This window comes from Schistocerca gregaria, chromosome 5 (genome assembly GCF_023897955.1).
Source record: "Schistocerca gregaria isolate iqSchGreg1 chromosome 5, iqSchGreg1.2, whole genome shotgun sequence".
NCBI classification, from domain to species: Eukaryota; Metazoa; Arthropoda; class Insecta; order Orthoptera; family Acrididae; genus Schistocerca; species Schistocerca gregaria.
In genome coordinates, this window is record NC_064924.1 from 65,585,481 (window position 1) to 65,703,395 (window position 117,915).

General features: G+C 39.0%; 1 protein-coding gene and 1 long non-coding RNA gene across 2 annotated transcripts; one reads left to right on the top strand and one right to left on the bottom strand.

The window, feature by feature from the left end:
* Positions 1-20,479: 20,479 nt before the first annotated feature.
* Positions 20,480-83,901, top strand: LOC126271882 (polynucleotide 5'-hydroxyl-kinase NOL9). The gene is made up of 8 exons (XM_049974235.1): positions 20,480-20,962; positions 21,044-22,692; positions 45,245-45,461; positions 45,585-45,727; positions 54,370-54,604; positions 67,631-67,732; positions 81,757-81,944; positions 83,350-83,901. The coding sequence occupies exons 1-8, from the start codon at positions 20,886-20,888 to the stop codon at positions 83,601-83,603; spliced, it is 2,865 nt and encodes a 954-aa protein (XP_049830192.1). The 5' UTR covers positions 20,480-20,885; the 3' UTR covers positions 83,604-83,901.
* On the bottom strand, positions 68,748-85,183 carry LOC126271883 (uncharacterized). Its single transcript, XR_007549154.1, has 3 exons — positions 85,058-85,183; positions 72,489-72,628; positions 68,748-69,189 (listed from the first exon to the last, which is right to left on the bottom strand). It is a non-coding gene; the product is annotated as an uncharacterized LOC126271883 (long non-coding RNA).
* Positions 85,184-117,915: the final 32,732 nt, after the last annotated feature.

Below are 117,915 nucleotides of genomic sequence, written 5' to 3' on the forward strand. Positions count from 1 at the left end.
AATCACCTCGAAGGGAACGATCTATTGATACGTAATCAGCATGGTTTCAGAAAACATTGTTCTTGTGCAACACAGCTAGCTCTTTATTCACACGAAGTAATGGCTGCTATCGACAGGGGATCTCAAGTTGATTCCGCATTTGTAGATTTCCGGAAAGCTTTTGACACTGTTCCTCACAAGCGACTTCTAATCAAGCTGCGGACCTATGGGGGTATCATCTCAGTTGTGCGACTGGATTGGTGATTTCCTGTCAGGAAGGTCGCAGTTCGTCGTAATAGACAGCAAATCATCGAGTAAAACTGAAGTGATATCAGGTGTTCCCCAGGGAAGCGTCCTGGGACCTCTGCTGTTCCTGATCTATATAAATGACCTGGGTGACAATCTGAGCAGTTCTCTTAGGTTGTTTGCAGATGATACTGTAATTTACCGTCTAGTAATGTCATCCAAACACCAGTATCAGTTGCAAAGCGATTTAGAAAAGACTGCTGTATGGTGTGGCAAGTGGCAGTTGACGCTAAATAACGAAAAGTGTGAGATGATCCACATGAGTTCCAAAAGAAATCCGTTGGAATTCGATTACTCGATAAATAGTACAATTCTCAAGGTTGTCAATTCAGCTAAGTACTTGGGTGTTAAAATTATGAACAACTTCAGTTGGAAAAACCACAAAGATAATATTGTGGGGAAGGCGAGCCAAAGGTTGCGTTTCATTGGCAGGACACTTAGAAGATGCAACAAATCCACTAAAGAGACAGCTTACACACCCGTTCGTCCTCTGTTAGAATATTGCTGCGCGGTGTAGGATCCTTACCAGGTGGGATTGACGGAGGACATCGAAAGGGTGCAAAAAAGGGCAGCTCGTTTTGTATTATCACGTAATAGGGGAGAGAGTGTGGCAGATATGATACACGAGTTGGGATGGAAGTCATTACAGCATAGACGTTTTTCGTCGCGGCGAGACCTTTTTATGAAATTTCAGTCACCAACTTTCTCTTCCGAATGCGAAAATATTTTGTTGAGCCAACCTACATAGGTAGGAATGATCATCAAAATAAAATAAGAGAAATCAGAGCTCGAACAGAAAGGTTTAGGTGTTCGTTTTTCCCGCTCGCTGTTCGGGAGTGGAATAGTAGAGAGATAGTATGATTGTGGTTCGACGAACCCTCTGCCAAGCACTTAAATGTGAATTGCAGAGTAGTCTTGTAGATGTAGATGTAGAAATGTTCAATGCCTCTGGCTTATACTGGAAATAGGGGACGAAAATAAAATACGATAAGTTTCATCTCAGTGTTATTAGAGAAAGTCTTGCAACTTCTTACGCCGATCTCAAGAACGCAGGTGACGCTAAACGTCAAGGGTACCCTACAACACTAAATGTGTCGACACATTTAGCAGATCAGTGGGAAAAGTACAAGACTCGCATAGTCTGTGAACGAAATGGTGTTAGGAAACAAACTAAGTTGTGCTGTAAGGAATCCAATGTAACTTTTCCATGCTTCAAAACTTACCACACACAATTTCAGCAATAAAAAACTGTTAAACCTCGTTTCGAGGGAATGTAGAAGCATATCACTATTGTAAACGTCTTCATTTGTATACAAATTATAATAAAAACGCACCTCACACGAAAATGAAGTGTAAATAAATATCCCCAAATCTTCCAAAACCAGTCCAAAGACAAAAACAAAATAGAAAGCCGAAAAACAGTGAGTGTGTTGTAAGCACAGCACATGGCAAGCACGCCAGAAGCATTCGGCACCCAGCGCACAGCGAGCGGTATGACAGTGCAGCACACGAAGTGCAACTGCCAGTGTTGCGCATAGCAGTCAAGTGTTAATAGGTACTCGAGTTCATAGAGATTCACTCCAGTCAGTAAAGGTATCCTGTGGGTGTCGCTTCACGGTCACCAACCCCGTATGCTGGTTTAGCAGCTCAGGCTAACACGTGACCAGTCGCCTCACAGTGATCCCAGTCTGGCATTGCCGTCTGGTTTCGCAGGTTTGGCTGGCAGTGGTCGTCTGTCACTGCCGAGGCCACTGCTCCTGCGACATTTGCAGTTCTGGTTTGTTATTATACACTACTAGCAGCTCCATCCACTCCTGACCAGCTGCACATCAGAGGGTTCAATGCCCCCACCGCTGCCTCCACCACCTGCATCAGCCTCCGTGGCATGGTCCACACCCCCTCCAGCTCCTGCACATCTTTGCTCGGGTTCTGCTGCCACTGGGTGGAGTAGTCAGCACTGGGCTGCCTCATCTCATCAGTTGCTGTCACAGCCACCAACATCTTCTCTGGTGCCTCAGTCGCCGAGTGCATGTCTAGATGTGGACAGGGGCACTGTCATTGCGAGTGCTCCCTTACGGTCTCTCATGGGGGAATAGGTGCTGCATCAGTCCAGATTGGTTCGGACCATGTTCTCCTGTGCCAGCAAGACACCTGCCCCAGTAGTCATCACCTACTGATGTAGACATGGATGTCTACAAAGTGAACACTTTTTCCCAAGGGAGAAGGAGTCTTGTAACACTATGGTGTGAGTGTGCCTCAACAGCTGGTATTTCATTTCCACGATTTGTTTAATTGGCATTTCATTTTTGCAGCGTTTTCATTGAATTCTCTTATTGTAATGTTTTCACTGGCCTTTAAATAAAATATAGTTCTCTTGCAATATTATCTCTCTACTCAAAATATTTATATTTAAAAAATGATTTATTCCACAAATAAAATTATGCTTGTGGCGTAGATTTATGACACAGTGCCATTCTCCTTCAAATTCATTTGCTGAAAAAATAATAAACTTCTCGGTAACTGCAATGAAGTGTTCTTACATGAGATAATTTCACAAACTTTTGTAAGTCGGTATTATGCCTTAGCAGAATAAAAATTTAGGGTCAGAACCAATTACCTTATTTTCTTAGAATGTTGTGGTACTTTAGCACTAGCTTAAAGTTCGAAACACTCCAACATATCCATTATGTTTTCACTACTTAAGATATCTGAAACTGAATTACGTAGTCTTTTTTACTTTTTTAAAAATCACCAAATCAAGTTTCCAACTGCACAACTGTTTTCGGTTTTTTTCTTTCTTTTCTTTTCTTTTCTTTTTTTTTTAAAATCATGCTGTAAGTTGCTTCATACACTTTCTCATTAGCACATGCTCTGCTTGCACTATGGCATATTATGCTCTTTCTGGACTTGGATGATCGTAGGTGTGATCATCATAAACAGGTGCACTTGGCACAAAAATAATGAAATTCCACCATAAGTCTATAATAATAGTTTCAATGCATAAAAATAGACATACAGCATTAATCAAAACTAGAAACTAACGAGCCTGATTTTAATTCACTAGCTATTCTTAAATGTCCTGACCACCGTGGAAATCGCAGCCTGTTACATGCACTAAAGCACTAGTTCTGGTCTAACGTCACCTGATGGCAAAAGCTGCAAGTTCAGATGCTTTGCGATGTCCCGAATAGACAGGCCATGGCAGTGCAGGTCTCAAGAGTGCTAGCAGCAGCAGGGAGCGAGTAACTATTTCAGACTAGTTTAACAATTCTTGACTGCGCGTTTTAAATGGATACAAGTTCCCAACAGCACACAACATTTCCCATGGGCCCTGCATAGAGGTTAGTTTTCAAAAATTTTGGTAGACAAGCCTATATTTATCGTGAGCTCCGGATGCCATTCTTATAATGTCATGAATGTTAGCCAATCAGCATCAGATATTGATGCGCTGCCTCGCAGCAGAGAGTCGCAGCTGGAACAAAACAGTCTTCCCGTCATGACGCAACCGTCATTGTTGGACTACACTAGCGTCGAATCGACGGCAAGTTTCCAAAGAAGACATCCTGATGTGACTCGCCCAACTCTTCACTAAATGAAGATAAATGGAATTTGTAACTTTGAATTGTAATAGATTAATATATGTATTCAGTTCTTGTTCAGATTTGGCCACCAGCAGTTGTCATCTGTTAATATATGTCGTTAATGTTTCAGATGCGGCACTATTATCAGTATGTGTAAACTTCAGTAATAAAGTTTGAAAAAGTACCTAAAACATTTGAAGATTTTGGAATTCTACCAGGAGAATAATTTTTATGAGTTATTGACCCTGAAAGAATTAACTTTTAGAAGAAGAGAAATTAATTTTGGATCTGAAGTCTCATTTACAGTGTATTGCCGGAATTTCTACAATATTGTTGAGATTATGCTGTTGAGATCGAGTTTACTTTATTTCATGATAGCCGAGTGAAATTTTAAAATGTAAACTTTTCACGGCCGGAATTGTCACAGTTAATAAAATATTCCAGTCTGTTATGCCATGGTGGAGGGAATTTCACTTTAAAACCTAAAGTTTAATCCCCACCTGCAGAGAGCATTTTCAAGGGGGATCGTAGCTTTGTTGAATCTCCAATTTGCATCCTGGCTCGCTGCTGACTAACCAGGGTGTGAGTCGGACGTTCAACAAAGCTACGATCCCCCTTGAAAATGTCTTCCACAGGCAGGGACATAATGCCGGCTTTTAAAGTGACATCCCGTTCACGGCATAATAGCTCGCAAAATTTTATTAAGTGTAAGCTGAGTGAAAGTGATGTTCAAGAGGTTGTTCCAAAGCTTAACGATGTATACATTTAACGGTGAAATAAACATTCAAGTCACAGTTAGTAACTAACTACTTGCGTATAGGGACAGCAAATCTGGGTTCCCATCGGTTGCGCTCAGCGATCTTTGGACTGCAGTTTAAAGTGCTTCCTGTTGGTGGACAATGAAAGCTTACAATCGTCTTTAGGAAAAGGAGCTTTTGATTCATTCCGCGCGAAATTTAAAATTGCATGTTAATTACCGGAGGTTAATCTCATGTACGTCGTCACAGTCTTCACACCACAATGTGTCAATGTGCCTAGGCTTCTTATGCAGTTTTTAGTACCTACAGGTGGCGGTAATGAAGGACTTAACAGCAAAAGATTCTCGAGAATATACTGCACAACTAAAAACACTGGAAAGTTCTCTCCAAACTAAGAGCAGTTCTTCAAGAGAAAAGTGGGTCAGTTCTAATTACTTAAGTGACTAACAATGTTAAGTTTGAAACTACAGAGGACTACATGGACAGATCGTCTGAATCCTGTGTTTATCTCTGATGGCTGCACAGACGTCAATGGACACATTTTTCCTTCATTAACGTGGAGCCGAATTTCAACCTTTAAGCAACTTCTCTCGAGAAATTCGCATCCAACTACAGCAGTTTACGAGTGGCATTGTATATTCATGTAACATTTCTTCAGTGCATTGAATCCGACAGTAACACAGAGACGTGTAATTATATTTTACAAACCCGGAGGTGAGAATCAGACACAGCTGACAGGCTTTGTGACGTAAGTTAGTAGAGTCTATTACTAGAAGCCGATCTACGCAATACCAGCGTTTTATGCAGTTTTTGTGAGAGTATGAAACATTTTGAAAATGGGCGCGCTCTCTACATAGTGCCCTCAGTAGAAATGACATAGGAAATTTCCTTGCTTAAAATGTTTCAGATGAATAAACTGCAACTAAGGTGCAAATTGTGCTGCAGGAATTCATGGTTGATTATGAAGACTACTTTAGCGCTGTCAAAGGTGCGAGTTTCGAATAAAAACTTCCTGTGGCGTCTGATTGTGATTATTGTTTTCCCGATAAATAAAACGTGAAGAACAATGTCACTGCTAATGACAATGAGTTGAAAAAGCAAAGTAAACTGTCAAAGCACAGTTTTTTAATGGTGAGGACATGAGGAAATATGTGATACTAAGTATCTTTGCTACCACCTTTAAACTTATAAATGTCTCAGAAATGAGATTTTAAACGAAACATACAGCAAATGGGACCTTCTATGTCAGATTGTTCCAAGTAATATATTCTTATTTCATCATTTACGATTTTGATGAAATTTGGTATAAATTACACATATGAGAAGCCTAATATTTGGTGTGAGAGTAAAAGAATTTCAAGGAAACGTCGTTCTTTCCGTAATGACTGGGTCAGCAAGACGAAACTAAATTACGAAAATTTTGATCATCATCCCTGTCTCTTGGACAGTGCGTCGACATATGCTTATATGAACACCATATATTGTAGTGGACAAACTGTACATATATTTTTCGATGTTTCAAATCAGAGCTCTCTTAACAAACATAACATAACCAAAACAAGCCAGCAATAGAGCGCACTAATGTCTAAAGGAGAGTCTGGACAGTGGACTGTAAACCTTCCCTGTCTGTCACCACTCACCAGAAAGTGCTACGAGCTGGAGACCGGACGTCAGCCGAGCGCAACCGATCGGCACCAAGATTCGCTGTCCCTAGACACAAGTGAAATAATCAGACGAAGATAATCTTTGCAACTGAAATGACACTAAAGGCCATGGAGGTAAGAATATTCTTACCTCCATGCTTAAGGCGAATTAACTCTTGACGGAACGACACCGTTATGTCAAAAGATTCTCCTCAGTAGTTCAAACGGTGGCATTCACACATGCCGTCAACGGAACGTCATCAACACGTCACGTCAGTCTTACGTCAGGGTTTCTCGGGAAGAATGTTTCGAGGGGTCTTACTATAAACCTACTTCGTGAGCAAGTACATAGTGTAAATTAATACGAAAGTATTCCCCACTGGCTGCTATTACGAAAAGTTCTTAATGTGTACTGGAAGACAATACTAATTTACAATATTTTTCTTTATGCACTGAACGAATAAATTGCAAAATAAATGATACATATCTTGTTCAAGATGTTTTACTCACGATTTTTCCAGTGGAATAACGAAAAGAAAAATCAGGGATAAAGATGATGTGGCATGCAGAAGTTTAAAATAAGATTCGCAATAAATTAACAACAAACACCAACTCAAAAAATATGTGTGAACATAGTTTAAGTACACTAAAACAGCCTATCTAGACATCTCATAGGCATACCATCAGCTTCTGTCAGGATGAATTTGGGAGCCTAAATCTTGAAATTCTCTTCGTAATTTTTATTTGCATCTCACTTAACAGGTTAAAAAACTGTGCTTTAGACATTCTGAAAAGTTTATAGAACATTGTCTTCTCTTCTTCTAGCTCAGTTTAAAGAGTGTGGAAGTCTCCTTCACAGTCTCGACTTTTTAGCATTTTTCAAATCTAGAGACTTTTTGCTCTCTATTCCTCATTATCAAGTGCAACAGCGATCATTGCAGACTGCTTTAAACTAAATTTCAGCATTTTATAACTGCTTACCATGAACTACGAAATAGTGCATCCGGTAAGTATTTTATGAACCAGCTGTAACGTCAGGACGTTATTTCAACGTTGACATGCCGTGTAGTGTATATGCCACTGTCTAGCATAACAGTCGCGACACATCGCCTCGATTTTGTTGCCTTCTACGCAAGCAGCGCCCCAAGCAGCCAGTAAGTAAATCTGTTGGTTCGGCGCGATCGTGAAAGCGAAAGCGAATAGAAGTTGTTTATTTTGCTTTTTACAACGGTGTTTTACAAACAGGAGCGTCTGTAGGGCAATAAATTGCCGCAACAGTAACAAGAAGGTACCACATCTGCCTTTTTTTTTTAGGTTTCCTAAGGACCGTGAGAGGTATGTATCGTCAGGATTCACTTGCAAATCTACATGTGTATTAATGATTAATGTTTCGTTTCAGGAACAGAAAATGGCTAGTGAATAGCAGACGAGAAGATCTTATGAAAAAAGACCTTGTTTATCTTCATAATAAGGTTAAGATTTGTTTGTTACACTTCGAACAAAACCAGTTCATGAACGCAGACAGTAATAAACTCGTGTGGAATGCAGTACCCACACTGCTTGAAATCCCTAATAAGCCACCTCAACTGACGATGAAGAGGAAACTGCCACAAAGGTTCGACAATCCATCTAAAGCTGTAAAACACTCCTGTGACATAGAAGCAGCCAGTTCAACTCTCCAGGTTTATCTGAATCGTCAACAGAGACCTGCTTTGACGATGAAGTGATTAGATTAAGTGCAATTATTGGTGTATTGCAAAAGCGTTTGAAATGTCAGAACTTGTAGATCGCCAGACTTCATGCAAAACTATTATGGGACAAGGAAAGTGCCTATCATTTTAAGTACAAACAGCAATGGAAGCTGTTTCAGAAGGATCAAGTGGAAAATGGCAAACAAATTTTGAAGACTATAGAATCCCGATATATATTTTTTTTTTTTAACGATGCCCTTGCCATGTTGTAAGCCAGATTAGCATGCCATTGAAGGAGAAACGTGTTGCAAGATGGAAAGACGAAAATAAGCTGTTTACTCCGAATTTATTATATTACAGCAATTAGACATACAGGTTTTGTCAAAATGTTTTACGTTTCCATTAGCACATACACTACAGCTTCCCGCTTCCCACGCCCGGTTTCCCGGGTTCGATTCCTGGCGGGGTCAGGGATTTTCTCTGCCTCGTGATGACTGGGTGTTGTGTGATGTCCTTAGGTTAGTTAGGTTTAAGTAGTTCTAAGTTCTAGGCGACTGGTGACCATAGATGTTAAGTCCCATAGTGCTCAGAGCCAAGTGACAACATATTTCGCCTTCTAAAGCAAAAGGTACAGCATTTCTCCAATACTGATAAACTAGAAAATATGACATTAGGTAAAAAAGTCTCTTATGGCACATTTAACATATGACAGCAATTTTGGCATTGTTATTGGATTTCAGGATTTGAGCTTTACACATACAGCATATTTCTCCCACTACTCATTAAAAAAATGTTTTTATTAATAAAAAACGGTGTTGTACTCTGACATTACTCAATTCATTCTGTTTCCTTTCTTGTTACTGACTTGCCAATTTCTGCTGATTCACCTTAAGGATGTCTAATTGGTACAATACCACTAGTTGCTGTACCTCAGAATACGACAAATTCATTGTCTCATCCGTTTCTGTTCAAAGTCTACGTCGTTTTGACGGTCTCTCATGCCGCAAAACTGTTCGTGGTTCGAAGAATGTACAATCAGTATTAGTTATCTCTGAACTACTCTCTGGAAAAGAGATGATAAAGGTGGAACCACATACTGTACAAGCTCCTTTTTTTTAAAAAAAAAAAAAGTATGAGTGTCACGGCTCAGTTTCTAGTTAGTATATATAGCAAGCAGGTTTATGCAGAATATGGGAGGAATTTCCCAGTTTCATGTATAGTACAATTCGATACATTTACAGTGAAGTGTTCCAATATCAGACGAATTTTACAAAACATTGTTTCATTTTCACACGTTAAAAAGAAATATATTACTGATTCTCAGTTTCACAACATTAAGCACGTAATAAAAAAAAAACCGGAAAGAATGGGACTTACTACGAATTCTGTGGATAGTTGGATTGACATCATCTCCATCTACAAACTTCAAAAACATTTGTTCCCAATTTTTTTGTGAGATCTTACTGTTGCCCATTGTATTTGTATCAGTCTGAGCCTTGATGCGTGACTTTATATCATGCAGTTTTTTCCAAAACTAGCTCTGTAACGACGTTGTATTCCTTTTATACTATCTGCCTTCTCCCTTCTTGCGGCCAGAGTTTGTGATTTTCTGGTAGTAGCAGGATAATTCTTTATAATATTCATGAAGGGTAATTTGGAATCATCCATTCCGGCACAAAAATAAAGAAAGAAAAACTTTCGGTAACACCAGCACATGAAAGTAAAACAAATTGAGAACCAAAGATGTTAGATTTCAATTTCTTTACTGAGAACTTACTCACTAAGGTGGGGATGTTACAGTCTAACTTAGAAATCGCGACATTTCGCCAACAGCGTGCCAAGCGGCCAATAAGTGAAACTGTTGAGTTCGCCGCGATTGTGATAGCGAAAGCGAGTAGCAGTTCTTTATTTTGGTTTGTTCAATGGATTTTACAAACGGGAGCGTCTGTAGGGGAATAAATTGCAGCAACAAGAAGAAGATGATACCACATGTATCTTTTTTCTAGGTTTCCTAAGGACCCTGAGATGTATATACCGTCATGTTCTTGAACTGTATCGTCAGGATTCGCTTACCAACTGCATGTGTATGAATGATTAATGTTTCCTTTTAGGAGCAGAAAATGGATAGTGAATAGCAGACAAGAAGGTCTTTTGAAAAAGAAGTGGAACAATTAAGTGACTATCATTTAAAATGCAGAAAGCAAGAGAAACCATATCAAGAAGGATCAAGTGAAGAAGTACAAACAAGTTTTGAAGATGTAGGATCCTGACACTTAAAAAAAAGATGCTCTTGACTTGTTGTTAAGCCAGATTAGTGTGCCATTGAAGGAAAAACGTGCTGCAAGATGGAAAGACGAAAATAAGGTGTTTGATTTAAATGTATTGTATTAAGCACTCAGGCATAGCGGTTTTGTCAGAATGTTCTATATTTCCATCAGTATGTACGTTGCAGAGGTACATCGAAGGCATAAAAATAAAATATGGGTTAAGTGACAAAATATTCCACCTTTTAATGCAGAAAGTGCATAATTTGGCTCTGAGCACTATGGGACTTAACTTCTGAGGTCATCAGTCCCCTAGAACTTAGAACTAGATAAACCTGACTAACCTAAGAACATCACACACATCCATACCCGAGGCAGGATTAGAACCTGCGACTGCAGCGGTCGCGCGGGACCAGACTGTAGCGCCTAGAACCGCTCAGTGCATTATTTCTCCTAGTACTGATAAACTAGTGGATATGTTACTGGATGAAAGGTCACTAATGGAAAATTTAACATATGACAGCACATCTTATAGGCACATTTTATAGGCATGAGTGTCGCGACTGTTATGTTAGACTGTGGGAAGATAGTGAGAAAGTACATCACTGGAAAGTACTCCCAGGTTAGAGATTATGCTTTGTAGTTTTTTTTCATACAAAACTGAGAACTTTCGTTGCGAATGTGCTTTTGCGCTCAGTATCTACTCTCTAGAATGTTCTCGTTTTTATTAATCCAACCCATTAGTGCAGCATCAACTCCTAATTGACAGGTGGCACTTCCCATTGTAGCATATGTAGTATGTTGATGAACTTACATAAAGGGCAATAGTAATTGCGTGTTTCATATCACATCACAAAAATTACCCAACCTCATGTAATGTTTAACATTTCGAGTTTACATTCTATTGATACATGTAAGAACCATTCCCATGTCAACAATGGTAGCATATGATTGCAGTTGCTAACGAGACGTCATAAACGTCCAGAGACAGATTACATCCCAATCAGTCATTTTCACTTGCATGGAAGGAGACTATGACTTTTGACATCGTTTACAGATTTCAGAACTACAATTGGTTCTTCAGTTTACATGTTTAACTGAAGCGGAGGGTAGGATTTTTGCAAAATTCGTTGGTTTAGACATAAAAATCATTGATTTTGGTATAATGTTAATGAAAAATTCAATGATTTATTGTATGTCTGTACTAATCTATGTATGTCGCATTATGCTAGCAAACAGTAATATCGCTTCCATCCTACTGGTTATGAGCATGAAAGCCCTTCGCATATAAGTAGCACTGGACTGCTGCCATGTGGCGCTGACAAAGGGAGTGTGATACTATGATTGGGTGGCTAGTCTGACTGCTGACTGGAGCGCATGACACGTACCTCAGGATTGTGCTTGCAAATGGACAGCATGTCTTTATGTACTACTGGGCCACTGTGTACAGTATGCCTGTTGTTGGTGATAGCAGAGTTTTTGTCCTGAAGATATCTTATACAGCTATTTCTCTGAGTTCCACTCCTGTGAATGCGGTTTTTTAGTTAACTGCCTTTGTACCCTTTCTATAACTGTGATTCGATTGTTAAATAAGCAAAAAAAAAGAATTAATTCTTAAATGCAGATGATACTTGGCTATGAACAAGGCAGTTTACTGCTTGTTTCACTATCTGCCACCCAAATTTCACATTAATTTTATAACACAGAATCAGACCCTTACCCACCCCTTTCATTTGAGGCGTTGTACGTGTTTTCCAAAAGGGGAAGTAAGTTGGATTTTATAATTTCTTGTAAATGTGGTACCAAAATTAGAGTCCACTAACTCTTCATTTGTTCAGTAACCTAAAATAAGGGTATCAAAGCAAAAACCAAAATGCTGAACTCCCTTTAACAACTCTCCCTGTTCAGGACAAAATCCAGGGATATTGCACAAATTCAGTTCTCACAGTACTGCAAAGATAAGTAACAGAGATATTAGTGTAAGTGGTGTTGTTAAACAGGTGAGGTCCCTAAAATTGAACAAATATCTGCAGCCCTATCAGGTTCTGTATCGAACTTGTGGCTGAATTAGATCCTCTTTTAATCATAATCTTCTGTCGATTCATCGGACACTATTTGTAGCAGAATTTAAGAATAAACTATGAGCTCCAATGTAATGAAGTGTTTTGAACAGAATGACCTCTTCCACGCCACACAGCATTGATTTCATAAAACAGATCATGTGGAAATCCATATCGCACTTTTCTCATATGACACCCTGAAAGTCATGTATCACGACTGTTAAGTAGATGCAGAGTTTCTTGATTGCGAAAACGTTTGTCTCAGTTCCACATGTACACTTATGAGCCTAAATATGATCATACAAGGTATCAAATGAAATTTGTGACCAGATTATGGATTTCTTGGTAAAAGGATACAGCATATTATACTGGATGGAGAGTAATAGGGAAGTGTAGAAGTGACTCTAAGGAAATGCGCAGGGATCTTTGCTGTGTATTTTTGATTTTAGAAAATGTTATTGATAACTTCAGATTTTTTGGAGATTGTGCATTGATCTACCATGAATTACTGTCTGAAAAAATCTGCACAAATATTCAGTCGAATCTTGGTAAGATTTAAAAGTTGTGTAAAAATTGGTAACTTGCAGTAAATGCTCAGAAATATAAAATTGTACACTTCACAAAATAAAATGACATAGTAAGCAATGACTGTAGTATTAATAGGTACCCATTGTAATAGGTCGACACACAAATTCGCTATTTTAAAAATTTCTAAGTGCATGAAATGGAATGATTGCAAGGATCAGTTGTAGGTACAGCAGCAGGTAGACTTCAGTTCATCGGTAGAATACTAGAGAAATGCAGTCTACAAAGGAGTTTGCTTACAAAGTATTTGTGCAATTCAGTCCTACAATAGTGGTCAAATGTCTGGGTCTCATACCAAGTAGGACAAACAAGGGGATATTGAACGTAAACAGAGAAAGCAACATGAATGGTTACAGGTTTGTTTGACCTGTGAGAGACTGTCACAAGAAACAGAGAAGAAACTTAACTGGCAGACACTTTAAGAGTGACATAATATATCCCTACATTCTATATTCGAATCGAATATAGATATTAAAATTGTACAGTCCAGGTTAGTTTTGAATGCACGACCCTCCATGCAACAGTTTAGCATCATAACCACTACACCACGGTGCTACTCAGCTTCTTCTGTGACAATATGAAACTATAGCAAAATTGTACAAGAAAAAAGTAAAGCATGATCTCCATTTTTTGTTATTGTTAATGGACTGGTAAATCTAATAAAACATGTACCAGACTTGTATCTGCAGTAGTTTTCCAGAACATCCAGAGAAGCAAGTCCACTAATGTTTCGAGCATTTTTTTAATCATCCAAGTTGGATAATGTATGCGATATTCGTTAACTGCAGGCATAGTGTTACCATCACATTTGCTGTAAATAAGCATCATATGGGCGTATTCCTCTATCTTAAATTTAAAAGGTATCATTATTTCATAAATATTCTACAAACTACAGCAGTTACTATGTTGTTTCACTTAAATACAGTGTTGTTATTATGTTCTTTCACTGAACAAACAGAAAATTATTGTGTTTCAAGCTTAGGAAACGACTGAAACAACTCACTAAAGGTTGCCAACAATGATATGAACGTTTCTACATTCTTAATGGAAAGTAAATAAATTTACTTGTATGATAATCTTTGCTTCTCTTAATGTTCTGGAAAACTATTGCAAATACACATCTGGGACATGTTTTATTAAATTCACCAGACCAATAACAAAAATAACTGGAAATTGTACTTTAACTCCATACAATTTTAAAATGTCTTCATTTTAGCGAAGTTGCTAAATTTCAAGCAAAATATTTTAGTAGCAGTAACTCTGTAACTAAACATTTGCAGACCTATGTCTATATGAAGTTTTTTCTTTTGTTTTATTTGTAGAATAACATATTAAAATATTTGCACATCTTTGTGCATCACATTGTATATTTTAACAAAATAATAACAAAACAATTTTCAGCAAATAACAAACAATAAACAACTGATATATACCAACGAAATGTGGAGAGCTGTGCACGGCCGTTTATTAGGAGGAAATGACCTTGGGGATCAAGTGATCAGCTGTGGTTGGATGACATCAGCTGTCAAAACTTTCTTCATGAGCAACTTTGTGATGCAGTCATGTGATGTGATGGGACTGATGGCCAATGCGGATACCGCTGTTTGAAATCCAATGCAGAACGTTTTTATGGGATGGAACATGATATGATGTGATGGCCAATGTTGGCCTTATTATGTCACTTGTGCAGGATCCATCACAGTGACCAATTGGCTGTTAACATGTCTTGATTATCACTCGTCCTACCGTAACTATATAGGAAATGTGGTCAACTATTATTTAGTTTGTGTATATATGTTGATGATAACAATGAAAAAGCATATCACAAATATTCCTCTCCACTTTTTCAATTGTGAAAATATCTCAGGAATCGACAAAATTTTGAGACAAACTGCATCAGTACACTTTTCAAATTGGAGAAAGAAACGCACTTGTATATAGTTGGTTTCATGCTCATAACTGCTTTGATTAACATATATTTACAATACAAAAGTGAGTGTCAGGTCTTGATTCCCAGTTGTCTCTCCACCAGTTGATAGCCCTTTTTTTCGTCACTTAGAAATCTAATAAAGCTGAGCGACTACTTCAATACATTTAATTAGAGATCTCCACTCGCATTGTGACTCATATGTAAACAAGTATGAATATCCAATTCTTTGGGGGAAAATGAGGTGAACATTCAGCTCAGGTTATAGACCAATTCACACCGCCCATCACGTTATGTCTTGTCCCATCCCGTCCAAACATTCTGCAATGCGTTTAAGTGGTGGCATCCACACTGACCATCCCATCACATCACATCATGCCATCGTCAAAGTTTCTCATGGAGAAAGGTTTCATGGCTGATGTGACCCACAACATCATTTCCTCCCGTCACATTGAAATGTGCACTGGTGAAGATCTGCATAGTTTATTTCGTCATAGTTTTTGTGGTTGAGATCGATTGTTTGTTGTTCAATATTTATTATAAATTGTTTCATTTCGTTATTTGTTTTGTTAAACTACATAATAAATAATTAAAGATTAATTGAAGCAATGAGGCAGCAGTCTTATTGTATGACATGAGTGTACTAAATTACTTGCGCTCTACTACATTTATAATGTGGATTTTTACATACCGGTGCTGTATTTCATACTTCACAATGAGATGAATCACAGCATGGCTGCAACTCGAAGTGAAAACAGAACAATGGTTAGAATCTGATTGACTAGTAGATGTAATTTATTTGTATGTTCGCAGACATTTGTAGTGTCTCATAAAGAAATGGACTGAAACCTGCAGGCACTGAAAACTGTCTGTTTAAATATGTGTTTGTGTCTGGCTCATTTATTATTAAGTAGCTCTCTGAATTGTGTGTGCAACAGTTTTCAAGCATCGGTGGTCAATATTTATGTGGTTTCAATAACTAACCGACACTTGAACTGTTACTGCCCAAATACAAGATGTAAAGGAAACTTATAAATATTGAAGAAAATGGTTTTGAGGGCCATGATTGTTGCACAAACATTAGCACTGGATTAGTAACTAAACTTAACCCTGAACAATCGAATTTTTCGTGGGATGTGATGGCAGCTCAAAACACTGTATTTCTTTTAGTATTTCTGGCTGCAATTTCACTTAACAAATGAAAAAACTTACGCATCAACTTTCTAAAATATAAGATATATGCTCCTCATGCTGGAGCTCCTTGTATAATGCATAGAACTCCCCATCTGTATCACTTAATATTTTGCAGTCCCACATTCTTTCTTGTATAGTTTTGCATTCTGTACTGCTTCTCTAATATTCAAGCTATCCTTACAAGTTGCAAACGATTTGAGTCCATAAATGTCATTTTCGCACAAGTGAGCACTCCAGCATCCATGTATGTAAGCTACTGCATTGTGTATGTGCACCTCACGTGTAAAACAATTGAAATTCGCCTTGTAAAGATCATAATTCCTATTTAAAAAATGTGAGCACAACCATGTGAGTTGATCATCACAATGTCAATGTCACTGTTAAAACTCTTTCCGAGAAATCATGAGTTTGGGCCATTCCATCCTGTCCTGTGTTAGTGAAACTATTTAAATACATTCTGTAATATTTTGCCATTCCGACACATCCTATTTAGTTCCTTCAAATGTGAATCGATTTTAACAGAAATGTTGTTGAAAGAGGACTAAACGTCATTCGAAAAGTAAAGAAATGAGTATAGCTACTACAATTTCCTTTCAAGCAATGTTTCTTGCTCTTTACCGATGTATATACAGATGTAAGAGAGATGAAACCTTGCAAGTGGAATCTTATTTATTATCCATATGCTTACTTCATTTCCAAAAGCATTTTTTCTAAATTTTATCTGAAATTCTGACTGCTATTTTCAACACCCTGAAGGCAGTCTTTCATCTTGGCAGTTCTGTTTTTATCATTATTATTATTTTTAGTGTTGGTAAAACTTGTTGTAAATACAACATTTCCTTTACTTAATTTTGTAATGAATTTTCGTACTGCTGTGCAGAAAAGTCCGCCTGCTTAATTTTTTTGGTAACGAGCACGCCTCCCATGCAAGTGGGCCCGGGTTCGATTCCTGGCTGGGTTGGAGATTTTTCTCCATTTCGGGACAGGGTGTTGTGTTGTCCTCATCATCATGACATTCTTATCACTGCCGAACAAGTCGCCCAATGTAGTGTCGACGGAAATAAGGCTTGCACTTGTCGGCTGAAATTTCACGGAACAGGCCTCCCAGCCAATGATGCCATATGCTCATTTCCATTTTTTTGTGCAGAAAAGTCGTTATACAGTGATTTCGATAGTGAGAACATGATACTATTTAAATTGGATATAATTATGCCAAAAGTAGCTTTTAATCTTTGTCGGCACTAACAAAGTTCCCATCACAGGCTGCCATAGAGACTTGAGACCCAATGTCAGTTTTGTAACCCACAACAACAACAGCACACAGAAAGCAACACTTCTGAACACAATATCAGATGAGTGCGAATACTAACGTTCATACTGATCTGTAACGTAGTTTTTACAATAGAGAGTATACATAGGGCCACAAAAATCGCCAATAACCATAAAATGACACCACATTTCACATTATTTCGTTTCTTAAGGACCCTGGGAAGTATGAAACGATACAGAGCAGTAAAGTTTATTTACGATTCACTTCTAACATACGGATATTTACCAAGTAATGCCGTTTTCCTTTAAAAACAAAAGATTGCTTGTAAACCCCAGAAGACCTGACCTTTTGAGGAAAGACATACTATGTCTATCCAACAAAGCAGAGTTAAGTTCCCTATGCTTTCACCAAATCAATGAATGTGGAACATGTTATATTCTATAATTATAGAATATAATACCAACATTGTTAAATCTGGCAAATAATCCACCATACCTATAGCTCAAAGAATAACCACACAGACATGATAATAAATCGTGAAAAGCAATTGAACTGGTTCCCAGCACAGAAGAAATCAGATCCACAATTCTAACTAAATCTGAGCCACAAACATCAAGAATCTTCAAAACATTCGCTTTTGAAGCAAAGGTTATTAGGTCTACAAAAATATTCGTATATTAGATAGTGGAGTGTAAGAATGGGCGAATCATTAGACTCCATACAATTTTTAAGTGACAAGGAAAGTGCCTATGACAATAACAACGGAAAACAATAAAATTATGTGCTCCTCAGACACAAAATAACTGTTGCTTTCAGCGGAGTATGCTGCAAATATACACATACTCGAAAGTATTTCTTAACGAATAAGTTGTACCTTTTTCTCATTGAATCAGTATGATTCAGATGATTTTACAAGAGTCTCAGGATAATTCATGTCTCCTACTAACGGATGGGAATGCAGAAATATAAGAACTGTTTCATTAATAAAGCAGAAAATAACTAAAAACGAACATTACCCTTATGACGCATGTCGCTGCCTGCTTTGTCACAACTTGGAGCGCTAGTGTCGCTCCAATGTCAAATGGTAACAATTTTCGCACCGGGGAGTGTTGTGACTCTGTGCATTAGACTGTCGTTTCTATTTTCAATTTATCGTAATATTTACTCTCCATGTACAAACCAAGAAACTGTTATCACTATAGTGAGATTATAACACCTTTACAACACCGACTGTTCTGCAGTAACACATTACATTACAATATATTTATCGTTTTCCATTGATCCCTTGGAGAGGAGTCTCTGGGATGTGGAAAGAGTCAAACGTTTTTTTTACCTCAGATACATGGATACTGTACACTTCTAATGCAGACAGAGTTATGAGCTATAATCCTTGCGAAGATATTCATCGATGGAGTAGAAGGAGTTGGCCAACAGGAAGTTCTTTCCCTCACTCTGAAACCGATATTTATCACTTACACGACCTTTGATATGCTATGGTAAGTTTTTGATTATATGAGTACCTACCTGTTTGACTTTTTTTTGTACTAATGTCCTATTATAGTCCTTATACAGATTGTTTTTGGTTCTGGTATTATAATCATGGTTCCTCTGAAAGGGCACGGCCGACTTCCTTCCCTAATCTGATGAGACCGATGACCATGCTGTCTGGTCTCCTTCCCCAAACAACTAAACCAACCAAACCTAAATGATGTTCAGAAATACAAATAATATCAACAGGATTTGTAGATTGTAGCTCATCTAAACAGATCTGAAATTAATTAATTTTGTTTTTAAACATTTGATATTTTGATGTAATAAATTTACTGTTATTTTTTTGTCTTCACAAGTATTATGCTTAACATTTTCAGATACATCTTGTTTCAATATTCAGTGTTTAGATAATGAGCTTAAATTAAAAAAAGAACTACTTCGATTGCTTGCAGTGTCCCCCCTTAAAGAATTTGCTATCAACCTAGCCAGTATATCTTTCCCTATTCTATCGAGATGCAGACTATGAGAAGTAAAGTCCCACCTACCAATAGTGTCAACAGGAAACAAACCAGTCCCTGACCCAGCACCAGCCCGAAGCAGTCCATCCAACTCCATATTGACCCTACTCACAGAGCTTTCAACTGGGGTAGATCGTACCGCTTGAAAACAGGCACAAACTCAACATTAGTATGGTTCGTTGCTGATGCTATTTGTACCAGGTCACTCTCAATACTGTAGCCCTGGTTTCTTTCGATACTGTACCCTGCTCCGCCCACTATTACAACATGATCCTCCTTGGTGAAACCTGTACACAAAGATGCTATGCCCTCTATCACTTAGCTGAGAGATGCACTTTTCTTTAAAACGTTTGTGACCTGGTAGCTGGCACCTAATTTTCCTTGCAGAAGTTGGCCCACACCTCTTCCATGACTGATACCTAACAGCAGAATTTTCTTCCTACTTTTTCTGAAGCAACAGGCTTCTTAACTGAATTCTGCTGTGCATCAGCTACATCTACATGAGGCTGTTCATTACTTAACTGTGGTAGCAGGGCAAATATATTTTTGTGCCAACAACGAAACTGTCAGATACTGTCCTCTCTCTGTGGCCCCTGTTCCCTGCTACTGCTTCCCACTTCTCTTCACCCTTCTCCCCCCTTAACCTTATTAGTTCCTCCCTAGCTTTATCTAATTCAGCCTGAAAGGCTCTAATCTTCCCATCCTGTTCTGCTATTTTCATATATACACTCTACAGTCCCTAGGAAGAGTGTCATTTTGTTCCCCAACTTCCATGCCATCAAATTCCCTCCAGTGAAACGATCTGTCAGTAGAGCTATTTAGCATCCCGGAACTAACTTAGCTGCTCCATACTCTAAGTGAAAATACCTCTGGAATACATTGCGCCACATAAAATGATGCTGTGTTATTATTTTGTAATAAGGAATGGCTGAAGGCTGTAATAAGAATCTTATCATAGTGTTTTAAATCTTTTACCTTTTGTAAATATTTCTTTACTTAGTTAAAGACAACGCCCATTCTTTTGCCACAGTGCTAACTACTGAGGCGCGCAAACAAACTATTCAACATCTGCGTTGTTGAGTTGAACGAAACAGAATGAGGGAAGATACACGTAACGGCAATTGCTAATGCTCTTGGACCTTGGTGATTGGAAGTACATGTAAGTGGTAAGCAAAGAGACAGGGACCAGATGACACGAAAAGGAGCCAGTAGGATGCTTCCACAGATCAGTTGACTGGTTGTGCACCGGTGCAAGTTTTCACCATGGAGGTAGAATGACCTCCATGGTTTTCACTGCGTCATGGAATGATAGCTTTCCCTTTGACTTCTCAGCTCAAAGATATTATCGGCAAGACGAAAAACTATTTGTTTACGTTGTACCAGCGGAACACGTGTAGGTTTGTGTACAAACGTAAAAAACATGTTCGATTATGTGTAATACTATAGTGACAGTTTTAGGAGAAGGGGAAAAGGAGAAGTATGATCTTAAATATTCTTTATTTTGTACCCTCGACACGTAACTGCACTGTATCTTCGCGAGAAACTACTATTTACTGATTTATGTATTATTTGCCCTGTGCGCTAAGATTTGTGTTAAGTAATTTAGCAACCTATAAACATGGAAAGATTCAGAGCTGCGCATGTTACAGCGTCGAAGGAGCTAAAGAAACGAAAAGGATTTAAAAATAAAGTAAAGTAAGTATACGTTAGTTTACAGTATTGTCCTTACAGCACCCGTCAAATGAATATGTCGCTAATTTATCTTTTTTTCGACAGAAACTTGCTGTCAGCAAGGGCAGGTAATAATGAATTAACGACACGGGGTAAACTCGAGGCTTCAGGAATGGGCGTGGAACCAGTGGATTTAAGTTCCTGGAGATTGGACCCCAAGAGAATGAAGAAGAACAAGAGTGTGGAGGTTCAGTTTATAACGGATGTCACGTCAAAAATTTTGGAGGCAGCCGATACAGTAACACCACAAAAAGGCATGTCTCCTAGGGATGATACCATTACTTCAGGAAATGAAAGTGAACCAGAAATTGTCACAGAGATAAATACTGACTTATTGAACAACAGTTGTGATCCTTTGCGAAAGAGTGTAAGTGAGAGGAGAGACGTTGAAATACAAGCTACTGCTGCTACTTTATTACTACCGGTCAGTGACATGACTGGGACCATTCAGGATGAAAGTGAAAAACAAGGAGCAGACAGTGCTTCAAAAACATCCGGGAAAAAATTGAGAAACAGGAAAGAGAAGAAAAGAAAGTCGAAAATTACCGAATTTAGTGCCAGTGGACATACAGGCCTAGCCCCTGTCATCTCATCCCAACTGGAGAAAAGTAATGAGAATGACAATTACCCCACTGTTTTTGCTGCAAGTGACAATGCTTTTGTGTCTGATTCAGCAGAGCTTGTCAGTCTACAAGTGCGTAATGTGGATACCAACGAGTGTGTGCCATCATGTGGTACAGGTGTGTGTGATGTTGCACCGTTAATAGTGAAAAGTGAAGGTCAGAATTCAATGGAAGACATTATAGCAGCAAGGCTAGAAAGTGTTTGTAGAACTGGAAAAGGGGGCAGAGATGATGTTGCCAAAATGACACAAAATATGAAGAAAATTCTTTGTTCCCATGAAGAAGTATGTAATGACTCACGTGTTTACACATGTGCTGAAGGCGGTGGTGTGGCTAGTACTCCAGATGACACAAATTGTAGTTTAAGTGTGCCACAAACATTTGTAAGGGAAAAATTTCAATCTTTATCCATTGAAGATACCAATGATTGTGATGTTTCTGTTTTAAGGGATATCTTTCATACGCGCAGCAACACACAATCTATGGTATCTACAGCCAGTGATGTTGACACCTGTGGCACACTAATTGATATTCGTTTTGTGGAAAATGATAGGTTCCTATTGGTAATGAAAAGTGGGGCTTCAGTTTATGTCAGAGGAAAGCTTACAGTTTCTGTAATTGTTGGCTGTGCAGAAATTTTGGGATATAAACTGAAGCCAGGTAATGAACATGAGAAATATACAATCTTTTCACCTCGTGGTGTAAGTCTTTTGTGCATGACCTCATGTGCGTCAAGTAATACATTTGCCAGTGATGACAACCTTTTGACAGTTTGTGCACATAATCAGTTACCTGATAACCTCATTGACTCATTGGAAGAGTCGGACAGTGTGCTTTTATTAGAAAAGGCAGAGAGCAGTGTTGTTGATTATCTGAGTTTGCATCTGCCAAATAAATTATTTCCTAATATTTTATCAGTTGCAAAAACAAAGAAGAAGTATTCATTTGCAGAGAAAAAATTGGACTGTGAGTTATTGCTTGAAAACTCTGAAGAAAATGTGAAACTGTTTTGCAAAAGAGATGACTGGGACAGTTTATCAGATGTGATATTATCCCAAAATTCCTCAAAAGGTATGTACATACATGATTAAATACTTGTTATGCCACATTGTGTAGAAAAAGCTGCAGATGTTGGTTTGAACTGGAATTAACTGATACTGTATGTTTTTGCCAGTTTTCTGGTGAAATCATAAGAAAAGTATTACTGTAATTGAAGTTAAAATCATGTCCTCATACAAGGTTGTAAGAATGCAGTGAAAGAGCAGCAAACAGTTTTTGTAGGAATGAGCTGATGTAATTGTGTCAAATCCTGATGTGACTATAGCCACAGAATGTCCAATGTATTTGCAAAATCTGTGGTCATAACCTCAAAAGTTCATGAGATATTCATCATAACATTAAAAAATAATTTTTGGGTCATCGTGGATAACCCTTTTCGCAGTACAGCATGTTTTTGGGCTTCAGAAACTCAACATCACACTATTAACTTTCTGTCTATCCTAGACTCTCAGCTACACTAATGATCAGTCAGCCAACAAAATATTTACTAAAGAAGAAGAAGAAAAAATGCTAGTTCAGTGTTTAAGGAGTTGGGCATTCTGACTACTGTTTCAGAGTATGTGTATTCCCTCACACTGTTTGTTGTAAATAATATACTGCAGTTCAGAAAGAACAATGATTGTACTTAATTACAGTGCCACAGTACTCAGTGCAAAGGTTATCTGTAGCACAAAAAGAAGTATACCATGCAGCAACTAAAAAGTTTCTCCATGACAACTCCTATTCTGTAGAAGTATTTCTATTATTGTAATATGTAAAAGGTGGTGGGTGGGAATTACTAACCCACATCTGTATATTTAATAATAATAAACAAAACAAAAGCACTAATGGAGGCTCAGCATGTACCCATATTTACAGCCGGCTGGGGTAGCTGTGCGGTTCTAGGCACTACAGTCTGGAACCGAGCGACCGCTACGGTCGGAGGTTCAAATCCTGCCTTGGGCATGGATGTGTGTGATGTCCTTAGGTTGGTTAGGTTTAATTAGTTCTAAGTTCTAGGGGGCAGATGACCTCAGAAGTTAAGTCGCATAGTGCTCAAAGCCATTTGAATCACATTTACGAACTAACCTATGATATGAATGTAAAATGATTCATTCCACACCATTACGATTTATTCGTGCAAAAGATCTATGGAACATACAGCCAACTAAGTAACTAACTGGTTTTACTAACTCACTACCAAGCTATTACGTTGCAACCTGACTACAGTATTGGGATGCCCTAGTAAGAAGATAAAAAATGAGAGGAGTGAGGGTAACCTGTCACCTTACAGGCACTGAATCACCAATAAGTGCATAAGCCAGATTAAAACAGTCCAACAATATCTTCTTTGGAGCTAACAGAATAATTAAACACATGTGTACATACTGTTGGAAGGCTACATTGTCCTGCTACTGCACGTCAGCTGAGGGGGGAAATTGTGTTGGGTGGATTGGGTGAGCGGAAGAAGAGAGGAATGGACGGAAGGGAGGATGGCAGCTGAGAGGAACAGGCAGCAAGGGATCGTAACACTGTTGAATCTGTCCTTGTGCAGGCAAGGTAGTTGCATCTCACATACAGTAAAGTGGTTGTGGAGGAGTGGTAAACAGGAAGAGCGAAAGCAGAAAGAGCATATAGTGGGTGTAGATTGATTGAATGAAGAGCAAGCCACAAGGAAATGGAGGAAGTAATTAACAGAGTTTTAGTTATTATGAATTTTTGGTCTAAGGATGTGTTGGAAGGTTACTTCTCAGCTATGCAGCTCGCAAAAGCTGGTATTGGGGCCCAGACTATAGCTAAGAGTGAAACTGATGTCTCAGTGATGAAGTAGGTCAGTGAGCTCAGTGTACTTAATCTCGGTGACTGCTTTGCAACTCATACTACTTAACACCCTTTACTAGCTAATGAGAATTATTCGTACAACACATCCTTTGATTCTACAGTCCTCCTGCTTCAGTCTCTACTAGTCACAATCCTGCCTACAGTTTTGATGAGGGCCACTGCCAGTTACAGCAGTGTTTCTCTACTGCCCAAATGTTAGCAATGTGACAATTTCATGTACCAGTGAAATGATACTTTAATGTAACCAGTGAGAGGTGAAAAAAGAGGCAGCGCAAGTCTGCCACTGAAATTGATAGTGTTCTCTTCTTTGCTATTGTCCCAATTCCCCCCCCCCCCCCCCCCCCCCCCCAAATATGTCATGAATCACGAGGTTGTGATTAGGTTGGGACTTAATAGCACATCCCAAATAGCTGTGAGTGAAATTACCACCAGTTAAATTTCCAATCTGGATTGTCACATATATTTGAATGTTTGTTCCAAATGTTGGTTGGCTGATTTCTGGGAGGGGACCAAACAGCGAGGTAATCGGTCGCATCGGATTAGGGAAGTACGTTGGCTGTGCCCTTTCAAAGGAACTATCTCGTCATTTGTCTGAAATGATTTAGGGAAATCATGGAAAACCTGAATCAGGATGGCCAGACATGGGTTTCAACTGTTGCCCTACTGAATGCGAGTCCAGTGCGCTAACCATTGTGCCACCTTGATTGGTGTTCTGAATGTTTTACAAGGTTGTGGTATAGAGGCATAGAAGAATGTGACAATATTCCTTAGTATCTTGCTTCGAAACATTTTGTCATTTACTCTCTCGTTGGCTGCATACCATCAGCAGCTGTCACACCCCCTTTCAATTCCTATCATACCTCAAGGTCAGTACTGACAGCATTGCTGCAAGGAACATGAAGTCTGCTACTGGCCCTGATATTGACCTTTACCCCACAACCAAATTCACCTGTGTCCCCATACTCCCGCTAAACTTTGTTAATATATGTTTTTATATTTTGTTAATCCATGTTTTTATATTTATTTATTTGCTCCGTAGACAAAATTCATTGTATGTATCAGGTACTGTACTGTTAATTCCACAGTTTCTGCCACACCACCCCCCCTCCCACTACCCTCGCTCCCCAATTGAATCCTTCACTTCATAGCATGTCACATAAAACTTCCCATGCCTGTGCCAAGGTGAGCTCACTGGTACCACATTTCTGTTCTATTCCTTTGACGTCTTTCAAACTCAGAGGTCATTCTCTCTTCCCTCCACCCTTGTCTCCTTCCTTGTGCCTCTCCACATACATACTGCTTCTTTTTAATGTGCATTTGTTCCGTGTTGGCTCAGGGTAGGCATGATTAGTTTAATGGGCTTGCTGGATGCAGGGACGGAGTGTGTGTATTCCAGATGTCTGCGTGTAATGTTACTCATGTGAAAGAGAGTGGAAGTTTTCTAATTCTTTGCAAATCCTGTCACTGAGGCAGGACTTGGATGCTAGCCTGGTATTCACATAGTGGGATATGAGAAGCTACCTAAAAATCACATTCAGGCTGATAGGCACACTGATCTTCATCGTTAATGCGCTGGCCGGATTTTATCCAGGGCCAACACACCTCCCCGTCCTAGAAGCAGCAGTTTAACATGCACTGCTATCTGTGTAAGTGCCTCTTCATCTACACACGTTCTCTGCAAACCACTGTGTAGTGCATGGCAGAGGTTTTCTTCTCATTCCGACCCAATATGGACTGCGTGAAAAATGACCACGTGATTGCATCTCTGTGTACAAAGGTAGTCCAATTTTGTCTTAGCGGTCCCCACGAGAGTGTTACATAGAAATATTTAGTGTATTCCTAGTTTCTTCATTTACTGTTGGTTCTTGAAGCTTTTGTAATATGGCTTTCACAGGCTAGGTGGTGTCTATCTTGAAGTGTTTACAAGTTCAGGATTTTGAGCATTTCAGGGACACTTTCCTATGGGCCAGTCATTGACATTCATGACACCTTGTTTGTAATGTTCAATATCCTCTGTTAGTCCTATTTGGTACAGGTGTCACAAACATAAGCAATATTTTAGCACAAGCAATCTCAATTATACGCTGACTGCATTTCCCCATTATCCTGCCAATGAACTGAAGTCTACCACTTGCTTTGCCTAAGATTGAGCCTATATTATTTCATATCCCCCCACAGATTTTTGCACCCAGCAATTTTATGAGTTGACATTCCAATTGTGGCTAATTGATAATATAGTCCTAGATATTTGTTTTGTGAATTGCCAATCTTAAACCACTTTGAAATCTTATCTATATATAACTGGATATTTGTACAGTTTTTTCCAGATACTGTCTGCCAGATGTTAATATACAAGGGTCTCTACACACTTCATTAGGGCATGCCCCAAGTGCATTAACAGTGACTCTATATCCAAGATAACATGCTGATCCTCCATACCAAGAAACCCTTCGTCCAGTTTTGTTTGATATTCCACTTGACTGTAGATCTGTTTGTATAGGGAAACACTCAGCATGTTGGCTTGCAAGATGGGGCGATCAGGCAGCTGCATATCAGATCTGTGTGGCACATTAATGACCGTGACTGGTGCACCAGACACCCAGAGAGTGGCTTTCAGGCAGTTCCCCATGCTTTCTTTTAAGCCAAATGATGGGCTTGTTCCCAATTCCCTTCTGAGAAAGTATGATACATAAATAGTTAAAAAATGATCACACACAGAACAGTGTTTACACAGTTCACAGACAGGTGGCGCACAAGTCTTCCCTCCCATGACTGTGATTCTGGGAAGCATGCCTGGCCACAAAATAATATAAAATAATGTTGCCAAATTTTGAATGCAGCAGACCCCGTTCTACACGAGATTAATGCTAACTGGAAGAGCCTGTGTGAGTGTACCTTTGTTGATAAGTGTATTTGTGGCACTGAATCAAATGCTTTTCAGAAATAAAGAAAAAGTATTACATTTTCCTAATTGTCTTTAACTGTTGCTTTCAGAATATCACGTGAGAGAACTGCAAGTTAGGTTTTGCATGATTTTTTTTTTAATCTTTCTTGTTGGTCTGGAGGAAGCACTTCTTTTAAGATATTCTGTTATTTTCGAGCTCGGAATGTGTTCTAGGATTCTGCAACAGAGGGATGTCAGTGAAACTGGACAGTAGGTTTGTGGATCACGTCTGCTACTCATCTTGTAGATGGGCATGACTTATGCTTTCTTCCAATAACAGGAAACAAATTTTTGTTTGATGAATACAGTATATTATGACTAAAAGATGGGTGAACTTAGTTGCAGTTTCGGCATTGAATTTGACCTTTCTTTGTGTTAGTGATTTCATCTGTTTCTCGGTATTACCAACACTGATATCTATGACACGATTTTGCAGTGGTGTAAGTATTAAGCTGGGACAGTAGCCATGTATCTTCCTTTGCAAAAATATACACACACAATCAGAATTTCTGAGAATTTGATGAGAGGTCTTTCTATAAGATTCTGATATAATAGTTGTTGAAGGCTTCAGAAATTGCCCTTTTCTCAGCAGAATATGTTTAATTCTGTGTCTGTCTAGAGCCTAATACTTTTGCTTTACAGTCATTCAGTTGTTACTGTTTCTTTAAAGGTTCCTTTACTGTGATCATGTACCATGGAGGATCCCACCTGCCATGAACTGTTGCACGTTGTCTATGCTGTATGTGTGAGCTGTTCTTCAAAACTTGTGCCACAGTTCCTTTATGTGCTCCTGCCCACAGATAAATGTTTTGAATTCCTCTATAAGATGACATGACTGGATCTTTATCCAGCTTACTGAACATGTAAATCATCCCTCTAGTTTTAGCTGGTCTTTAGAGTTTGACAATCATTGTTGCCTCACTTGCTTCATGATCACTGACAACAGATGCAGTGTGGATGTCCTCAAAGAACTCAGGTCTGTTTGTTGACATTAGATGTAATATATTTCTATCATGAGCGCTCTTCCAAGTTATTGGATGTAAGTAGTTTTCCAAGAAGCATTGGGTAGTGTTTTGCAGGGTGTCTTGTCAAAACCATAACTTACAAACTTGTAATTATTCCAGTCAGGTGTCAGATGATTAATCTCCTCCAGCGAATGCAGTATGTTGGGTAATATACGTACTCACAACCTGGGGTTTTCTTGTACTGGTGCGACAAATTGATCTGTGACATTGTGTGAGACGTGTGTTAGGTTGGAAGGTTAGTCTGGTGGTCGATAGAAGGAACCATTTATAAGTCTATGCCCACTCTTGTTACCAAGTCTTGCTCCAACAATCTTACATGCAGGTTCAATTTCTTGTTTGCTAAATTTGAGTTTCATGTCTGTTGTAAAAACTGCACTACCTTGATTGCCAACTAGCCTATTATTCACACTTTAATTTGCTCACAAAAAGTTTGCTGCTGTCAATTAAGCCAGATTTCTATACCTAGCATTATATGAGTTCTACTGCTTTCAGGAGCACTTAACAATCCGAAATTTGTTGCAAATGCTTCAGAAATTGCTCACTAAGATTAATAGTCCCATCTGTGACATACTTCTTTTTGTCTCACACTGATACTTCAGAGTTTAGTGCTGCTATCATTATCTGTACTGGGCTATCTCTCTAATCTTAAAAAAGAAACAAAATAAATCTTCTGTGCATCCTGCACACAGTTAGCTTCTAGTTAGCAGTCACTAACATACTGCATATTCTGGTGTATTTAAGAGGGACGTACAGTTCTCAGATCTGTGACCTGTGACAGAAATCAAGAAAGTCACAGCCACATCTTATCACAGAAGTCTCTGGTTCAAGCATTCCACATGTTTCGGTGTCAGTCCACCACCCAACCTCTCATTATTTGTGTACCTTTCAACGTAATGTGTTCATTGGTCAATACTACAGATCACTCTTGTCACCACAGCCTTCATTCCAAAAACAAAGAAAACTTTACTGGTAAGGGCACAGTTTGAGGCAACCTTTCATGGCTCAACATAACTACAAATAACCTGTGAAGAATATCAAATGGTTTTAATTTTGGGGTTAAAAATGCATTGCCTATTTTCTCATCTAGCTCTGGCAGCATAAAACTACCCTTCTATTGACTGTGCAGAACAGACACTTTGCTAACCTACAGGCAATACAGGATATGTGTCTTGGGTGGCACTGCTTCTGTTCTAGGCCTTATCCCCGCTTTAAGAGTGCACTATTCCATACTGAATTCATTTGATTTTTGAACTTGCTACTATTTATGACAAATAAATAAAGAAATCTCTGCATGTAATATCGAATATTCATTAGAAATTGCAATAAATAAATAAATATGTGGTTGGGTTGACCATAACATTCATCATGCTTAGATAGCTTGCCCCAGGTTTCATTTAATGTTTTTGTGCTTATTTCCAGTGAAAAGCTTAAGACTCAGAATCATTGTTAGAATTCCACTGCAGTTACTCACCAGAAAATATTCATACAACTTGCATCATGTTTTTTGGTGAAAATTAATCTTCCACATTTGGTCTGATTTATTTGTAGTTCTTTCAGTTTTTATTAAAGAATGCTAATTGTGATTATGCCTGCATATACACCTGCATCTACATAGATACTTCACAAACCACAGTACGGTGTATGGCGAATGGTACCCTGTACCACTACTAGTTATTTCCTTTCCTGTTCCACTCACAAATAGAGTGAGCAAAAAATGACTGCCTATATGCCTCCGTATGAGCCCTAATTTCTCGAATCTTATCTTTGTGGTCCTGACATGCAGGGTAAGTTGGTAGCAGCAGAATCTTTTCGGCACCCAGCTTCAAATGTTGGTTCTCTAAATTTTCTTGAAAGAATGTCGCCTTCCTTCCAGGGATTCCCATTTGAGTTCCTGAAGCATCTCTGTAACACTTGTGTGTTGTTCAAGCCCACTGGTAACAAATCTGGCAGCCCACCTCTGAAAAACTTCAACGTCCTTCACCAATCTGACCAGGTACAGATCCCAAGCACTCAAGCAGTATTCAAGAATAGCTGACACCTGTGTCCTGCATATGGTCTCCTTTATAGATGAACCACACATTCCTAAAATTCACCCAATAAACTAAAGTTGACCATTGGTCTTCCCTACCACAGTCCTCACATGCTCATTCCATTTCCTATTGCTTTGCAGCATTACAGCCATATATCTAAATGACGCGACTGTGTCAAGTAGTACACTACTAATGCCATGTCTGAACTTTACAGGTTTGTTTCTTCTACTGATCTGCATTAACTTACACTTTCACACATTTAGAGGTAGCTGCCATTCATCACACCAACTGGAAATTTTGTCTATGTCATCCTGTATCTTCCTACAGGTTCCCAACTTTGACACTTTACCGTACACAACAGTGTCATCAGGAAACAACTGCAGATTGCTGCCCATCTCATATGCCAAATCATTTATGTATATAGAGAACAACTTCAGTCGTATCGCACTTTCCTGGGGTACTCCTGACATACCCTTGCCTCTGTTAAACACTTGCTGTTGAGGACAACACACAGGGTTCTGTTACTTAAGAGTCTTCAAATGACTCTCTTATCTGTGAACTCATTCCATATTCTTGTAACTTCATTGGCAGCCTGTAGTGGGATACCATGTCAAATGATTTCCATAAATATAGAAATATGGAATAGACCTGTTGCGCTTCATCTATAGTTCACTGTATATCATGTGAGAGAAGAGTAAGCTGAATTTTGTACGAGCGATGCTTTCTGAAGCCATGTTGATCCTTGGACATTAGCTTCTCAGTCGCAAGAAAATTTATTATATTTGAACTGAGAATATGTTCAAGAATTCTGCAGCAGACCGAACATAGGGGGGCTATTGGTCTGTAATTTTGTGGGTCTGTTCTTTTATCCTCCTCATATACAGGAGTCACTTGCACTTTTTTCCAGTTGCATGGAACTTAATGCTGGGTGAGAGATTCACAATAAATGCAAGATTCGCAATAAGTGCAGTCCGGACCTGGTGACTTATTTGTTTTCAAATCTTGCAGTTTTTTTCTCTGTGCCAGAGATGCTTATTACTATGTCATCCATACGGGAATCTGTCCTATGGTCAAATGAAAGTATGTTTGTATGATTCTCCTGCATGAATTGTTTCTTGAGTGCAAAATTTAATACTTTGGCTTTCATTTTGCTATCTTCAACTGCCACACCAGACTGGTCAACAAACAGACGCACTTGGCAAATTTACATAGGACCAGAATTTTCTCTCGTTCTCTGCTATATCTTTTGCTAAAGTTAACAGCAGTAGTTATTGTTGCTTTAGGCACAGATCTTTTCACAGATGCATAGATCTCTACAAATCTTTGCTTTCCATCAATTGTGTGTTCCCTTTTGAACTGAGAGGGCAACAGCCTCTGCTTACTCAGCATCTTCTGAATTCCATTATTAAACTGTGGTGGATTTTTGCCATTCTTTATCTACTTACTAGGCACATAACCCTCCAGACAATGATTTACAATTTACTTGAACTTTGCCCGTAATCCCTCTATGTCCATCTCACTGGAGCTAAGCGATATCTGTTTACTAAGTGAGATGCTAACAAATGCTTATCTGCTCCATATAGCAGAAACACACTCCTAGCCTTCTTGACTGACTTATTAACTTTTGTAACAATAATTAAATAGATTATATAATGGTAAGGCAGAGATTTAGGAATCAGGTTTTAAATTGTAGGACATTTCCAGGGGCAGATGTGGACTCTGACCACAATCTATTGGTTATGACCTGTAGGTTAAACCTGAAGAAACTGCAAAATGGTGGGAATTTAAGGACATGGGATCTGGATAAGCTGAAAGAACCAGAGGTTGTACTGAGTTTCAAGGAGAGCATAAGGGAACAATTGACAGGAATGGGGGAAAGAAACACAGTAGAAGAAGAATGGGTAGCTCTGAGGGATGAAGTCGTGAAGGCAGCAGAGGATAAAGTAGGTAAAAAGACGAGGGCTGCTAGAAACCCTTGGGTAACAGAAGAAATATTGAATTTAATTGATGAAAGGAGAAAATATAAAAATGCAGTAAATGAAGCAGTCAAAAAGGAATACAAACGTCTCAAAAATGAGATCAACAGGAAGTGCAAAATGGCTAAGCAGGAATGGCTAGAGGACAAATGTAAGGATGTAGAAGCTTATCTCACTAGGGGTAAGAGATGGCAACCCAGTTCTAAGCAAAGAAGGGAAGGCAGAAAGGTGGAAAGAGTATATAGAAGGTTTATACAAGGGCGATGTACTTGAGGACAATATTATGGAAATGGAAGAGGATGTAGATGAAGACAAAATGTGAGATAAGATACTGCGTGAAGAGTTTGACAGAGCACTTAAAGACCTGAATCGAAACAAGGCCCCCGGAGTAGATAACATTCCATTAGAACTACTGACGGCCTTTGGAGAGCCAGTCATGACAAAACTCTTCCAGCTGGTGAGCAAGATGTATGAGACAGGCGAAATACCCTCAGACTTCAAGAAGAATATAATAATTCCAATCCCAAAGAAAGCAGGTGTTGACAGATGTGAAAGTTACCAACTATCAGTTTAATAAGTCACAGCTGCAAAATACTAATGCGAATTCTTTACAGACAAATGGAAAAACTGGTAGATGCAGACCTTGGGGAGGATCAGTTTGGATTCCGTAGAAATGTTGGAACACGTGAGGCAATACTGACCTTACGACTTATCTTAGAAGAAAGATTAAGAAAAGGCAAACCTACGTTTCTAGCATTTGTAGACTTAGAGAAAGCTTTTGACAATGTTAACTGGAATACTCTCTTTCAAATTCTGAAGGTGGCAGGGGTAAAATATAGCGAGCTGGTTTGTACAGAAACCAGATGGCAGTCATAAGAGTCGAGGGGCATCAAAGGGAAGCAGTGGTTTGGAAGGGAGTGAGACAGGGTTGTAGCCTCTCCCCGATGCTATTCAATCTGTATATTGAGCAAGCAGTAAAATAAACAAAAGAAAAATTTGGAGTAGGTATTAAAATTCATGGAGAAGAAGTAAAAACTTTGAGGTTCGCCGATGACATTGTAATTCTGTCAGAGACGGCAAAGGACTTGGAAGAGCAGTTGAACGGAATGGACAGTGTCTTGAAAGGAGGATATAAGATGAACATCAACAAAAGCAAAACGAGGATAATGGAATGCAGTCAAATTAAATCGGGTGATGCTGAGGGAATTAGATTAGGAAATGAGACACTTAAAGTAGTAAAGGAGTTTTGCTATTTAGGAAGTAAAATAACTGATGATGGTCGAAGTAGAGAGGATATAAAATGTAGACTGGCAATGGCAAGGAAAGCGTTTCTGAAGAAGAGAAAGTTGTTAACATCAAATATAGATTTATGTATCAGGAAGTCGTTTCTGAAAGTATTTGTTTGGAGTGTAGCCATGTATGGAAGTGAAACATGGACGATAACTAGTTTGGACAAGAAGAGAATAGAAGCTTTCGAAATGTGGTGCTGCAGAAGAATGCTGAAGATAAGGTGGATAGATCACGTAACTAATGAGGAGGTATTGAATAGGATTGGGGAGAAGAGAAGTTTGTGGCACAACTTGACTAGAAGAAGGGATCGGTTGGTAGGACATGTTTTGAGGCATCAAGGGATCACAAATTTAGCATTGGAGGGCAGCGTGGAGGGTAAAAATCGTAGAGGGAGACCAAGAGATGAATACACTAAGCAGATTCAGAAGGATGTAGGTTGCAGTAGGTACTGGGAGATCAAGAAGCTTGCACAGGATAGAGTAGCATGGAGAGCTGCATCAAACCAGTCTCAGGACTGAAGACAACAACAGCAATTGTTATGACGACATGACCGCTAATCCCCGTTTCTATACTGACATTCTTGATGAGATCTGGCCTAATTGCAGCTACAAGGTGCAAGACATTTGCATTGTGTGTGGGTTGCTGAGCTAGCTGCCCAAGACTGTTTTCAGAAAACCTGTTCAAAAACATTTCACATGACTGTCTGTACCCCCACAATGAATCCATTGATGTCCCAGTCTATACTTGGTAGGTATGATCTAGGTATTTATGCACTACTGACCATAGACTTTCTTTGAATGACTCTAGAACTGTCGCAGCGGAATCTTGGTTTCACCTGTAACTATCATACATGATCAGAAAACTTCAGTCACACTCCACTTGAACCTCAGTAGAAACAATGTTTTTGTCAGTTGCAATCAATACTCCTCCTCCTATGTCCTCTAATCTATTGTTCCAATATACATTCCACAACTGGCGTTTTCAGCCAGCTCTCAATCCCAAGAATAATTTGAGCATGAAAGCTTTGCTGCAGGGTAGTAAATTCGGGAACTTATTTATGAATACCTTGACAGTTTACTGATAAACTTTGATGGTTGAAGTGTGTTTACTCTGGACGCCATCTGACTTCCTTTGCTGCACATAGACTTGTGAGTGTTCATCAGAGTACCTCAAACTACCATCAAGCCTAAAAAATACCATGTGCACTCCACAATTACTGTGCCACCCGAGTAGCTGCTTCCTTCATGTAGTGCAGCCCTGACCAATCAAGGGGAGTCCTACAAATCCTCACTTGATAACACAGGTCTAGAAATCTTCAATGAAGACCGCCACGGAGCCAATGATGTCTTGAGCTGAGACCTGCCACACAGCTCCAAACCAGAGGACCCCAATCAACAGTGGGACATTGATGCAAATTGTGAGTGGTGATTGCACCCTGCCAGCCACCTGTATAAACTGGTCTTACAACCCATGCGACAAGTGCCATTGGTGCCGACATGAGCCACAACGTGCAGTTGACTGCATGCTGCTTGCTTGATAGCCACAGGCAATGCCACCTCCACATCTCGGATGAGGCCCCCTGGTAGACATACTGAGCACACATTGACATTTTTTCCAGTCCTGAATGCTGTCTGTCTAAGTGGCTCCTTAATACGCCTAATGTTGGAGCTCAGACTCTGTTGAAGCAGCGGCCACATGTCCATTTGCTACACTCCACTCACCCTGCGGTGAGGGTGGATCAGCCGTGTTGGGTACACTAGGAGGTGTCTTGGCAACAGAGCCTTTGGGCAAAATAAGTGACACCTGAGGTGTCCCATGCGACACTCCAGATTCTCCACCATTGTTACACCCTGAGGCAGCAGCCGGAAGGTGACTGACCATTGCCAAAAGTGCATTCAGTTGTCTGTGAACTCTGGCCAGGTAATCCTGTGTTTGCTTACAGCGTGCACAAATCGTAACCATTCTAGCAAGACTGAGGAAGTAAACTATAAAAACAGACAGAATCTTGGGTATACAACTTGCCACCCTCCTGATGTGTTGCAAGTGAATGTGATGGGTTAATAAGCCATGGTGTTGGCTGTTCACTGAGCAACTACTGCGAATTTACCATTACAAAAACGTGAGATTGAACCTCTTAAACAGAACAACATTCATGAAATGTAATAAATATACTATGGGGAAAGGCAGAAAAAGGTAAACACTTAACTTGCTGATCTGTAGATTTATAACAGCTGAGAGCTGCAGCCTGACTGATGATTGTGTTGTTGATTCATTTGAACCTGGTTCCTGTACCCAAGTTTTGTTCTCCCTCTAAAGTTTTAGCTCTCCACTCAACCATCTGTTGGTGCTTTAGGAAGTGTCCTGTCTCCTTATCCCTTCTTTCAGTTAAATTTATCCACACAGCTGTCTTCTCAGCAGTTTGATTCATAATCTTTTCATTCTAATCTTCAACTTTCTTCCATAACAACAAATTTCAAAATCTTCTCCTGTCTTCTTGTTTGTGCTGTTTATAATTGATGTTCCATTTCCGTATAAGGCTACACTCCAAATATTTTAAGAAAAGACTTCCTAACAGTTAAATTAATACAACTAAAACTAACATCAACCTGAAGGTTGTTTTGAACACTGCAGTGCTTCACTGAACATCATCCTGCTGGAAGTGATAATGCCATTGCCTTCCTCTATCCCTTACTGACTTATGGAGCCAGTTACAGGAGGACCTACAGTTTAAAATGCCACTGAACCATGGGGGTCAACAGAGGCGTCCGATCCCACCCGTTGGCTTAGACCCGTGATGTAAGGGTGTTGTGTTGTGGGCATGAAGGCGCAGAGTTTAATTTGTGAGTGTGTTGTGTTTGCAGATGTCGTCTTGTTGTGGTTGGTGCTGTCCTCTGGTGGTGTGTGTATGGTCCACGTGTTATGTGGTGTATTGGTTCATTTGGGTGTGCTTGAAGTGTGCATTTATCGCTCGTGACTGTTATAGGAGAACAGAGATTAGTGGCAGTGAGTTAAGAATTAAGTTTCCATTGTGTTTATGTTATAGCGGTGTCTTTTGATATTATTGGTTTGCTGTTTGTCGCACGTTAAGTCATTTAATTCAATTTGAGGCTTCTTTTGTGAGGTATGGATATGACTTCTAAGTATAATAGTGTGCGTCTGCAGGCTGAAATGGGAGACATCATGTCCTTCATTATGTTTCTGCAACTTTTTGGGCTTGTGATGGAGATAGTGAAATGCGGTGTATGCAAGCTGTTTATGCGAGTTGGGGTTAGTGTGTAGCACCTGAACTTTTTTTTTTTTTTGGTAAGTAGTAGTTTTTTTGGGTCTATTGTTCACGTGTTATGATGTTCAGTGGGGTTTTTATGTGTGCTGGGTTGGTGATATTTACTGCGTGTGTTGGTAGTTAATGTTTTGGTACCGGCACTTGTGTTTGATTTATGTACCTTAGAGGAAGTGCTCGATTTCAATTTTTTTGGTATTGTCAGTTGCATCTTAACTGTATAGGTCATGGGAAGTGACTGATTCCAATTTGTCATCGTAGCTATGCGTGTTTTGGTATCGTGAGCTGTTGTCAACCTGTATAGGTCAAGGGAAGTGTTAGATTCCAATGAGTCATTGTTATGTGTCTTAGTATTGTGAGTTGCTGTTGACCTATATAGGTCAAAGGAAGTGTCAGATTCCAGTTGTCATCGTAGCTATGTGTGTTGTGATCTCGTGAGTTGCTGTTGACCTATATAGGTCAAGGGAAGCGTCCGATTCCAATGTGTCATCGTAGCTATGTGTGCTTCGGTATCGTGAGCTACTGTTGACCTATATAGGTCAAGGGAAGTGTCCAATTCCAATTTTTGTTGGTTTAGGTGTTGGTTTTGTGGTATTGATAGTTGTGGTGTGATTATAATGTTTGGAGTAGTTGGTTTCTTAATGTGTGCTATCGACAATTGCGGCTGAGCTATGTAGGTGAAGGGAAGTGACCGATTCCTGTTGATATTGTAAGTGTAGTGGAATTTGGGAATTTGTGGTGTTTTTATGTTGTCATTTTGTGTGGTTTGGGATCATGGTGTGTGTCTGTATGTGTTTATATTTAGTTTGTCCCCACCAAAAATCTCCCAGTTTCCCACACCTGTCCCACTAGTTTAATTATATTTTTGGAGAGAGATGTACTTGTTGGTTTGTATGTATTTTCGTGTTTGTTGTCGTTTATGTAATGATGTCATAGGTGCCATATTGGAGACGCCGAGAATGGTTGTTTCCGCCATATTGGTGACGTCATGGGCAAAGCAGATGGGTAGAATTGGACTCTTTTGTAATCCCGAACCACGATGCACATTGGCATTTTTCACATTAACAAACATTTTCATAGGTGACCTGCAAAAATCCTGGAACTAACCAAGGGTCGAACCCCACACTTTTAGATATATAATCTTGCACTTAACTACTGAGCCATCAAAGCACAAACTTATGTTAAATATTAAAAAAAAAACCTTTTTCAGAAAATCTTTTCACATTATTCCCAGTTTACATTTTATACCGTGTTGACTTCTGCCGCCATCAATTTTTTTAAATTTTGTCGCTCAAATAGAAAAACTCCTTTATTGCTTTTAGTGTCTCATTTCCTAATCTAATTCAGCCATCATCACTTGACGTAATATGGCTACATTTCTGTGCTCATGTTGATGTTCACCATGAACTTTACTTCCTTTGTCTAATTTCTGCTTTGAGTCTTTACTGTGTGAATCATGTAAAGATTGAATATGAGGGATAAGGTATAACCTTGTCCTGCTCCTTTCTTGACTGCTACATTCCTTTCATGCCTTTTGTCTCTTATAACCACAGTCTGGTTTCTGTACAAGTTGTAAATAACCTTTCACTCAATGTTTTCTATCCCTGCTGTCTAAACCAAGGTTGCACTCAATTTCTAATAACTTTGTGCCATTAATGGTATTTCAAACCTGGTCACGTAGCCAGTGATAATTATATTTTTATATGTTAAGGCTAACTTTCTCTCATCTGAAGAACTATGAGTTAATGGAATTATCCTGCAAAAGCAACAATAATTTATGTAGTTTGTTGGTGGCCTCAGATCATGCAAATAAATTCTTTTATGATTTCAACTATGAACAAAGTTCTGGGATACAGCAATGTGTACCAGAAGCCCAATGTTCAATGAACTCTCATATGTACCTATAGAAGTACAAACTTTAGGCCGTCTAAAATTTAACATTATTGTTGTACAGCCCATAATTAAATTATAACACCATATGATGAATGAGATTTAGTTCCTGGCTAAAACAAAAGCACTTAAAATGCAAGACACAACATTTCTTAGAAAAAAGAAATGCATACATGTGCAAAGGAATAAAAGACTGTGTACTGGTCAGAAGTGGCAAAGATAATTTATTTTATTTATATAGCCATCCGTGAAAAATAGAAATTGTATGTATGTTATCAACACATAAATACAGACATAAAGATACATAAACATGCTCATTACCAAAATAAATATATACATACATTTCTTGTCTTACTGCGTTACTGTCTTTGGACATTGCATTTAACTGTTCTATTGAACATAATGTCAAGTGCCTCTAATTGCAGTAATTAATCATTAGCACAGTTGTCAACAAAATTTACCCATCAGTTTAGGTAATCCTTTACAGTGTAAAAACACTTTTATAGCAAATAAATTTTTAGGGTATTGCTGAAGGCATGCATTTCACTTTTGTCTTTGATCTCTTGTGGTAGTTTATTGTATAGTTTAATTCCATTATACAGCACACAATTTTGTGTTTTTTTCTATTGAGATGTAAGTAATGGCCGTATCTGGTTCCATGTTCATGTAGAGACCTGTTCACTGGGTACTGATCAGTGTTGTTTTTTAATATGGATCACTGTTTGCAAAATTTACTCATATGGAATAGTCAAAATTCCCATAGATTTAAACAGGTGAGTGCAGTGAGTTCTCTTGCTGATTTTTGTCATTTGTTCCCCGAATATTATCCCATCACTCATCACAGGATGAACATATGCAAAATATGTTGTTCTGGTGCATTAGCTACTACACACAAAATTTATTTTTCTCAGTGCAAAGTATGCTGAAGCTATTCATTTCCTGAGGGCATTAACATGTCCAGTCCATTTTAGTCGTGTGCCGACATGTATCCTTAGAAATTTTGTTTGTGATACACATTCTGTGAGCTCATCGTTCACTTTTAAAGAGTTATTTTTGGTTTTTCTGCTTATATGGAAACTAATACTGTGTTTTTTTTATATTCAAAGTTAATTTGTTGTTGTCTAGCCATCTGATATGTGCCTGAGTGTTTCTTCAGAGTTGTCCTTTAGTACACGTAATGATGTTTCACTAATTAGAATCTTACTGTCATCAGCAAACAATACTGTTTCACCATGTTTGACACACTGGGGAAAATTGTTGATATATATCACAAATAGTATTGGACCAAGCACGCTTCCTTGGGGCTACAATATTAAGATACTCCGTGACAGAAAGGTGTGGTTTGTTTGAGAGATCTCTACCCCAATTATTTGCTACCCCTCTTATTCCTAGAGCTTCCAGTTTATTTAACAAAAGTGTGTAATCTGCTGTGTCAAAGACTTTATTGAAGTCAAGTGCTTTCAGAACAACATTGGTAAAATGAGCCATTGCTGATTGTGTGCTTTTATAAGGTCTGAACCCAAACTCGTCTTTACACAGAAGATTGCACTTTGTTAGGTATCTCATGAGTCTGATTTTCATTATGGTTTCCACTACTTTTGAAAATGATAACAGTAAAGGGAAGAGCCAATAATTTTGTGTATTTTTGGGGTCTCCTTTCTTATGCAGGGGCAGGACCATCACACGCTTTATTGCCTATTGGGAACAACCCGTGGTGAATGATTCATTCATGATACTGCCTATACAGTCCTTCAGCAAGCACACAGGCACTTTGTCAATATCTTTTATTTTTTTGGTTCTGAACAACATTGCTTATTTCTTCTTAAGTGGTGACTTGCAGCATCATTGTGTTTGGAATATAGTTCAGTGTTTGTACAGGCTTATTTGTCAAACTTGCATTGTAGCTGGGTAGCTATGTTACTGAAATATTGATTTGCAAAGTTTGCAATTTTTGTTTGGATCATGTGTTGTGGCACCATTGTATTGTGTCTGTATTATTACCTGTTTGTCTTTTTTCTATTTGTCTCCTGTTTGGTGACATTCCAGGCTGCTTTTATTTTGTTTTCTCCCTTTTCTATAATTTTTGTCATTTTGAGGCCATTTTACTGTTATTAACACTGTTGTATATGTATTTTTGTATGGATGATAGTATTTTTAAAATGCAGTAACATTTTGGTTGTTTTTTATGCTGCTGAGGTGTTCAAGTGTTACATAGGATTTTCCTTGTCCTGTTGGTCACCCAGTTACTGTTGTTTTGTGTTTTAGCAACTCGTAATACTTTTGGGAACGCTTCTTCAAACCCAAATTTAAATTTTGATAGAAACTGAAAACTTCCTATATGTGCTAGTTTCCAAGTACACTTCTTCCCATGTTTCAGTATTCATTTTCATGGTAAATTCAACCCTTTTTTGCTTAGAGAAAACCTTTCTATGTGTGAGTGTTTTGTTTTGCTTTCCACATCTATGTTTAATTTTAAGAGCTGACTGGCATGATATGAAAGGCCCGGGTTACCTACATCATCATTACATTTTTGCTTTCTCGAAATCATTTAGTACACGGTCAGTGACTGATGCAGAATGCTTAGTTACTCTTGTGGCTGTGTTAGTCAATGGTGATATTCCTTAGCTGTACATAATGTTCAAAAATGTGTTGCAGTTTCTGAGAATGCCTTTTGCACATAATCTAGCTTTATTTCTCATTGTGCTACCATATGGTTTATGTTTAATTTTATAAACCCACTTACAATTAACATCCTGCCAATCTTAAGGCAGATCCACTAAATCCCAGATACCATTTAGTGTTCATGGAGACTTTTCATTTTTCATTGCTTCATACCACTTCTCATTCTCTGGAAGCCATGGCATCCCTTAAAGTTTGTTGTTCATCAATGACTGCTGCATAAGCCAGTTGTTTTGGAAAGGAACTGGAGGGCAAGTTCACCATGCTTTCTTAGAGTTATTCCTAACAAAGAAACCTTCTCATTAGCTAAGGTCCTTGTTCTTGCAAAAATTCCTCTTCACTTTCAACAGATTGTTGAACTTCGTTTCCTTCTGTAACTGTCAGCAAGTTGTACTCATGTGTAATGTTGTTGGGCCCAAGTACTGTACGATATCCTGTGGCATTTTCATTGAAAACCATGTTCTGTGAAACAGTTATCTTGTTTGTTACAGGTTAATAATGCCTTTAATTGTTATTGTAACCAACCATTACCATATTCTGTCATTTACTTTCGTATTGAAACTGTTTGGGAATATGCATAAAGCATTCAGCACCAAATCTCCTCATACACTTTAATGATTTTCCTTTCTGAACCATTTCTCATAATGCATCTCATCACAATTAGGCTTATGTTCACAATAATTTAATGTATACATTACCGTGTTGATTCTGTCGGAAGTGTGTGTATAAGACAAGAATTGAGAAGCATTGGGCGAGCACTTTCGACTATAGATCTGATTTCACGTTTGGCTTTACCATTTTGCTCTGGTGTATATGGTGAACAGGTTTCATGGATGATACCAGTCTTCTTGAAATGATTATGAAATTGATCATGAATAAACTGTCTCCCATTATCAGTCATAATAACCTTAAGCTTATTCCTTGACAGCCTTTCCACTGACTTTTGAAACTCTAAGAACATGGAAGCCATATCACTTCTAATGTAGAGAAAATATACAAACCTATATGAAGTACAGTCATCCTTAAAAATAACAGAATAGTTAGCTCCACCTAATGATGTGTGTGGCTTCTGTCCACATACATAAGTGTGAATAAATGCTCCTTTGAGCACAGGAGCAAGTGTGAAAACTTGATCTGGATCCATTCCTATTCAGTTTGCCATACTGACATGATTCACACAAGAACTTACTGAAAGCAACTGATTTTATTTGTGGAATCAAGTCACAATCAGTCAGTTTCTTCAAATTTTCAAAATTTATATGTTTCAACCTTTTGTGCCATAACACAGGAAAGTCAGATGATACACAACTTGCTTGTTCCACATTTTCCATACAAAATAACATTCTGTGACATTGATTTTCAGCTTTTACACCACTTGCCACCAGCCTCTCACTAAATATCTGAATGTTGTTATTGTTACACGTGAGTTCTAAACCTTTACTGGCTACTGATCTCACTGAAAAAAAAAGATTTATTTATTTATTTTTTGTCAGACCAGGAACATACAATGTATTGCCCAGTTTACGAGGTTCCCATACAACATTTACTAGTGCATTTAACTTTACTGGCCCAATATCTTTTGCACAGACAACTGAATTACCTACTATCTGAACAGGAACTTTGAACTTCTCTAGTGGTTAAAGCATTAAAAACATTACTCGTGCGAGGTAATGTGTTTTGATACAATGATTTTTATGGATAATTTGGAAGTCACATGATTTTGACTGTTTGGTTTCAAACTGTCTGAGGTGGGCTTTCTTCCCGTTAAGTTTTAATCCATTTACATCAAACTAATGTTCTAATTTATTTAGGGTGTCAACGACTCTGGAGAACTTATTCTGTGGTCTCACTTTCAATGGGTAGGCCTACAGGTATGTCATCTGCAAATAAACGTGAGTGTGATGTTATTTTTAGTGGTAAATCATTGACATAAAATAAAGACAGGATGGAACCATGAACAGCCTGATCAATTTAATAGTGAACAAGGTTCTCAAGATATATTATTACCAGTGGCTTGTGTAATTGTATGTAAATATGGTTGTGGGTTGTGAGCTGAACTGTGAGCTCCACGATTCTCTCTACTTAACCTTGCTCTAGAACAGGTAGACGTGAAATATGCAGCCATAAAGATCTTTGACTGTATCCAAGATATGAGTAGTGAATCTGAGAGATTTGTTCTTTAATAAATGTAAAGCTAGAATATGAAGTAAATATACATACATCATGCACATATAAATGTTTAGCATCTAGTCTTATAAACACTGTTATTTGTTACTTTTGTGAACTAATGGTTGGTTGGTTGGTTGGGGGAAGGAGACCAGACAGCGTGGTCATCGGTCTCATCGGATTAGGGAAGGATGGGGAAGGAAGTCGGCCGTGCCCTTTCAGAGGAACCATCCCGTCATTTGCCTGAAGTGATTTAGGGAAATCACGGAAAACCTAAATCAGGATGGCCGGACGCGGGATTGAACCGTCGTCCTCCCGAATGCGAGTCCAGTGTCTAACCACTGCGCCACCTCGCTCGGTGTGTGAACTAATGGATACATTTTACGTCAAAGTCAAACATTAGATAAGCTTCGCAAGACATTGTGTGTAGATGAATTTGTGAAGGCTCAATTCATCATTGTGACTGCTCAGTAGTGTCATTAATATAAGGCTATAAAACAGTGTGCTGCCATAGTGCAGTGGTCAGCATATAAATTCCCTTTGCTGAAAGTTGTAGGTTCCAATGCATCAGAATTTTTTATTTCTATTACTTTTCCATGTGACTTTCATCATTTATTGACCTTTTATTTGTTATTATTTTTCTTCCTATCATTCCTTTTGCACCTGGAATCTGCCTTTGTCACCTATAATCTGCAGCCAAGTGCCAACCAGGAATGCTCATCGGTTGGTAAAGCGGCAGCTTGTGTAGCCTGTTTGAGGTTAATTGCAGGTAACCAGTAGGATAATTTCAGATAACCAATGACGGTGAGAAATTACAGGTTGCCTTTGGTGCTGCAATGTTAACTTTTCTGTCATGAATTTTCTCATAAAGATTAGCTTTAATTGCTGTGAACAAAGTGATTGTGATTTTTAATTCTGCTGCAGACTTGTTGCTCCCATCTTCTCGGATACATTGCACATCACAAGGTGTTGTTAGGTTGGGACAGGAGTTTAAATTCAGGGCCACTACACACATTGTCTGCCACAGTTCAGTCATTGGTCGCTTAAAATCTGTTGCCAACAGAGCATCTCACATTTCTAATGTACCTCACAGTGGCTACTTCCAGAATTGCTTCACATTATGCATAAAAAGTATTTGGTAAGGAACCTGATGTTTTTTATGTTGCCTGTAGCTGAGCAGTAGCTGGTAGCCAGTGTGGCAACTCTGTGTCGGCAAGAGACAGATGTCAACTATCAAGTAATTTTAATTGGACTATAATTAACACATCAAATTCACTAATAGCTACTGTGATGAGTGTTCTGAGCTTAAAAATAACCAATTAACATACTGTTTATTGGTTTAAGCCAAAGTTTATTTTTTATGGGTCGTCTTTCTTTGAAGATCTACTTTGAAACATGACAATAGGTGTTTTAAGTAATTCTGACTATGTGGTTGCTTTTAATGACTTTTTTTATTTTTGTAGAAACCAACTGCACTGTCATATGTGGTGGAAAAGGGGTTGGAAAATCAACTTTGCTAAGGTTTCTTGTAAATAGGAGCCTATCTTCATATAAGGAAATCCTTTGTCTTGATTTTGATTTGGGGCAAGCTGAATTTACAGTTCCTGGCTGCATATCCGCTGTAATTATCAAGAAGCCACTACTTGGGCCAAATTTTACACATCTCCTGCAACCAGAGAGGTAAAATTGGTAACTGAAGCCAATAAACTGTATACAATGCAACTGTGTTTTTTTTCTTGATAAGATAAAGGTGACCCACACAAATTACTGTGTCTAATTTACTTTGTTCTTATGTTCATACAGGATGGTCTTCATAGGAGATGTTAATGTGAGCAATTGTCCCACACTTTACCTTGAAGGTGCAAAGTTCATAATTGATTATTGCAAATCCCAAGCAGAGTTTCAGCACATTCCATGGTTTGTTAATACTATGGGATTTTGCAAAGGTAAATGGCTATTTGCCCTATGTTACATGGATTCTGGAGGTTACTCCATCAGATGTATTGATAGATGGTCCATTTTGCTATGTAGTGTAGAGGTTCAAACTATCCATATGGAATATTCTCAACAAACATGGACTGCAGTAAAATGTAGACAGATTAAAACTATTCTTACCTAATGGTAACAGATCTAGGCATTCATAGATAATCACAAAGATTCAAACCCGAAGATTTCTTGAAGTGGCATGAAATGAAAGAGTTAGTATAAGTAAGACTTATTAGAGGTTAATATGAGTTATGACACATTTTTTGGAGACTGAACAACTCACCTGTAAGCATAAATACAGATTTGGCAAACACGGGTGGTGCGAGACCCATCTTTGTCCTTTCATCCACATGACAGGGGAATACAAGTAGGTGCCGAGGGTCTTGACTTCCAGGAAATGTGCTACAGCTTAACACTTCCATCTGGTAAACAAAATATATTCTTGCAGAATGTAAGACCAAGTAAAATATAACATGAACCTGTGCACCTGTGGATGGACAGGGAAGGGGACCAAGATAGTGATGAGGAATCCATTGCAGGCAGCCACTACATGCCACAAGAAGTTCCAAACTTCCTCATTTCTCTCTTCCTATGTAAATTCAGTTACTTTATCAACAATCTAAAATGCCTGATTTTGATGTACTCTCCCTGCAGTGACTGTGCTTGAGACATTAATTCCAAGTAATTCAGATGTAGCGAAATAAATAGTTGCACTGACTAATGAGCAAATAAAGTTGCTGCCCCTGTGGAACAAAGAGATATACTTGCCCATTGCCCCAAGTTCTTGTGGTTGCACTGAATCCTTTGAAACTGTATGGCTGGCTTTTGAGCTTTGAGGCACTTAATTAACCGTAATATAGTAATTATTTGCCCATCAGTTGTGTGTTTAGAATGCAATAGCATGTTCTTTTTCATAGTTTTAATATCTGAAAATTTTAAATTTGATGTCCTTGTGAGTCAGAGCAGAATTTAATTATTTTCATTACTATTCATTACTGAAAATTATTGTTCACCAGGGCCTTAGACACGGGTTCACAGGTAGATGCCGTGTTTCTTGACTTCCACAAGGCGTTTGACACAGTTCCCCACAGTCGTTTAATGAACAAAGTAAGAGCATACGGACTATCAGATCAATTGTGTGATTGGATTGAAGAGTTCCTAGATAACAGAACGCAGCATGTCATTCTCAGTGGAGAGAAGTCTTCCGAAGTAAGAGTGATTTCAGGTGTGCCGCAGGGAAGTGTCATAGGACCGTTGCTATTCACAATATACATAAATGACCTGGTGGATGACATCGGAAGTTCACTGAGGCTTTTTGCAGATGATGCTGTGGTGTATCGAGAGGTTGCAACAATGGAAAATTGTACTGCAATGCAGGTGGATCTGCAGCGAATTGATGCATGGTGCATGGAATGGCAATTGAATCTCAATGTAGACAAGTGTAATGTGATGCGAATACATAGAAAGATAGGTCCCTTATCATTTAGCTACAAAATAGCAGGTCAGCAACTGGAAGTAGTTAATTCCATAACTTATCTGGGAGTATACATTAGGAGTGATTTAAAATGGAATGAACATATAAAGTTGGTTGTCAGTAAATCAGATGCCAGACTGAGATTCATTGGAAGAATCCTAAGGAAATGCAATCCGACAACAAAGGAAGTAGGTTACACTACGCTTGTGCGCCCACTGCTTGAATACTGCTCAGCAATGTTGGATCCGCACCAGATAGGGTTGATAGAAGAGATAGAGAAGATCCAACGGAGAGCAACGCGCTTCGCTACAGGATCATTTAGTAATCGCGAAAGTGTTACGGAGATGATAGATAAACTCCAGTGGAAGACTCTGCAGGAGCGACGCTCAGTAGCTCGGTACAGGCTTTTGTTAAAGTTTCGAGAACATACCTTCACCGAAGAATCAAGCAGTATATTGCTCCCTCCTACGTATATCTCGCGAAGAGACCATGAGGATAAAATCAGAGAGATTAGAGCCCACACAGAAGCATACCGACAATCCTTCTTTCCACGTACAATACGAGACTGGAATAGAAGGGAGAACCGATAGAGGTACTCAGGGTACCCTCCACCACCCACTGTCAGGTGGCTTGCGGAGTATGGATGTAGATGTAGATGTAGATGTAGATGTAGATTTTGCACTATTGATTTCAGCAAATTCCCGATTAAGAGCATTATATACCATAACAAAACTGGAAGTCATTAGAGATGTTAATCTTCTTTCATGCTTATTGCAGAACTGACTGTCACCAAAAATGAAAATAATGCAGTAGCAGTGTGTAATACTTCAGTAATTTATGCAGTTAATTGAACAGATTGATTTCTGTAAAGAAAGTCATTTTTTTTATAATACTATGAGCTACTAATAATGAAACCTGTATTAACTACCAATTTTGTTCTATATGATAATCTGTAGGCAACCTGTATAGCAACAGAAAAAATACATGAGAGGGTGATCTGATTATAAATATAACTGTAAGTGCTGAATATACATTTGAAAACTACTGTAACGTAAATCTGACATACTCAAATAAAAGTAGTTATTATAGCTTAAATGACATAATTATTGCTATGTTTCCAATAATAAATCTAAAATTATAGGAAGCTATTATAACTCAAAAGAAACACACAGTATGGGGTAACGTAACTGATGATTTTTCATACAAGTGTACAAAATAGTTATATAACGGTATTATGAAAAGAGTAAGATTATTACTCACCATATAATGGAGATGTTAAGTCACAGACAGTTAGAACAAAAGGACAACTATACATTTCAGAAAAGCTGGTGTTTGTAGGAAGAATATAGATGGCACAGGCTGTGAAACAGTCATTGAAGTGAAGCATGATGTGTTGGGCAGCATGTTCAGCAAGTTGGTGGTTCAGCTGCTTCACAGCAACAGTTTGTTGGATGCCATGCATGCCGACAGACAGCTTGTTAGCTGAAAAAGTTGTACTGTGTTTGCAGTTTATTTTGTAATTCACGTGGCTGTTTTCATGGGTAGCCCTATCTTTGATAGGACAGGGGATTCCTGTGCCTGGACTGGATTAGTTCATAGTGGAAGTATACACAGGACAGATTTTGCACTTAGATCTATTACAGCGATATGAGACATGAGGCATGGGATCAGGGGCAGGAGTGGAGTGGGGATGGATAACAATATAGCATAGTTTTGGTGGGCAACATAGTATCACTGTGGGAGGGGTGGGAAGGATAGTGGGTATGATATTCTTCCTTTCAGGGCACGACGAGGTAGTCTAAACTCTGGCGGGGAATGTGATTCAGTTGCTCCAGTCTTTGGTAGTACTGGATCATGAGGGAGTGCCCTTTTGTGATCGGACAGTAGATGTGTGGGAGGGGTAGATGAATGGTGAGCCAAGGCATAGGAAATCTGTTTCTGAACAAGCTTGGGAGAATAATGTCCGTCTATGAAGACCTCTGTGAAAAATTTGGTATATTTAGAGGCTCTCGCAGAGATCTTCACAGATTGAAATTACCCTCCCAACCTTGTCCAGAAACAGATTTTTCATTCCTTGTCTCACTATTCATCTACCAATTCCTTCACATCTATTGTCCGGCCACAAAGAAGTGCACCCCTTGTGACTCATACCGCCCAGAACTGGAGCAACTGAATCACATTCTCTGTGAGAGTTTCGACTACCTCTTATTGTGCCCTGAAATGAGGAATATCCTACAGACTACCTTTCCCATCCCTCCCACATTGGTATTCTGCTGCCCACCAAACCTATGCAATATGTTGCCCATCCCTTCTCCACCCCTGCCCCCAACCCTGTGCCTCATACCTCATAGCCCTGCAATAGACGTAGATGCAAGATCTGTCCCATACGTCCTCCCACCACGACCGCCCACTCCAGTCCAGTCACAGGGATCTCCTATCCAATCAAAAGCAGGGTTACCTGTGAAAGCAGTCTTCTATTATGGACTAAGTGCAACCATTGTATTGCTTTGTACGTGTGCACGACAACTAACAAACTCTCTGTCTGCCCATCTGGACAAACTGCCTATGAGACAACCTAACCAACCAGTTGCTGAACATGCTGCCCAGCACATTGTGCTTCACTTTAGTGACTGCTTCACAGGCTGTGCCATCTGGATCCTTCCTACCAACACCAGCTTTTCTGGATTGTGCAAGTGGGAACTTGCCCTGCAATATATATACATACCCATAATCCCCCTGGCCTCGACCTTTGCTAGTCGCCATCCTCCATTTACCTATTCCCCATCTGCTTCGACTCCAGCAAAACACAACTTTCTATTCCACCAATGCATCCACTAGTCCTTTTCCCCTTCTTTATTTCTTACTTCTGCCCCCCCCCCCCCTCCCCTTTCCCCTGAAGCATCCCAACTGCATCTGGATTGCTACTCCCATCAGATGCAGTTATGACTCATTCCTGCCACAGCAGCCAGAGACAGTGGTCGTTCGCTCGTGTGTGTGTGTGTGTGTGTGTGTGTGTGTGTGTGTGTGTGTGTGTGTATGTGTGTGTGTTTTGTGCTTGTATGAATGTATGTCTATTTTCTACTTCAGAAGAAGGCATTTTGGCCAAAAACTAAAATTTATAGCAGTCTTTTTGTTGTATCTGTCAGCAACTCAGTGTCCAGTCTATATGGAAAGTAGCAATCTATCCTTTTCTTAATATTGTTGTTATTTTATCCTGGACTTTCCATTGTTTAAATAGTTGTATAAGGTGCTTTTTTCAGTATTATGTGTTGCTGAAGTGTAAAATACATTTATTCATATCTGTAATCTTAGTACAACGTCCATTTTAATATTGTCACTGTTCTGTTGTATGTACTCTGTATAATTATCAACTGGACAGCAGATTTCTGATAACCAAGCCAATGCAAAGAGGATAGGCTAAGCACATGCAGAAAGCTTCTGGCTATTGATACTTAAGTAAAGGGTCCACTAACAGATATATTTACAATTTTATCATGGGTATAAAGGGGGAAAAACACTGTGATAATAGGATCAGAGCGAGGTAGGGTCATGGAATTCGGCAAAATCTTCCAAATAACCAGAGATTGGAAATGTACTGTTGTGAAGTTATAGTCATAAAAAACAGCCAAGCAGTGACAATTGTGTGAAAGTGTGTACAATTATATTAATTTGACCCATTTGCTACCTGTTATGCTATGCAGTGCAGTTACTAATTAAATTAGCTGAAGATAATGATTTCAGCTGAACAGTCAAAGTTAGGCAAATTTTTAATTCCTATCCATGGCTAGTTACATTAGATGTTAGTTTCTGTGATGTTTACTGAAAAGACTGTTAAACCAACTACTCTTAAAGTACTATAACAACAGTTAAGATTATAAACAGCAGCTTAGTCAGACAAAATTGAGCTCATTTGCAACCAAACACTTTTGCTTATCAGACAAACTACTGTGTGTTCATTATTGATCGGTTATCATTTTATATCTGAATCTTCCCAGTGATGCACTTCCAATCAATGGTTAACTGGAAAATTTTGCTCCATTCTGTGTCCCCAACCTTGCTCTGACCTTATTATCAGGTCATTTTTCACCACCCTGTGCAGTGTGAAACCACGTGTAAGCTATGCAGCTGTTTGTAACAGTCTTGTGTAAGAAGCTACATTCTTTGCTTCCTGTACAGCAGCACATTGAGTGTGTTATAACATTAGAAGAATACAATAAACATCTGCTTTTACATTAGTGGAACATGACTAAGTACTCCTTTATTCAAGGTGTTTATGTAAGAGCTGTTTTGATGGACAGAAAAGTGATAAGTGTAAAAATAGAGGGACGAATTGTTGTGAAGTTCCACATGAAACTTGGAAAAACTGTACTGAAACCTATAGTTTACTAAAACTAATGTATGTCGAAGACTGTTTATCAAATAAATTATTTTTTGAGTGGTTTATATATTCCCAAGGTGGCCAAAAAGATGTTGAAGATCGCTCGTGCCCGGGATGCACGTTAACATCAAAAACACATGAAAATATAAAAAAAGTAGGTAGTCTGATTTTATCTGACAATTGGTGGCATATTCGATCAATTGCTGAAACTGTAGGATTGACAAGGAGTGTGTAAGGCAAATTTTGTGTTACCAGTTTAACATGAGAAAACTGTGCTTGAAACTGGTGCTAAAAATTCTCACGATTGAACAAAATACAAGCTCGTGGAAATGTTTGTACTGACATTTTGAATGCCATCGAAAATGATCCTAGTTTGTTGAACAAATCTTGGTTTTTCACTTATGATCGAGAAACTAATTGCCAATCTGTGCATTGGAAGGACCCAACATCACTGAGAGCGTAAAAGCTCGAATGAGCAAATCAAGATTCAGAGATATTATGATTGTTTTATATATAACAACACCTCGTATGTGTTTATTTTGGTCCAAGTGAGAAACCGACCTAGACGTTTTGTTTTTTGTTTAGTGCATTTAAGATATGCTGTAATGTTAAAGAAATATAAAAAAACCTCAGTATCAACATCAACGAAGTAGAAATAAGTACATTTTTATATGTGTGACTTTAGTGGTCCAAGGGAGCCTTGAGTTGCTAGTAACTTAACAAAGATGTACTGATGAACATTTACTCTTATTATCTGATTGCCAGAAAGAAAACTGTATCACTTAATACAGTCTATACATTAGACCACAAGTAAGCTGGTATGTTGGCCATTATATGCATTTAATACTCTCCTCATAGAAATACCTGAACATAGATAAAACTGTAATATGGTGCCTGGTAAATAAAATATAAACACTACCCGCACAATAAGATTTTACATGGCAACTGGGACCAAAAATGGAACCCACTACAATAACTAAAAATGAATATTATAGTTTTTCCACTGTTGGCTACTCACAGAACATCCTCATAACACATCTAAGTGTCTCATGACTGCCTTACCACTGTTGAACACTACCTTTCCCAACATCCTTCAGACTTCAAACCCACTACCTCATTACTCATACAACTTAATAACTTATCCTAACCTGCAAGTACTTGTCATTTGATGGGAAGGTATATAAACAAATCCATGGCACAGCCATGGGCACCCACATGGCATCCTCCTATGCCAAACTTTTTATGAGCTATCTAGAGGAGACCTGCCTACCTTCCCAAAACACCAAACCCCTAGTCTGGTTCAGGTTCATTGATGATATCTTCATGATGTAGACTCAGGGCCAAGACACCATAACTTTGTTCCTTTACAACCTCAACACCTTATCTCCTATCCGTTTCATGTGCCCCTACTCAACTCAGTGTGCCACCTTCCTAGATGATGACCTGCACCTCTCTGTCAACATTAAACCCACCAACCACCAGTACCTGCATTTTAACAGCTGTAATCCCTTTCACACCAAAAAATTCGTTTCATACAGCTTGACCACCCAGGGAGAGCGTATATGCAGTGATGAAAACTCCCTTTCCCAATATGCTGAGGGTCTTACCAAGGCCTTCACAGACAGGCACTATCCCCCAGATGTAGTCTGCAAACAGATATCTCGTGCCATTTCCCCTCACAGCCCCAATACTCCTACCACTCCCAAGAGCCAGCCACAAAAGAAGGTCCCCTTCATCACCCAGTACCACCCTGTTTTGGGAAAACGGAACCACATCCTTTGTCAGGGCTTTGACTACCTATCACCATGCCCTGAAATGAGGTACATCTTACCCCAGATACTTCCCACTCCTCCTAAAGTGGTATTCAGTCACCTCCGCAACATCGTACCCATCCCTATGCCATTCCCAATCCTCGCCTCTTGCCACAAGGATCTTATCCCCATGGGAGACTCAGGTGCAAAATCTGCCCAATCCACCCACTCAGCACTTCCTTTTCAGGTGCACAACATGCAGCTGAACATAACAGACTGGATTTCAATGGCTGCTTCACTACCCAAGCCACCTGGATCATTCCCTCGACCTCCATCTTTTCTGAACTGTGCATGTGGGACTTATCATTACAAGCCATGCTCTGGTCCCGACATTATCCCAACCTCAACTTATGGTAACATATTGTCCCTCCACATTTCACCCAACCTTTTGCACCCGCCCTCCCCCCATCCATCATCTCCTCCACATTCCACATTCTCATCTCCTACCCTCTTTATTTGCAGCCTTATGCCAATGCATCTGCCTGTCTCCCTCCCCCCCCCCCCCCCCCCCACATTCTCTCCTGTTTTCTCCTCTCCCCCCTCCCTCCCACCTCCCTGCTGCACAAAGTCCCGGTGCTGCACCTGTTGGCAGTCTAGTCCCTCCCGCAAAGTTTGTCTCTCCCTCCATCTGTACACAACTATCCCTTATCCTTCCTGCCTCCTCCAGATTGTTGTTTGCATTCCACATGATAGATGCATTCTGACCCAATATACTGGAATTGGCGGTTGTGTGTGCACGAGGTGTGCTTCCTTGTGTGTGTGTCTTATCTTTTGCTGATGAAGGCTGTAGCGAAAGCTTTGTTTCATTGTCTTTTAATTGTGCCTGTCTGCAACATGGCGTTTCTTCTTTATGATAAATAGCAATCTGTCTTTTCCTTCAGTGCTGTTATTCCTGCCTGGAGTTTCCCGTGTTTGATTTATTATTTTTTCTGTTTATAGGTCTTGGAGTTGAGCTAATGATGAACTTGCTCCATATGTTATCTCCAACTAATGTCGTCCAGCTGCAAAGTCGCTCAAACAAACGCAACTATCCAAAACACCTGGAAGCTGAATATGTTCGAAATTACAAAAGTTCTTTGAAATACATTAGTTACATTAATAGAAACCTTTCTTATGATTTGCATCTCATCCCATCAGCTGCAGAGTCTAAATTGGAAGGACAGGAAGCTGAGTGGTAAGTGGCTTTTTAGTAGATCTGAGGATTAGTGGAAACTTGCATTGGGGAATGAAACTGAGAAACTGTGTGGTGTCATGGTTCCTTCCGTCCTTTACCTGCACCTAGCTGTGAACTCATTGCAACAGATCGCTGGTAGGAAAGTCGAGCAGAAACCTATCGTACTGCAACTCGCACCAGGCTGCATACAGCATAACTATTCCAATAATCGGGGAAAGGTCTTAATTTTGAATGAAAGGTGGAAATACTGACAAAACTCTGGTATATTCTGAACCTTGATAATGCACATGTTCACTGCCAAGCCCATGCTAATTTTAACACAGTCATGCACAAACTCATTCACGTTAGCAAGTTTATGCTAATGTATTTGTCGAAATCTGAACAGCTACTTACCATGGATTGTTCTTAAAAGGAAATGTTCGCCATACTATTAAGTTTATTTGTGTCTAATGCACTCATGTTTTTAGTCGCTGATCTGCTCAATGTGTCATGTGGAATGAATATTCCTTCATTTGAAAACACTTCTGAAACATGTAGCATAACTAAAACCGGCAAAATATAACTTCCTTTGGAGCTCGTACTACACACGACTGTATCACTGAAAGGCTGTGCTCTAACTTCTAGACTGCTGTAAGCATTCTATATCTCCGAGAGAAAAGACACACGAAGAATACTCCATTCTGATTGGTCAGCTTTCTTTAAGACCAATAGAAAAACATATTCTCCTACATTAATCCGCACTTTTCATGACTAATCAATCAACAAATAACACCCTTTTGAACTGTACTTTTTCCCAAAATAAATATTTAACACTCTGATATTTTATTTACACTTTACATTATTAACTATTTTCATTTGTATTTGAATTAGTTTTCCTTTTACCATAAACTTACTTAACATATTATGATACAAAATTCCCCGTCGTCTCCATTCACACTGTCTTAAAACTTTCTCACACTAGTTTCTACAGTGTTCATCAGTAGAACAATGATCTACATATTTACTTTAGACCTCATTCACACTAGTAATAGCATATTAAAAATTGTATAAACATAAAAAAAACAAAAATGCCTTTAAGAAATAAACAGAATAATTCACAAAACATTCTCCTGAGCTGTTTCTTGAATGCCTCTGTGCACTGCTGGACTCTGGTGGTCAGAATTCTTAACTACATTATAGTTCTTTCTGTTTAGTCCTGTCCGTTACCATCCTCTAGCAGATGAAAATTAGAGATACGTACTATAGTGATTCAAGAATATCTGTGTAAATTCTAGAACCACTCAGCCTTCTACTGTCTTGAATACACGATATTCTGGACAGGAGTGTGGGATGGTAGAATCCTACCTACCACATGTCACATGTTTGTGTGTGTGGGTTTAAAATCAGTTTGCGAAGAAAGTAGATGCGGTGGTCTGACAACACCGACAAGTAGCTGCCAGGCAATCCATAGATGTTTTATTGAGTGTGTAAGGCAGAACCATGGAGTTTATATGCAGCTCTGTGCTTATTGTGTCATTGACTATTGTTTTTAAAACAAGAACAGTTGAAAAAGCATTCTTGTGGACTCTCAACACAATCTTGTTAGAGGCAAGACTGATTTTATGATTCATGTTAAGAAACAGGAAGTTACATATTCATGTGGAAAGTGAGATTTTTATTGTGTATGGAGGTCAAATACATCGTTAGTTGACGAAAAGTAAAGCTTGTATGTCTACTTATTTCATAAGTAGAAAGACTAAAAATTATGTACCTAGTGTTATTCGACGGAGAAGAAGTCAAGAGGGTTTTCAGCAGCTGGCTATTCAGTAAAGAAGAGTGGTTGCAAATTCCAAGTAAGTCTTCTCGTAAAAAAGTGTAAGGTGGTTTGGGGAATAAGCCAATAAAACCCAGATCCACACTCACACTTTAAGTCGTCAGTACTTTAGGGTACTCGACTGAATCCGCTGCAGGCCATCTAGGCCCTATAATTATAAAAGTTTTTTCCAAAAATTTTAGAATTATACAAATTATCAATCCTGACTTCAAATTTTGAATCTTTCATAAAATTCTCATTCTTATAAACTGAAATTATAAATTTCTTACTCTGGACTTGGCAGTCTAAAACTAACCTAGCCTAATCTTTTAATTTCTCTATGAAAACTCATTTCTTACTTGACAAAATTGATGCAAATTTTCAAGACCTGTTTTCAACATTTTAATAACTGTTTCAACATGTTTAAATTCATGCTTCATGAAAGTCTTTTGAAGTTAACTACTTATTCACTTTTTTTATTTAAAGGCACTGCGATTTGTGTCCTTCCATTTAATTATGGTATTTTATCCTACCTTAGCACCAGCACATCACTATAGTCTTTTCATCACATACATTTCCCTGGTTTTTGATTATTGCACCATTGCATTGTAGTGTCCATAACATTCCCCCATTCTCCACATATCTGTCTTTCCAGGGTTTATATGCAATGTTGTCCCTGAAACCATACTTCTGTCTAAGACTACTTTCTTTACATACATCCTAATACACAATCCCTTATTATTACAGGAAATTATTTACAAATTTTATATTTTGTTTAACTTGACTTCAAATTAAATTAAATTAACAGAGTGTTGCTTCCTTATTTTACTTTAATCAGCATGATCAAATCTACTAGAAATATTTGGGGAATAAGAATTTATTTATTAGAATATAAGAATTTATTTTGTTTAGAAGACTTAATGATTTTTTTCAAGAAACTAGTTGCTATTGAAAGCAAAACTTAAACTTTTTCTTTACTTTAGCTCAACATGAGAACATTTAATTGTGAAAAACACATTTCAGGCAAAGCAATTATTTACAGACGTTTTATGATTCTTTTTTTTTTTTACCACTATTGAACAGAAATCAGTTTTTTTGTTTACAATAAATACATAATCTTCACATTCATTCACATTACTTTCATAATAAATGTCTTTCAGTTTTATCCAGGTATATTTTTTGTTATATTTGTTACACTTCCTTTAACTAGGTGGCCACTGTATATTCCATTACATCATTACAAAATGCCTTTTCCTGAACATTACACTTTAGTACTCATCATCAAAATCTCCTTTATTAACTGTACTTGTCATATCCATTCCCTACATTTCACTTAGCCTCCAATTTATTTTTACATTTTCCAACAGGATATTCCTTCTTATCTGCCATTATTTTAACTGGTACATCAATACCTTGTACACTCCCATGTACCAGGGAATACGTCAATCCTTCCTGTCAACTTTCAGCAGAATGACACACCTTTTTCTACTTTCCATTTAAGTCATCACCTTCGTACCTTAATTATTTTCTTACATCAATATACTTATGTTGTCACTTCACCCCATTACAATTTGACCCCCATTTTTTTCACCATAAAACTTATTTTGTCATAAGAAACCATTAGCGCTCTGAGTCTGTCAAATACTTTACCTTCACTAATAGAGAAGAAAATTAAAGATGATAGATTCAGCTCAGAAAGACAGAAGGGAAGATTAACAATATGAAAAGAAACTGAAATAACATTGTTAGTTACTCGAGCACCTGGTGTTCATCAAACATCGAGCATTGCATGGGTTGCAATGCCCTTTGAGTCCTCCAAGCTTAGCTCACATCTAGCTCTGGCGCCTCTTTTGCTTTTCATTCTATTTTTTCTTGTACCACCTTCATTTTCTCAGGGTCCATCCCCACATCATCCCCATACTCACTTAGTCTTCCAAATCTTCCATCCTTCAACAATACCTAATTGGTATACTGGCTACTTCTTCTTTGGTCATATTATTTTTTTCCAAAAAAATGGTACAACCACATCTTTCCCATTTATTTCAGAAATTACCACATAGCCTCTCCCAAGACTTTGGACATAATAAATCCTATTTTTTGCCTGTCTGACCACAAGCTAGGTAGAACACCTTCAAAGTCATTCCAAAAATTTTTTGGATGTACATTACCTTTTAGATCAAAACGTAAAAACTGCCTGTTAGCGACATATAATATTTCAGATGATTCTGCTACAAAACTACACTAACTACTGTTAGTTCCATGTCTGAGGTTAATTTCAACTTGGCATAATCTACTGCTATGCTCATCCAACTTATTTTCAACCTCTTCTACCTGGTTAGTTAGCTGAAGAATATTTTCTTCAGACACACCCACTCAGTCAGACACTCTTTTTACTTCATTCATACATTTGGCATATTCAGAACGGATTTTACTGTTTAACAATTTGTGATCATTTACACATATAGACTCTACCACTGCTATTTTGACCTCTACTTCCTGCACAGTTTCTTTTATCAAATCTATCCTTTGTTTGTTTCCAATAGCAATTCACTTTTTACTATTTTAATGAATTGTTGGCAGTTATTCTCAACTTGCGAATTTTTGCCATCCACTTTACTTTCTAATGGCTTCAAATCATTTTTCTACATTTCTTTTAAAACAGCAGTCTGCTTTTTGAGCATTTCATCAAGTTTACTAATTTTGTGACCAATTGTTTCAGCCAAATTAGTATGTTGTTTGTTTCCATCTTTTATGGAACCCATTAATGCCGCAAACATTTCTTCCATACCTCCAGGCTCTATTTTCTGCATCACTGTTTCCTGTTTACCTCATTCCACCAGTACTATACCAAATTTGGTATCCACATTTGCCACATATGATTCAGTAACACTACCAACACCATCAACACACAGTTGGTTGTTACTGATCTCATGCTTAATGTCACTTGCAGGATATACACCATCCCCACTATTTACATTAACTGACATCCCTGAAACAGATTCTACTCCACTGTCTGTAAATAACACAGAAATATTGTTAGAAACCTCCTCTTTTACTTTAAAATCTACTTCTTTTCTATGTTTGAGTGTGCTAGTTTGTGAAGCACTTACAGTGAATGTGAGTTCTTCATCTTTTGTCTTATTTACAAAATCTTTATCACTTTCCATGTTACTCAGTCTTTGTGCGCACGAGCGTGCGCCCACACACAAACACACACACACACACACACACACACACACACACACACACAACAAATGTAACAAACTTAACTTATCTTTTGTTGAATGCTGCAGCCCCGGCATGCTGAAACTGCGAGCCTGACCTTCTTCATCTGCCATACCAGTTTTCCTGCACTGATGCGCTGTGTGCGGCGGCGCAGTTCCTTTCATCCTTTACTTGCACCTACCTGTCAACTCAGTACAGCAGGTCTCTGGTTGGAAAGCTGAGCAGAAACCTACCGTACTGCAAGTCGCACCAGGCTGCATGCAACATAACTATTCGAAGGATAAGAAAAAGGTCTTAATTTTGAATGAAAGGTGGAAATACTGGCAAAATGCCTGTGTATTCTGAACCTTGATAAAGTACACGTTTACTATCAAGCCCATGCTAATCTTAACACAGTCATGCACAAACGCTTTCGTTCATATTAGCACGTTTATGGTAACGTATTTCCCAAAATCTGAACAGCTACTAAAAATGGATTTCGTTCTCAAATGAAAATGCTCACCATACTATTAAGTTTATTGGTACCTAATGCACTCAAATCTTTATTCACCGATCTGCTCAATATGCCACACGGAATTACTGTCTTTTCTCACACAAAAAATTACTTAAAAATCAGTACTTTCTAAAAAGCCACACTGGAATAAATATGCCTTCACTTTAAAATACTTTTGAAACATGTAGCATAACTAAAACTGGCAAATTATAACTTCCTTTTTGGAGCTCATACTACACTTGACCGTACCATTGAAAGGCTGTAAACATTCTATATGTTCCAGGGGAAAGATGTGTGAAGAATACTCCATTCTCATTGATCAGTTTTCTTTAAGGCTAATAGAAATAAAAAAAAAATTGTTTCCTGCGTTAGTTCGCATTTTTCATGACTAACTGATCTACAAATAACACACTTTTGAACTGTACTTTTTCCTGAAATAAATATTTAACATTCTGATATTTTATTTAGACTTTAAATTATTAACTATTTTCATTTGTATTCGAATTAGCTTTCCTTTTACCATAAACTTACTTAACATACTATGATACAAAATTCCCCGTCTTCTGCATTCACATTGTCTTAAAACTTTCTCACACTAGTTTGTACAGTGTTCATCAGTAGAATAATGATCTACATATTTACTTTAGACTACATTCACGCATCATTCACACTGCTAATAGCATATACAAAACTGTGTTGTTGTTGTTGTGGTCTTCAATCCTCAGACTGGTTTCATGCAGCTCTCCATGCTACTCTATCCTGTGCGAGCTTCTTCATCTCCCAGTACTTACTGCAACCTACATCCTTCTGAATCTGCTTAGTGTGTTCATCTCTTGGTCTCCCTCTACGATTTTTACCCTCCACGCTGCCCTCCAATGCTAAATTTGTGATCCCTTGATGCCTAAGAACATGTCCTACCAACCGATCCCTTCTTTTTGTCAAGTTGTGCCACAAACTCCTCTTCTCCCCAATTCTATTCAATACCTCCTCATTAGTTATGTGATCTACCCATCTAATCTTCAGCATTCTTCTGTAGCACCACATTTCGAAAGCTTCTGTTCTCTTCTTGTCCAAACTAGTTATTGTCCATGTTTCACTTCCATACATGGCTACACTCCATACAAATACTTTCATAAACGCCTTCCTGACACTTAAATCTATACCCGATGTTAACAAATTTCTCTCCTTCAGAAACGATATTTTACCCGTGCCACCTTTAAAATTTGAAAGATAGTATTCCAGTCAACATTGTCAAAAACTTTCTCTAAGTCTACAAATGCTATAAACTTAGGTTTGCCTTTCCTTAATCTTCCTTCTATGATAAGGCGAAGGTCAGTATTGCCCCACGTGTTCCAACATTTCTACGGAATCCAAACTGATCTTCCCCGAGGTCGGCATCTACCAGTTTTTCCATTTGTCTGTAAATAATTCACGTTAGTATTTTGCAGCTGTGACTTATTAAACTGATAGTTCGGTAAATTTTACATCTGTCAACACCTGCTTTCTTTGGGATTGGAATTATTATATTCTTCTTGAAGTCTGAGGGTATTTCGCCTATCTCATACATTTTGCTCACCAGATGGTAGTGTTTTGTCAGGACTGGCTCTCCCATGGCTGTCAGTAGTTCTAATGGAATGTTGTCTACTCCTGGGGCCTTGTTTCGACTCATGTCTTTCAGTGCTCTGCCAAACTCTTCACGCAGTGTTGTATCTCCCATTTCATCTTCATCTACATCCTCTTCCATTTCCATAGTATTGTCCTCAAGTACATCGCCCTTGTATAGACCCTCTATATAATCCTTCCACCTTTCTGCTTTCCCCTCTTTGCTTAGAAGTGGGTTTCCATCTGAGCTCTTGATATTCATACAAGTGGCTGTCTTTTCTCCAAAGGTCTCTTTAATTTTCCTGTAGGCTGTATCTATCTTACCCCTAGTGAGATAAGCCTCTACATCCTTACATTTGTCCTCTAGCCATCCCTGCTTAGCCATTTTGCACTTCCTGTCGATCTCATTTTTGAGACGTTTGTATTCCTTTTTGCCTGCTTCATTTACTACATTTTTATATTTTCTCCGTTCATCAATTAAATTTAATATTTCTTCTGTTACCCACGGATTTCTATTAGCCCTCATCTTTTTACCTACTTGATCCTCTGCTGCCTTCACTACTTCATCCCTCAGAGCTACCCATTCTTCTTCTACTGTATTTCTTTCCTCCATTCCTGTCAATTGTTCCCTTATGCTCTCCCTGAAGCTCTGTACAACCTCTGGTTCTTTCAGTTTATCCAGGTCCCATCTCCTTAAATTCCCACCTTTTTGTAGTTTCTTCAGTTTTAATCTACAGTTCATAACCAATAGATTGTGGTCAGAGTCCACATCTGCCCCTGGAAATGTCTTACAATTTAAAACCTCATTCCTAAATCTCTGCCTTACCATTATATAATCTATCTGATACCTTTTAGTATCTCCAGGATTCTTCCATGTATACAACCTTCTTTTATGATTCTTGAACCAAGTATTAGCTATGATTAAGTTATGCTCTGTGCAAAATTCTACCAGACGGCTTCCTCTTTCATTTCTTCCCCCCAATCCATATTCACTTACTATGTTTCCTTCTCTCCCTTTTCCTACTGATGAATTCCAGTCACCCATGACTATTAAATTTTCGTATCCCTTCACTACCTGAATAATTTATTTTATCTCATCATAGATTTCCTCAATTTCTTCATCATCTGCAGAGCTAGTTGGCATATAAACTTGTACTACTGTAGTAGGCGTGGGCTTTGTGTCTATCTTGGCCACAATAATGCGTTCACTATGCTGTTTGTAGTAGCTTACCCATACTCCTATTTTTTTTTATTCATTATTAAACCTACTCCTGCATTACCCCTATTTGATTTTGTATTTACAACCCTGTATTCACCTGACCAAAAGTCTTGTTCCTCCCGCCACCGAACTTCACTAATTCCCACTATATCTAACTTTAACCTATCCATTTCCCTTTTTAAATTTTCTAACCTACCTGCCCGATTAAGGGATCTGACATTCCATGCTCCGATCCGTAGAACGCCAGTTTTCTTTCTCCTGATAATGACGTCCTCTTGGGTAGTTCCCGCCCGAAGATCCGTATGGGGGACTATTTTACCTCTGGAATATTTTACGCAAGAGGACGACATCATCATTTAATCATACAGTAAAGCTGCATGCACTCAGTAAAAATTACGGCTGTAGTTACCCCTTGCTTTCAGCCGTTCGCAGTACCAGCACAGCAAGGCTGTTTTGGTTAGTGTTACAAGGCCAGATCAGTCAATCGTCCAGACTGTTGCCCCTGCAACTGCCCCTCTTCAGGAACCACACGTTTGTCTGGCCTTTCAACAGATACCCCTCCGTTGTGGTTGCACCTATGGTACGGCCATCTGTATCGCTGAGGCACGCAAGCCTCCCCACCAACGGCAAGGTCCATGGTTCATAGGGGGGGGGGGGGGGGGCATACAAAACTGTATAAACATAAATAAACAGAACAGACTTCAAGAAATAAACAGAACAATTCACAAAAACATTCTATTGGCCTGTTTCTTGAGTGCCTCTGTGCACTACTGGACTGGTGGTTAAAATTCTTAACTGTATTAGAGTTGTTTCTGTTTAGTCCTGTCCACTACTGTCATCTAGCAGACTGAACCTGCTTCAGACCATCTGTCACTGTGCACGCATGAGTCATTCTCCCGAAACATGGGCTCTAAATAGGAGTGATATAAGCCTCAACTGCACTAATAACGCATACTTAATTTCTGACATTCATGGTACACTTCAAAACTAAATATTTTTAAAAACTTATACAAAAATTTTCAATTGTCTCAATTGCAAAACATATACAACATTAAATTTGATAACTAGTTTCGATTGTTCATACAATCATTCCAAGTCCGAAAGCACAAGCAGGAACAGAAAATTTCTATAAATTGATTTAATCAGTCTTCAAGAATATATTTCAAGGTACAGTAACGTAAGAAAGTAATGACATAATATTCAAGGTGAAGATTAGTCAAAAAAAAAGTGCCAACATATACAGTAAGACTGACAGCACTTTGCCTAACAGTAATAACTGCAGAATTAAAACTAGATTTGTAGCTGCTGCGTCTCAAAAAAAAACCTGAACAGTCTGGTTATATTTGTGAAAACTAAGAAACTAAAAACACACTTTCAATGCCAAATTGAACCTAAACATGACATATTAAATAACTCATGTATAAAATTAAATGTTATGACTGTGATCAGTGTTACATTGGCCAGACGGGCCATTCTTTTTATACTTGTTTCAGGAAACATACAAATTAATTGCCCTTTGGTGTGCACATCCCTGAGAGGGCTATGTGGTATAGGGTATTGGATGTGGTATGATGTTGCCCCATGGGCGCAAACGAATGACACTGGATTTTTTGGAGTAATTAGAAACTTATAGTTGTAAGGAAAAACCCCTTGATCTTATATTACTTCTTTAATGTTTTTGATGATCTTCTTTAATTGTATTTAGCTTATGTTTGCTGGGGAGTTGTTTGTTGTTTGTTGTCCTGACAATTTCAGTCTGCATTTCTGTCTTGCTGCTTCCATGTGCTCAAGCAAATTTGACATCGGTCTTCACTCTAGCCATGTGCTGGCAAATAGCGGTTCATCTGCATTGGCAGTCTTTCAACCTTTATTTTTGATTGCAACCCGGAAGGTGTACACAATCAAAGGGAGAGCCACGTGTGAAAGCACCCACGTGATTTACCAACTGACCTGCCTACACTGTGACGCTTTCTATGTGGGAATGACCAGCAACAAACTGTCCATTCACATGAATGGACACAGGCAGACAGTGTTTGTTGGTAATGAGGATCACCCTGTGGCTAAACATGCCTTGGTGCACGGCCAGCACATCTTGGCACAGTGTTACACCGTCCGAGTTATCTGGATACTTCCCACCAACACCAACCTATCCGAACTCCGGAGATGGGAACTCGCCCTTCAGTATATCCTCTCTTCTTGATATCCGCCAGGCCTCAACCTCCGCTAATTTCAAGTTGCCGCTGCTCATACCTCACCTGTCTTTCAACAACTTCTTTGCCTCTGTACTTCCACCTCGACTGACATCTCTGCCCTTACTCTTTGCCTTTAAATATGTCTGCTTGTGTCTGTGTATCTGCGGATGGATATGTGTGTGTGTGCGAGTGTACACCTGTCCTTTTTTCCCCCTAAGGGAAGTCTTTCCGCTCCCAGGATTGGAATGACTCCTTACCCTCTCCCTTAAAACCCACATCCTTTCGTCTTTCCCTCTCCTTCCCTCTTTCCTGAAGAAGCAACCATTGGTTGCGAAAGCTAGTAATTCTGTGTGTGTGTTTGTGTGTTTTGTTCTTATAGCTTGTTATATTTTTAGGATTCATAAACATTTTATTTTATCTATTATTACTTTTCTGTTACAATTTCATGTATTGACTTGTTCTGTGACTGTGGAGATTCGTTCCTCGAGTTGATCCTACAAGAGAACACATTGATAGTAATTTTTGCCAGAGATACGATGGTGACTTAGGTGTATCTCTTTTTCTCATTGAACAATCCTCAGCTTTTGAATAGTTTTCATATTAAAAGTTCAAGTCTCACAGCTGTAAACCAAACTGATAATTCAAACTAATTGTAGATTTTCTATTTCAGACACAAGAAAATCACTCGTGAAAACTATGCTTAGCTTACCGAAAGCCTTTCGTGATACTTTTATTTTGATGTATATTTATTTCCTGTTTGTCTAGTTGTTGTTTTCAAGTGTAATAAATGCAAAAGCTCAGTAACAGATTTTATAACTTCACTGTTAATTTAAAAAATGTTCCTTTAAATTGCTGGTTGTTCATTATTTCTTTCTTAGGATAATTGATTTTAGTCACACTGTAGCTCATGCTGTGTTGGGTGCTTCCATTAGACGTTAAAGTTTATGTGTGCTCGATACTAACAATATAAATAGTGCATGACCATGGATATCTATTTCTGCTACCAGCAGGTCTTTTTTGTTTGTTGTTGTGGAGGTTAAAGTGCCCCTCAATTGGAATTGGTAATATTCATTATAGGCTACCAGAAGCATGCTTAAGGCCATCTTAAAAAGCTGAGTTTTTCAGGCTCCAGTCTTATCTGGTTTTGATTTCCAAGCAAATCACCATTGGACAGTGGTTTAAAAAAAGAAAGGCAAATAAGGACAGTAAAATACTAGGAAACTAAATTATAATCTCAAACTAACTTCTGTATGCAACTTTTATTTTGATGAGTGACTTGTTACCATCGAATGTATTCAAGTGCTTGTAATTGTGTATAGAAATTAGTTTAATTTTGTAGTACACTTTTCTTAGTTTTTTACTATTATCTTTCTTCTGTATTTTTAAACAGAGCATCTCATGAGTGGTTGCTCAGTTGATACAAGCTTGACGGTGAAAAATGTTATTAAAACACTGATTACCAGTTATGACAGAGATGATAATTTAACATCCACAATCACAATTAGTCTAATGCTATGCCACATATTCCAACACACAAAAAATAGTAATTTTTGTTTGTGAGATGTAATCTGAGTGCTGCGAAATTAGTGTAGACTTTTTCAAGTATTATCCGGGCTGTGCTTGTTGTGGTGAGCATGTGAATAGTATGCTCATTTTGAAACATTAGTGCCTTAGAACATTTTTTTAAGATAATTGAGAGGTAATGTGTTTGTGTTGGAAATAAATTGTATCACCAAGATGTGATAAACAGCTTTTTTGCTCCAAAACCTAACATATAACCAATAGGAGAAACTAATTACATGCCATCAAAGCATTATATTTTTGTCAAATAATGTATTATTTTAAAAACAAAGATTCCAAGACTTACCAAGCGGGAAAGCGCCGGCAGACAGGCACATGAACAAAACACACAAACACATACACAGAATTACGAGCTTTCGCAACTGGCAGTTGCTTCGTCAGGAAGGAAGGAAGGAGAGGGAAAAATGAAAGGATGTGGGTTTTAAGGGAGAGGGTAAGGAGTCATTCCAATCCCGGGAGCGGAAAGACTTCCCTTAGGGGAAAAAAAGGACAGATGTACACTCGCACACACACACACACACATATCCATCCACACATACACAGACATACAGGCTTGTGTCTGTGTATGTGCGGATGGATATGTGTGTGTGTGTGTGTGCGAGTGTACATCTGTCCTTTTTTTCCCCTAAGGGAAGTCTTTCCGCTCCCGGGATTGGAATGACTCCTTACCCTCTCCCTTAAAACCCACATCCTTTCATTTTTCCCTCTCCTTCCTTCCTTCCTGACGAAGCAACTGCCAGTTGCGAAAGCTCGTAATTCTGTGTATGTGTTTGTGTGTTTTGTTCATGTGCCTGTCTGCCGGCGCTTTCCCGCTTGGTAAGTCTTGGAATCTTTGTTTTTAATATATTTTTCCCATGTGGAAGTTTCTTTCTGTTTTATTTACATCAATGTATTATTTTGAATTTTTAAATTTTGGTTTCAGGGGTCTAGATTCTCGGACAATGCGAGAGATTGTTATCATGTCCTATTTGAGTGGAATAACTGTGCCCCCAAACTACTCCTTAACTGAGCTAGTGCCTTATGTGTGAGTATTTTAAAGAAATTGATTTATTTTATTAATAAGGGATACAATTTTTTAAAGAAACTGGAAGAGCTGTACCTTTTGCAAGTGTCTTATATGGACATTGATGATACTATAATGTTTTATCCAATGCCCTGAAAAGTGTTTGAAAATATAGCTCATTCATTTCAGGAGCCAGCATATGGTGTGAACCTAGTGTAAACAGAAATTATAATTAAATCATCTTTGCTGATTACAAAGAAAAGTTTGGATAATATTTGTGGCATGTAAGTAAATAATGTGTCAAGCTCCCAAACACTGGTTTGGAGATAATCAGTGAAATATTTATAGTACTTATAAAAAATCAGCATAAAAGTTGGGGAACATTATACAAACATGAAAACTGTACAGGTTTTACTCTGAATAAGTGGCTTTAAGAACAAAATAATACAAAATCTGATTGTGATGTTCTGTCAGCAATGGTTTTAACATAAATAACAACACAAATGCAATCATGCCCATTTCCACTCATTTTACAAGGTTCTCCTAACGTCACTTCTCTTTCAATATCATTTTAGCTAAATCCCTTCTCTTTTCTTCAGATGACCTAAATTCATATGCTTGTGTTTCCAGCTGGACCTGTTGAAGATCAGAAGGTTTCACATTCCTCCTCAAGATATGAAGTTTTCTGAACTCTTCAGTTGCATTAACAGTTGATCAAACTTGCAGTACCTCTACCTATTCAGCAGTAGTCTATCCATTGTACATTTGAAATATGCATATTGGTGAAATTCTTATGTTTTTCAGCACTTGACTTAAAAGCCTTAAAAATCAGTTTCCAGCATAACAAGTCACTATGTGTGGTGTTGTATGCATTGTTTCAGTTATGAGGCAAATTAAATATTTTGGAACTTCACACACTGTTAGCCTCTTTCATTTTTCAATGTGGGCAAAATCACAATCGCAAGACATTAAAAAGTGTCCTTTCACCAAATGTTGTGTTCTGTTTTTATAAAATAACCCTTTGCTGCCAGGTAAACCCACAGAAACATAATCATCTTATTTTTGTTCTGCATAACTTTGCATAACTCAAGCTTGGAGGCAGTACCTGTAAGTTCATAAAAATATTGTGCATGCAGGATTCTAAATAATTTGTGTAAAATGGTTTAAAGTTCAATTAATCATGCTTTATTGCCTCCAAAACAAGTGATAAATGGCTATGAAGTCCATATTTACTGCTGAAACGATTATTTTCACCACTAGTTTTCATACATAAGAAGCTAGAAGTTGACTGCTCCAACCTGAACAGTATTCACATCCTGCACAGTTACTGACCCACAGTTATTCTCAAGTTACTACTGCAAGTCGTTCATTGATCTTCTTAAAAAGATGTCCTGAAGTATTCAAGAAACATGCCACATGGAGTTGAAATATGACCAGAAGTTCACACGCAAATAACTTCCAGAATTCTCAAACTTTCCCTGAAACATTCAAAACTGTAGTTACTTCACAACTAGGATAAAAGAATTGACAGAACACACAATTTTCTTCATCTTAACAAAAATTTGTGTGGCGTGGTTCCACATTGAGCTGCAAAGTATGACGGCCCCTGAGCGACCTTGGAGACAGAACTGCAGCACAAAGCACCAGCATTAAGCACAGGAAATGCTTAATTCCCATAGGCTGATGATATACGCATCCAACCAGAAGAGCTCCAGCTCTCCAGTACTCACAGTAATCCCTATAGCATCCAGTGTAATTATAGAAAGCAATTTATAAAAGAAACCCTGTATTTATGAAACCAAATTTAATTTAAATAAAACGATTGATTTATCCCATTCACTGTGACATTGGGAAAGCAGTATGTACATATAACTCATATAACTTGCACATCTATATTTTTATAGTTCTACAAATACAATGAGGTATGCCTGTTTGATGGTAATTGTAATATAACTACAGCCTGGCACAACCAGGCACCACTGTGTGTCTGATGTGTGAAATAAATTGCTTTTTAATTGAGACAAGTTTGCAGCAAAGGGAGTGCAATGGGCTGTTGGTGGGAAAGACCATGCCTGTAAACACCCTGTCAGGAAAGCAACAATGTGTGGCAGGAAAGCAACATTGTATGGTACAGTACAACAGTGCAATTTTAAGATAAGGACCTAACAGAGAACGGTCCTTGTCAGGGCAAAGCTATATAAGAAACTGATTTAAAGTGTCTGCCGTATATTTATATGGGTGCAGCAGAGAAAACATCAACATCAAACTTTTCTTGTGTCTGCTTTTGTATAAAAGAATGCTTGATGGGCATATGCCACAGGATTCATGATTGCACAAGAATTTCCCCACGCAAAAATTTTGCACAGTTTTGTGATAAAACGTCCACTCTTTATGGATGTCCTCCTCCTCTCTCTCTCTCTCTCTCTCTCTCTCTCTCTCTCTCTCACACACACACACACACACACACACACACACACGCACACACACACACACACACACACACACCAAAAAAAAACATAACTAAGAATTTTTAGGTGATTACTGTTATCAAACTATTTTAACAAAAGTAAAAAAAATTCTAGAAAAACTATGAACTGACTCCTAGGTTATATTTTTATACAAGATTATAAATGAATACATTACAATCCCTAGCTCTACTATTGTACTACCAGGAAAGTTATTGTGGCTTCTAGGTAAAACTTTATACCTCCAAAAGTGATGCCGATAATGAACTGAGATTTTGACGGTGTAATTGTAATACCAGTACAAATATATGTATGGAGTATGAAAAAGATTTCTTTAGATTTATTGTTAGTAGGTATAACAAATCAATCAAATCATAGGTTAGCTCACTGCCCTAGCTCTCAGCATCAGGTGTGTGCATGTATGTGAGGAAAAAAATTGCTCCTCCCCCCCTCAGGTACATGGCAAAACAAACTCTTAAGAGTGAATAATTCACTGCTAGGAATCAAGATTCACAATAATCTACTAGGTGACATGTTGTAGTGACGTTTATTATGGAATCACACCTCAGTTGTCACTTGACAAATGATGAGTAGTGAGACTGTCTTCACAGAGTCTCAATACTCTTCTTTAAATGTGTTAATGTCTGAATTCTACTTTTTGTCAAACCAAGAACCTCACAAAATTTTCCTTTACAATCTTGCATTACAGATCCCTCACCATCAGCCAATGTGTAGCACGTATTTACTTCTTTTGTCTGTGATATTACCAGTTGTTCAGCACCTTCCTATGTAGACAGCTGAGCAGTTTCATAAGCACCATTATTTACTTTGGGTCTCTGCCTTATCATTTTGCAGACACACATGTGAGACATTGCATAGGAATTTTGGTTCACTGTTTGTTTTAGCGGGTAGAAATCATTCAAGAACTTAAGTGTCTGGCCATGTGAAAGCTGTTTGCATTTGCAGGAACCCGAAAGAGGGAAAAAGTAAATTATTAAATGCATGTGCATGAGCGCGTGCGCGCGCGCGCACACGCACACGCACACACACACACACACACACACACACACACACACACACACACACACACACAATATTTGAACATCAATGTTGTTGTGCTAGAATGAATGTTACCTTTCAAATGCTGTAAACACTTTCCCATTGTTGTGGCACTTGTATCGGAATATATGTTGTTGGCCTTGGCAGTTCCAGCAGTTCACCAATAATTCTAATTTACATTTTTTGGCAGTTGACCTGTTTCTACTTACATGCCATATTTTTGTATGAACATAGTACGTTATAATTTTAGAAAAAGGAAAGTTCAACACAGGAGATTGTTAAAATTGCAGAGAGAGAAGAAAAACCAGATAGTTACTAAAAGGAGTCACAACACCTATTACTGCTGATAGAAGTACATGAAAATAGAGCACAGCTTTTCTAGCTTTAGGCACAATAGGTGCCTTCCTTAGGAAGGAAAGCTGAATTTGATGGGGGAGATTGTTCTCACGGTAGGTGGAGAGTAATATCACTAAAAATACAGATTAAAAGGACAGTATTCTACCTTCTTTTTAGATTGGATTGGTAAGGGGAAATGAAAAGTGGAAATAATAATGGAATTAAAGAATAATGAATCAAAAGAAAGAAGGGATAAAATGGAAAAGAAAGAGAGAGAGAGAGAGAGATGGTGGGGGGAGTGGTTCTCATGGGGAATGGGAGGGTAAATAAATAAATAATAAAAAAAAGGGGATATAATTGTAACGAATGCCAATATAGAGAAGAAATGGGTCAGTGTAAGCTAATGAAGAATCAACCACATGATTTGTTTACTAGGTTATATGTCTACACTAAATGACTTTGGATGACCACAGTAAACTGGCACAGCACATTGATAGGCACAATAAAACTGTCTACCGTGGAAATGACTGACTTTCATTTCAATGAAGTAAGGGGAACTGAGTTGAAAAAGGTTGAGAAACAGTGCTCTGCAGTACATCTCAATAAACAAGAGTTCCAAAATACAACAAACAAGAGTGACAAAGTACTACATGAGTCATTTAGTCCTCCCACACTGCACAGTTTCACCGAATGCCAGAAGATATAGCAATTTGTTTCCCCTACATTTTTCTGTTTCTCTTTTTTCTCCATTTTCTTTTTTTCATTTTATTTCTGTTTATTATTCTTTAATGAATTTTTCTTTGTAGATTGTTTTCCGCTTCCAATCTAGTTTTACATTTTACTCTAAACGTAACTTCTGTCATGTCTAAACAGTAGCTGGCACACTATTGACTAATGCGCTATGCTTGACACATTACCTGTTTGACGCCTGCATACACAAGGCAAGCTACCTGTTGTATATATATAGGGGGACATCTTCAGTGTTTCAACACTACAGGAGAAGTTGATATGTATGCAACTCATTGAAATGTTGCAGCTTCTCAGCACTGCCAGCTAACTGAAAACACAAGAATAGGAGAGGACATACATTTATTATTGTTCAGGTCAAAAACATGTCCTGACAATTAGAAACGAAAATAAAGGAGGAATGCGAGACGTAGAATTGATGTCAGAAAATGACAGAATGTGTTGGTGGAGACAGACTGGAGAGGTGAAAGGCAAACAGGAAAAGAAATGCTCCAGGAAAACACCCACGTAAAGGAATGATGTAAATACATGCATAGTATCTAGTATATATTTGTGTGCTTTCTGTGTTTTCATTGTAATGATGTCAGTTCCGTATTATTATTGATCTGTGAGCCACCGGATTGTGAGCATAAATTACATTAAAGATTAAATAAACAGCTATTATTACTAAAGATCAGCAAGTATTTGTAAGACTTTACAGGTAACACATATAAATGTGCTTAAAATAAAAGTGGCAGAAATGAAATCCTTTTCTAAATATGTTGTTATGATCATCAGTATGAAGATTGGTTTTGCTGCAGCTCTCCATGCTAGCCTATTCTTCCCCAAGCCTCTTCATCTCTGCATAACTACTGCAACATACATCCATTTTAACGTGATTGCTATACTCAACCCTTGGTCTCCCTCTACAAAGTTCAACCCGCACACTTACTTCCATTACTAAACTGATAATTCCTTGGTCCTTCAGGATGTATCCTATCCGTAGATCCCTATTTTTAGTCAGGTTGTGCTATTAAGTCCTTCCAGTACTTCATTAGACCCATCTAATCTCCAGCATTCTTCTACATCTACATATATACTGCATAAGCCACCATAAGGCACATGGCAGAGGGTACCTCATATCAGTATTAGCCATTTCTTTTCCTGTTCCACTTACAAATGGAGCAATGGAAAAATGGTTATCTATGTACCTCCATACAAGCCCTAACTTCTCTCATCTTATCTTTGTGATCCTTAAGCAAAATGTACGTTGGTGGCAGTAGAATCATTCTGTAGTCAGCCTCAAATACATTTTCTGCTTTTCTCAATAGTGTCTCACAAGAAAAACATCGTCTTCCCTCCAGAGATTCCTATTTTAGTTCACAAAGCATCTCTAGCAGTACACCTTTGAAATGCTTCAATGTCTTCGGTTAACCTGTCTGGTGGGAATCCCACATACTTGAGCACTACTGTAGAATGGGTCACAATAGTGTTCTACACGCAGTCTCCTGTGTAGGTGAGCTACACTTTCTTAAAATTCTCCCAATAAACCGAAGTTCACCATTCACTTTCTGTGCTGCCGTGCTTGTTCCATTTCATATTGCTTTGCAACATTATGCCTAGGTATTTAATCAACATGACTGTGCAACAGCATACTACTAATGCTGTATTCAAATGTTACAGGATTGTCTTTCCTACTCATCTGCTTTAACTTACTTTTTTTTCCATTACTCCCAGTATACATACAGAAATGGAAGGAGTGATGAACAAAGTTCTGAAAAGTATCATAGACTGGTTTTTGGAATGGTCTCATCCTGAATTTCACAAAGACACATATATTCAGTTCTGCACCTCTAGGGGTATTGCACCAGTGATAAGTGTAACTTCGAAATTCTTAGGTGTCCATGTTAATGAAAATTTAAATTGGAAAAAAACACATTTTGGAGCTCCTAAAACAACTTAGTTCAGCCACATTTGCACTTAGAATCATAACAAATTTTGGAGAGAGAGAGAGAAATCAGTAAGTTGACATATTTTGCTCATTTTCATTCAGTAATGTCATATGGAATAATGTTCTGGGGTAACTCATCTTTGAGAAAGAAGGTCTTCATTGCCCAAAGACATGCTGTAAGAATAATAAGTGATGCTCACCCGCAATCATCTTGTAGACATCTGTTTAAGGAGTTAGGCATTCTGACTACTGCTTCACAGTATATTTATTCCCTCATGAAGTTTGTTGTAAATAATCAACTACAGTTCAAAAGGAACAGTAACGTACATAATTAGATTACTAGAAGAAAAAATGACATTCAGTACTCAACATCAAGGTTGTCTTTAGAAAAGAAGGGGGTGCACAATGCTGCAACAAAAATTTTTGACCACTTATCCAGTGATATAAAATGTCTAACAGACAGAAAGGTAATTTTTGAAAATAAATTGATAAAGTTTCTCCTTGGCAACTCCTTCTATTCTGTAGGAGAATTTCTGTGTTTGTAGTGTGTAAAAGGTGGTGGGTAGGAATTGCTGACTCAATCTGAACTTCTTGTTTTCATGTCGGGGAGGGGGAATTAATAATAATAATAATAATAATAATAATAATAATAATAATAATAATAATAATAATGTGGTAATGTTTAGAGTCCAGATAGATGTACAAATTAATTTGCAATATGAATCTAAAATGACTCGTTCCACATCATGACAATTTATTGTGCAAAATGATCCATGGAACATGAAAGTAACTAGCTACCATTCATCACATCAGCTAGAAATTGTATCCAGTAAGTCACCTTGTCTCCCCCTACACTCACTTAACGATGACATCTTCCTCTACACCACAGCATCATCAACAAACAGCTGCAGATTGCTGCTCGCTTTGTCTGTTAGATCATTTATGTATAGAGAGAATATGAGCAGTCGTACTACCACACTTTTCTCAGGCACACCCGATATACCCTTGTCTCTCGTGAACATATGTCGCCAAGGCGAATGTACCAGGTTCTATTACTTTATAAGTCTTTGAGCCATTCACATATCAGGGAGCCTAATTCTTCACTAACAATCTTCAGTGGGGCACCATAACAAATGATTTCTGGAAATCTAGGACTGTGGAATCTACCTGTTGCCATCTATCGTGATTCGCAGACTATCATGAGAGAAAAGGGCAAGCTGCGTTTCGTACAAGCAATGCTTTCTAAATCCATGCTGATTTGTGAATAGAAACTTTTCTTCCTCTAGACAATTTATTATATGCAAACTGAGAATATGTCCAAGAATTCTGCAGCAAACCTATGTTAAGAAAACTGGTCTGTAATTATGTGGGTCCGTTATTTTGCCCTTCTTGTATAGGCGAGTCACCCAGGCAAGAGATTTGCAGTATATGCAACCTAAGTAAGGAGCCAGTACCATAGAGTACTCTCTGTAAAACCAAATTGGGATTCCATTCAGACTTGGCAGCTTAATTGTTTTCAAGTCTTTCAGTTGCTTCTCAACGTAAGGGATGCTTATTTCTATGTTATCTGTATTCAGGTTTCCTTTTGCTTTCTTCTATTACCACATCAGACTGGTTGTCAAGTGACTGGACAGAGTCCTTTGATTGCTAAGGTATGAGTGTGGAAGTTGTATGTTTTGCCCATTGATTTTCTTACAGGTGCACAAATTTGTACTAACTTTTGCCTGTTGACATTTATGTGCTCTTTTTTTGAAATGAAAATGCAACAATCTCTACTTCTTCAATTTTTCTGAATTTTATTATTAAATCACAATCGGTCTTTTCTAGTAGACATTGTCATTATGATGATGTCATGATCACTAGTCCCTGTCTCTATATTGACACTTCTGGCAAGGTAAGGCCTGTTTGCAGTGACAAGATCTAAAATATTTCCATTGTGTGTGAGCTGTTGAACTAGCTGCTCAAGACAGTTTTCGGAAAACATATTCAAAAGTACTTCATAAGGCTGGCTGTCTGCAACACCTGCAGTGAATCCATAGACATCCCAGTCTATGCTTGGATAGATTAAATTCACCTCCAATTTAATATTACACAATCTGGGTAGCTCTACACTACTGTGCATAGACTTTCTTTGAATGATTCTACAGTTGGGTGACTGGTAAAAACATCCAATAATTAACTTTAGTTCACCTAGGCCTGTTAATCAATCCAGATGACTTCACAGTCAGATTAAATTTTGATCTTGATAGACACAACATTTTTGCTGACTACACTGAACACTGTCCTCCTATGTCATTTAAAACACACACACACACACACACACACACACACACACACAGCCTTGCTAAATATTTTGGAGCTTCTTACTTCAGGTTTCAGACAGCTTTTGTTCCAAGAATAACTTGAATATGACTATTTTCCTAGATCTAAAGTAACTGAGCAAGGTGGCACAGTGGTTAGCACACTGGTCTCGCATCTGGGAGGACGATGGTTCAATCCCACGTCCGGCCATCCTGATTTGGGTTTTCCGTGATTTCCCTAAATCACTTCAGGCAAATGGTTCCTTTGACAGGGCATGGCCGACTTCCTTCTCCATCCTTCCCTAACCCGATGAGACCGATGACCTCGCTGTTTGGTCTCTTCTCCCCAAATCAACTCAACCCCAACCCTAGATACAAAGTAAATTCAGGAACTTTGATATGAATGCACAACAATTTACAAGGTGCGTTCCATAAGTAATGCCACCAAATTCATAAAAAAATCATTTATTTAATATATTCAAAAATTTTCAAAATAGCACCATCTTGTGTCGATACACTTCTGGAGGCGGTGTTTCCATGCCTGGAAGGCATCCTGGAATGCCTATTCCGGAATGTACTTTAGAGCTGATGTAACATGCACCTCGATGCTTTCAGTCATGTCCCAATGTTTTCCTTTCATGACTCCTCCTAACCGAGGAAACAAAAAAATGTCAGCGGGAGCCAGGTCAGTACCGTAGGGAGGCTGGGGAACCAATGGTGTCTTGGTCCTGGCCAGGAAGTCATTGACAGTGAAGGTGCTGTGACTCAGTGCATTTTCTTGGTGAACTTTCCACGTGTCCTTGATGTCACTTCAGCAGTGCAAGACCCTCATTTCAGTCTTTTGAGCACTTCCAAGTAGAAAGCTGTGTTCAATGTAGTTCCGGTAGGTACGAATTTATGGTGGACAATGCCTCTGACATCAAAGAAGACAATGAGCATGGTTTTGATCCTGGACTTGCTCATGCGTGCCTTCTTGGGACGGGATGACGATGGGGTGTGCCACTCTGAACTCTGCCTTTTTGTCTCAGGGTCGTACTCAAAAATCCATGACTCATCACCAGTCATACCTGAGTTTAAAAAGTGCGGATCATTTTCAGACCAGCCAACATTTCTCGGCACCGAAGCACTTGCATGTGCTCGTGTTCGTTGGTCAACACTTTTGGGACAAGTCTGGCACACACCTTTCTCATGTTCGAATCTTTGGACACAATGCAGAAAACAGTTGTTTTTGACACGTTTAGAGTTTGTGCTATCAATTGAAGGCTCAGCCGTCTGTCAGAGTTCAAACAATCGCCCACATACATCACATTTTCGTCGACTCGTGTGGATGATGGGCGTCCACTGCGAGGTTCGTTGGTGATCTCCTCTCAGCCCTGCATGAACCACTTGTGCCATCAGAAAACTTGTGATTTGGACAAGCAATCATTCTCAAAGGCATGCTAAAATAATGGAAACGTTTTGGTGGCGGACTTCCCAAGTTTAACCCAAAATTTGATAGCATACTGTTTCTCTACAGAATGATCCATCGTGCCGTATTACATAAACTCAAAACAGGGTTGACGGACATGCATGTCCTGACACTCCGGCAGCTTTCAGCTGAATGAGACAAAGAGTGTTTTGAAGCTAACACCCCCATCCACTTAGCCCAGCTGGTTACAACGCTGAGGTGTACTGTTGCATCAGAAAAAAATTGGTCGCATTACTTACAGAACGCACTCTGTACTGTCAAAATTTTGACAGTCGAAGAGTCTTCACTTCATATGGGATTTGATTTCACTCTCTGCGTATCAGCTGGCAAGTGATCATCACAGGATCTCAAACTACTGCCTAGCCTTTTTTTTTCCCCCCTTTTTGAAAGAAAAAAAAAGTGCGCTCCGAGGGTACTCTGCTACCCAAGTAGCCATTTCCTTCGTGTAGTGTATTCCTGACATGTCAAGGGGAGTTCTACAATTCTCCATCACATAAAACAACTCTATAAATCTGTAGCCAAGGCCATCACAGAATGAATGGAGCCTTTGGTTGAGTCTCTCCACTTCACTCCAAACCAAAGGATGGATGGATGGATGGATGGAAATGTTTGTATGGGCGCACAACAGGAAGGTATTTAGTGCCTCCATAAAAACAGATTGAGACGAAACAAGAAGATAAAACAGCACATAAAATGCAGGTACTAAAAGCTGGAAAACAATGAAAGTAACAAAAGTTGGAAAAAAATGGACATACCTGTACAGAAGCACGGAACGAAGTGTTGCGTCAGTAGTAAAACATTAACGACAAAGGAAGAAAGTGGTAGAACACGGTTGATTTTGGGAATGATGCAGCAAATTGTGAGCTCTATGGCTTCTTGTGAGCAAGGCCAGCAGCCTCCTGCCAGCCACTTGTATGAACTGAGACTACCTCAGAACCCAAGTGACAGATATCATTGGTGCTGACATGAACCGCAACTTGCATATGACTGTACCCTCCACCCTCAATAGGCACTACCATTTTAGCCATCACCATTCCCCACCACTTTGTGCTCATTGTCATCAATCTTTGACAGTTTGCCATTTCCTGACCGAATGCCCTTTTTTTTAACTACCTATGTTCTAATATACGTATGCCGTCTTAGTTATCTGCAGTTTCAGCAAATGATGCGTTGGCTGTCAACTGAGTTTTACCCTTTATCCATCGTTCCTCTAAGGGGAAGGACATGTAATTGTTAGTTGTCTCTACAGCATATTTTGTGGACCTTTCTCCAAGAGTAAGCCCACATTCTTAACTATCTTTCTTTCCATTGATTGGGCTTAACATGCAGTCGCTTTTAACTCATTTTCATATTCATGTTCTAAGGTTCTGACAGTGGTGTGTATGACCTCAGCCACCATCAGTTATTTTACTGCCCAAATGGCAAACCTCATCTACTGTGCTACATATCCATGCAGTTCAACTGCTCTTCCATATCCCTTACCATCTCTGACAGAATTACAAACACACACACACACACACACGCACACATACACACACACACACATCACACTTTCAGGGTTTGTTCAGGGATACTTTCTGAGTTTTTTGGTATAAGGAACTCACATCTTCTGTTTCAGAGCTTTTGCATTTATTTTGTTTGGTTTCTTGCTCTAATTAGCTTTGTATCTGTATTGCACTGAAAACAATGCAAACGTCAATGGGTATGCGTAGCATGTCTTGTTTCCATTTGCTAACAGCACATGTTGTCGTTTCCTCAGGTTTGCATTCAGTACTGCTTCTATCTAGGGTTTTGTTTTCTGGCACTATTAGTTGCACGTTAATACTGATATACAGTTGTACTATGGATAGATTTACAGATGAAGAGTGGGCCTACATGCACCTTGTTGATGGGTTCACTGAATTAAGAGTGGCACAGAGTTAAGCTGTCCCTGCAGTGACATCAATCACATTAGCTGTACATAGTCGCCTACAAGAAACCAAATCTTGATTTTTCGCTTCCCTAATCTGGTGAGACCAATGACCTCGCTCTTTGGTCTCTTCTCCCAAATCAATCTCATTCTGATTTTTATGGTGTACATTTTGGCAGTTATAAGTTACAGGCATTTTTCTCTTTTTTTTAAGGTATTTTCTCAGGAAAGACATATAACAAGACTGAGAATGCTACTAAATTTTTAGACAATTACTAGGTCAGCAGTCTTCACAGAAACGCATTACCTGGGAGAGAGGCAGCATCCACACTGGATAGGAATGTGGCACTGTTGAGCTCATATGCCATAGGCAGGAAGAGTTGCATGTGGCACACAGTGAGATGCTGGGGAGGCACTCGCCTTCCCACTTCTTTTTAAGTGGGCATGATTACTAACCAATTGTCCATCTAAATTACTGGGCACTGCCAAACTGAGGTAAGGAGTAGAGTTGACCACATCATGGCTGAATACAGAACTGAGCACAAGATACTTGACTTCAGTGGCTGCTTCATAACCTGTGCCATCTGGATTTTCCACCCCCTAGATCAGTTTCTCTCTATTACCAAAAACGGTTATTTTCCTTACAACAGGCCCTTCGATTCCATGGTCCTCTTTCTCTCTGTCTCTGCTAGCTGCTGCCCCACACCACTTTTACCCATGTATCTATGCCTCCCCCCCCCCCCCCCCCTGCCCCCTCCCCTCTCTTTACTCATTGCACTCACACAGCTTCCTGTTTGTCAAGTTCATCTTCCTCTGTTCTGTCTCCCCCTCGCAAGTCCTCACCTCCGTCTCATGTGCCACATTACTTTCCTGTGTCCTTGCTGTTTCTCTCTCTCTCCCCCTCCACTAACCCACTCCATCTGGTACAACCCATGACCTCAGTTGAGCTGAGCACAATATAGGCAGCTGGAATAATGTTACATGCAGAGGTGTGTGTGTGTGTGTGTGTGTGTGTGTGTGTGTGTGTGTGTGTGTGTGAGAGAGAGAGAGAGAGAGAGAGAGAGAGAGAAATATGTGCTTTTACATTGCTTAGAACAGTAAAGTACCCAGCATGTGTAATTTTTGTCTCTTGTCTTGTTTATGTTCCTATCAACCGCTCAATGTCCCTACAATATTCCTTTCCTTATTTGTATTCCATTAAGGACTTTCTAATACTACATTTAGCACTATATTTAGGTGCAAGTGGCAATTATGTTGCAAGATAGTTACATGTAATTAATATGAACCTGTGCTTTGCAGTTAAGATAAGAGCAGGCCATGAGTAATAGTTTGATAACAAAACTTTAGAACCAGAATATTGTAGACATAAATCAAATCTTAAAGTACATTGAAGAGTGTTATATGATGATCTATTTTGCTGAAATATCATGGAGAATTAGTGCAGCAGAATCACATACTAGTTCTGAAATCAGAGGATTCTTTTTCTAGAGTTAGAAAAGAAATGCTGAAAATCTCAACAAAGAGAATGCTGTGTTTCATGACATACTCCCAGAAAGACAAAATCATATAGAACAGAACCTCTAACAGAAAATTCAAACACTAAGAAGTTAATTCCGAGCTGGTGTAAAGAAGATAGTTAACCACATCAAAACCCGAAAGATAGAAAACTATATTCCATGATAAGCATCATTGTTACAAGATTCTGAATTCTTTTTCTTTTTTCATGTTACCTAACTGTTACCGAGTAATTATACAATGTGTGAATTTTCATTTACATAACATTTTCAGTAGCACCATTGTTGTTTTTATAGCAATATCTTTATTTTTTCAGGTGCAGCTTTAAAGATCTGAAACTGTGTGTTAGTCCTGAAACAATAAACCCAAACTCAGTATTAAGTGTTATGAATGGCAGTTTTGTTGCGCTCTGTATATGTGAGAAAGGCGAAATGCTCCAGCCAAGTGATCCAAATCTTCCGTGTATACTGCTGCATGCTCCTGTTTGTCAGTGCTTGGGTTTTGGTGAGTTTTGCCCTCCTTATGCTTGTTTTTAATACTGGACACAACCTCATATTTACTGAGAAAGTAAATTTCGCATATTTTACATTTCAGATATTAACAAAGCAAAGCAGATTTTGGGTCCCGTATATCAAAACAAGTTTTTAATGACAACTACATTTTCTATTTTATTATATGCACTTTCTTTGCAACAAATTATTTAATATTTTCATCTTTATTCATTAACTTTACAATATTTTTGAGAAATTTCCCTTCTGATACAAATACGTGATCTTTTTCATAAGTGTTGTACCTTATACTTCTTTCTTAAAATTTCCTATTTGTATTGTGTTTTGCTAAATACCCTGGGCGTTCACTAACTATTCATTAAATGTATCTGTTCGTAGTTACTTTCTTACTATTAACATTGCTTTTATTTTAGGATAGGGATGGGAGGGGGAAGAGGAGGGAGAGGGAAGAGAGAGAGAGAGAGAGAGAGAGAGAGAGAGAGAGAGATGATGAGTAGATTATAACATCATTTAAAATTTTCAAATTCAGTCAGTAATTTCACGAAGTATTGAAAATCAAAGTTTTGTTGTCGCTGGAAGCCTTTATATAATAGGCACCCTACTACTGACACCAGATTCCATGGTAACAATTTAGTAATATAAAAACTTGTGAAATATCTCTGAACAACCTTCAGAGTGTTGTCAGTGGTTTTCATGTTCATCCTGTATACTCACCTGTGTACTAATGCAAGTTGGATAGCTGCCTTGTTTCGCAAGTGCTCTTTAACTGAAAGTGACTCAAAAGCTTTTTCCAAATCTATGAACTCCAGACCATTTAGTAATTCATATTCATTGCCCTATTCAATAATTACATTTATGAGCTGCAAATGATCGAATATGATATACCTATCCATTTCTAAGGCCAATTGGTGCCTTTAAGTGATTAATCTTTTTCTCTCCTGTATTGCTGGTGATAATGTTAACAAATGAAATGTGACATCAGTGTTAAGTTTCTGATTTACGTTCTTTATACTGCTATTGTTTTATATAATTTTTCTAATTATATTGTCATTGTATCTTCTCACAATACAGAATACTTTTGTTTGCTTGATCACATTTGTTAATGTTCCTGTTATTATTTATGCAAAACTAATACCTTTAGCTCAATTTGTCCTTTCCTAAATCAATTTTCTGTTTGTTTCCTTCTGAAAAAATGTGCTAAGTAACTTGTCATTTTTGCCCAAACTAGCAATGTATAAACTTTGCTGTTCCCAATATCTTACTGAAAGGCCCTGCTGTAGGACTGTTCTTTGCATTTTGTTGTACTTCTGCAGAACATCTCCCATTATCATCTTGTAGTAGGGCATATCAATTTGAGAAGTACTTTTGTGTCATTAATTTTTTAAATATATATTTTTAAGGTATTATTCGTGGAGTGGATATGCAAGAAAGACAGCTCTACGTGATTTCACCGCTACCTGAAAGTGAGATCCAGAAAGTCAACTGCCTGGTAATGGGAACAGTACAGTTACCTTCAAGTGTCCTGCTTAGGGAAGCCACTTGTGGCAGTGTTGGTCATATCCCATACACTGTCATTGGACCAGGCCAACCCACAGGCAGGCTTTCACAAAAATCATCTTACCATTTGCTGTTGTCATCTGCAGTTGAACTGTAATGTTATGGAAATAAAACTGCAAAGGTGTAAAATGGTTCAGATACTGTGGCAGCTTCAATACATCTTCTAATCATTGTTTTGTATTTTTGTAACAAGACCTGAATATTGCACTTATTAGACTTACATGTCTTTCCTAATTTGGCAGTGACATTAAGTTAGTGTTTTACTTAGCTTGTCAGACAAATTGCTGTTGCAAAATACTTACCATGTGCTACAGTTTATGGAACAAACCGTCTGCAATACAAATTGTTTTATCATAAGGTAAAAGGGGCAAATTAAAAATATGGCATTTGAATAATGTTTGTTAATATTATCTACCTGCAAACCATATACATTTGTTTCCCAATAGTTTTAGTTTAAAATGTACACAGTGATATTTCAGACTCTGAAAGTATACTGATTTTAACATTTTTTATCACACTATAGTGATACCTCTAATTCCTTTGAGTTTGTATAAACTGGCTGTGTTTCAGACTGCCTCCTGCTTTGCATGTAACACAATGCAAAGAAAGTAGTAGTAATGGACATTCACTTCCGTATATATATATTACCCTTCATTTTCTTCCAAATAATTATATGATGATGATGATGATATCAAACATCATCATTTTAAGAAAGAGAAGGGTTTTAGTGGCCATATAATGAGCGAAACATTAAGAGGAAATATTTACTTTTAATTGTTGTAATTGGTTGTCTTCATTATATGCTGTAATCTACTGTGAATAATACTGTAAACTACTGTGAATAATATGTTAAAGCAATCAGGAAAACACAAATATACTAATGAGCAAGGTGGTGCACTGGTTATTACTGAACTTTTGAAAAGAATATACAATGGGATGATTCATTTGAAAAGGCCACAGCCAATTTTGTTCTTCACTTTTATGCATTCCAAGATAGTGTTTTGTTTAGTCTTTGTTGTCAATAGAATTTCAAATTCTGATTCCCCCCCACTCACTCACACACACACACACACACACACACACACACACACACACACACACACACACACACACACACACACACACACCTTTTTACTGTCTACTTGAGTAAGGGGTCTCTACACACCTGTACATTCTGTGGATAGATACCAAACAGTGTTAAATAAAACAAAACCTGAAAATGGATGCCTAGGCTCAAGATTAGCATTATGTACAATTTAAAATAAAAGTGTTTGAGTTTTAAGATTGAATTTATATGCATCTTCTTTCATTGTACTAAAATGATTGTAACATGTAGTCAATTCTGAGCCTTTCACTGTTAGAACTAAAAGGGTCAGCTTTTGTCTACAGACAGTATGAAAGTGAAAAAGTAAAGAGAACAGGGAAAATTCTTTGATGCATTATTCAGTAAAGTACAGTGAAGTGGCCATAATCTTGGAGATTGATTTCGATACCACAGTGCTTCACTAGGTATGGTCCTGTTGTAGGCTGTATGTCCTGACTTCAACTGACCTTTTAGCTGAGCTAACCAACCAGTGAACAATGAACCAGAGTGCCACTCCAACACTTTCAAACTTCAAGTGTGTGTTATCAGTAAGAGTTGGACATGCAGACAAATGAATAATGGGAGGTCTGCAGATTGTGCCAGGAGACACTACACAAACAACTGAAAAATATTTTGCATCTACATATACATTATACTCTCCGCCAGTGTTGTGTTCTCTGACACCGTCTGTGTATTTACTTAGACCTGTGTTGCTGGAAAATTCACTTCCGGTTACGCAACACTGCTGATAAGATAGCTGCGCGCGACCTTGATGTGGACTTAGTCTCTGTCTGCGTGCTAAGGTGACTGCAACACAACACAGCCATCAAGTGGTGTGTGGCAGAGGATACTTCTGATATATTCACTAATCTTCCCCCCCCCCCCCCCCACAATGCATGGTGCGTAGAAAGAAAGATTGTTAGTAAGCCCCATTATTGGTTCTAATTTGTCAGATGTTCTTATCGCCCTCTGCGCTTGTCCGGATTGGACAGGAAAATCGGCCACTGGCCCAACAGAACAGGTCTCCCATACTGGCTCAGAGATGTTATCAGCAGTGGGCAGCATCTTGTACCTGTTGCTGAGGCTAAGGAGCCAGTTGTGCGGCTGGTTCCCTCTTTCATGAGACATATTCACAAGGAAGTAATACACTGTCTGACTTTTCCCAGAAAGTGTTCTCTTGGAATTTCAATAGCAAACTTTTCCATGATGCAGAACGCCTCTCGTGTAACAGCTGCACTGGAGTTTGTCTCGCACTGACTAAACGATCACTTGACACAACATGCCACTCTACAATGGATCTTTTTGCTCGTTTCTATCAGTCCTACCTGGTGAGGATTGCATATTGATGACCAATAATTGAGACTTGGTCGAACAATTTCCTTATGAGCTACTTCCTTTATGGATCAGTTACATTTCCGTAAGTTTCTTCCTCTGAACCTCAGTCTGGCATCTGCTTTTCCTACTATTTGTTTTATGTGGTCATTCCACTAAGGGTCACTCAGGTAGTCACTACTTGATATTTTACAGTAAGTACTGTGTCTAGCAATTTGTCAACAATAGTGTTCTTGTCCTGTGTATGTGCAATATGTTACATTTATTTATATTCAGGATCAACTGCTGGAGTTTGCAACATTTATGAATTCCCTGCAGGTCATTCTTCTGGCGTTGCTACTTTCTTATAGACAACCATATCATCTATGAATAATCTAATCACATCATCTGTGAATAGCCGTAAAGAGCTTCCAACACTTTCTACTCGATCATTTATTTATATATGTTGTAAATGGTAATGGTCCTATCACACTTTCTCCTGGTATTCCAGAAATTACCTTTACACTGTCAATTTTGTTCCTTTAAGAGTGACATTGTTGAGTTCTACCTGCAAGGAAGTTTTGCATCCCGTAGCAAATCTAGTGTGATTCTCAATGAGCTCATATTGTTTTCATTAACTGCCAGTGCAGGACAGTGTCAAACGAATTCTTGAAGTCAAGGAACACAGCATCAACCTGAGTACTGTTGTCTGCAGGAGGAAAAGAGTGAGCTGAATTTTGCAATATCTCTGTTTGTTGAATCCACATTGATATTTCTAGAGGAGATTTTAATTTTCCTAAAAGTCCTAATTCTTTAGAGTAAAATGTTCCATAATTCTACAACCAATTGACATCAACAATTTAGGCCTGTAATTACGTACTTGTGCCCTATGACCCTTCTTGTAAACAGTAATGATCTGTGGTTTCTTCTAGTCACTTAAGTACCCTTTGTTGCTCCAGCACTTTATGACAGACTGCAGCTAGATGAGGAGCAACATCTTTTGGACAATCTTTTTAGGGCCTTATAGGTATCCCATCTGCTCCACATACCTTCACTACTAAGCGATTATAGTTGATTTCCTGTCCTGTGATTAGTTATCTCAGTATCTACCATTTCAACATTTGTACAATGATAGAAAGGAGGGACCATGTTACGATCTTTCACGGTGAAACAATTTTGAAAGACTGAATTCAGTATTTCGGCCTTCTCTCTGTTATCTTGGGATTTTGAATCGCTTACAGATTTTACGTAAGGCCAATACCTCTTAGGAGTTTTACTCTAATTGGTTGAAAAACTTTTACTTTCAAAGTCATTGAAATCTTCTCTCATTGCTCTCTTTAAGCTTGTTTTCATTTCATTCACCTTTTGTTTGTCAGTTAGGTTTTTACTTCTGTTGAATCTGTGATGGTGTTCTCTTTGATTACGTAACAGTTTTCGCATAAGGCTACTTAACCATGATAGGTTTTCCCCATCCCTTAAAGCCTTGCTTGGAACATATTTGTTTAAGACATATTGAATGACGCTTTTGAATTTTTTTTTCCATTTGTGCTCCACACCTTTGTCCTCGTCACTGAATATTTGATGCTGACTACTCAGATAATCTGCAATTTTATCTTGTCACTCTTGCTGAGCAAAACTACCTTCCAATCTTTCTTAACATTCCTTATAAATCCTATAGTCATAGTTGCTGCCACAACCTTATGGTCACTGATTCCTTCCTCTACATTAAATGGTTCGATAAGTTCAGATCTGTTTGTTGCTAGAAGGTCTAAGACATTACCTTCATGAGTTGGTTCTCTGTCTGCTCAAAGTCATTTTCAGACAAGACATTCAGAATAGTGTCAAATGCATCCCCAGTCTGGCACCAGTTTTGATAGCGTGACTTTCCCAGTCTACTCCTGGCAAGTTGAAGTCACCCCTTGTTACAGCAACATGATTATGAAAATTATTAACAACATTCTGCAAGTTCTGTCTGAAGCACTCTACCACGACGACTCCTGACCCAAATGGTTTATAAAATCATCCAGTTACCATTTTTGACCAACCTTTGATGCTTACCTTCCAACTAGGTTAATTTACATTTGGAATCCGTGATAAACTCACTAGATATTATTTAGTTCTTTACTGCAATAAATAAAAGGTGAGTAACCTATCCTTATGATAAATATTCTGATTTAAACTTAGGATTTAGTTGCTATTCACTTCTGGTTTCTGCTAATTTTCTGTTCCTAATGCTGTCTGGACATTACAATCTTCAATAAGTGATATTAATTCTGGGAGCTTTCCTGGGATGCTCCTACAGTTTACTAATATCATGTTAAGCTTTTCTACATCCAGTTTGTGAGAACGAGCATCCTCTGAGAACATTGTGGCTGTTGTACTTTGATTTTGGCTGGCAATTCATCTCTGATCCCAAGGTGAGTTTGTCTAACCTAAAAAACCCAATGTGCACACCACACTTACTCCACTACCCTAGCAGTGGATTCCTGTGTGTAATGGACACCTGACCAATTAAGGAGAACCATACAATTCTCCGCCCGAATCAGATGTCGATAAATTCACATCCAATACCATCACAAGAGTTGTCTGAACGACTGGTTTAGAACTCCCACTGTGCTCCAAACCAGAGGTTTATGATCAACTCTGGGTACAATGCTAAAAGTAGTAAGCTTAGCCTGCACCCTGTGTGGTGATGCTAGTTGCCTCCAGCAAATCAGCCATCCACCGAAGGGAGCCGAGCATGGCCTTAGAACCCGAATGACAGACATCATTCATGCCAGGATATGCCACTATTTGCAGACAGCCGCCAGCTGGGCTTCCTCCATGTCACAGATGAGGCAACCCCCCTACCAAACATACCAAGTGCACATTAGCATTCTTTTCTACCCTGCTTGCTATTTCTGAGGAGCTCCACTACCTGCTTAACATTGGGGCTCCCGATGACTATCATACCCACACTCTTCACTTGACTGGATAGGAAAATTGGCTGCTGACCCTATAGGAAAGGTTCCGCTACTGGCTCAGAAGTATTATCAGCACGGGGTAGCCCTTCATACCTGTCAATAAGGTGTAAGGAGCCAGTGTGTGGCCCATCCCCTCTTTCACCTTCTACCCAGTGACATGCGAACCCACCATTGTTCGCCACTCACTTTTATGAGGATTGATCAGTCTGGTGGTGTGTTTCAGAAGATGCAGCAACAAGGAGATCACCAGCAGATTCCAACAGCACTTAAGATGTTGCAGGTCTTATCTGATGTTGCCACAGCCAGAATCCTGTTGACCATGGCCAACGCAGCTTCCAGCTGTTTAAAGATAGCAGCCATTCCCCTTGTGTCTGGCCATAACAAGCATGGACCATAACCATATTGTACTGTGTATAAACTGATATAAGATCTCAACAAATGCAAAAAAGGCAGTCAGGAGTAATTTAGAAAGTACCAACAGACCCCCACAAAAGTGAAAAGTGCCCTACTATGCTACTGATGTTGGAATGTAAGCAAAATATAACAAGGAGAATAAAGAAACAATAAAATCTGCTGTACTGGGTTCCCACTATAGCCAGAGACAGCAAGGACTGCACGCGTTTAAAGCAAAAGTAAATTTCTCTACTGAAAATGGTTTTATCGACTTTTACTAGAAACTCTGCTTACACAAAAGCTTCAACAGGAAATAAATATGCAGACTCCAATGCACTGATTTAAGCTACATGCTTTGTACTAGCATGAGATTTAAATGTACTTAAATTAAATCTCAGAAAATTAGATGAGGAAGCTGCCTCACATAAGGGCATGCTCTAAGATTTACAGAAAAACAAAAACTTAAGAGTGGTCTGGTAAACACTAGTTTTACACAGTAACATACACAAACAAAAACTAAATACTATGTATCAGACAACTGCTACTGGTATTGGCACGTTCTGTCTGCTCACGTCTGCCACTGTAGAGGTTTACCACTACAACCATTCAAAGCACAGAATCCTGCTAGAGAAAGCAATCACTGAGAAAGTCAGTTGGGACTTCAACTCAGTGATTTATGCTGGATTCAGCTATTTTTATTTCATAGTGGATCTGCACTTGGTGCTGTCTGCAATTCATGATGCAACATATGGGCATGATTAGATCCACTGCAATATGTTGCAACACTTCATAAACAAGACCTAGTTATCCTCATCCACCTTTTTAACACAATATGGAAAGCAGAAAAATTGCCTGATTGATAGATAAAACAGTTCTACCCCCCCCCCCCCCCTTCTGACATGACAGAAAGACTGAATGATTATCACAATATTGCACTCCTAAGCCATGTGAGAAAGAATTTTGTTGGCCTTATGCTCGACAGTCACATTTGTTGTACTTACAGAGATTAGAGTTTCAGTGGTCATTATTCCAAACTTGAACACCTACTGCTGGATACATCTATACTACAAGCTTATCGATGCAGGAATCATTTATTTAACTTATTTCTTATCTTGAGAAGGTATAAAATATTGACCAGGGACATAAATCCTTAAGACAAAGTGAATAGGTCCTTGTGTACTCCTCTCCTTTTTTAAAAATAATTGTTTTAGGCAGATAAGTGACATACTGACAGAATGTTATGAAGAAGTTCAACTCAATTCAATGTTTTAAGTTCAACCATATTGACAACTGTCAACGGCTGTGTGGCTGTGGATACACCAGTTCCTGTTAGATCATCAAGGTTAAGCATTATTGGGCATGGTTGGCACTTTGGTGGATGACCATTCAGGCTGGCATTTGCTGTTGACCTACTGGGGTGTGCTAAGCCTCATGATGCCAATTAAGGAGCTACGTGATGGATTAGTAGTGGCTCCAGGTCATGAAAACTGATAATAGCTGGGAGAACCATGTGTTGAACCCACAATCAGCCTTATCCATATTCGAGGACATCAACTGGCTGAGGATGACACAGTGTTCAGTCAGTATGGTCAGGCCTGTCGACTCCTGTCTGGACGAAGTTTATATTGGCAATTGTACTCAGTGATATAACACACATCAAGATGTCTGCTACACAACGTTTTATTTGTGTATTACTTTTCTACCATTTGTACTTTTTCTAGCCTTTCAACACCACAACATCAATTGCAATTGGTTAAAAAGAGTTGGTTTAATGCTTTCATCTCAGAAATATGTATCTGTAATTGTACTGTTTCCTATGGTTTGTGGCCTGTTTGTGTTTCCTCAACTGAGATTGAAAGAGAATACTCTAAATTTTAGATCTGTGAGACCATTATTTCCTGGTTACATCACATATATGACTTGAAGCATGGTTACTAAAATTGTTGTTGTTGTTGTTCTTCAGTCCAGAGACTGGTTTGATGCACCTCTCCATGCTACTCCATCCTGTGCAAGCTTCTTCATCTTCCTATTGCAACCTAAATCCTTCTGAATCTGCTTAGTGTATTTATCCTTCTGAATCTGCTTAGTGTATTTATCTCCCTCTATGATTTTTACCCTCCACGCTGCTCTCCAGTACTAAATTGGTGATCCCTTGATGACTCAAAACATGTCCTACCAACCTATCCCTTCTTCTAGTCAAGTTGTGCCACAAATTCCTCTTTCCCTAATTCTATTCAGTGCCTCCTCATTAATTGCATGATCTATCCATGTAATCTTCAGCATTCTTCTGTGGCAGCACATTTTGAAAGCCTCTATTCTCTTCTTGTCCAAACTATTTATCATCCATGTTTCACTTCCATACACTCCATACAAATATTTTCAGAAACGACTTCCTGATACTTAAATCTATACTCAATGTTAAAAAATTTCTCTTCTTCAGAAACACTTTCCTTGCCATTTCCAGTCTTCATTTTGATCCTCTATACTTCTGTCACCATCAGTTATTTTGCTCCCCAAATAGCAAAACTCATCTACTACTTTAAGTGTCTCATTTCCTAATGTAATTCCCTCAGTATCACCTGAATTAATTTGACTACATTCCATTATCCTTGTTTTGCTTTTTTTATGTTCATAGTACGTCCTCCTTTCAAGACACCGTCCATCCTGTTCAACTGCTCTTCCAGGTCCTTTGCTTACAATGTCGTCGGCAAACCTCAAAGATTTAATTTCCTCTCCATGGATTTTATTCCTACTCCAAATTTTCCTTTTGTTTCCTTTACTCCTTGCTCAATATACAGATTGAATAACATTGGTGATAGGCTACAACACTGTCTTAATCCCTTTCATTCTCCTCAACTCTTGTAATTGCCATCTGGTTTCTGAACAAACTGCAAACAGCCTTTCGCTCCCTGTATTTTACCCCTGCCACCTTTAGAATTTTGAAAGAGAATATTCCAGTCAACATTGTCAAAAGCTTTCTCTAAGTCTACAAATGCTAGAAACATAGGTTTGTCTTTCCTTAATCTATCTTCTAAGATAAGTCGTAGGGTTAGTATTGCCTCATGTGTTCCAATATTTCTACAGAATCCAAACTGATCTTCCCCAAGGTCAGCTTCTACCAGTTTTTCCATTCTTTTGTAAATAATTCATGTTAGTATTTTGCCGCTGTGACTTATTAAACTGATAGCTCGGTAATTTTCACACATGTCAACACATGCTTTCTTTGGAATTGGAATTATTACATTCTTCTTGATATCTGAGGGTATTTCGTCTGTCTCATATATCTTGCTCGCCAGATGGAAGAGTTTTGTCAGAGCTGGCTCTCCCATGGCTATCAGTAGTTCTAATGAAATGTTGTTTACTCTCAGGGCCTTGTTTCAACTCAGATCTTTCAGTCCTGTGTCAAACTCGTCACACAGTATCATATCTCCCATTTCATCTTCATTTACGCCCTCTTCCATTTCCACAACATTCCCCTCCAGTACATTGCCCTTATATAGACCCTATATGTACTTCCTCCACTTTTCTGCTTTCCTTTCATTGCTTAGAACTGGTTTCCCATCTGAGCTCTTGATATTCATACAAGTGGTTCGCGTTTCTCCGAAGGTCTCTTATGTTCCTGTAGGCAGTATCTATCTTACCTCTAGTGATATATGCCTCTACATTCTTACATTTTTCCCCTAGCCATTCCTGCTTAGCCATTTTGCACTTCCTGTCAATCTCATTTTTGAGACGTTTGTATTCCTTTTTGCCTGCTTCATTTACTGCATTTTTGTGTTTCCTACTTTCATCAATTAAATTCAGTATCTCTTCTGTTACCCAAGGATTTGTATTAGCCCTCATCTTTTTACTTATTTGATCCTCTGCTGCCTTCAATATTTCATCTCTCAAAGCTACCCATTCTTCTTCTACTGTATTTCTTTTCCTTGTTCTTGTCAATCATTCCCTAATGCTCTCTCTGAAACTTTCTATGGCCTCTGGTTTTTTTCAGTTTATCCAGCTCCACTCTCCTTAAATTACTACCTATTTGCAGTTTCTTCAGTTTTAGTCTACAGTTCATAACTAATAAATTGTGGTCAGAGTCCACATCTGCCCCTGGAAAGGTGTATGGGAATAGTGTAGTGGATCGTAGCACAGTATCATGGTGGTCTGTTCTTTTGCGTGAAGGTGGAGTTGCCACTGAGGACAGCCCAAGAAGTGGAAGGATGTCATATGCAACAGACGGCACCTCTCAGGTTATTATTAATGGTATTTTGAGAGATGATTGACAAAAATAAGTGAGGAAAATGCACATGAGGCCACAATGTCTGTCACTTAAATTTACAGAATCATAACTGAAAAGTTACAGATGAGAAAAGTTGCTGCCGTGTGGGTTCCACAAGATCTGAGTGAAGAGCAGTAAACAGCTCTCAAAAGAATTTCAGAATTGCTTCAGAGTTATCAAGCAGAAGGAGAAAGTTTCTGAAAAGGATTGTGGCATTTGATGAAATGTGGATATGAGATTTTGAGCCAGAACTGAAGTCCAAGCCATCACAATAGGAAAGTTCCAGCTCTGTACACCCAGAAAAAACTCCGCCGCCAACAATCAAAGGTGAAACTGATGATGAACTTCGTGTACGACATGAATGGACTCATAGCTACAGAGTGCCCCAGGGGAGTTTGTAACAGCTGTGTACTACAAGCTGTTTTTGCAAAATGTTTCATGCCTGAAAATTCATCACTTTGTGTCCTCATTTTGCATTATCATGTAAGACCACATATTGTCTTACCAGTGAGAGAAACACTCAACAAATAACGAAGGGGAATACTTTCCCACCTACCATACAGTCCTGATGCGAAAGATGTTTTGATACAACTGATGAAAGTTCCAATGAGGTGATCTGAGTAATCAGACAGCAGCTCAATAATGAGGACGAGAGTAGCGTTTAACATCCCGTCGACAATGAGGTCATTTGAGACGGAGCACAAGCTCAGATTCAGGAGGAATGGGAGAAGGAAACCAGCCATGCCCTTTCAAAGGAAACATCCTGCCATTTGCGTGAAACGATTTAGGGAAATCATGGAAAACCTAAATCAGGGTGGCTGGAGACGAGGTTTCAACAGCTTTCCTCCTGTCCAGTCCCAAGTAAAAATTTAATAAGCAATATTTGTAACACCAAATGAAATGAGACTGCACCATGAAGTACAAGCCCTGACACTAATGGAAGCTTTCCAGTATACGTAAAGTGGCAACATCGAGAAATCGAACATTAAAGTGTTTTCGTGTTGAAGGAGCCAGCTGATGCAAATATCCCAAACGGCTATATAGGAGGTCAGGCTGAACTTAGAACAGTATATAAGCAAGAGATTCTGGGAGAGGAGGCAGAGAGAGAGCAGTAGTGGCCACTTTGAGGAGACACCATGTAGCTACGCGAGGCAGCAGCAGAAGAATGCAGAAGTAATATTCTCAGTGAGAAGTCGGTGATCAGATCTGGTGACACGCACATCAACTGCAAGATAAGTAATCATTATCTATTTTGAGGAATAGCTTTGAACATAGACGATCTGTCTTTGCGTCAAGGAATAGATAGCATTTGTAGTTTTGTAATTAACAAGAACAATTTACGTAATAGTAATTGTCTCTTGTAAGCTTAGGTGAGTGGCCTGTAGATAAGAATGAATTGAGTCTGACATTTATTAAAGAAGGGGTTAGGAACTGTCACCTCTTTTATAAATTATCAAAGAAATACTTATTACTTAAATAAATACTGAACTCTTCAGCATTCCCATCCTGCCATTAATTCTAAAAGATTACCACTGCAACCAATAACCACTGTTCTACCTCGGAGAGCTTTCTCCTTCTCATCTCCGACAGCAAAGGTGGACATCCCAACAGCCCTCATATTGCCGTCAACATTCAAATTGGACTGCAAAACTGTGCTGGGCCGCAACATAAAATATATGGCGTCAGGTGTGTGGGGTGGTTTGGCAGATAATTGATAGTTGATTAATTGGTTGGTGGGTAAGAACTGGTGAATGAAGAATTAAATGGATAGCTGAACATAACAAACAGGAAAATGGGCAATTGCAATAGTGTCCCAGAATCTCACCGCAAGAAGAAGAAGCCATTTACGAACAGCAGAGTGACTGTATAAATGGCATTCTCCATAGAGCAACCCTTCTCGAATCCAAACTCTGATTTGCTAAGGACACTATTGTTGCTAAGATATGATGCTAGTCTAGAATATAACATCATCTCAAAAGATTTGGAGAATGATGTTAGCAGTGAAACAGGTCAGTAGTTATTGACATCTCTTTTACCACCTACTTAAAGAGAGTTTTAACATTGACATATTTCAGTCTCTCTGGAAAAATGCCTCGAGTTAGTGATGCATTAAACATTTCAGATAAGACTGAGCTTATTACATTGGAACAAATTTTTAGCATTCTATTGGAAACACAATCAAAACCAGATGAGCTTTCATTTCTAAGAGGATGTACAATTTTCTTAATGTCAGGAGGGGGAGTTGGTGGTACATTCATACAACTGAATTTTATGAAAATTACATTTTCAAAATACTTCTGTGATTTTGCTCTTGAACTGTTTGTCCCAATGTTTTCTATTACATTTAAGATATGATTATTAAATACATTTGCCACACCTGTGACTCATCATTTATAGCCATTCTATTCAGTTCGGTAGTGATGTCTTTTCTGTGGCTAGTTGTGCTGTCTCATTTCATTACATTGCACATAGCCTTAAGTCTGTTGTCAGAAGTATTGATTTCTGACATTATGCTTTTAGACTTCCTTTCAACAAGACCATTACTGTCATTTCACATTGCTTACATCCCTCACTAATAAGTTCATCAACTTCATTCACCATTCATTTAATATTAGTGCACAGTCTGTTCCTATGCAAACATTTACACTAATCACCTTCTGTACAAATTGGTTAGTGACAGTATTTACTTGCTTTGTACCAAGAAAAAAATCATTCTGTTCCCTATCAAAACAAGTCTGCTCTGTTTCAGTTTTATACCCTCATTACATCTGCTTTCAATTACATTTTCATTAGAGTGCATACTCTGAATCCAAGTATCTAATGAATTAACAAATTTTTGCAGTTTCTATCTTTTTGTTCAACTTTGTATTTCAATTACTACAGTTCTTTTAATTCCATTTTTATATCATTATTGTTTTTGTATGTTTTTGAATACATCATGTTCATCTACACCAGCATCACAGCAGATACATCTCTTGATATTTTGTCCCTAATCTGCCTATGAGTAGCCTCCCACTATCATTCTCAACTTCATTTTTTACAGCTACTGGTACTTTACATCCACTCACAAATTTTAGTTTCACTTTCCCGTGTTCAAAAATACACACATCAAAAAAGTTTTGCATCACCTTGATTCCGAGAGTTCCAGAACCTGTTCAGAAAATTGGAATAGAGGTCAACATAAACATCATTTCTGCCCTTTTTATTGCTCATGGAAACCACACATTGCATGTTGTACTACCATACAGTGAGACCTTCAGATATGGTGATCCAGACTGCTGTACACACTGGTACCTCTAATACACAGTAGCATGTCCTCTTGCAGTGATGTATGCCTGTATTCATCGTGGCATACCATCCACAAGTTCATCAAGACACTGTTGGTCCAGATTGTCCCACTCCTCAATGGCAATTTGGTGTAGACCCCTCAGACTGGTTGGTAGGTCATGTCGTCCACAAACAGCCCTTTTCAATCTATCCCAGGCATGTTCAACAGGGCTCATGTCTGGAGAACATGCTGGCCACTCTAGTCAAGCAATGTCATTATCCTCAAGGAAGTCATTCACAAGATGAGCATGATGGGGGTGCGAATTGTCGCCCATGAGGACGAATGCCTCATCAATATGCAGCCAGTATGGTTGCTCTATCAGTCGGGGATGCCACTGACGTATCGTACAGCCTTCCATGACCACCACCAGCGGCGTACGTCGGCCCCACATAATGCCACCCCAAAACAGCAGGGAACCTCCACCTTGCTGCACTTGCTGTACAGTATGTCTAAGGCGTTCAACCTGACTGGGTTGCCTACAAACACGTCTCTGACAATTGTCTGGTTGAAGGCATATCTGACACTCATCGGTGAAGAAAACATGATGTCTATCCTGAACGATCCATTCGGCATGTTGTTGGGCCCATCTGTACTGTGCTGCATGGGGTCATGGTTGCAAAGGTGGACCTCGCAATGGACGTTGGGAGTTAAGTTGCGCATCATGCAGCCTATTGCACACATTTGGAGTTGTAACATGACATGCTGTGGCTGCACAAAACCATTATTCAAAATGCTGGCATTGCTGTCAGGGTTTCTCCGAGCCATAACCCGTAGGTAGCATTCATCAACTGCAGTAGTAGCTCTTGGGCAGCCTGAGTGAGGCATGTCATCAACAGTTCCTGTCTCTCTGTATCTCTTCCATGTCCGAACAACATTGCTTTGATTCACTCCAAGACGCCTGGACACTTCCCTACTTGAGAGCCCTTCCTGGCACAAAGTAACAATGCGGACACAATCAAACTGCTGTATTGACTGGCTAGGCATGGTTGAACTATAGACAACATGAGCTGTATACCTCCTTCCTGGTGGAATGACTGGAACTGATCAGCTGCTGGACCCCTTCCATCTAACAGGCGCTACTCATGCATGGTTGTTTACATTTTTGGGTGGGTTTTGTGACAACTCTGAACAGTCAGAGGGACTGTGTCTGTGATACAATATACATAGTCAATGTCTGTCTTCAGAAGTTCTGCTAACCGGGGTGACGCAAAACTTCTTTTTTTTTATGTGTGTAATAATGACAGATTTACTCTTGCTGTTTAACGATTGACCTCACACTCTCTCCTTTTTTTTTGTCAGTCGTTTGGCAAATAGTTAATTATATTCACTGACAAAACACTTTACCTTTATATTGCACTGGTGCCAGTTTCTGTACTTCCCTACCAAGCTGGTGTGTTGACACATGAGCTCCACACTGATTAGCTGCAACTCAACATGGCATTGGTGAGATGGCAGTTGAACACAGTCTCCCACTGATCCAAGACTCCTCCATAATGGCATTTGCTTGATGTCGTACATCACTCAATATAATTCGCACTGACCTGATCATTATCCTGTTTCGAGTGTAAACAAAATTGTAATTTGTTTATGCCACACAAAAATATAATGCCCTGTTTGGCGGTCACTTTGCCACTATAAATTATGTAGGCTTGTATCCTTAACCATTTGATTTTTAATTGAGGAGGAGGAGATTAGTCTTTAACATCCCTTCCACAATGAGGTTGTTAGAAACGATGCACATGCTCAGATTAGGGAAGGACAGGGAATGAAATTGGCCATGTCCTTTCAAAGGAACCATCCCGGCATTTGCCTGAAGTGGTAAAGGGATATCAAGGAAAACCAAAATCAGGATGAGTAGACGCGGGTTTGAACTGTCATCCTTCTGTATGGGACTCCACCTCGCTCGGTGAGATTTTTAATTATTCAGGTATAACTGTCCTCAAAATGTTACTATGTTGCGTAATTTCTGTAGCACTATGATCGTACTGCAAAATGCTCTCAAAACTGGGACAATGCATATAGTATTACTGACCAGATTATTGTAGTCTCTTCATTGGCAGCATCACTCTTGGTCACCTTGAAGCTGAAAGTCTAAATTAATGTAGAATGGTATTTGCTCAAAAATGTACATGATACCATAATTTGTATCACACTAATGCACACATTTATTCTTCACTAGGTTAAAATATTAAAATGGTGACCAGTTTGTTAATTATGAAAATACATTAGCACACTGAATTACAACAGCTCCTACAATTGCCTATCAACTGTCCAGTGGTGAAATTAATTGTTTTATTGTAGCACAAAATGCAGTTCACATTTACTCAAAAATGTCACAGTTCACACTTATCACTATGCTGTTGTAATTTATCAAAGAATAATACACTGTGCTAGTTTAATTAAATCAGTCCATAGTGAGAATTACCACATCCAACAATCACTTGTTGTGATTACAATAACAGCCTATACTATTTCGTTAATTACAACACAGGTCAGTCAAAATCTTCCTTAATCAGATCTACAGAAACCACACAAAAGTTGTCAGACATTAGTGTTATGAAGTTCTGTGGGTGTTGGAGCACATATTTTTGCGTGCAGAATGTATATTACTGCTGTGTGAGCCAATACTGAGAGTGCACTCGATGTAGGTCTTACTCATGGGCTTTCTAACTGTGAACAGTTAGTTTTGGATGATATCTGACTACTTAAAGGTAGGCGTAAGAATAAACTGAAACTTGTAAACTAAATTCTGCTTTAAAAATTTGGCTGTTTTGAATGAACTTTATAAACTAGTGTGATTTTGGCTTGCAGAAAAAGTTGCTGGTCAGAAATTTTTTTATGCAATGTGGATCCCCTTTTTAACATTATTTACCTCAAACTCCCCCCCCCCCCCCCCCCCCTGCACGAACCATGGACCTTGCCATTGGTGGGGAGGCTTGCGTGCCTCAGCAATACAGATAGCCGTACTGTAGGTGCAACCACAACGGAGGGGTATCTGTTGAGAGGCCAGCCAAACGCGTGGTTCCTGAAGAGGGGCAGCAGCCTTTTCAGTAGTTGCAAGGGCAACAGTCTGGATGATTGACTGATCTGGCCTTGTAACAATAACCAAAATGGCCTTGCTGTGCTGGTACTGCAAACGGCTGAAAGCAAGGGGAAACTACGACCGTAATTTTTCCCCAAGGGCATGCAGCTTTACTGTATGGTTAAATGATGATGGCGTCCTCTTGAGTCAAATATTCCAGAGGTAAAATAGTCCCCCATTTGGATATCTGGGTGGGGACTACTCAAGAGGATGTCGTTATCAGGAGAAAGAAAACTGGCGTTCCACAGATTGGAGCGTGGAATGTCAGATCCCTTAATCGGGCAGGTAGGTTAGAAAATTTAAGAAGGGAAATGGATAGGCTAAAGTTAGATATAGCGGGAATTAGTGAAGTTCGGTGGCAGGAGGAACAAGACTTCTGGTCAGGTGACTACAGGGTTATAAACACAAAATCAAATAGGGGTAATGCGGAACAGGTTTAATAACGGAAAAAAAAGAGAGAGAGAAAGAGAAAGAAAGAAAAAAAATAGGGGTGCAGGTACTATTTCAAACAGCATAATGAATGCATTATTGTGGCCAAGATAGACACGAAGCCCACGGCTACTACAGTAGTACAAGTTTATACGCCAACTAGCTCTGCAGATGACGTAGAAATTGAAGAAATGTATGATGAAACAAAAGAAATTATTCAGATAGTGAACAGAGACGCAAATTTAATAGTCATGGGTGACTGGAATTCGGTAGTAGGAAAAGGGAGAGAAGGAAATGTAGTAGGTGAATATGGATTGGGGCTAAGAAATGAAAGAGGAAGCCGCCTGGTAGAATTTTGCACAGAGCACAACTTAATCATAGCTAACACTTGGTTCAAAAATCATAAAAGAAGGCTGTATACATGGAAGAAGCCTGGAGATACTGACAGGTTTCAGATAAATTATATAATGGTAAGACAGAAATTTAGGAACCAGGTTTTAAATTGTAGGACATTTCCAGGGGCAGATGTGGACTCTGACAACAATCTATTTGGTTTGATCTGCAGATTAAAACTGAAGAAACTGCAAAAAGGTGGGAATTTAAGGAGATGGGACCTAGATGAACTGACTAAACCAGAGGTTGTACAGAGTTTCAGGGAGAGCATAAGGGAACAATTGACAGGAATGGGGGAAAGAAATACAGTAGAAGAAGAATGGGTAGCTTTGAGGGATGAAGTAGTGAAGGCAGCAGAGGATCAAGTAGGTAAAAAGACGAGGGCTAGTAGAAATCCTTGGGTAACAGAAGAAATATTGAATTTAATTGATGAAAGGAGAAAATATAAAAATGCAGCAGGAAAAAGGAATACAAACGTCTCAAAAATGAGATCGACAGGAAGTGCAAAATGGCTAAGCAGGGATGGCTAGAGGACAAATGTAAGGATGTAGAGGCTTATCTCACTAGGGGTAAGATAGACACAGCCTACAGGAAAATTAAAGAGACCTTTGGACATAAGAGAACCACTTGCATGAACATCAAGAGCTCAGATGGAAACCCAGTTCTAAGCAAAGAAGGGAAAGCAGAAAGGTGGAAGGTGTATATAGAGGGTCTATACAAGGGCGATGTACTTGAGGACAATATTATGGAAATGGAAGAGGGTGTAGATGCAGATGAAATGGGAGATACTGAAAGACCTGAGTCGAAACAAGGCCCCTGGAGTAGACAACATTCCATTGGAACTACTGACGGCCTTGGGAGAGCCAGTCCTGACAAAACTCTACCGTCTGGTGAGCAAGATGTATGAAACAGGCGAAATATCCTCAGACCTCAAGAAGAATATAATAATTCCAATTCCAAAGAAAGCAGGTGTTGACAGATGTGAAATTTACCGAACAATCAGTTTAATAAGCCACAGCTGCAAAATACTAACATGAATTCTTTACAGACGAATGGAAAAACTAGTAGAAGCTGACTTCGGGGAAGATCAGTTTGGATTCTGTAGAAATACTGGAACACGTGAGGCAATACTGACCTTACCACTTATCTTAGAAGAAAGATTAAGGAAAGGAAAGCCTACGTTTCTAGCATTTGTAGACTTAGAGAAAGCTTTTGACAATGTTGACTGGAATACTCTCTTTCAAATTCTGAAGGTGGCAGGGGTAAAATACAGGGAGCGAAAGGCTCTATTTACAATTTGTACAGAAACCAGATGGCAGTTATAAGAGTCGAGGGACATGAAAGGGAAGCAGTGGTTGGGAAGGGAGTGAGACAGGGTTGTAGTCTCTCCTCGATTTTATTCAATCTTTATATTGAGCAAGCAGTGAAGGAAACAAAACAAAAATTCGGAGGAGGTATTAAAATCCATGGAGAAGAAATAAAAACTTTTAGGTTCGCTGATGACATTGTAATTCTGTCAGAGACAGCAAAGGACCTGGAAGAGCAGTTGAACGGAATGGATAGTGTGTTGAAAGGAGGATATAAGATGAACATCAACAAAAGCAAAACGAGGATAATGGAATGTAGTCGAATTAAGTCGGCTGATGCTGAGGGAATTAGATTAGGAAATGAGACACTTAAAGTAGCAAAGGAGTTTTGCTATTTGGGGAGCAAAATAACTGATGATGGTCGAAGTAGAGAGGATATAAAATGTAGACTAGCAATGGCTAGGAAAGTGTTTCTCAAGAAGAGAAATTTGTTAACATCGAGTATAGATGTAAGTGTCAGGAAGTCATTTCTGAAAGTATTTGTATGGAGTGTAGCCATGTATGGATGTGAAACATGGACGATAAATAGTTTGGACAAGAAGAAAATAGAAGCTTTTGAAATGTGGTGCTACAGAAGAATGCTGACGATTAGATGGGTAGATCATATAACTAATGATGAAGTATTGAATAGGATTGGAGAGAAGAGAATTTTGTGGCACAACTTGAGCAGAAGAAGGGATCGGTTGGTAGGACATATTTCTGAGGCATCAAGGGATCACCAATTTAGTATTGGAGGGCAGTGAGGAGGGTAAAAATCATAGAGGGAGACCAAGAGATGAATACACTAAGCAGATTCAGAAGGATGTAGGTTGTGGTAGGTAGTGGGAGATGAAGAAACTTGCACAGGATAGAGTAGCATGGAGACCTGCTTCAAACCATTCTCAGGACTGAAGACCACAACAGTAGCAACCTCAAACTTCCCTGTCAGAATTTTATGGTTCAAAATATTAAAATCTTTACTACAATATAACAAAAAGAGATTCAGTAGCATTGGTTTCTTGTCCATTGTTTCTAGATAATTTTTTTTAAACAGTTGTGTCCACGCCAGCTGTCGATTTATTTTCCTGAAGCTATGTTGAGATTAGTGAGGGTTGCGTAGTTGTCCAAATATTTCATTAACACATCATACATTACTTTTACTATAATTATGGCACAGTCTGATAATGAAGAGACTGATCTGTAGTTTTTTCACATTCCCTACCTCCTTTCTTACAAATAGGGATCATGTTGGCAATTTTAAGACAACCAGAAAATATGCTTATCAATGAAGATGAGTTTGCATATCTGCAAGCAGTTTTGAAATGTTTATCACACATTGCTATACATCTAAATATCATCAACTGCTGGCTGAACAGAGGCAAGCTTTTACTTTATGCCCTGATGTATGTTTCAACTACCTTTCTTATCACTGACTATTAAATTTATGTTTTAGTCTGCATAGTGTCTGAAGAGTTTTGTAATCTGTTGAGGATCTGTAACTCTCATATTGTCACAGAATTCAGTGTGATCTTTTCAGTTGTAAGAGAATTATTTGATTTCTCCTTATTACCTTCGAGACTGCTTTACTATTATTTGTTGTTTGATGTGAACTTATCACTGACTGTTATTTTTGCCTGGAATAGAGCTTAACTCTCTTACTGTTGCTACAGGTATTTATGACTATTGTTGACAGTGACATTACATTTGGTGTAGTGCCTCTTATTACTTGGAGAGGAAAAGCATTTCAAAATAATAGTGGAAAATATTCTGCTCTGCTGCCTGAGTTTGGAGAGGAAATGCCGTTAAAAACAATAGTGGAAAATTCCAGAGAAATTCACACATTTTTCCTTGGTGTCATTTATACGAGAAACTTACTTCCACCTTCATCTTAATAACAACTAATTGAATGTTTTACATACAGAATGTCCCTGCAGTAACAGGTTTGGCTACGTAATACATGGGCTAAAATAGTTACAATTTGGGTTTCGTCATCACTAAATTTTGCATTTAATCATTTTGCTCTATAAGTTTTATTTGCAAATGTCTGGTTCAGACAATATCAGTAGTTCTCACAATTCTTGCTGGGATTTTTTATGGCTTACTTTAAATTAAAAGTCTTGGTTAAGTTGAACCATAGTTACTTCCTGTTCTTTCCAGGAAAATCAGTTGGAGATTGGGGTTAACTAAACTTTAGAGTAAACTGGACCATTACAATAATAAACAATTTTAGAGGGAAATTTCTTTCTTTTGTACCATAAATTTTTTCTAAAGTTTTTGTGCAGATGATATATTTTAAAATAGTACGTCACCTGAGTGACAATAATATGTTCAGCAAATCACTATTTGGATTTCAGAAGAGTTGTTCTACTGAGATTACCACTTACATGATCACTCACCAAATTTTACTAACATTAAATACCATAAACTGGGTTACTTTGGGACAGGTTTTGTAGTTTTTCACATGCCCTTTCAAAGTTAGCAAAGATATTGATGTCTTCCCAGTTTCAAATGATTCCTCTAACCTTCCTCTATCCAAAAAGGACTATAAGACATCTGAAAAATGTTAAGGAAGACATCTAAAGTTTCCTAATTTTACCCCATCAAGGTGTGTAACTTTGGGACGGCTACGTTTTTGCTATATTTCAAACAGGAAAGTAAGGTTTATCCTAATGTTACCCAACTACATGTTGTTTCATAGCTTTTATTGTTACATAAAACCAGAAATACTGGTATAAAAAAATTGCTGATACAATTAAAGATGAAAAATACAGATACAATGACACATTTGTAAAAACACATGCAAATCTTAATGAATCACTGTTTCAAAACACTGTATAGTCATCAACATAAAACATTTAAAGGATGTAAACATCGCCTGAATAAATTGCTAGGTCAGGAATGATAAATATCTCTCGGCGGCTTAACTGTTGAGGAGTATTAATGATTTGAAGAACCTCGTGTATATTGTAGACAATATCATCAGGCTTCTTAGGCCACTTCCAATGAGCACCAGATTTCATAATTCCACTGTCATGAATTTCACAGTTGCTTACAATTTCAGTCACTTTTCCTGGATAGAGCAGCCCCCCCCCCCCCTCAATATTCACAATTACAAACTGTCCTTCATTTAAATATTCGATTTCTTGGTGAGATGCCTCAGGTGCCCGTATCCTGCTTCCTTTGTGGATAGCGATGGTACCAGTGAATACATCACTGAAATCTTCTGATCCTAGGCTACCATCTGTATGTTGGAGGGACATCACTTCTTCTCCATCAGAGTCGGAGTTTTCTGCCACTTTTTCTTGCCTATCTCATCCTCTCAGTTTGGGATGGCTTGCCTTCAATGTAGATGGTACAGATTCTTCTACCTCTTCTGCAGAAATACTTTGGCTGGTGGAATTGTCAGTTTCTTTCGTCTTTTTGTCTAAAGGGGTTTGGTAAGCTCTTCTCTGAGCTTCTCAATTTTCTCCAAGAAAGTGTCTCCTAGAGCTGCAGTTTCTTCAACTAAAATCCCTTGTGATGGCAGTTTCTTGAGGACTTGTTCCCTGTTGGCAGGATACAATCCCGACTTACGAAAACCACTCTGCAAGTTGACGTGAGAGCCAAAGCTAAGAAGGTCGTTCTACAATTTTTTTAGAAGGTGAGGAAACTGATTTTTTGGCACCAATGTGTAACGACTTCCAGCAGAGGATGCTTTCCAGTTGGGAAGAATCTTCCTCCAGCGGACCTTCATTGGCTCAAAATAGGCCACATTGAGAGGCTGCAGGAGATGATTTGCATTTGGGGGCAAAGCAATGAACTTTATATTATGTTGTTCGCAAAGATGCAGCACTTTTGTATTGATATGGGAGCTTAAGTTGTCTCCAATTAGCACCTTCACACCATCTTGGCGGCGCAAAATGGCCTACATGAGGTACATAAACCAATCTTCAAAAGTATGGCCGTCGAACCGTCCAGATTTGGACCTATTGTAACAAGCTTCTGGTGGTCCATTCTCGGTCCATGTCGTCCATAATTTTTCTGCCTTACAATTGATGTACAGGGGCGCCAAGTTCCCGGCAGCATTCCCACAAACCATAATCGAGGTACATGCTTTAGAAGAGTTTTGTACTCTTTCAGGATACTTCGTCACCCCTTTTTGTAATGATCTTGTCCTTGCCTGGGTCGTCTAACAAATTTGTTTTGTCATAGTTCCAAATCCTGTCAGGTGAAATACCAGCAAGTTGTTCTTCTAAGTGATCGAAAAACGTCATCAATAGCAGTGCGAGCATGGGAGATGTCCTTTGCAGTACTTTGAGATAATACCTGATTGTTTCTGAGTACGAATCCCTGTGCCCTTCTTTACCTGGAAAATTGTCTTTGAATCTTGGTTCTTGCCTTCCGATCTGGTCAAGACTTTACAATGCATCTCAAGTCGAATACATCGACTGGAAAGCCGAAATTTGACATCGCTGTGATATGATGGACGAAACTTTCTTCCTCCTCTTTTGAGAAAACAGTCCTACAACCAACCAATACGCTGTGCTTATGCTGACTTTTAGGTGAAGGGTATTCTTTGTAATGCCATATTTCTGAGATGCCTTCCGAATTGACAGCGTTTTAGATGTGATGGCACAGAGAGCTTTCTTCAAAGTGTCTTCCGTATAATTCCTGCATGCTCGTGCCCCAATGTGACGTTCGTATGTTCTCCCCATTCCGGAAACCTGAAAGAGAATTTCTCCAGGCTAACTTTGGGACATCTGCAGTTTCATATGTGAAATGCACTAATGATTGGGGGGCTACTTTGGAACAGTGAGAACTGCTGTATTCTTTGTTTTTATTTAAATGTCAATGAGAATGGGTTTTGCAATATTACTTAAAATAGTAAAGTAATTCATTTCGCGTACTGAGTCTACTTAAATGCAAGTATGGGACAGTCCTGAAAAAACCCACTAATGTATGATTTTTCACAAATTTGTGGGTCGTGAAGAAGCATTTGTATGTATTTATGATTTGACTGTGTTATGACATGAACAAAGAAATGTACATACCTGACAACACTCTTCAAACGACAATTTTTGTCCCACAATAGAAAGTTAGCAAAATACCACATATCGTAGAAAAAGGCGCCAAGAAAACAGCAATGCCCTGTGCCATCGGTGGTGGGAAGAAAGCTTTCGAATACGGCCGCAAGATGGCAGCACACGCAAACGTTCCAGTCGGCCATGAAAAATACGATTGGCCTCTTACGTGGCGGAGGGCAATTTAAAACTGAAAAATAGCCGTCAGTCCCAATGTTACCCCTGCAGTCCCAAAGTAACCCCAGTCTACGAAAATAAAATAGTGCTAGTTGACATTTTATTCAGCTTATTTATTCAGCCATTTGACTGTGTGAATCACAATGTTCTCCTGGGTAATTTAAAGTTTAATGGGATTGATTTTACAGCCAATCAGCAAATAATGTCACATCTAACAAAAAGAACACACAAAGTTGTACTCGGTAATTCAACCAATGTAGTTCGGTGACATTATTCTGACTGGGGAGAAATCATGTATGGAGTCCGACAAGGCTCAGTCTTGTAAATGATCTTCTGTCTAATATACAACAATGAGAATTACTTCTTTTTATGGGAGATGCTAGTATTGCAATTAATCCAAGTATACATACAGAAACAGAAGAAATAGTAACTAATGTTCTTAAAAGTATCATTGACACATTTTCTGCAAATGGTCTCACCACACAATTTGAGAAAGGCACAGCACATTTAATTCTTCACATCTTGGGGTACTGCACCAGTGACTAGTGTACACATGGTGACAAAGATAACAAATAGGGTGGAAACCTCAAAATTCTTAGGTATTCATATTTAAGAGAATTTAAACTGGATAAAAGACATTTTGGAACTGCTAAAAAAACTTACTTCAGCCACATTTGCACTTCAAATCATTGCCAATCTCGGGGAGAAAGACATTTTCATTCAATATTGACACATTTTCGTTCAATAATGTCATATGGAATAATGTTCTGAGGTAGCTCATCTTTAAGAAAGAAAGTCTCAATTACTCAGAAACATGCTGTAAGAGAATGTGTATGTAGTGAACACCAATGATCATCTTGTACACCTCTGTTCAAGGAGTTGGGCATTCTGTCTACTGGTTCATAGTATATTTAAACTAAAACTTCATTTATTTTTTTCAACAGACTACAGAAAAAATGGATAAGTGTGAAAAATGTATACCTCTATCTATCTATCTATCTACATCCATATTCCGCAAGCCACCTGATGGTGTGTGGCGGAGGGTACCCTGAGTACCTCTATCGGTTCTCCCTTCTGTTCCAGTCTCGTATTGTACGTGGAAAGAAGGATTGTCGGTATGCTTCTGTGTGGGCTCTAATCTCTCTGATTTTATCCTCATGGTCTCTTCGCGAGATATGCGTAGGAGGGAGCAATATACTGCTTGATTCTTCGGTGAAGGTATGTTCTCGAAATTTTAACAAAAGCCCGTACCGAGCTACTGAGCGTCTCTCCTGCAGAGTCGTCCACTGGAGTTTATCTATCATCTCCGTAACGCTTTCGCGATTACTAAATGATCCTGTAACGAAGCGCGCTGCTCTCCGTTGGATCTTCTCTATCTCTTCTATCAACCCTACCTGGTGCGGATCCCACACTGCTGAGCAGTATTCAAGCATTGGGCGAACAAGCGTATTGTAACCTACTTCCTTTGTTGTCGGATTGCATTTCCTTAGGATTCTTCCAATGACTCTCAGTCTGGCATCCGCTTTACCGACGATCAACTTTATATGATCATTCCATTTTAAATCACTCCTAATGCGTACTCCCAGATAATTTATGGAATTAACTGCTTCCAGTTGCTGACCTGCTATTTTATAGCTAAATGATAAGGGACCTATCTTTCTATGTATTCGCATCACATTACACTTGTCTACATTGAGATTCAATTGCCATTCCGTGCACCATGCGTCAATTCGCTGCAGATCCACCTGCATTTCAGTACAATTTTCCATTGTTGCAACCTCTCGATACACCACAGCATCATCTGCAAAAAGCCTCAGTGAACTTCGGATGTCATCCACCAGGTCATTCATGTATATTGTGAATAGCAACGGTCCTATGACACTCCCCTGCGGCACACCTGAAATCACTCTTACTTCGGAAGACTTCTCTCCATTGAGAATGACATGCTGCGTTCTGTTATCTAGGAACTCCTCAATCCAATCACACAATTGATCTGATAGTCCGTATGCTCTTACTTTGTTCATTAAACGACTGTGGGGAACTGTGTCAAACGCCTTGCGGAAGTCAAGAAACACGGCATCTACCTGTGAACCTGTGTCTAAGGCCCTCTGAGTCTCGTGGACGAATAGCGCGAGCTGGGTTTCACACGACCGTCTTTTTCGAAACCCATGCTGATTCCTACAGAGTAGATTTCTAGTCTCCAGAAAAGACATTATACTCGAACATAATACGTGTTCCAAAATTCTACAACTGATCGACGTTAGAGATATAGGTCTATAGTTCTGCACATCTGTTCGACGTCCCTTCTTGAAAACGGGGATGACCTGTGCCCTTTTCCAACCCTTTGGAACGCTTCGCTCTTCTAGAGACCTACGGTACACCGCTGCAAGAAGGGGGGCAAGTTCCTTCGCGTACTCTGTGTAAAATCGAACTGGTATCCCATCAGGACCAGCGGCCTTTCCTCTTTTGAGCGATTTTAATTGTTTCTCTATCCCTCTGTCGTCTACTTCGATATCTACCATTTTGTCAACTGTGCGACAATCTAGAGAAGGAAGCACAGTGCAGTCTTCCTCTGTGAAACAGCTTTGGAAGAAGACATTTAGTATTTCGGCCTTTAGTCTGTCATCCTCTGTTTCAGTACCATTTTGGTCACAGAGTGTCTGGACATTTTGTTTTGATCCACCTACCGCTTTGACATAGGACCAAAATTTCTTAGGATTTTCTGCCAAGTCAGTACATAGAACTGTACTTTCGAATTCATTGAAAGCCTCTCGCATAGCCTTCCTCACACTACATTTCGCTTCGCGTAATTTTTGTTTGTCTGCAAGGCTTTGGCTATGTTTATGTTTGCTGTGAGGTTCCCTTTGCTTCCGCAGCAGTTTTCTAACTCGGTTGTTGTACCACGGTGGCTCTTTCCCATCTCTTACGATCTTGCTTGGCACATACTCATCTAACGCATATTGTACCATGGTTTTGAACTTTGTCCACTGATCCTCAACACTATCTGTCCTTGAGACAAAACTTTTGTGTTGAGCCGTCAGGTACTCTGTAATCTGCTTTTTGTCACTTTTGCTAAACAGAAAAATCTTCCTACCTTTTTTAATATTTCTATTTACGGCTGAAATCATCGATGCAGTAACCGCTTTATGATCGCTGATTCCCTGTTCTGCATTAACTGATTCAAATAGTTCTGGTCTGTTTGTCACCAGAAGGTCTAATATGTTATCGCCACGAGTCGGTTTTCTGTTTAACTGCTCAAGGTAGTTTTCAGATAAAGCACTTAAAAATATTTCACTGGATTCTTTGTCCCTGCCACCCGTTATGAACGTTTGAGTCTCCAAGTCTTTATCTGGCAAATTAAAATCTCCACCCAGAACTATAACATGGTGGGGAAATCTACTCGAAATATTTTCCAAATTATTCTTCAGGTGCTGAGCCACAACAGCTGCTGAGCCCGGGGGCCTATAGAGACATCCAATTACCATGTCTGAACCTGCTTTAACCGTGACCTTCACCCAAATCATTTCACAATTCCAACCTCCGTCAATTTCCTTCGATACTATTGCACTTCTTATCGCTATAAACACGCCTCCCCCTTCACTGCCCAGCCTATCTCTGCGGTATACATTCCAATCAGAGTTTAGGATTTCATTACTGTTTACGTCTGGTTTCAGCCAACTTTCTGTCCCTAGTACTATATGGGCGTTGTGACCGTTTATTAATGAGAGCAGTTCTGGGACCTTTCTATAGACGCTCCTGCAGTTTACTATTAGCACATTAATATTGTTATTCTTTGTTGCATTTTGCCTACTCCTGCCTTGCCGCGTCTCAGGAGGCGTCTTGTCGGGCCTAGGGAGGGAATTCTCTAACCTAAAAAAAACCCCATGTGCACTCCACACGTACTCCGCTACCCTCGTAGCCACTTCCGGCGTGTAGTGCACGCCTGACCTATTCAGGGGGACCCTACATTTCTCCACCCGATAGCGGAGGTCGAGAAATTTGCACTCCAGCTCTCCGCAGAATCGTCTGAGCCTCTGGTTTAACCACAATAACATCAAATTAATTGTGATTCTTGAGCTTCTCCCGGCGTATTTGATAATCAAAATATCCACGGGCGTACTCCCGATCTACAGTGTCCAACGGGCACAATATTTCGGCGATCATACAAGTCGCCATCATCAGGTGAACTGACGGACTGAGCTCCTGTGAACGTGCCGGCACGGAGATCCGTACGCTGTGGCTGCCCAGAGGGAACTGGGTTCGGTCGCGGCGGCGGCCGATTTAAATACCCTCCGCCGCGGCGGAGACTGAAACGGAGGGTAAATTACCTTTCCTTGACGTCTTGGTCAAGAGAAGGGCTGACAGCACCCTAGGTCATGGGGTGTATCGGAAGACAACGCACACTGATTTGTATTTGCACACAGACAGCTGCCACCACCCTTCACAGAGGAATGGGGTACTTAAAACTCTAGTGCATAGGGCGCGCACTATCTCTGACGCAGAGAGTCTACCCCAGGAATTGGAACATCTGAGAACCGTATTTCGAAAAAAATTGGTACTCAGAGTGGCAGATTCAACGTGCTTTCCGCCCAACCACTACAGCACAACCTGTGGACATGGATGAAATCACGAGGGAGGAGGTAGGCGCTGCGTTTAATCCATATACAGGCGCACTCTCGGGGAAAATCGCCCGCATTTTGAAGAAACACCTGGTCGGAACTGTGTTTTGTCCTTCGAATGAAACTCGTGCACTGGTGGGGAGCGCCAAAGACGACCTCGGTTTGACGAAGGCCGGCGTGTACCAGATTCCGTGTCAATGTGGCAAATCGTATATTGGTCAGACGATGCGTGCCGTCGAGGATCGATGCCGTGAACACTAGAGGCACGCTCGACTGATGTATCCGAGCAAGTCGGCGATCGCTGAACATTGTTTGTCGGAAAATCACGCTATGGAGTATGAGCGCACGAGGATTCTGGTACAGACGTCGAGATACTGGGACAGCGTTATTAGAGAGGCCATCGAAATTCGCACCAATGACGACCTCATAAACCGTGACTGTGGCTATAATCTTAGCAAGGCTTGGGAACTAGTGATTGGGTTAATCAAGAGTAAATAGAGCAAACGTATAGTTGTGACAACCACGGCGGACAGAGCCATCACATCTCAGACGCCGTCGCAATCTGTTCCACCGCGCGACCGTGGTGCGGAAGGCGGGGGGAGCGCGCCGCGGGCGGATGGTATCATTTAAATTGGCCGAGCTACTGCCCTCTGGGCAGCCATAGCGTACGGATCTCCGTGCCGGCACGTTCACAGGAGCTCAGCCCGCCAGTTCACCTGATGATTGCGACATGTTTGATGCCGAAATATTGTGTCCATTGGACACTGTAGACCGGCAGTACACCCGTGGATATTTTGATTACCAAATTGATTTGTAATCGCAAATGAAAAACTGAGCAAATAAAATGTTACATTCTACAAAACATTATATACGGTGACTAAGTACCATACTTAACAAAGATATAAAGAAAAGTGTACACCTCTACATAGAAGTAAACGTCTTTTCGTAAAAAAAAAAAGCCCGTAATTTTTGCTTGTTTTTTTCTTTGAAGCGACAATGGCGTACACTGTACCCGCAAAACGGGATAACTCTGTCATTATTTCGTCAGAAACATTGTGGCGTGTCACAGATTGCTTAATTATTTCTAACGCATTTACTGCATCGTTAAAAGTCACGGGGGAATGCTGAGGCTCTTCTGTATCATCCTCATCGTCAGTTTCTTCCTCGTCTCGGTCACGCGATGCACATTGAACTAGCTCAGCAATAGTCATGGGCTCTGTAGTGACTAAGTTTTCATAAACGTTCACGTAATCCTCAAATGATGCCTGCTCTTCAAGGCTATTGCATTCTTCATCATTTGGTGAAATATCGTCAGTATGATCACGTCCACCATGACCATGGACTTCATTTCCAAATCCGGTTTTTCGGAAACAGTCTGAAACTGTGCCATGAAGCTGTAATAGTGTATGCCTATCTGAAGAAACAAATTCATTAATAATTTCTCGAAGTGTTCTTTGGCTCCCGTAGCACAACATGAAATAAATGGGAAGTAAAAATCTTACTTGTAAAATGTTTGTTTTCATTTCTTCCTTTTTTCGATGTTTACACGCCCGATGGCATGCTGAACGAGCATTTTGCGACAATGCAACTTGAAATTATGTATTACTGCAAGGTACAGGAGCTCACTCGTGCAATTCGCTGGGAAGAATTCCACGGTCACATTTCTCAAATAGGATTTAAGGGGAGGATGTGCTGCACACCTGTCTACGAACAATAAAATCTCCCGGCCTTCTGAATCCATTTTCGCACCGACTCTTCGAAACCAACTTTCGAAAACTTTTGTCGTAATCTACGATTTATTGTTACCGTATTAGTGTATTTTGTGAGAAACGTGACAATGTTCTTAAAACAATGGGGCTTGGCAAATTTTCCGATCGTAAGTGGAGGAGCTTCTCACTCCCATCACTGTTAGCACATACCAGCACTGTTACACGTTGTTTTCCTCTGTGGCAGTTCTAACCTTTGAATGCAATTATGCGGTCAGGCATTACATTGTAAAACAAGCCCGTCTCATCCGCATTAAAAATGTTTTTAGGGGCATATTGGGATGTCCAATCTCGCACTGTCTCGGTATCGACACTTTTCCTTTCGCCACATACATTCTGACAGCTGATGCGATGTCTTACGTTAAATTTGTGCAGCCAACCTGATGAAGCACTGAAATTTTCCACACCGAGTTGAATCGCAAATTCATTTGCTTTTTTACAAGGCATTGGGTCGCTAATAGGAATGCCTTCTGCTGTATGATGCCTGAACCACTGCAACAATCAATCTTCCACGTCCTCATATTTCCCGCCCTGAATGCGTGTCCCCTTATTATTAGAAATTCCGAATACATATGCACTATCTTCAATTTCCTTTGCCTTTGATACTACAGAATTTTGCCTAATTCCTCGGCAATATTCACTCGCTTTCGATTACTGCTTTGCTTCACAACTCTCAAAATTCGTAGCTTCTCAGCGACAGTAACGCTTTTCTGTTTTCTTCCACTCATGTTACTGGTTCTCAAAATAATTAGAAATACAGTTACACGGTACTGTAGCCTGTACAATATGAGGTTTGGTGTGTTTTGGGATTCCCTAGTGACATGCAACAATTCAATATCCAGTTGTGCCCTAGTTCTAGTTTGAGAGAATCATGTAATTTCGAGAAAACAAATGAGTGCTACACCTACTACCAATCTTCCCTATGGCTATCAGCACTGCCATAATAGTAAACTTCATACTGTACTTTCCAATACTGTACAGTCCCTGTATAACATGTTTTTTGTGACGACACTATTATTGCAGTTAATACTGTTGTTGCGTATCTGTCATTCTATATAACAACATCAAGTCTGTCACATTAAAAATTAAGTGTTAGTTGGATTCGGATGCTCGCAACAAAGCGATTTGCTAGTTGGCAACGGCGGTAAGATGATAATAGATGGAGCTTAGGCCGGTATTACACTATCAAATTTTCTTTGACAATGATCTCTGTCGTTGCGCAAAAGGGGGTATTACACTGTCATCAAATATTTCGCCAAAGTACCTACATAATAGCCGACGACGACTTAATAATATTATCTACAGTTCAAGTTTACTTAGGGCATCGGCGATGTCGCGTGCTGATGTTGGCAACACCATCTTCATATAATGCAATTGTTTTGTTAGGAAATGTTCATTTTACGAGTATAACTAATCTACTGAGAGGGCAAGGGTACATAATAGAATCTGTCAACCATAGAGCAAGAACAGATTCGTGGTGAAATCATGGAGGTCAAAATATTCGACATGGGTGAAATGAATTCCCAGCAATGAATGACCGTTGCCAACATCAACACACTACGCCACCGATGCCGTAAGTAAAAATATACCTGGTTCCATTTGCAACAGAAGCAGAAGAGAAGAAAAATAGTTGGGTGAAGCCGTGGACTTCACGGCGAGAAGCGAAAGATATACATCAAAATTTGCTACGGGAACGCAAGGTGAGGACGTAAAGCCGCATGAAAATCCCTTTGGGAATGGACGATTGTACATTTCAGGATGTGCTACTCTAGTTTACAGCACCGGTATAGCGCTCTAATGCTGCAGTGCACATTGACGAAAATAATACCAGAAAAATTTGAAGCTATTTATAACGTACTGAGTGAGAAATATGTGAAGGCAAATAAATGTAATATGTACTGCAGTCATGGAAAATTTTTATTTCCACAGAAAATGTATATTTTCTCCTTGGCTGTACTTCAGGGCTAATAGCATCCGCAATTTTTTTATAGCTCTCACTTTTTAGTCTGTTTTTGTATTCGTGATGTCGTAAGCTACACAGTGCTTCATCTGCCTCTAATATTTCTATCAATTTGGTTATATATGAGACGGATCATGTGAATTTGGGAGTCATAATCATAAACATGTTAGACAGCTGCAGCGATGCTAGCGCTCCAAGCGGTTGATTTCTCCATGCAGTAAACATAAAACGAACGTTTCCATTGATCAAATCTAAGACGAGGTGCTGGACTTGATCAACAAAATTTGACCAAAGCCTAACTTTATGAAGTTTTACAGTATTCCCTCATGTAGTTTGTTGTGAATAATGCACTTCAGTTCAAAAGGGCCAATGATTTACAAAATTTCAATACCAGAAAAAAAATGACACTCATTACTTCACATTAAGATTGTCTTTAGCACAAAAAGGGGTGCACAATGCTGCAACAAAAAATTTTGATGACTTTGACAGTGGCATAAAATGTTTGAGAGACAGCGAAGTAAAATTTGAAAACAAGCTAAAAAAGTTTCTCCTTGAGAGCTCCTATTATGTAGAATAATTCCATTATTGTAAGTGTGTACATGGTAGAGGGTAGGAGTTACTAACTACCATCTGTAGTCTTTTTAGTACAAACTTATAGGTATTCAGCATGTACTGACATTTAAAAATGACTCATTCGACATAATTATCATTTAGTGTGCAAATGACCCATAGATCATGAAACTAACTTCAGTTGAATGTTCTGTTTGAGTTCATATGGGTGCTGTCAGTTACATCTGCAGAGGTAGATAAAAAAAAGTGAAATTCACTGGTAAGAGTAATCCCTTTTTGCATCTAACAAATTTTTTTAAAGTTTGAAATACTGATTGTACACAATTTGGTTAGTTTGAGTTAAATCCAGTGTTTATTAGTTTTGATACTCCATGAAATAATAAGCTGTCCATGGAACCATGCACCGTCCCCCCCCCCCCCCCCAGTTTTGAAAACTTTTGAATGTTTATTTTTGTATTTACAGTAATGCTGTTGAATAAATGTTATATTTAGGGTCCTGTAATTCATTTACTTCACTGAGAAGTCCAGTTAACCATGACATATCATAAAGTTAACCCTGGCGTTAAATGGCCCAAAAGTATGGTCAAATTCATTTTAATTGAATCAACTGTGGGTTCTTGGTGAAACATTGTAAATTATCTAAACAAACACCATTTTTTGCCTTGTTTCACAATTTCATTATTAATGTTACTGCATAACCTAGGTTTCAGGTTATAAGTCTATTTTCAAGTACATTACTGATTCCCAAAGATGATAATGCATAGATAAACATGATGACAAGGCAAAGGTAACCATCTGACCTTCTTAAGGTGTCGATCCATTGCTTAATGTAAAATCACACCATTTTTAACAATTTACATACATAATTATCTCTGCCGCTCGTGGTCTCACTTCCCGAGTACGTGGTCCTGGGTTCAATTCCCAGCGGGGTCAGGGATTTTCCCCTGTTCTGAGATAACTGGGTGTTGTCATGTCATCTTCATCGTCGTCATTCATCATCATTATGGTCAGAGGAAGGCAACGCCAAACCACCTCCATTAGGACCTTGCCTAGTATGGCGGTGTGGGTCTCCTGCATCGTTCCCCACACTCTGTCAAGAAGCATGGGACTTCATTTCCATATATAATTACACAATTCAGCAATCACACTGACATGAATGGACTAAAGTTATGCATCACCCAAGAACTTTTTAATTATGATGGACTTGGGCCCAAAGTTTTGCTTCTATCCTGGGGCTGTGATCTCAGCTAAAAGAGGTGAATAATTAAATTGGGTTTGTTCATTTAATAATAAGTGTAGGGGGTGTACAAGTCTTGTCTTTTAATTTCTAAAATTTCTAATTGGTTGAGTTTAGTCCCCTTTTCCTCCATGTATAAGACTTGTGCATCTGTTATGTATTTGTGGTCATGCTATGTTCCACAAAGGCTTCTTCAATCTACAGCTTCTGTGATGTTCTTTAAGCTTGGTGCAGATTGACCTCCCAGCAAGACCGACACTCACAGCATGTGTTTTTATAAACTCTGCTTTTTGTGATGGCTGGTTGTTTGTCTTTTGCATTGAACAAGCAAGGCACATAGAAAAACACAGAGAAATCTTTTGCCTTCAAAATGTTACTTATCCTATTTGATGTTTTCCTTATAAAAGGTAATCTGAACCATTTCTTT

Excerpts from the sequence above, each read along its gene's own strand:
- LOC126271882 (XM_049974235.1), top strand. The coding sequence starts at position 20,886 with ATGGAAAGATTCAGAGCTGCGCATGTTACAGCGTCGAAGGAGCTAAAG. Across the intron at positions 54,605-67,630 it reads GAAGGACAGGAAGCTGAGTG|GGGTCTAGATTCTCGGACAA; the intron begins GTAAGTGGCTTT and ends TTTTGGTTTCAG. Across the intron at positions 81,945-83,349 it reads TTGTCAGTGCTTGGGTTTTG|GTATTATTCGTGGAGTGGAT; the intron begins GTGAGTTTTGCC and ends TATATTTTTAAG.